The 130,007-nt window shown below is 37.7% G+C and overlaps 8 protein-coding genes and 1 long non-coding RNA gene across 28 annotated transcripts; 4 read left to right on the forward strand and 5 right to left on the reverse strand.

Annotated features, from left to right (window-relative positions):
* Positions 1-404: 404 nt before the first annotated feature.
* ube4a (ubiquitination factor E4A (UFD2 homolog, yeast)) lies at positions 405-13,809 on the reverse strand. 2 transcript variants are annotated; one of them, XM_047161237.2, is made up of 20 exons: positions 13,664-13,809; positions 11,776-11,945; positions 9,698-9,874; positions 9,130-9,242; positions 8,863-9,015; positions 7,240-7,399; positions 6,823-7,025; positions 6,523-6,714; positions 6,101-6,434; positions 5,883-6,009; positions 4,462-4,769; positions 4,207-4,339; positions 3,902-4,092; positions 3,619-3,719; positions 3,371-3,484; positions 2,543-2,717; positions 2,270-2,450; positions 2,034-2,181; positions 1,736-1,893; positions 405-1,647 (listed from the first exon to the last, which is right to left on the reverse strand). In XM_047161237.2, exons 2-20 carry the CDS (start codon positions 11,900-11,902, stop codon positions 1,512-1,514), a joined length of 3,231 nt encoding a protein of 1,076 aa, XP_047017193.1. In that variant the 5' UTR covers positions 11,903-11,945; positions 13,664-13,809; the 3' UTR covers positions 405-1,511. The 2 variants fall into 2 exon arrangements, with proteins under 2 accessions (XP_047017193.1, XP_017345953.1); XM_017490464.3 differs by lacking the exon at positions 13,664-13,809 and adding an exon at positions 12,409-12,537.
* Positions 13,810-14,132: 323 nt separating this feature from the next.
* phykpl (5-phosphohydroxy-L-lysine phospho-lyase) lies at positions 14,133-23,620 on the forward strand. The gene is made up of 12 exons (XM_017490467.3): positions 14,133-14,400; positions 16,267-16,385; positions 16,719-16,878; positions 18,174-18,248; positions 18,344-18,431; positions 18,509-18,625; positions 18,728-18,810; positions 19,064-19,289; positions 20,565-20,719; positions 22,422-22,511; positions 22,607-22,737; positions 22,920-23,620. Exons 1-12 carry the CDS (start codon positions 14,342-14,344, stop codon positions 22,937-22,939), a joined length of 1,323 nt encoding a protein of 440 aa, XP_017345956.1. The 5' UTR covers positions 14,133-14,341; the 3' UTR covers positions 22,940-23,620.
* Positions 23,143-36,166, reverse strand: nherf4a (NHERF family PDZ scaffold protein 4a). 2 transcript variants are annotated; one of them, XM_017490465.3, is made up of 11 exons: positions 35,896-36,166; positions 34,484-34,511; positions 34,300-34,364; positions 34,002-34,207; positions 32,306-32,510; positions 32,034-32,170; positions 31,750-31,954; positions 30,748-30,944; positions 27,926-28,108; positions 27,555-27,776; positions 23,143-23,571 (listed from the first exon to the last, which is right to left on the reverse strand). In XM_017490465.3, exons 1-11 carry the CDS (start codon positions 36,029-36,031, stop codon positions 23,539-23,541), a joined length of 1,617 nt encoding a protein of 538 aa, XP_017345954.1. In that variant the 5' UTR covers positions 36,032-36,166; the 3' UTR covers positions 23,143-23,538. The 2 variants fall into 2 exon arrangements, with proteins under 2 accessions (XP_017345954.1, XP_017345955.1); XM_017490466.2 differs by having other exon boundaries at positions 35,924-36,154.
* Positions 36,167-36,269: 103 nt separating this feature from the next.
* On the reverse strand, positions 36,270-46,521 carry nlrx1 (NLR family member X1). 8 transcript variants are annotated; one of them, XM_017490097.3, is made up of 10 exons: positions 46,347-46,464; positions 45,148-45,310; positions 43,321-43,449; positions 43,155-43,224; positions 42,944-43,062; positions 42,210-42,832; positions 40,348-41,774; positions 39,483-39,569; positions 38,987-39,238; positions 36,270-37,678 (listed from the first exon to the last, which is right to left on the reverse strand). In XM_017490097.3, the coding sequence occupies exons 3-10, from the start codon at positions 43,424-43,426 to the stop codon at positions 37,345-37,347; spliced, it is 3,018 nt and encodes a 1,005-aa protein (XP_017345586.1). In that variant the 5' UTR covers positions 43,427-43,449; positions 45,148-45,310; positions 46,347-46,464; the 3' UTR covers positions 36,270-37,344.
* LOC124629071 (uncharacterized) lies at positions 44,728-46,464 on the forward strand. Its single transcript, XR_006983930.1, has 2 exons — positions 44,728-44,849; positions 46,197-46,464. It is a non-coding gene; the product is annotated as an uncharacterized LOC124629071 (long non-coding RNA).
* Positions 46,522-48,712: 2,191 nt separating the features above from the next.
* LOC128628644 (alpha-2-macroglobulin) lies at positions 48,713-67,353 on the reverse strand. The gene is made up of 34 exons (XM_017490771.3): positions 67,197-67,353; positions 65,470-65,650; positions 65,219-65,375; positions 65,054-65,106; positions 64,730-64,750; positions 64,456-64,621; positions 64,282-64,366; positions 63,958-64,081; positions 63,742-63,862; positions 63,484-63,593; positions 63,218-63,388; positions 62,899-63,132; positions 62,554-62,766; positions 62,298-62,447; positions 61,148-61,273; positions 60,658-60,745; positions 59,674-59,776; positions 59,155-59,380; positions 58,918-59,044; positions 56,862-56,983; positions 56,723-56,774; positions 56,520-56,603; positions 52,739-52,915; positions 52,557-52,632; positions 52,247-52,403; positions 52,063-52,137; positions 51,652-51,814; positions 50,300-50,490; positions 49,963-50,178; positions 49,590-49,711; positions 49,416-49,497; positions 49,230-49,298; positions 48,956-49,061; positions 48,713-48,870 (listed from the first exon to the last, which is right to left on the reverse strand). Exons 1-34 carry the CDS (start codon positions 67,292-67,294, stop codon positions 48,830-48,832), a joined length of 4,287 nt encoding a protein of 1,428 aa, XP_017346260.1. The 5' UTR covers positions 67,295-67,353; the 3' UTR covers positions 48,713-48,829.
* A 4,604-nt stretch (positions 67,354-71,957) lies between these two features.
* Positions 71,958-91,108, reverse strand: LOC108277820 (alpha-2-macroglobulin). 2 transcript variants are annotated; one of them, XM_017490772.3, is made up of 35 exons: positions 90,951-91,108; positions 88,686-88,866; positions 88,278-88,434; positions 88,113-88,165; positions 87,768-87,788; positions 87,469-87,634; positions 87,293-87,377; positions 86,869-86,992; positions 86,659-86,779; positions 86,399-86,508; positions 86,109-86,279; positions 85,787-86,020; positions 85,630-85,671; positions 85,304-85,516; positions 84,978-85,127; positions 83,450-83,572; positions 79,951-80,056; positions 79,541-79,661; positions 79,088-79,313; positions 78,851-78,977; positions 78,379-78,500; positions 78,240-78,291; positions 78,039-78,122; positions 76,586-76,762; positions 76,406-76,481; positions 76,103-76,259; positions 75,917-75,991; positions 75,510-75,672; positions 73,714-73,904; positions 73,375-73,590; positions 73,010-73,131; positions 72,660-72,741; positions 72,474-72,542; positions 72,195-72,300; positions 71,958-72,109 (listed from the first exon to the last, which is right to left on the reverse strand). In XM_017490772.3, exons 1-35 carry the CDS (start codon positions 91,034-91,036, stop codon positions 72,069-72,071), a joined length of 4,350 nt encoding a protein of 1,449 aa, XP_017346261.1. In that variant the 5' UTR covers positions 91,037-91,108; the 3' UTR covers positions 71,958-72,068. The 2 variants fall into 2 exon arrangements, with proteins under 2 accessions (XP_017346261.1, XP_047017186.1); XM_047161230.2 differs by lacking the exons at positions 71,958-72,109; positions 72,195-72,300; positions 72,474-72,542; positions 72,660-72,741 and having other exon boundaries at positions 73,047-73,165.
* A 7,122-nt stretch (positions 91,109-98,230) lies between these two features.
* Positions 98,231-110,275, forward strand: usf1 (upstream transcription factor 1). Of its 10 annotated transcripts, none has more exons than XM_017490103.3 (12): positions 98,257-98,353; positions 98,476-98,554; positions 98,840-98,912; positions 99,025-99,074; positions 102,128-102,273; positions 102,444-102,557; positions 102,647-102,797; positions 107,695-107,782; positions 107,897-107,955; positions 108,068-108,162; positions 108,250-108,378; positions 108,628-110,275. In XM_017490103.3, the coding sequence occupies exons 3-12, from the start codon at positions 98,872-98,874 to the stop codon at positions 108,715-108,717; spliced, it is 963 nt and encodes a 320-aa protein (XP_017345592.1). In that variant the 5' UTR covers positions 98,257-98,353; positions 98,476-98,554; positions 98,840-98,871; the 3' UTR covers positions 108,718-110,275.
* Positions 110,276-120,443: 10,168 nt separating this feature from the next.
* On the forward strand, positions 120,444-124,929 carry abcg4b (ATP-binding cassette, sub-family G (WHITE), member 4b). Its single transcript, XM_053687518.1, has 5 exons — positions 120,444-120,546; positions 123,115-123,191; positions 123,422-123,590; positions 123,751-123,851; positions 124,068-124,929. Exons 1-5 carry the CDS (start codon positions 120,444-120,446, stop codon positions 124,395-124,397), a joined length of 780 nt encoding a protein of 259 aa, XP_053543493.1. The 3' UTR covers positions 124,398-124,929.
* The last annotated feature ends 5,078 nt before the right edge of the window (positions 124,930-130,007 follow it).

The raw sequence follows: 130,007 nt of genomic DNA on the forward strand, positions 1-130,007 counted from the left end.
GACCGCACTGATAAATTAAGTAGGGTGAAACCTTTTGGAAACATTCAAAATCCAGTTACTCTCTAATAACAGCATGTTTTCCTTGAATGTTAATAATACACTAATAATGATTGGCTGGTTCCTGTTAGAATACATAGACCATTTCAGTGAAAATATATAATTATATTAGCGAGCATTAATGTTAATAACAACCTGTTGGGGAGGGGACTTAGTGATATAATGCTTTATCACTAGGATATCATGTTATTAGAAGAGACTTATTAGATTTATCAGTCAGAATATTATTGTAAAAGAAAACTGCCTTTATATCCATATTTACTTTTGTGTCAAACAACTGTAATGCAGCACAAATGTAATAAAGCTATAAACAACTATTATTATAAAAACATAACTAAATAACAACATTGTTATAAAGACCAGTATCGGTCTTTTTGTTTATTTTTTAACACAAAGGCAAATTTTGTGATTAGATAACTTGTAAGACTCTGCAAACAGATGAACATAAGGAATTTTAAGCACACTTTCTATGCTGGCATAAAAACTCAATAATCATCATCATCATCATCATCACAGACTACATTCCGAATTTATCCATTACAAGAAAGATGAACAGTACTTGGTGTCAGCTTTAAAGTTCTCTTTAGAGGACAAGGTCAAACATGTTTGTTGTAACACTACAAACATAATGAACACTCCTGTAGTATGCAGAGATGACAATTTACAAATAGCAAATCAGTACAGTGTCGTTAAAATGTAACATGAAACTATGATGATGCATCATTGTTTAAAAAAAAAAAAAAAAGCATTTCATTTGTAATGATCCAAAAATGAGTAAAATGCACAATGCAAATGCAGCAAGGGGAAAAAGATGCAATTGCTCGATTGTAATTTCATTCTGTCCTGCAAAAAAAGCTAAAGTTTACTGGGTATAATTAGGATTATGCAAACAATAAAACAAACACTATGAAAATTGATCATTGCAGTAAATCAAATACAGTAAAACAGGCATTTTATGAGAATTTTATACTTTTGTTGAAAATGACAATACTGTTTCGATTCATCACACAAATTATCATAACCAAAATGTGTCAATTTATTAAACCTGTTTTCCTTAAAGATGGAGGACAAATCTAGTAACTATATGTTTTTTTATTTTCAAAGATCTTTATACTGTCTGTACACACAACTCAAAATAAATTTCTGCAAGAAAAAAAATCTTTACAAGGCAGAAAGCAAGATAGCAAGTATTATGACCTGTTTACTGCAGCAATATAAAAGCTTGCTGCACAGTTAGACCTTAAGATCACTACTGATAATAGTTTTGAACAGATGTATGTTATTTGAATATATCTGACATTAACAGAGAATATTACACCATGTCAGTAGCTGTCTGTGTTGCTCCTGTAATAAATGGCTTAGATGTGTATGGATAGGACATTGGCGGTTTTGTTTGTGTGTGTGTGTGTGTGTGTGTGTGTGTGTGTGTGTGTGTGTGTGTGTGTGCGCACGTGCTAGCCACTGGGTCCCATCTGCACACCCCCCAGCTTATGTTCAGCTAGCCACTGCATGATCTGTTGCTTGAGCTCCTCATTGGGTCTGATCTGGTCCATGGTGAGTGGACTACGGTTGAAAGGGTCTGTCTGATCACTACAGGAAAGTAAAGGAGATGGAGAAAGAAATCAGTCTGAGAACCATGTGCGTTCATATGCTGCAAACAGAATGTCGTGTCACACACCTAAGCAAGTGCCGTGCTATTGTTGAGCGGTCAACTGTGACATTGGAAGAAGGAAGAAGCACGGGATCAAGCATCAGGGTTGACATGATGGGATCCAAAAATTCATCTGGAGCATCCGAGTATGTCTCTTCTTCCTGCTGATGCCGATCTGCCAGAGACTTTACGATACAAACACTTAAGGAATTTAGGCATTAAGCAAAACAACAACAACAACAACAATAATAATAATAATAATAATAATAATAATAATAATAATAATAATAATACAGCTGGGTGACCAATAAATAATGTATCAAACCTTTATTTTATCTGCTAGGAGGCTGAACGCCACTATAATATCCCCAGGTTTGTTGATCTTCTTTAGGACTCGAACAGCTTGACAGAACAGTGTGGGGGAATACGACCTCCCATCCTTTGGCACTGTGGCACAGAAGTTTTCCTCTTCTCTGTGCCGAAGAAACCTTTAGTTTAGTTGAAGCCCTTGATGAGGTTGCTGGAAATGTGCACATGTTAAATACGCATAAAAGAGCCTACCCCAGGTTTAGGTAAATAGTACAGATGTCTGACACTAGCTGCTGAGGCTTGAAGTCAAATTCACTGAAGTCTTTCACTTTCAGAGCACCCATCTTGGGTCCCACCAGGTGTTGCAAAAAGTAATTAAGCATGGAGATGATTCTTTCAGCAAGGAAAGGATGAACAAAGATGCCTTTGATTTCTGAGTAGCATAAAGAAGAAAGTCATGTATATGAAAATCAGAACATCTCAGAGTCTAAATGACACACGATACCACCATACCATATATCTTACCCGATGTCAGAAAAGCCAGGGTGCCAATCGTCTCATTCGACATGATATTGTGGAAGCGAGCCAGCTGTCCGAACATCTGCAGGCTGGACTCCTTCTCTCGGCGAGCATCAGGGGCCAGACCCTCCCACTCGCCACAGTCCCTCTCTATCTGGAGAAGCTTGATCTTACTCAGATACTAAAGAGATAAACCCCAAAAGAGAACAGGGTTCAAATAAATCTTCAATTTATCACACAATCATTTCACATACACTACCGGTCAAAAGTTTAGACACTCATTCTTTATTTTTCCACATTTTAGAGTAATAATAAAGTAATCAAAACTCTGGAGTAACAGAAATGGAACTATGGGAATTATGTTGTGATAAAAAAAAGAATTCAAAATAATTTAATATTTTAGCATCTTCAAAGTAGACCCCCTTTTTGCCTAGAATTTCCAGAAATGTATTCTTGGCATTTTCTCGATCAATTTCTTGAGGAATTTCCCTGAGATGCTTTTTAAACAGTATTAAAGGAGTTCACACCTACGCTGGACTCTTATTGGCTGCTTTTCAGAATATTTCACTCCAATTCATCCATTTAAAATATTATTTTGTAAATAAAATGTTAGTTTTCTAATGAAATAAATTAATATGTCGGCACAATTATATTTTTGTCTACAACACCGATTTAAAACATTTAATCATACACCTTCAGATCAAAAGGTCTTTAAGATCATGAGAAACATTTCAGTCAAGATTCTACAAACTTTTCACTGGTAGTTTACTTATATTCATATCAATATCTGAGCAGCACTACATATGTAAATAATATATAGTTACAAGCACATACCTGTATGGCCTCATCTAGTAAGAAAATGGCATCATTCATAAGCAGATTTAGAAACCTCAAGAAAAGGGGTGGCTTCATGGCTTCTAGATTTTTAGATGCGAAATCTGCCAAATGCTAAAAATAACACAATAATAGCATGATTTTAATTTTTCAACTCACAGTTAATCACAAATCAGAAGTACTGAATTTTGCTACCCCTAAGTGGCATGAAACTAAAATGAATCTATTGTTTGTGTGTGTGTACGCACCTTAATGCTCTCTCTATAGCTCTCCTCTCCCCACATGTACTTCAGAATGGGGTACATGGGCCTTCTGTAATTAAACTTCTGTTCAAACTGGTGAGGATCACCTGAAGACACACACACACACACACACACACATATATATACATACACACACACACACACACACACACACACACACACACACACACACACACACATACATACATATGTGTATACATATATAACACTGGTAAGCCATTAGATATATGACACTGAACACATGTAAACCATTACAACCATTACACACCAGTAAACTCAATGTCTACAAACACAGTGATGAGAGCCTCAGCTAGATGAGCTGCATGGCAATAGGAGCAGAACGCCCTCTGTCGCTGGAACATAATGGTCTGGGGATCATCAGGTGAGACGGTATCCATATGTGGCATCACAGCCTCCAAAACCTCTGCCAGCTTTGCCCGCAAATGAGGATTTTTCATCCTGTCAGAAAAAAAAAAGAGTTACATTTGAAGAGTTTACATGTGTCATAACAAACACATAACACATGAGGACCAATGTACACATAGAGAATGTAAAAGAAAACGGTTACTGCACCTCTCTACGTTTCCCATGTACACCGTGATGAAGTTGAGGACTTGCTCCAGATTTTCTGTGGACGACTCCAGCACCTCGTCCGCAAAGCGCCGAAGGAATATGAAGAAATCACCCATGTTCTCAGCAAAAAACTCTGCAAAACCACAAGTGCCCAATATACTTTGGTGAGTGCTAAAATACAACAAATCATATAAAAATAATATCTAATCACCTCAAACAGCTATTTAAGGACTTATTAATAATGGGCTGTATTACCTGGCACATAGCAGAGCAGGCTGTTCTGTAGTGGAGGCAGAGGGAAGGACAGTGGAATGTGCTCAGGGCCCGGGTTTCCTAAACTGAGTTGAACGAGCAGAGAGGCACAGGAGGCCTGTAGATTGAGGCAGTTCTGGAGCATGGCAGGCTGAGTGGCAGCAGTCTTGGTGGACAGGTAAACGGTCATGAGGCGCTCAAATTGTTCCCTTAACTGCTCTGCCATCGGACCTCCACTTAGCTGCGCCTCCCGCCACGTGCCCTGCAGCCGATGCAGCGACTGGTTCATTTTCACCATCTGATCATGCAGTCTGTGCAAAGAAATTTACATAAGTATTTTTTTTTTTAGCACATCAGAGGAGACAGTATCTGAATCAGAAATGTTGCTTATGTCATGGAGCAAAAATTATGTATAGTTATGAATTCATTTTAAGTGCACTATAAGCATAGAAGGTAAATGCTTGACCAGCTTATTACGATGACAAATAACAAGGCTGTAAGCCATATTATACAACAGTTAGTTCTGGGCCACAAATTTGACAGGTCGAACAGTATTCCAAGAGTGCTTACATTCACTATAACTGCACTACTGTGTGTTGGTGTGTGTGTATCACTCTGCTCGTGACTTCAGTAATGTTGATGACATCAGTGGACATGGCAAACGATACTTTTTAGGATCTGTTTTTTAAACTTTTGACTTAAAATATGAAAGCTCGTCAGATGATGATGAAAAGGAAGAAGGGATGGCAATTTCAACAGAAAAACCTTTACTGGGAACGTGCAAATCACTGTGAGCTAGCTAATCCGCTAGCCGACATGCTATAAATTATAAAGTGAGTGGAGCTTGTTTGGGATGCAATTCTTCAAGCGGAGCGAAAATAAACAGGTCAAACGGCCATATGGTGTCCACAATGTCACTCACTCGCTATTACGTTCTTGTTTATACAGTGGAATTGTTGTATAAAAGTAATATTACACTCACAACTGTGCGCTTATACTGAAAATCATCAATATAACCTCAGTGTTGGGCATGTGATATTGCTTCATTGTTAAATGAAACCAATAACTGATGTGATAATTACAGCTAGGACTGTTCATGCAGCAATATAGACGTTTACTCCAGTACTTACCACCCTCACCTTTACTCAGTCCATTATCGTATTAGTCTTTTCATTTTTAAATTGTGTCTTGCTTTTATGTTACATTGTGTTGCATTTGACAGGCTGAATTGCATAATTTGACTGGAAATCGAAACCCAGGAAATCAACTTAAGCATGTACGTAACCCGAGTCTGAACACGTGGAACTTTCCTCATGTAAACATTGATGTAACTTATACTTAGGATGTCAACTCTGAATTTGTCCCTATAGCTGTAAATAATATTTTTTGTAGGTGAGAGTGCACACATAGACAGCAGAAATAACCTGTGGAAGCCCAGGTGCAGGGTGAGCTGAGTGAGGATCAGGTTCTCTGTGAGAAGGCTGAATGACTGGGGAAAGTCAACTGTTTGCTGAGGCGGAACAGGAATCAGACATGTCTCTTTGTCAAGCCCTGGAGAAGGAAGTGTACAATTTGATTTAACCTTTAAAATGTGATAAGAAAATGAATGGGTGATGTGCAAAAAAGAAGGCAGGTCTCCTACCTCTGGCATGCACATTCCTACTGCGTCTTTCTTCCTCACTCAAGTCTCTAAGAGCACAGTACGTGGGGTTAAAGGTTAGCAGTTTTGGAGAGTGAGGGCGACAGAATGGCTGGCAGAGTTTGAGGAGCGCAGCGCCCAGATTTAGGAAGAATGCATCCGAAGCGTACATCTGGAAGAAGATCTCGGGCATCTGGTTGGCCCAGATTTTGACACGACCCATGTTGGCCTGCAGACAGTTGCCCAGCCACGAGAGCAGAAGGTGACGAGTCTCTGTTGACTGCTGCAGCAGATTCTTCAGGATCTGATGCAACTTGTCGTGAAACTGGCCCATAAACTAATACAGAAAACAGACAAACCACAGATATGAAATGAACCTGATTTCTATATTGCAACACACTCAAAAACAAGCAACAGTTTGTCACCTGGTGGATATTAGATTCCTGAATCTTCATTTCCTGCGGGCTGGAGCGGGAGGGGTTGAGGAAAAAGCCATGGCTTTCCACCACCCCTGGGGTTTTCAGCAGACAAGATATATTTAACATAGTGCCTAGAAGAGTCTTCTGATACTCAAGTCCATTATTAGGATCTTTGGGCTGAATGTGTTCCACCAAAACCTACAGAAATGTCTAATTAGACTATTTCTCACAATTTTCTGAGGTTAGTTCAAATCATCTGTTTTCTCTATTATTAAATAATTAAATGAAGTGAAACAAAGCTCAAACCTTTGCAATGTCTTTTTGCCTACTAAAGTATACTAGAATTTCCAAGTAGGAATAAAGCAGAAGATGGCAGAGGTCTAAGTCTTTCACACGGCCCTGGAAAATATCAAATACTGGCACCATAACCTCCGCAAAAGTGCGCACTTCCTGGTCAGCCAAGAGGCCAGCGATAACTTCCTCTAAAAATTCCACCACCTCCTCAATGTCTGCAAACATCAAAACACAAACAAAAACAGGAACACCAAGCAGCTATTTATATTGTGTGTGTGTGTGTGTGTGTATATATATATATATATATATATATATATATATATATATATATATATATATATATATATACACATACACACACATACATACATATACATACACACACATACACACACACACGCAAGTGATTGTGTAATGGTGATAACATACGGGCTCTGTTAACCGCCTCCAGCAGCAGGTCCAGTAGCTGTTCATACACATTCTGGCTGACGTAGATCTCTGGGGTAAGCAACACCGTGCGAGCATTGGACACTGTCAGGTTCTTACAGCGCACAGCGTATGACAGCAGCTTCTCTGGCACTTTAGTGACCTGTAGCATTTTTTTATAAACAAATTTGATTGATTTTTTTTAAACAAAACAATCACACTGGGATGTAGACCCTTCAAATGACAGATTAATATCAGTGTGAACTCTAGTTCAGGGATATTCAAATCTACTATAAAGATCCTGTTTCCAAAAAATGTATTACTTACAGAAGTCTGGATAAGCACTACAACAAATTAACATCGGAAACACATTTAAAGACAAATATTTCAATATAAACATATCTAAACTGTGCTTACTTTAACGCTTAAACATTAATGATTAGATTATTGCTATAAATAAGACTCATCAATGTGAAGTAGTTTGGTCTTGTAGTGGCGCTTCACATAAACCCTTTCGACTTGCTCAAGAGACTCTGCTCATCAGACCAGAGAGGGTAAATGAAATAAAACCGTATGGAAATCTGTGAAAACCTCTCGTCCTGAAAATGTCTCTAGCCCTGTAGCTATTCTCTGGTCTGATGATCAGATAAACAATTTACATAAAACCATGTGCTTGCATAAGACACAACCGAGGATCTGCTACACTAGCTGAGCTATAGACTGTTTTTCATACATGATATGACCAAAAGTTTGTGGACGCCCGACAACCACACTCATACTGTATGTGCTTTTTTCCCCTACGTCCATGAACTTTCCAGATTTAGTCCCTCTTTTGCTAACCACCCCTCTTCTGGGAAGGCTTTCCACTAGATTTTGGATAGTAGCTGTGGAAATTTATACTCATTCAGCCACCAAAGCATTAGTGAGGCCAATCAATGATGTTGGACTGGGAGGTCTGGGGTGCAGTGGGCCTTCTGGTTCATCATGGCTCTGTGCAGTCTACTTGAGTTCTTCCACATCGACTTTGGCAAACCATGTCTTCCTAGAACTCGCTTTGTGTACCGAGGCACTGTCATGCCGGAACATATTTGGGAACCTTGGCTCCAGTGAAGGGAAATTGTAATGCTACAGCATACAAAGACATCCTATACAATTGTGTGCTTCCAACTTTGTGGCAACAGTTTGGAGAAGAACCACATATGGGTTTAATGATCAGGCGTACACATACTTTTGGACTTGTGTACGTTTATCTGCTCTGCTATAGTATTTTTCCATTTACTCGCTTCAGTCAGAATCCACATGGTAAATAATGTACGAATACAGCCACATCAAGAATGGCTTTTTTTGTAGCTTCAAATTTTGGTGAGACAAATAAAAACAACAGCAGACAGTTTGTCAAAGAAAAACTGTGGGAAAGCTCATGGCATCATATAGATAGTGAAAGATCAGAGGAAAATTTGTGCCGAGTTGTGCTGACTTTTGCAGTATATGGCACTAAGGATCACTGTAGTATAACATGGGACCTCGTACGGACATATGCAACTGCTTGAGACATTTTAAAATAGACTGTTCTGTACATTTTCACTTGTGAATGATCAGAATTGATATCTGATCAATTTCACCCACCTCTTCCTTAGCTCTCTGGTAGCAGGCATAAAGGTATGGTATGGCTAGTTTCTCCCCGGCATCACGATCTGCTGACAGGTTCACGACGCTGCAAGAAGTCATGTAGATCAGGTGGTTACCCGGCTCCAGTAAGAGAAGCCTGCTGAAAATGGCCTGAGAGGTCATAATGCGGACACATATTAGACTCTTGTCCAAAAACACAAGCAAGACAGTCCATTTGTGGAAATGCTCGGTTTTCTAAAACACTGTTCACGTTGTGCACGTCACCTGCTCTATCGTGTCCATATCGAGCCAGTCTTGGCCATCGAGGTCAGCTGCCATCTCGTCAAGGTAGACACAGCGCAGGGGGATGCCGTTACCACTTCTAAGACTAGGGTCACCTGAAGACCATAACAATGACAAGTGAGAAGTGAAGTATCTGCTGGTGTCTAGTGCTGAGGAACAAGACTACGAGGCGCCAAACCCTCCAAACACTTTCGGACACACTCCCCATTCGCTTCACTTTTTATCTCATACAAGACTGTGCAGAAACTGAATGTGACTTGGCTAAAGATTAAGACTCAAAGTTGGGACAAGCCAAATAACTGGAAAAGTCAAATGATAAGACTGAGATGATTAACAGAAAGTGGTGAAGTCATTTTCCTTACTTCCAGAAAGCAGCATTACTCATTTTGAGTGATCTCATCCAAGAACTTAATAGAAATGAAGTCAATTTGCTTTCAGTCTATGACTCATTTCTTAAGTGTCAGCAAATGCCTTAAAACACAAAAGACCACTAGTGGAACTAATATCATTAACTGAGATGAGGACATGGATGAGCAATTATAGCACTCACTGTTGTCCAAGGTGATAAGGAATATTCTCTGGATCATGTGATTGACATTGAGCTGCTCACAGAGTTCCTGTCGCGAGCGGAAAGAGCGGCTGATCTCGGCCACTGAGTCATCGTTGTCCCCGATACTGTCCGACACCGAGTTGTCAGACTCGGACTGGCTCTCTCCGGACTCTTCCGCTGTGAGCCATCAACGCACATAACATTACACAAATCATAACGAGAATAATTCTGCATTTATAGACTGACATAGAGACATAGTTGTGCTTGTAAATTTACATACCCCTAGCAGAATCTGCAAAATGTTAATAATAGAAAAACAATAAGTGGGTTCATAAAAATTGTATTTAATTGTTTATTTAGTCCTGCCCTGAATAAGCTATTTCACATATGTATGTAAACTTTTGAACTGGTTCATTTGTGTAAATTCAGTTATTATTGTGTCTTGTGGACTATATGTAAATATATGTCATGTGAAATAGCTTATTCAGGGCAGAACTAAATAAACAACGAAATACAATTTCTATGATCCCATTTTTTTTTAACCCAGTAAAGGGGTTGAAACTGAAACACTACCACCTGTCATGCTGAGCAGGAAAACAAGGTGTGTAAATGTCTATACAAGTTCCAAGTTGCATGAACCTGATATGAGCAGAACATAAGAAAAGATAATGTACTTTGCATGGCACTGTAGCAGCTAAACCCATAGCTTAGCTGTGATTCTCCTTGGCCAGAACACCAAACTAACCCGTCTTGTGTTATGGCGCTTTTCTACTGCACGGTACGGCTCGACTCGACTCTGCTCGCTTTTTGGGGGGTTTCCACTGTGGATAGTACCTGGTACTTTTTTTAGTACCACCTCGGTCGAGGTTTCGAGCGAGCCGACCAAATGTGAGCCGCATGCTGAGTAGGGATTTCTCCTTAACGAGTGGTTCTCGTTAGTTGTGTGTCATTTAATACATACTCTGCATACAGTGATATTCTATTAATTGAAAATTATGTATCATTTATCTTATTACAGATAAAATTACAACAAAGGATTCTGTCTTAGATTTTTACATCTCGCTTGTTACCGATTTCCAAACGGGCATTTATTGAAGTCACTCCTATCGTGTCTGAATCTAACTTAGTCATATCAAGCACTACATAGGGTCTAGAACACCGTTATTTTACATACTTCATAGGGTCCATGTTCAGTAAACAGGAAAGGCGTTTGGAATACAGCCTGATCGTGTATTTGTACAAGGCTTTGATAATACAACATAATTCTTGCGTGAAGGTGAGTGGAAGATGGTACCCACATTGAGGCGACACTAAACTGCAGCAGAAAAGCAAGCTCAGAAAAGTAAAGCAAGCCAAGTCGAAACAGTGATAACACCCGAGGCAAGTTTAATGATCATTTTGTACACGATTAGCCCTCACATGCAAGAAATAAAAGCATGGAAACAGTTATTTAGAAGTATGTTTTGAAAGGTTTTATTGATGAAGAAGAATCTGGCTCAGACCCAGATGATTAACACTAGGGATGGGAGATATCTTATCATTTACAATATACCTGTAGAAATTCTCCCCACAATAAGAATGAGTCTTCCTGCGATAATAACGATAAAGCCGAGTTGATGAGGTATTTCTGTGTGTGACCTTCTGCGACCCATTCGCAGCTCATGTGCAGAGCGAAAACAAGTACGGCAGAAGGTGGACATGAAGCTGAGGAGGAGTTTATCGCTAAACGAGGAGCTACGTCTACAATTTGGAACTGGTTCGGTTATAGAAAATCAGTGTTACATTTAGATCAGTGTTTGTATGGCTCTCAAGACTGCATGCAGCTTTCACTAATAGCCAAAAACAGTGGTGAATGGTACATATTTATATCGTCACTGATATCGTTATCACAATAAACACCAGGAAATATCTTGATATAGTTTTAAGTCCATATCGCCCATCCCTCATTAACACTCCAGGTAACGACCCTGTTCTTTCATAACGTGTTTTTTTTTTTTTTTTTTTTACCCGTCTGTATCAAGGGTGTCAATAATTCTTGAGCTGACTGTATATTATAGAACTGTAACCCAGAAACTTACATGGTGGCTCAGCTTGCTGCTGTAGTTTTTGGCCTGAAGCAAACTGCTTTGCATCAGCAAGCGAACTGAAAAGGGCAGCAAACGGGTTTCGAGAGATGTTCTGATTATTGTTGCCCTGGTCTGTCATTTCAGTGGAGCATCTACTCCATCAACATGTGCTGAACTGCAGCCTGCATGAGGAAAAGTGGGAACATTCATTTACACATGCCTCAATACAGTTGTAGTACATCAAGTAAGCTTTCTAGTTCAATTACAGCGACGTCCATAGAGACAAGTACAACATGCTCTAAAGCAACCGATATGATTTCATGCGGACTTTAACTGCTGTTTCATATCGTATAGGGTTTTCTGCTACAATAAGCAGCACATGACACGTTATGTGCCTTTACGTTTGTCCTCGTCAAAAGATAAAACCGACAGGACATATTTTAGCTGTCAATTAAGCTATCGGGACATTTAGCAGCTAACTGACTTACGTGCTAGCTACTATAGCATAGCAGCCTGATGCGAGCACGTCAGTGAACACACTTACATTTATCACTCACTTTCAACAAGGTGAACTAACAAACGTCAAAATACCTATAATATACTTATAATATAAAGTAAACGTATCAAACAAAGCAAATGCCATACCTTGTTTTGGGCTGTTTGCAATGTTATGTTGCTTGCAATATGTTAGGTGAGTGCTTTTCCTGAATAAACACGAAATGCGTAAAACGTCATCACGGTGCGACAGCAGCGTTGCAGTCACCAATCAGTCGTTCGCTTTCGCTTGTCACTGAAATTGCACTGAAAAGAAGCCACATTTGCGCAACCCCTGCGGTCTTCATTCCTATGCCCTAATCCCTTCGAAGGGTTTATCCTCCAGAGTGAGAGCTCCGAAGGGATGAAGGGAGTAGGGAACAAAAAAATCTGTTCCTTGGGACGGACATTTTCTCCAATTAGGAGGCGCAGGGCAGACTGGGATGAGATATATATCACTTTTTGTGAAATGGCAGATTATTTGTTTTGGTTTGTGTTCTTGTTTGCAGCACCGTGGACAATGGATCTGACTTAATTTCTTCATTTTTAACTTTATAAGCAATGCGTTTTTAATGGATACATAAGTGACTATGGTTGTTTCATGCCCAGTTATAAAATATTTATTTGTGGTCATGCATATATAATAAACTTTGTTCGTTTTATTAGTCTAAAGTCGTATTTTTAAGAATAGGCTATATTGTTTGCCAAGAGTCGGCTACATTTTTTTTTTTTTTTACCTTGATGTATGTTCATTATTATTGTTATTATTCGGGTTAGGATACTTTTCCTCTTGCACAGATAAAATAGCCTAAAGTCTTGCTTTAATATTCAAACAGATCTGCTTTATTGTTCAATAAGGGAAATCTACAAGAAGATGGATGAAGCTGGTTGAAACTGGTTTCATGCAGTGGTGGAAAGGTTAATCAAAGGAACAAAGAGGGAAAAGTGTTAACAAGGGAACAAAGAGGGAAGAGTGTTCAGAGTAAATTTATCAGTGACTTGCCCTGGTTTTGGATCCCTAATCTGATATTTTAAATATTTGGTAACCTTAAATTCTTATCTTTAAATTTAAAAGTTATCAAACTTTTAAATTTTCATAGACAAACTCTTGAATCTTGGAAGATTGCATTTAAACAATGGTGTTATCTATACAATATTTAATTTTTTTAATTTTTTTTTTTGAAGGAGTGGGTGGCACAAAATGTCCTTTTTTTTTTTTTTTATCTCTGATCTCTTGAATAATCAAGGGGAACTTCTCTCATTTAATGAACGTGTTACTCTGAAGGGTGCTACGTTTTGTATAAGAGACTTCAATAAGGTGATTAAAAGTATCCCACTAAGCATAAAATCTTTAATTAGAGCCCACCTAAGTTGTGCAACTTGTCCAGTCACATTGAATCGGGGGTGGAGCGGGTTGTCCTCCAATCGCAGAGTTCCGGCTCACATGCCTCCACATACCGAAGTGTCCTTGGGTAAGACACTAAACCCCAAGTTGCTCCTGATGGCAGGCGAGTACCTTGCATGGTACAGAAGCTCTGCTGTCATTGGTGTCTGAGTTTGTGTGTAAATGGGTGTAGAACTGCTAAGGTTAAAAGTTCAGACCATTTACATTCCTATACTTTCAATTACAAGAAAACAGTTGTCACAGCATTTAAAACCTTTTTTGTGAACTCCATCATGCCTTAGCTAACAGCCGGCAAAGATAACAGTAATGAATTTACCTGTTAACCCCGCACACATTACATTACTAATTCAGTTAACTAATTCAGTTTTGTTGTTACTGCGGTTACTTTAATCTGTTGGTCCTTTTAAGATTTTAGCGTTTATGATGACGTCAAAGATCACATGGTAATGTTAATATGGCGAATGTAGTCTGTCCGGGATTGTATTCATACTACACACACAAACTGATTAGTACGTACTGTTTAACGGGCAATGCAGAGTGACTGTCACTATACGCGATTTCGGTCGCAGCCCAAGCCACATTTGCTGACTGTGTAGGAGACTCGGTGCAGGAGAAGAGAACTTGTGTGGAATCGCTGTAATGGCGTTGGAACTCTTCCCCAAGGAAAACACTTTGAAAATGCGCAAAAAGCTGATTGGGTATGTCTGGTAGAAATCTTTTTGTTACTCTTTGGCGGAGTTGTGTAGTTACCACGATTAATATAGAGTGTAACAGTTTGTCCTGCCTTGAACAACTGTCTCAGCACGCATTTGTAGTACTTAAGAAACGACATATGTGAAACAATACCACAAGTATTTTGTGCTATATTGTCTTCTTTATGAATGTGATTTTCATCAGCAAATTCCTTCAGCAGAAAATTATAGGCAGCATATTGTGATAGTGTAAATAGTCTTATATTAAACGACTAGATATTAAAAAAGGTCTACACACAACTGTTAAAATGGAAGGTTTTTGTGGAGTAAAAAATGGAACCAAGAGAAATAATTTCAGAACGTTTTCCAACACAGTGTGAAATTACAACATCTAAAAATTAAGTGGTAAAATCCTAAACATTTTAGGGAAAAATAAAGAAGTTACAATAACCTTATTTTATAAATGTGCACAGCCTTTTATAATGGGGATGTGGCTGTGTTCAGAATGGACCAATCACATTCAGTCTCATGTTCAAAAGTAATTATCATCTATATCTACTACTATATCAACTATCATCAATGAAATTATTCTAATTAACCCCAGATAAAGACCAGCTGTTTTTGTAGGATTTTCTTCACATCTCCTTGGTTTCATCTGACTGCTGAGGCCATGTTCTGCAAAGTGCTTACAGGGCATGTACGGTATCTCACTTGTCAAAAGGTATCAATCAGGAGAGGGGAATAAAATAATATTCAAAACATTAGATGTACCATGGAACACTGTGAAGGCCATCAACAAGTGGAGAAAATGCGGCACCACAGTGACATCACAAAGCATAGGACATTCCTCCAAAATTTATAAATGGACAAAGACAAAAAATGACCAGGGAGGGTGAGGCTAAAAACAAGAGACCTATGACAACATTATAGGAGCTATCATTTCTGACAAGTTCTGATTACTCTCTGCATATGACAATTCTTCACATGTCTAGGCTATGGGGTAATGTGATTAGACAAGCCATTTTTCACAAAAACATCCAAGCTCAACTAAATCACCCAAATCCATTTAGTGGCTAAATGTCTTATGGTCTGATGAACAATTCCAAAAGGTATGTTTGGTGCAAGAAAAAAGCACATCAACAAAAGAACATACTCGCAGTGAAGCAAGGTGGTGTCAGCATGCTTTAAGGCTGCTTTTCTTCAGCCAGAACAGGGGATTTTATAGCTACAAATACCAGTCAATTTTAGTGCAAAACCTTCAGGTGTCTGCTAGTAAGCTGAAGATGAATAGGAATTTCATCTTTCAGCATGACAGTGGCTCAAAGCATATAACCAAATCAACAAAGGAATGGTTTCACCAAAAGTGGGGTGACCTGAAGTGGTCTGTGCACAGGAGATGCCTTTGAATTTGATTCATTTAGAATGTTTTTACAAGAAAGCGTTAGAAAGGATTGCAGCTATATAAGTCAAGATGTCTCATGCAGATAGAGACAAAAAGTGGTGTAATAAAAATCTAAAGATGTTTCAACAAAGTATTAGTTTAGGGGTGTGCAGACTTATGCAACTAGGTTCTGGTAATTTTATTATTTTTTCCCTAAAAAAAAGTTTCTGATTGTTTTTCACTTTATTTGTGTACTTTGCAATTTCATGTTAAAGCTGGGAAAAGATCTGACATGACTTATCTTAGTGTCATTCTTTTACTTCACAAAAACCTGCCATTTTAACAGGGGTGTATAGACTTTTTATATTCAGCGTAACTGCACTTTGGATTTAGACCCAGCAGGATCCTAAACACAAGCTATCTTTATCACAGTTGCATTTATGAACCTGTCCTGAACAACACCCTACTCATGATTTCCATTGTCATTACAGGCAGTCATGCAGACTCTTTTTCTCTCATGACCCAGTGAAAATAGTGAGAGCACAAGGACAGTATTTATATGATGAGAATGGGACACAGTACTTGGACTGCATTAGCAATGTGCAGCACGGTATGTGTAAATGTACTTTATCAATACTTTATAGGTATCAATCTGTTTATCCAGTCACTTGAACTTAATTGGATTAATCCAAAGGTCCACAGTAACAATCCTGTATAAATAATTGGACTATCTGTTGGTGCAAAGTTCAGTAATAGGCAAAAGGTTGTTGTGCAAACTTAAAAAATGAACATAATGTTTGAATAATTAGATTATGTTCATAAAAACCTATGCTGGGGGGGTTCATGGAATGCATTTTATTGGTTAGAGGGTTGAACAAGTTTGAGAACCCATGCATTTATGTAAAAAGAACATGATTTGGATGTTATGATGTGCATCTTGCAGTGGGTCACTGTCACCCCAGCATCACTCAGGCTGCAGCAACTCAAATGGAGGTTCTTAATGCAAACACCAGGTTTCTCCATGATAATATAATCCAGTACGCAAACCGCCTTGCAGCCACTCTACCCAAGAAGCTATGTGTCTTCTACTTTGTCAACTCAGGGTAAGAGTCTTTGTTCAATTGAGAACTACAACCCTAATTCTGAAAAAGTTGGGACAGTATGGAAAATGCAAAAAAAACAACAAAAAAAGTCATCTGAAAATTCAGTTCACTCTGTACTATATTGACAGTACATTATTAACACATTATTTGATGTCTTACCTTCTGAATTTAATTTATTTTGGAAATATACACTCATTTAAAATCTGATAACTGCAACACATGCCAAAAAAGTTGGGACAGTCAACTGTTTGCCAGTGTGTAAAATCACCTTTTCTTTTTAATAACACTTATTAAGTGTTTCGGACTGAAGACACCAGTTGGTTAAGTTTAGCAAGTGGTATTTTCCCTCATTCGTTCATTATGCATTTCTTCAGTTATGCAACTGTACAGGGCTTTTGTTGCCTTATTTTGGGCTTCATAATGCACCACACATTCTCAATCAGAGACAGGTCAGGACTGCAGGCAGGCCATGCTAGCACCCGCACTCTCTGCTTATGCAACCATGCACTTGTAATCCGAGCAGAATGTGGTTTGGCGTTGTCCTGATCTGGATGGCAGCATATGTTGCTCCAAAATGTGTACATGTCTTTCTACATTAATGATGCCCACATAGATATGCAAGTTACCCATGCCATTGGCACTGACACACCCCTGTACCATGATAGACGCTGGCTTTTGGACCTGACGCTGATAACAGCTTGGATGGTCCTTTTCCTCTTTGGCCCAGAGAACAAGGTGTAATGTCCAAAACCCTACCGATTTGTCTTTGGGGAATGTTGTTCTCAAAGTGTTGGATTACTTGCTGACACATCTGTTGGCAGATTGGCGAGCCTCGACCCATCCTTGCTCTTGAAGGACTAGGCCTTTTTTTGGAGGCTCCTTATATGCTATGATTAGACGATTACCTCACCTGTTTCACATCACCTTCTTATTTTGCCATTAGTCCTAAATTGCCCCGTCCCAACTTTTTTGGAACATGTTGCATGCATCAATTTCAAAATAGACGTTTATCTTCAAAAAAAAATAAAAAATAAAAAATTTGCAGTTGATTAGGTAAAACATCAAATACCATGTCTTTTATATGTTTTTGTTTAAATACAAGTCAATGTATATTTACAAATCGCTCCTCTTTGTTTATATTAGCATTTTCCATACTGTCCCAACTTTTTCAGAATTGGGGTTGTAAATACCGTAGTTTTATTGTAGTGCTACAGATTTTATTTTAGTGAATGTCATTGTACAGCATATGGAGAACCACAACATGGTAACAGATTTAAATATCTCTGTTTCTGTAGCTCAGAAGCTAATGATCTTGCCCTGCGGCTGGCCCGTCAGTTTACCCAACACGAGGATGTTATAGTTCTAGACCAGTAAGAACTTTAAATATTATATGGTCAAAATAGTTAAACAGATACCCTTGTTTTTCATGTGATTGAGTCCGTGTTGCCATTTTCCTCCTATGAAGTGCATATCATGGCCATCTTACCAGTCTTATTGACATAAGTCCTTACAAGTTCCGTAAGCTGTCAGGCCAAAAAGAGTGGGTTCATGTGGTGAGTAAGAAACACAAACAACACAGAATTTTCTACATTGTTCTTAGCTACAATTTAAACTGGTTTGATTCATACAGGCACCAATCCCTGATACCTACAGAGGTCTTTACCGTGCAGATCATCCCAACCCAGCAGAAGCCTATGCAGATACTGTGAGGAATCTTATTGATGAAGTACATAAGAGAGGACGCAAGGTACGCGGTATTGTGTTTAAAGATTTCTCTAAGAAGGCACAAAGATTTTTCTGGCAGTGTGTATTAAAATTTGTATCTTTTTTTTTTTTTTATTGCATATAGATTTCATCTTTCTTTGTAGAGTCCTTACCCAGTGTTGCTGGACATATCATCTTGCCACCTGGATACTTTCAAAAAGTTGCACAGTAGGTGTTTTGTATTTTGTTTTGTAATGTCATGAATCTTTATTTCACATGACCATACAGTACACATGTGACAGTAATTTGACATATGATATCAGGATATTTAATGCTTGCTTTTGTTATTGAGGAATTTCAGAATATTTTATTTCTGAAGTGTATTCTACACTGCTACTATATTCCCACTCAGAATATAGTAAATTATAATTCTTGGGAAGTGCTGATTGAAGTAACTGGGCAAATAAATGCATTATTACAGGTATATCCGTGCTGCAGGAGGTATTTTTGTAGCTGATGAAATTCAGACAGGCTTTGGCCGTGTGGGAAGCCACTTCTGGGCTTTTCAACTCCAAGGTGACGATTTCTGCCCTGACATTGTGACTATGGGTAAACCAATGGGCAACGGGCATCCTTTGGCATGTGTGGTTACCACAGAGGAGATAGCTGGTGCCTTTACGAGCAATGGAGTCGAATATTTCAACACTGTGAGATGCCTTTATGTTGTTTCATCTTGTATTGCTCTGGAAATCGAGCAGAATTTTCAATAAGCAAGTTGCCAGAGCCATACTTTATATTATATACAGTTCTGTGAAATTTATTTTTCTGTTTTTGTGTACATCTCATACTAAATTGTTTCAGAAATTAAAACAAAATCTAAGATAAAACAAAGGCAACCTGAGTAAACACAAAATACAGTTTTTAAATGATAACTGATTATTAATGATAAATGATTATTGAAGCAACAAAGTTATCTAATACCAACTGTGTGAAAAATGTATTTGCTCCTGCAGTTAATAATTCCCCAAATATATGAAGCTGCATTCATAATGGGGTTCAGCTGGACTAGACACAACCGGGTCTGATTACTGCAAACCCTGTTCAATCAAATCAGCACTTAAATATAACTTTTTTTAACAGCATGAAGTTAGTTAAAAGGTCTTACCCAGTAAAACACTATGCCAAAATTATAATAAATTCCAGAAATAATAACTGTTTGGAAGACAGGGGTTCTGTTACATCTGGCATAATCCAAACACAGAAATCCACAAAAGGAACATCATACCTATGGTCAAGCATGGTGGTGGAAGTGTGATAGTGTCGGTCTGCTTTGCTGCTTCAGGGCCTGGGTATCTTACAATAATTGAGAGAAACATGAATTCTGCTCTCTACCAGAAAATCTCAAGGAGAATGTCCGGTCTTCAGTCCGTAGGTTGAAACTCAAGTACAAATGGATTATGCAGTAAGACAATGATCCAAAGCATAAGAGTAAGTCTACCTCTGAATGACAAAATTAAAGTTTTGTAGTGGCCTAAAAGTGACTTGAACCAATTTTGCTGCTGTGGAATCTCATGCTCAAATACCCTCCAGTGTGGCTGAACTAGAGCAATTCTGCAAAGAAGAGTGGGCCAAAATTCCACCACAACACTGTGAAAGACTGATATCCAGGTATCGGAAGCGTTTGGTTGCAGTTATTCCCGTTAAAAGTTAAGATTTTAAGTTTAAGGGGGCAATTAGTTTTTCACATGGGTGATGGGTGTTGGTAACTTTTTTTTTTTTTGCTTCAATAAAATAAATAAATAAAAACTGTATTTTGTTTACTCAGGTTGCCTTTGTTTTATGTTGTATTTCGTTTGAAGATCTAATAATATGTAGCATGAGATACACACAAAAACAGAAGAAATCAGGCAAATACATTTTTCACAACACTGTAGGTATATATTACCTATGTATCTATCTATTTGACTCTATTTTCAATGCAGTTTGGTGGAAACCCAGTGTCCTGTGCAATTGGCCTCGCAGTACTAGATGTGATTGAGAAAGAGGACCTGAGAAGTAATGCAGTTCGTGTTGGAAATCATTTGATGAAGCTCCTCCGAGAGCTCCAGGCTACACACCCAATTATTGGAGATGTGCGGTGAGTATATGTGACCAATAATGCAATCCCTGAGGTGATTTTTTGGAGATATGCTATCACTATGTATCATTGTCTACAAGACATATATAGCATCGTGCATAAGTCTCAAGTGTCTTGCACAATTGAACAGGGTTTCTTGTAGGATTGTCATGTATTTGGCTACATCCATTTTGTAGCCAATGTCTCCATACCAGACATTTTCCACAAGTTTGGTATCCTGCAAATGCTGATGGACTCTCTTCAGTTCACCCCACAGGTTTTCTATGGGTTTCAAGCCAGGGGACTGGGATGGCCATGGCAGGACCTTGACTTTGTTGTCAGTAAACCATTTTTTGTGTTGATTTTGATGTTTTTAATCATTGTCCTTTTGGAAGATCCAACCACGGCCCATTTTAAGCTTTCTGGCAGAGGCAGTCAGGTTTTCATTTAATATCTGTTCATAATTGATTCCATGATGCCATGTATCCTAACACAATGTCCAGGTCCTCTGGCATAAAGCAGCCCCAAAATATCAAAGAACCACCACCATATTTAACCATGAGCATGAGGTACTTTTCCATATGGCTACCTCTCTGGGTGTGCAAAAACCACCTCTGGTGTTTATTGCCAAAAAGCTCTATTTTGGTTTCATCTGACCATAGAACCCGATCCCATTTGAATTTCCAGTAGTGTCTGGCAAACTGAAGATGCTTGAGTTTGTATGAGAGTAGAAGCTTTTTTTCTTGAAACCCTTCCAAACAATTTGTGGTGATGTAGGTGACTTCGGATTGTAATTTTGGAGACTTTCTGACCCCAAGATGCAACTAACTTCTGCAATTCTCCAGCTTGGAGATTTTTTGGCAACTTGAACCATCCTCTTCACAGTGCATTGAGACAGTATAGACACACGTCCAATTCCAGGTTGATTCATAACATTTCCAGTTGACTGGAACGTCTTAATTATTGTTCTGATGGTGGAAATGGGAATTTTCAATGCTTGTGCTATTTTCTTATAGCCGCCTCCCATTTTGTGAAGCTCAACAACCTTTTGCTGCACATCACAGCTCTATTCCTTCATCTAACCCATTGTTATGAATGGCTAAGGGAATTTGGCCTGTGTTTCATATTTATATGAAAAAATATTCATGTGTCTCATATTTATACCCGTGTGAAAAAGTCACGGTTGAACAAGTTCCTGTTCCTAGGCACCCAGGTGTACTAAAAAAAATTTGAATATCAATGGGAATATACTTCAAATATATTTTTCTCATATGAATTCATAGTTGTACCAATAATTGCTGCACAGCTTTATTCAAGATATAAACCGGTTTTGTTTGCAAATGTTTTCCATATCCATGAGAGCAGAGTATTTTTGTGAATTTTTAAAAAAAAAAAAGATCAAAAGGTTAAACAAAGAATTTTTCACAGCCTTGTTTGCTCACATTTACCAAGGTGCCAATATTAGTGGAGGGCCCTGTATATACCCATATCCCAACTGAATTATTATGGGCTATTTTGTTCAAGGGGTGAATATTTACTGTACTGTACAGTATCATGCATATTAAGGCTCAAATCACATTGTAATAATTTGTGCTCAGCTAATGTTTATTAATAAATATATACATCCTCTCAAACCTGAGTGTCCTCTAAAACCAGAAGACATTATCATGCTATTTGACAGAACATTGTGTTTTGCTTAAAAATGTCCTTATATCCTCCACAGTGGTGTAGGTCTCTTTGTGGGCTTTGAACTGGTTAAAGATAGAGAGGTTTTAACACCAGCCACAGGAGAAACAGCACTTCTTGTTAGGAGGTGAGAAATATCAAGACAAAGAAGCTGTTAACATTATTAATGTTCACTCAAGACTGACCTTGATCTAAAACAATTTTGTCATTCTATTTCCCCAGACTGAAAGAGAAACACATATGCTTGAGCGTAGATGGACCATGGGAGAACGTCATCAAATTTAAACCCCCTATGTGTTTCAGTATGCAGGATGCTGAAAGGGTCATTGAACAAATTGATCACATTCTTACAGGTGAGGAACTCAGTTTTGATCTGACGTACCAATTAAATTAAAATTTTAATATGATACATAAATATGATCTAATGCAATATATTTTATATGATTTTTTTTTTTTACCATTTTACAAAATATTGCTCAAAGTAAATATATTATTAATTTATTATTCAAAACAATAAACTTTGGGACATTTACAGAAATTGAAGGCAACCTTTAAGACCTGGACAGCAGAAACAACCATGGTTAGTAGAAATATTAAAGAAAGTAATTAAGTGTATTTTTATGTTCCATTTGTACATTTTATATTACATGAAAACTTTGGTGAAAATGTCTAACCATTAACAACATTTAAAAAGAAAATCTTTATTCCTCAATAAACAAACAGAGGATATATAAAATGAAATAAGGACGGACACTACCCAAATTAAAACACTTGTTTACTATATACATATGTAAATCTAAATATGTGTATCATTTATAATATACATACAAGCATATATGAAGTATGATGTGCAGAAATAATAGCAAAACCTGAACAGGGAGTGATTTGAGTAATTTTCTTTAACCAAATATTTCATATATATTTTGTATTCCCTTTTAATGGAGTCTGGAGATTTACACTGTTTAAACTAACACAGAAACTGACTCATGGACATCATGGAATTTGGTATATTAACAATAATAAAGTGTGTATTATTTTTTAATGATTTTAATCATTCATGTCATCTTGTAATGTGTGTATCAGTTTATTAGTCTTAATCATATATACATTAGTCACATTTATGAATTATGATTTATTAGTAAGTTCACAACTATTTATACAAAATTGTCTTGTGTTGAATCTGGAACCTGCAAGAAAAGAATTGTATAAATAAGCCAATAAAAATTAAGTAGGTGCTGTGTTTGTCTATTCATTTGTTGCTACCATTAATTGTAGTGTCCCTCTACAGAGTGTCTGAAAAGTCAGGAACCTATGAGACTTAAGTTTGTATTTATTATTTATAACTTATGCTCTACATGTTCACCTTTTACCCTCTAAATATTTTTGTCAGCTGCTGTATCATGATTTTTTATTTCGCTCAACATGTTCCCATTGGTTCCTGATTTTTTGAACACCTTGTATATTAAGGCCTATCCTTTTATTAAATATTATTGGAAAACATGTCTATTTTTATTGTTGCCTCAGTGAGTGCAATGAGAATATTAAAACCTGGATGGTGAATATTTTTCTTCACTTAAATGAAACAAAATCAGATCTCATTCTCTTTGGCCCATCCAAATCTACTACAATTTTATTAAATAGCTTAAACTCTTAAAAACGTAGCGACAATATGTTAGACCAAACCATGGGTGAAGAATCTTGGTGTTTTACTCAATTACGAGCTCAGATAATCAACTTTCATAAAGTAAGTAATTTCTTTTATTTCAACTCATTTAGTTGTTGTATTTTGTAGGGCTGTACAATTAAGCGAATATCGATCGCGATTACAATTTTGACTGCCCACGATTACATGAACATGATCGATTGTGCTACTGACATTTAAAGTTCATCCTCCGCTAATAGAAAACTCTGCTGTAGATTAAATCAGCGCTTCTTATACTTACAGCCAGTCACCATAGAGCGGCGCTGGGATAACGTCATTTTGTAGTGCCAAAACCCGGAAACGAGTTAGCATTTTAGCGCTCGAGCTGCCAGCTTTGCTTGCGTGTGGGGAAATCATGACACTAACATGCTGCTAAATGGCACTACAGAGGTTGTCGGGGACATTAAACGTCATCACGCTGAATAGGAAAAAACTTTGCAGATAAACTCCGGGCTCTACAGTGCGACCATTTCACTCGCATTTGTGACTGAAAAGTATTTTGTGTAACTGTGAATAAATATTTATTCGCACCGGTGCGAGTGACCTGTTTGGAGTTGTATATACAATCGGAATAAAAACTACAGGAAGTGCAAAATGCATCTACACCAAGCAACAGTTACTTTCACACTGCTTTTCATCTCCTCAGTCAACTGAACAAGTGTGGAAATACTGTAGACAAGCCATTATGATGAAGAGTAAAACTGTACATCATCTGTGTCTCTCAACTTGCCGATATCACCAACTGCCATCTTTTATTGATCCCGCAAAATGACCCAAACCTGCGACTGTGACCTGCTCGTGTAAACACAGCGACGTTGGGCAGAGTAAATTAATAATAATGCTAACGCTACAAGGGGGGTTTAATTAAAACTTATTTATTAAAGAATTCCTCACCAATCATACTCAAGTTAGCAACTGTTCAGTCTGTAAACATACAGTACACTACCGCTCTCCCTTCACTCTCTTCACCAACTCTAACAGACAGTGTATTCACTTTATTTAAACTCACAGTTGCCAGATATTACCAGAAAAGTCAATTCCACATTTCATGTTTTGATTTAATTCCACATTTCATGTTTTGATTTAATCCCCCAAAAAACACTATTATCAGCAGACATGGCAACATTGTACTGGGAAACCTGACTAAAAGGAACAACTGAAACAAACAAACAAAAAATCTAATAGAATGTAAAGACAGAAAATGTGCTTAGTTATAAATAAATCATTTAACACAAAATGGATATTATAATAACTTTATAAAATTAAAATATATGAAATATATGAAATAATGTTTAATTACTATGGGTTGCATTTAATATCAATTTGACATTAAGCTTAATTCGCTATTTCTTTAGAAGGCTATTAGCCTTTTTCCTAATATGGATCATGCTTGTGTTAGTCTACTTTTAATTAAGACTCTTTATTGTTTTAAGATATTTAAAAATAAATATATTATGCTTGTTTATTTAGCAATTAACCAAAGTATTTCTCATTGCTATTATTTTAATTCAATTAACAGTGACCATGAGCAGAGAGCTTACATTTAACTGTTTATGACAGATCTCCTGATTAAAGCTTAAACAAAAAAAAGACTGGTATCTGGATCGGTATCGGCTGTAAAAATCCTGATTGGTGCATCCCTAATGAACACCATTAAACTAAAGCTCTTTGCATCTAACGGGTAAATTAACTCACCCAATCACATCCTGTATGAGATTATTCAGATATCTACACAATAGACACAGAGTAGTTTGAGAACTGACTCCAGCCAGAACCATGACAGTGGAAAATGGCTAATCGTGTAGCTTTATTTATTTTTAAGAGGAGCAGAATTCAAAGACTGAACATTGAGGTTTATTGTATTTGTTTACAAGGTGGAACAGGTTAACGGTGGTTGTTTTTTTGCATACAGTCTGTAAAATTAACTGAAAATATTACATTTAGTTTATCAGAAGGTAAATTAATTTGTCATGGCTCACACTATGTTCCTAAATTCTGTCATAATTGATGAGCTCAAGTTTTCTCATGTGTACTTGTGCATTATATTGTGGCACATTAATGTTACCATCTCTAAAAAACAAACAAAAATAAATAAAAAAAACTTAAACTGTGCTCCAAAATTTTTGACTGTGATCCTAAAAGTAATTGTTACAGTTGATCCCTGCCCTCTCCCGCCCTCTCACTCTCTCGCGGTCTCCCTCTCCCGCCCTTCTACGGTCTCTGTGTGTCTCACTCTCTCATGGTCTCCCTTTCCCGCCCTCTCACTCTCCCTCCCGCGCCCTCTCACTCTCTCGCTGTCCCACCCTCTCACTCTCTCATGGTCGCCCTTCCCCCCCCCTCTCACTCTCTCCCTCCCCCACCCTCTCGCTGTCCCACCCTCTCACTCTCTCATGGTCGCCCTTTCCCCACCTCTCACTGTCTCCCTCCCCCACCCTCTCGCTGTCCCACCCTCTCACTCTCTCATGGTCTCCCTTTCCCGCCCTCTCACTCTCTCCCTTCCCCCACCCTCTCGCTGTCCCGCCCTCTCACTCTCTCATGGTCTCCCTTTCCCGCCCTCTCACTCTCTCCCTCCCCCGCCATCTCGCTCTCTCGCTCTCCCGCTATCTCACTCTCTTGCGGTCTCCCTCTCCCGCCCTCTCGCTCTCTCCCGCCCTCTCGCTCTCTCCCTCTCCTGCCTTGTCACTCTCTCATTTGTGAAAATTATGTTGATGGACAAAACATGTTGGTATTGTAAACTTTTGTTGATCACAAAGCTTATTTTTTTGAAATAATCCAAAAGCCTATGGGAAAATCCTATTGCGTTTTTGTCAAGGGAACCGGTGTGATGCTAACTTCTGGGTTCAAAATGACTTGCGTCACTCTGTTGGGTGATTTGGCTGCGTCTCTCCTCTTGTAAACACTGTTACTGCCTTTTCTGCATACGCCGGAGTTGTTTTTCATCTGGTTGCATATTGTTATATTAGATGTCATAATTTCATTTGGTTGATAGCATTTTTATTTGTACTTATCCTATATTTTGGGTACAATTGTATTTATATTTTGCTTCTACAAGATGATGCACTTTATGGACCAGTCTAATTTCATGCAAAGATATGTACATTAGCAGGAATGTAGCACAACATGGAGGTGAAAGCAGCGGTCTGTTTATTTAAATGTGAAAGTGCAATAAAAATGTTGTCCCTAAAATCAACGAATAATCGTGATAAAAATACTCGTGCAGCCCTAGTATTTTGGCACCAGTTAGGCTTCTTTCAGTCACTTGTGAGATTATTCCACGGCACTATAAAAAGAGGCTGCATCACCTTGGTTTTGCAGTCTTTGCATTCGCCCTTACAGGACCCAGTTTAAGTTTTTACTATTTGTTTTTGAATACTCTATCTCCCCCTAAATCGCTGAGTTACTGTTCCATTACTCATACATATTTGAGGGCTTCTCTATGGGTGAAATGACATGAGTACATTTTCTCACCTGTGTGCTGTGCAAGCTCACATCCGGAGTGATCGGTACACTTGTACTGAGTTTCTCAAACCCATCCTTGTCTACCACGAGCAGCATGAGTGATGTGCCTCCTTTCTTGATTAGTGTCACCACCTTTTCAAAATTCTCATGCTCCACATTCTGCCCATTCACTTCCACAATCACATCCCCCTCCCGCAGCCCTGCTCTCTCTCCAGCATGCCCAGCTTCCACCTAGCAGATAAATGCAAGGTGTCAATCTCCATCAGCATTTGGAAATGATCAGTGATTCATTGGAGAAATCTAATTTGATGTGATTGTGATATGACTAATCTTTTAATGCTTGTATATAGATAAAACTTTCCAAGAAAACAGATGAGAACCTGGACAACGTAGACTCTACACTCATTCTGGCTGCAAGCCAGCTTGAAGCCGAATCCTGTGTCCTCTCTGTGAAGGGTACACAGTCGAGGACGTGGCAGGTTGTTGGATGGTAGAGTGTTTGTGGAGAAACGCTCTCTTTGTGGAATGTATTCTTCATAAAATATCAGTGGTGAAAGACCCAGCTGTAAAGGGCAAATGAGGAAATTAATGCCTTTAATCCACAAACATCACAATGCACACAGATTCCACATACTATAGCTGTTTGATTTCAGCTTTAAGCTAAATTTGTATATTAATCTTTATAATAAACATGATATTCACTGGTAGCCAATATTTATTCTGTTATGAAATCTTTAATTTGACCTTTTTTTAGTTTAGACCTCTCTCATTATTTATTGGTCTACTTTCACTGTGGTTAATGGTTCCCTACATTTCCCACAATGACGTACAACTACATGCTGATAATGGTACCAGCGGGATTTAGCCCTTGCTTCATCTCTACCTAAACAGAGCGATACAGCAGTGCTTTAGTCCAGCTCTCCCACCTCCTCATCTGGGCACTCTGCTAAAATGGATAAGTGACCTCCAGCAAGTAAAGTCCAAAATTTGTGGTCTCCACCACTTCTACAGTGGATTTCTCATTAATATCACATTAAACATCACTGGAAAATGGTGAGTGAGCTAACAGTAAAACCTTGAAATGTTTCCTCTTATTAAACACCTTTGTAACTGCAAAAGCAATGTCTCATGTGAAATCGAGATACCATATAAATGTTTACTTCTCATGGGGAAAAGGAACAACAAGCAGACAATTGCACCAGAATTACTCAGCACTTCATTATATGGCCTATATGTAGGCTTACACTAAGTTTGTGGACACCTAACCATAACATCCATAAGTGCTTTTTGAACACCCCATTCCTGTTTTAGTCCTCCTTTGCCGTTATAATAACCTCCACTCTTCTAGCAAGGCTTTCCACTAGATTTTGGAGTGTGGTTGTGAGGATTTGTGCTCATTCAGTCACAAGAGCATTAGCGAGGTCAGGCACTGATGTTGGGTGAGGAGGCCTGGGGTGCAGTTAGTGTTCCAGTTCATCCCAAAGGTGTCCACTAGGGTTGAGATAAGGCCTCTGTGCAGGCCCCTTTTGTTCTTCCAAACTAACGTCGACAAACCATGTATTCATGGGGTTCACTTTGTGCAAAGGGGCATTAATTCCAGTGAAGGGATCAAGACAATCTACAACCCCAATTATTTGAGTCATTTGAAAATTAAATTCACCCTGTACTATATTGAAAGCATTAATGACACATTATTTGATGTTTTACTTTGTGAATTTAATTTATTTTTTGCAACTATGAAGACACCAGTTGGTTAAGTTTAACAAGTGGAATTTTCCCCATCCATCCATATTAATTCAGCTGAATTTCTTCAGCTGTGCAACTGTACTGGGTCTTCGTTGCCTTGTTTTGCGCTTCATAATGCACCACACATTCTCAATCAGAGACAGGTCAGGACTGCAGGGAGGCCATGCTAGCACCTGCGCACTCTGCTTACGCAACCATGCGCTTGTAATCCGGGCAGAATGTGGTTTGGCGTTGTCCTGATTTGGATGGCAGCATATGTTGCTCCAAAATGTGTACATATCTTTCTGCATTAATGGTGCCCTCAGAGATGTGCAAGTTACCCATGCCATGGGCACGAACACACCTACATACCATGACAGCTTTTGGACCTGACGCTGATAACAGCTTGGATGATCCTTTTCCTCTTTGGCCCGGAGAACAGCAAGAGACGGCTGTTTTGTCCAAAAACTATTTGAAATGTTGACTTGTCTGACCACAAAACACAATTCCACTGTGCTACTGTCCATCTCAGATGAGACCGAGCCCAGAGAACTTGGTGGCGCTTCTGGACAATGCTGATGTATGGCTTCTGCTTTGCATAATAAAGACTTAACTTGCATCTGTGGATGCAGCAAAATCCCACCGATTTGTCTTTGAGGAATGTTGTTCTCAAAGTGTTGGATTACTTGCTGACACATCTGTTGGCAGATTGGCGAGCCTCGACCCATCCTTGCTCTTGAAGGACTAGGCCTTTTTTGGAGGCTCCTTATATGATATGATTAGATGATTGCCTGTTTCACATCACCTTCTTATTTCAACTGATCACATCGCTATTAGTCCTAAATTGCCCCATCCCAACTTTTCTGGAATGTGTTGCACGCATCAATTTCAAAATAAACATTTATCTTCAAAAAAAAAAAAAAACTATGCAGTTGATAGGTAAAACATCAAATGCCTTGTCTTTATGTTTTTTGTTTAAATACAAGTCAAAGTACATTTACAAATCACTCCTCTTTGTTTCTATTAGCATTTTCCATATTGTTTTTGGGGACAATATGGAAAATTGTGGTTGTAGACAATTGGGTGCTTTTAACTTTTCAGCAACAGTTTAAGGAAGGCCCATGTATGGGTGTGATTGATTGTCAGGTGTTCACATACTTTTTGGCCAAGTATAAACATATTTAAATGTGTTTCAGGGTGGAGTTTTCCTTTAAGCACATTTGTAATTAGCCGAGATTTGCAGATAACTATCATTTTAAGTCCCAAAACAACATAGTGAAAAACATCACCAAGATCACAGGAAAACAGCAGAATATTAATGTCTTACTAAACCACTATTCTTTGTATGGTATTGAATGTAGCCCCAAAACATGTAGTACTCCACCCATATGTGTGTGTGTGTGTGTGTATGTGTGTGTATGTGTGTGTGTGTGTACTGTATGTATTTGCATGTGTGAATGTGAGTGTGCACACACACCTGTGTGTAGTATTCTCTGCCGTGAATAGAGATGGTAGTAAGGGTGACCTGCTGACCGCTTTGCCGTATTCTGCTGACTATGTCCTCATGCTCAGAGTTTTCCACCTGCTCTCCATTGACCGCCAGCAGCAGATCCCCATCCTCCATCCCTGCTGCCTCAGCTGGGCTGCACGGGTCCACCTCTCGCAGCAGGTGAGCTGTAGGGAGCCAAAACGCATAGCATACACTTCATCACAATGAGAGTCAATTCACAACTAAACATAAGACATCCCATCCAGAGTGCATTCCCACCTCATACCCAGTGTTCCCAGGATTGTTTCTGGATCCACCACAACCCTGAGCAGGATAAAGTGACTACTGGAGATGAATTAATTTGTATGAAACGATATAAAGGTTAGAGCTATCAGAAGGGTGAATTCATACCCTTTCTTATGACTTGCATATGAAATCAAATGAATTCCTTATTTCATTTGAATTTGTCTAAATTTGTTCATGGGATTAGGATTTTTTTTTTTTTTTCTAATAAAAGAAACTGTTGTCAAAAAGTTGGAAGCACACAACTGTATAACAGGGGGTAGTGGTGGCTTGAAGGTTAAGGCTCTGGGTTACTGATTGGAAGGTTGGGGGTCCAAGCCCCAGCACTGCCAAGCTATCACTATTGGACCCTTGAGCAAGGCCCTTAACCCTCTCTGCTCCAGGGGTGCTGTAACATGGCCATATCATCTCCTGCACTCTGACCCCAACTTCCTGACATGCTGGGGTATTCAAAGAAAAGGATTTCACTGTGCTGTAATATATATGTGACCAATAAAGAATGATTATTTTAGGATGTCTTTGAATGCTGTTGTATTGCAGTTTCCCTTCTCTGCAACTATGGGGCCTAGTCAAAATATGTTCCAGCTCGATAATGCCCCTGTTCATTAAATATTAAATATCATATTTAACAAGATTAAATAAAAGCACAGCGAAGCAGTCATTTTGTGATGCTTGTGAAAGTCTCACCAATGTGTCCTGTAGTCAGCTTCTCTTGACGTAACAGGAATCCATAACCCTGTGGTCCCTGAGTAAGGTGTAGGGTTTTTGGCCTGTGAGGCAGGTTATGAGTACTGGCAAAAGTGGGCAGAATGGGCAATCTTCGACGCATGTAGCTTTCTTCACTTCTGCTGTCTATCACCAAAATGGTCACACATTCGCCACACTTTTTAAACTGACAAAAAAACCCAGCAGAAATTAGCCAAAAACAAATACAATTGGTAAATGTCTTTATGAATGCCATGCCAACCAACCATTTTCATCAGTGCCGAATGCGTGAGTTTTGAGACCATAACACCATTGATCGAGAGCAGATGATCTTCTGCCTGAACACCCGCTCTCTCTGCTGGACCCTCACTTACTGGGCTTAGATAATACTTTCCTCTCTTACCTGCACACACATAGAAGGCATGCTTAATCTATACACCCTCAGGCAGATCAGATCTGTATACATATGTGGGTTTTAAGACTGATCTCTACCATTATTCATTCTTTCTGCTGCACATCTACAAATAAATTACAGTACCCTCAATGGGGAAGATGTTGAGTCCCAGGCCAATGCCGGGTTCTCTGCTGATGTGGCACAAACGAGGACGTACACAGCCTTCACCTCGATTCGCCCTGGACAGAGCCATGAGGTCTATTCCTTCACACACAGCTGTTTCATATTCCACAGCGCTCAAGACCAACAGACACAGCTGTAGACCAGATGCTTGCACCTTCAGCACCACCTTCAAAAAGAGACAAACAGGGCTGAATTTAGCAAAACAGGTTTTTGGTTTTTGCATATACATGCTGAGCCAACAAAAGGTACTGAATTGTCCTTGTCTTCTGTACCTTTAGCATCTTTCATCTATCCTGTATTATTAACATGTGATCTTCACTGCCATGCAATGTTTATTTTGTACTGAAATTATACTGAGATGACATTTTTTAAAATAGGTTTTAGGTTAAACTCCTTTCACTGACATGTTGGTCTATTTTCATGTTGGTTAGTGGTTTCCTACGGTACCCACAATGCCATTTGACTACCTGTTCATAGTGGTGCTAGTGGGAATGAGCTACATGCAGTCAGGGCTATGACACATTTCCTTTTTAAAATATTGTAAATATCTGGTAGCACTGATTATGTTCGGCAGTAGCTGCACTGCTGTCTAGAATTCTAAGTCTGGCAATTTATGTGTTTACTTCTTCTATGCTGGATCTGTCATTAATTATTGAACATTAGTGATGGGCAATATGGACTTAAAACTATATCATGATATTTTCTGGTATCTATTTTGATAATGATATCAGTGACGATATAAAATATAGTACTGTATATAATACTATAGCACCACTGTTTTTGGCTACAAGTGACAGCTGCATGCAGTCTTGAGCGCCTCAGAAACACAAACACTGATCTACTGATCTAAGATTAAAACTGATTTTCTGTAACCGAATCAGTTCCAGATTGTAGATGTAGCTCCTCGTTTAGCGATAAACTCCTCCTCAGCTTCACATCCACCTTCCGCCGTACTTGTTTTCGCTCTACACATGAGCTGCAAATGGGTCGCAGACCATCACACACAGAAATACCTCATCAACTAGGCTTTATTGTTACTGTACTGACTCATTCTTATTGTGGGGAGAATTTCTACAGGTATATCGCAAACGATAAGATATCGCCCATCCCTATTGAACATGCTGAATAATGAGATGAGAAACATTCTTTTGTATTTAGTATAAGTTAACAGGAAAACCTGACTGCTATCCCTTATATTTGAGATTTAAAAAAAAAATAATAATAATAAAAAATCAGAAATCCCTAACCCTGTGCTAGCAGTGTTCTCACAGGAATATCAAACATGCCACATCAACCAACAAATTAGCATCTGAGCATCTGAATCATGAAACACATCACATTTCACTGTAAACATATTTAATGTGTTTCAGGGTGGACTTTTCCTTGATGGTACACTATCATTTTACAGATTAATTATTTTATAGATTTAAAGCAACATTCACCTTTGTAAAGGACACATACTAAAAGTGTCTTTTGCGAATATTTATTCATTATTTAATTATGATTATATTAATATTATTTCACACGTTATTGATTTCTCTCCTAGTACAAAAAAGATCTCTATATCTTGCTGGTTTATCTAGGATGCTGTGTAGGATGCAATAAGGTGGAAATTTAGGCTAGTAATCAAGCAACTGCCCATCTTTTAGGTTTTCACCTTGGAATACTCTTGGTTGTCCACAAAGTCTTCATTGACCTCTAGAATGCGGTCTCCATCTCTCAGGCCACTGCGCTCTGCTGCACTCCATGGGGCAACTTGCTGCACAACATGACCCCTGCAGCCACTCTCTTTCCGTAGATTGAAGCCAAAACCTTGTCCCTCCTCTCGCTTCAGCAAGCATAATCGTGGACACAAGTTTGGCTCTGAAGACAGATTTGTTTCTTTTCATACTACTGTAATATACATTATATACTTTCATTTAGGATCTTATCTTCATGCTTTTCATGTCATCTACCTGGGTCATCTGAGATCATCAGCACTGGATTGTCAATCCCTTCTTTTGGGTTAAAAGTGAACTTCCTTAGAAATGAAAATATGTAGGTTGATATATAATCATTTTAACAATGAGCAGTCATGAATTAATTGATCATTTATTAAGTTACTCTGCACAAGGTTAGTTCACTGATGGGGAAACTTACTGTGGCATGTCTGTTGCATCTCCTGGTTCTGTTAAAAAAAAGAAAAAAAGAAGAAGAGTGAATATCCATGTAAGTCAATACATTCAAGACTTTGTACTGTCTATTCGTAGTCTAAAATTAAATTTTGCCCACAGGTGTGGCTGAGGTTTAACATTAACTTATCATTTTGGTTACTGAAGCCTCAGATAAATGAAAGATATTTATATTAAAAAAACATGAGAATGTTGACGTGATGTAGCATTACTGAAAATAAGAATGAAGATATGAATCATTCTGCATTTATTAAATGCATAGAACATTATTTTAGTCACATTTCATCTCTCATTTAATCACGTTTTGTCCTGTTATAACCTCTGAGGATGAAGTATAGTGCTAGGATTTCTTTGCTAAGGCTTTCACTAAGTTCGGATCTTTCATATAAGCAGACAGCTCAGGTCCTCGTTTGAATACTCTTTTCCATGTTTGATAGTAGCAATCTTAACTGTTCACCAAAAATGTAAATAAATCCCCATGTTAAAACATTCTTTATTTGTTTATCAAGCTTTAACATTGACATTATTCAAGGCAAAACACTACAGGTCGAAATGACAATTTTGGTCACAGCAATCCTTTTTCAGATACTTGGAAATTTATCTTATATTTATATTATAACATATCTACTCAAACTTTTTTTTCTTTTTTTTTGGTTCAGAACAAAACTAAATTACAAAGCTAATTACAGACAAGTTTCTTAAAATGTTGAGAATTATTGAACTTATAATTGTAAAGATTTAAAATAGCACAATGGTATGCAAATGATTTTTATAACGCCATACGGTATTCTCTTGATTAAATGATAAATAACATTTCAACAATCTGTACTCAAAGTCTTTATCTGAAGACGTTTATCTGTGTTTACAATGAAATGAACATTTTAATACTAACATAATACAAAGATCGGATTTATTAGAAATATACATATTTAAATAGATGAACCCTCATTTTTCAAAAAATTAATGCAAATATTTGAAAAAAAGGACCAATAAAAATTACTGCCAACTGACAAAAATAGGTTGTTATATCTGTTGTTGTTTTTATTTTAAATTCATGTATAGTGTAGTCTTGCATTGAATGTTAAGCTATGGATAATTTTCTATACCGCATTCGTGAACACGCGTTCAAGAAATGCACCTTTTTAAAGTTACTAAATAATATTACTCGCTAAAGTATATTACCCCATCACTAGTATAATAAAATAGAAAAGCCTATCAGAAGTATTAGGTGTAAAATGAACCACTCACAAAATCCATACTTATAAAAATAAATCATTGTCGAATGGGTAGGATTTTAAAACGCTTCTTTTGACCTAGACAGTAAAATGATCAAATCAAACTGAAACGAAAAGAGAATAAACGAATTCTGGTTACAGGTACCTGTGGTGTATCTCATGGTGTTGCTTACTTGTGTCCTGGCTGGATGACAGGATTGCAGGCAGTGAAAGGGTTCAAGGTGCACACCTGAAGCATGAAGGCTGTTCAGTAGACAGAACTCCGCCTTTCTCCCCCACATTAACTCACTCGAGTTTAATATTTAAGCTGAGGTTTATGAGACAATAGCAAGGCCAGAATCAGTCATCAACAAACCCCAGTGTTTTTATTACATAAAGTTGCCTAGGATCACATCTGAAATAATCAAAGTAGACTATTTTAACTATTTTATATGAACAGGATCAGTAGAAATGAACTAAACCTTGCACCTTTTTATGCACCTATGACTCCATAAACAAAAAGAATCAGATTGAGAAGTATTTCTTAGACATTTTGCTTATTTATTTTTGTTGTTTGAAGGGGATGGCATTGACATTATAAATACAAAAATACGTCAGGCTCTTTTTGAAATGTAGTTAAAGGCACATGATTGGGTTGCATTTTCCATGTTAGTATTCAAATGGCTAGAAATGATATTTTAAGGCACAATAAATAAACTTTAACACCAAATTTAATTAAATTTCATGACAAAACATGTTTTTTTTTTGTCAGTATAGTACTCTGACATATAAGGAAGCACTGCTTAGTACATAATTTGTTTCATTCCAACACTCTATAACAATAACATTTTTATTTTGTTCATGAACCAAACCTCAAAACTACAGCATCAACACAAGCTAATAGTTTTCTCCACACATATTACACATGAACAGGTGATGGCAATTTTAATACACTATAATGGCCAAAATTATGTGTACACCCGAACATCACACATATATGGGCCTTCCTCAAATTGTTGCCACAAAATTGGAAGCACATAATTGTATAGGATGTCTTTGTGTGCTGTAGCATAAACATTTTCTTTCACTGGAACCAAGGTGCCCACACCTGTGCACAATGCGAGGACTATGAATAAATGGTATGCCAATGTTGAAATGGAAGAAATCGAGTGTCCTGCAGAGCCCTGACCTAAACCCCACTGAACACCTTTGAGATGAACTGCAACACCGACTGCACTCCAAACCTCCTTGCCCCTGATCTCTCTCCTGGCTGAATGAGCACAATCCCCCACAGCCACACTCCAAAATCTAATGGAAAGCCTTCCCAGAAGAGTGAACATTATTATAACACCAAAGAAGGACTAAATCTGGAATGGGTTAAAAGTAAATGTTCAACAAGCATATATAGATGTGATTGGTCTGGTGTCCACATATCAGGTGGCCATTATTTGTGTGCACCTGAGCTGAGTGTTCAAGCAGCTACTTAAGAATTTCCCCATAACCATCAATGCAAACTATTTGGCACGTAGTATTTGTACACAGAATTCACGTCATATTTGTATCTGGTATTTTAAACTTTCCCAGAAGAGCACCAGGGCATAATGAAGCAGTTCCATCAATTAGCAGTGCTTCTTTTTTCCAGCATGTATAGAGTCTGCCTCACCACACGCTCCACTCTGCGGAAGTGCAACTTCTTCCAAAAGCTGGAGTGTTGTTTACGGCCCCACTCCAGATCCTTCAAGAAGACCAGAAGCTGTTCACGTACACGTTCCCTTTCCCAAGATAAGGAGTTCTTTCCTATGATGCTCAGAATGGGATGCCAGTCCTCCGAGATGTCTGAGCCCTCGGTCACTGAAGCCAGCACCTTCACCCGTCTTCCACCTTCCTGTGGAACACCACGGACATGCAGCGACTGCTTCCCCAAGTCGGTTAGCTGGTTCAAATACAGGCTGGAAAGATGCCAAGAGGAAAATATCTTGTTCAGACATGACTAATAGTGGACATAAAAAGTTAAAATGCAAAGGCATTTTGTAATGTAAAAAAAATTAAACCAAAATAAATGATGTGTGTATACGCTTTTATAACTGTGGCTGTGTTCAGAATCAACCAAACACATTCAAACTCATGTTAAGTAGTAGTAGTATACACTTGCCATTAATTAAAGTGACTGTGATTAACCCCAAATAAAGTTAAAATCTTCTTGGTTTCATCCCACTGCAAAAGTCAAGTGTGAATGGAATCTCATTGTTGAAAGGTATCGATCAGGACAGGGGTACAAAAGAATTTCCAAGGCATTAGCTATACCATGGAATACAGTGAAGGCCATCACCAACAGCTGGAGAAAAAATGGCACTAACATTAGTAAGAACAGGATGTCACTCCAAAATTGATGAGAAGACAACAAGAAGACTGCTCAGGGATGCTACCAATAGGCCTATGGCAACATTAAAGGAGCTGCAGGAATTTCTGGCAAGTACTTGTTGCTCCCTACATGTAAAAACAATCTCCTGTATTTTTCACATGCATGGGCTATGGATTAGGGTGGCTATACAGAAGCCAAAACATATATAAATTAACCCAAACCTGTAATGTTATGACTGATGAGACCAAGGTTGAATGTTTTGGCCATAATTCCAAAATAACACCATACCCACGGTGAAGCATAGTGATGGTAGCATCATGCTTTGGGACTGCGTTTCTTCAGCCAGAACTGGGGCTTTATTCAAGGTGGAGGGAATCATAAATAGCTCCATATACCAGTTGATTTGTGGCAGAAACCTTCAGGCATCTGTTAGGAAGCTGAAGAGGAATTTCACCTTCCAGCGCAGCAACGACCCAAAGCTTACATTCAAGTCAGTAAAGGAATGGCTTAACCAAAAGAAGATCAACATTTTGGAGTGGCCCAATTAGAGCCCAGACCTGAATCCAACTGAAAATCTGTGGCGTGACCTGAAGCGGGCTGTGGACAGGAGATAGCTGCATAATTTGACGGCTCTAGAATGTTTTTGCAAGGGAGAGTGGGAAAACACTGATATACTCTTACCAAAAAAAACTGAATGCTGTAATAAAATCAAAAGGTACTTCAACAAAGTATTAGTTTAGGGGTGTACACACTTATGCAAACAGATAATTATACATTTTAATTAATTAATTAATAATTTATTAATAATATTAAATGTCTAACTGTTTATATCACTAAAACCTGACAACTGTATTTTGTGAAACAAGGGGTAAAATCCTATACTAGTCATACTCACTGTAATGTGTGAATAGTGGCATGCTCTCTGCAAGCGTCAACCAGTTTAAGTGCCGCACCATCTCCAATGTTGTTGTAGGCCACATTCAGCACTTGTAACCCACCATGCGATTCCAGCCTTGCAGCTAACTCGGAAGCAGTGCTATCTCCAAGACCAGTATGCATCAGAGACAGCTTCTGTAAAGACTGGTTACCAGACAGAGCATCCAAAAGGTGGCTAGCTCCTCTGTCCAACAAGGAGTTATCGCACAACCTGTAGCCAGAGATTCATTAGATTAAACTTTACATTCAACAAACAATCTATCTTATTACATTAATCTGTGATCTTACATTTATAAAACAGCAAGATGCAGTTTTATGGTTCATGTACTTTGTACTGGCACCATTCACGCAATCAGTATCTCTTCAATACATGCAGTTTTGAGGCTAGTTACCTACCTCTTGAGCCAATAGTGCAACACAAAGTGCAACACAAAGTGCAATGAAATCTGCCTTACTGTAAAGATTTTATTTTACAGTTGGATTCGAGTAGCAGATCTCGCAGCAGTATGCAGGATTCAGAATCCAGACTGTTAAACTGCAGGCTGAAGTGAATATAAAAAGACACACGCATGCCATTAGTTTGTCTACTGTCTCAGAGATAAAACTGGTCAGTAGGTTAATGCACTGTTATTACATATGCAAAATGTTCAAGTAAGATTCTCATAACACTCATAGTTGTGGTTTTTAGGTTATTTATAGCAGGGGTTCAAAAGAATTTTGTATCCAGGGACCCCTTTAACCATCAAATACATTCCACATATACCCTCAAACAGATTTATTTCATGAACTATTAAAATTTGTAAAATATAATTTAATTTATTTATTAGAGCCATACGGCTTTCATGGACCCTTCACCTTTCACAACGTAACACATTAGATACATTATACTGGGTAAGCAGTGAGTCAAATAGGCTATTAACTATAACATCTCAATAATAAATATAACGTTTTAACAGTAGGTTGTGATTTCCATCCTTGTAACTGAATAAGATAAATAAAAAACACGAACACCCTGGTTATGCTTCATAGACCCTCAGCAGCCCCTGGACTTCACTTTGAGAACCACTGATATATATTTTTTTATGCAGGCACAAGCAATTATAAAGACAAATGATAATCATACTCAAAACAATTGCAAAGGAGGTATTAATGAACATTTGGTCTAGTCATAAAATGAAATGATGTGCAATATCAAATTGCAGAGAATTATAGTAGTCAAAAACAGTCATTAACACTGTAATCATGAATAACCCAAATGAATATCCCCACACTTAAAAATACAAATAGTTTGCTGTAATTATTAAACAGAAAATCTCTCACTTGAGGCTTCTGGTGTTGTTAAAGGCAGGATATAGCATGTGTAGCAAGTCTGGAGTGATATGGCAGGAGGACAGGTTGAGCTCATTCAGCACAAAGCCAGGAGGTAAGCAGTTCAGCACAGAACTCAGCACAAAGCACTTCAGTGGAGTCATGCGCACGTTGGACAGGTTGATGACCTTGACGGATTGCAGCACTTCAGCTGTGAGCCGAGGGTTCTGGAGCTCATAAAGCAAAACCAGCAAATCCATCAACTCTTCAGGTGGCTGCTGTTTTCGGCTCTCCTTGATCAGCTGCTTCTTCAGTGTTCGGGTGATCTGGGCCACCGTGGTGCTCTTAATGTCACATCCAAGTTGCTCCAGTAGCTTTCTGTTGCCATAATGAAGGAGTCCTCCCATAAAAATCGGGTACAACTCAAAGGACCTTGTGTCATCTGTTTGCTGCGGCTGTGGGCCTTGCACTCCCAGCAAGCTTTGCTCCACCTGATCAAGAACATCTTCATTGTAACTGTCTTCTGAGCGGAACATTTCTGCAGCCATGGTGTTAGCAATGCGCCCCCTACTAAGGCTAGTTACCCGATCAAAAAATTTGGGAAACAGTTTCAGTAAGTTGAACAGGGCAAAGATCCTGAGAGGTATGAACTTGGAAAGAATGGTCATTAAGGTAGTGATGTCCTCACCAGCTTGTCCAAGGGCAGATGATACTTGCTTAGTCACCTTCTCAAGGGCAGTTTTGTTCTCACCAAGTACAACATAAAGGGCAGCCAGATACTCCTGCATGGCTGGAACAGCAAAAACATATCGTTTCTCATCTGACTCAGTAAGATTTCGACTATGTTCCACACAAGGCATGAGGAAGAAGTCTAGCACATCTGTACGAAACACTGCCAGTTGCTGAAGTTCTTCATCGGTTTTGGTCTTTCCACCAACCCACTGTTCAAGGTCAGTCTCTGAAAAAGAAGTATGTTTACTGTTGACTCCATCGAAAGCCAGCTTCCCTACAGTGCGGACCACATAAAGCATTAATGAATTCTGTTCCTCTGGTGAATATATGTCTCCTCCCACTGTCAGCACCTCTCCCCCAAAGTTAAGCCTCAGGAAGCTTGTGTAGATACCAGTAAGAGTGCGAATGGGTGCCTTGGCATCAGTAAAGTGCAGAAAGTGAAGTGTGGCACACATGAGCCAGCAGTAGGAAGGCAAAAGGCAGGCTGTTGCTAACTGGCTCTCCCGCTGCAAGTTGAAGTAGAGCATCTCGATCAGAGATTCTGCTTCTTTGCCTGGCTTTTCTCCACTTTGTTGCAACAGTCTACTTGTAAAGTAGGTTCTCTGGCGATCAGGATCACTGAAACCACAGATCTGAGCATAGCGGTTCACATATTTCTTTGGGATACGATCTACAGCAGACAGCCTGGTTGTGACCAAAATGCTGGCCTGAAAAATATTCAATGAGAAAGGTATAGTGAGTGATTTCTCTTCAGTGGTTTCTCCAAAACACAACTCTAAGCTAAAGGACTGTCTGTCTGGAAATGAGAAGTGGACAACTAATACAAAGAAATGTAGCTATTTTTATACTGTGCATTTGTTTTTGTTGTTCCTAACAACTATTTGGTTATGCACTATGATTTTGCTTGGGTAGTGGGGGATTGGGGTGGGGATTCAGACATTCGAAAGATACAGTGGTGGTTGTTGTGATTAACATGCGACAAGGAAAATCACAGCTAAAATAATGTGTAAAAAATAACTGAATAAGTCTAATAAAACTTATTTTCTTTCAAAAATTAAATGTGACAAATATATTTGGCACCCCTAAATAATTTTATAAGGATGCTAATAATTAATAGAAGGAGACCAGAAGTTTAGACACACCTCAGGTAGGAGGTATTTCCTCAGCAAGTTCACCACAACAGCTCCTGCTGGAAGAGCCTCATTAGGATCACTGCATAATTCGGTGGTGGCAATCCTAAAGTCTAACTTCATCTTCTCCATTCCGTTGAAGATGAAGAGGACCTCACTGGCCTGGTTATTATCTCCACTGAGAAATGGTGTCTTACGAAGGTGTACATATTTTCTACCCACAAGGTCTCTTAGCGATGTGGATTTAGACAACTGAGAGAGATCTTCACAAGAGAAGGGCACCACCAGCTTGAACTGGGACAGGGCTGAACCAGCACACCAGTCCAAAACCAGCTTGCGGACAACTGTACTTTTCCCAGTCCCAACAGCTCCATAGAGCAATATGTTGAGTCCTTGTTGCTCTGTGATGCTGTTTCTTGGGTCAAACAGATGTTTAGCTGTGACAGATTTTCTCAGTGATTCATTTCCTTTGAATGGATTAATCGAGAGGCCTTTTCCTTCTTCTGGGGATTTCTCAAGAATAAGTGGCTCTACATGCATGGTTTGAGGAGAAAAGTAACCGCCAAACTGTTTCTCTTCCCGAGGCAAGTGGCTGAACCACATCGCTAACTTATGTTTGTGGAGCTCTATGGGATCTGTAGATCAAATTCAACACAGCAATTTAATTTGCAACCTGGACCCAATACCCAAAGGCTGTTGTGTATAGCTACACTTGATACCATGGTATGCCAAAAGTTTTAGCTCACCTGTGTTTGTTGTGCTGGAACAATATAACCTCAAACTGTAACCAGAGAATGATGATCTCGTAAACTTTATTCGTTCACTCCACCCCATTCTACAAGGACTCATCCACCTGTTAAAGACACTTATGAAACAAGACTTTAACACTAGGGTGTACACTTTTGTTATATTCTTACATGCTAGAACATCAAACTGCTTTAAATCATGGTATATTACCTGGGCTGTAATAAGGATCCAGCTTTTCTGACACAACAGAAGTCACTAGGTGGAAAGGTGAACTCCAGTTCTGATAGAGATAATAATAGGAATACAAATCAGCAAAATACAGTACTTATAAGCAGATATGTAGATAAATCAGAGAAATGTGCTTTAAAAAACCCACTTCTCTCCGGAAATGTTGACTCATGTTTGTAGGACAAATCTTTTAGTGTCCTGTAGGATCTCTTGCTTATAGCTTCTGTTCCTGTCACCCTTCCAAATCGCCACATTCTGGTATCCTTTAAGACCCCTCCTAAAATAGCAACAGTCCTAATGTATTATGGTTATGTTTATTTACATTCACTGCTTAGCATGAATGTTTTAACCTCCGTACAGAATCATACAGATCAACCTCCTAATTTTCCGAGCAAGTTGCACTGTTTGCAGAATAACTGTATATGGAAAATGATGTGCATGTGTTTTGCATTTGTTCTGATGAACAGCATGCTTCAAATCAGAGCATGTATGCTGTGTCCCAAAACTCTCCATACATAGGGGAAATTACAACTGTTTAGCAAAATGTCTTACAATTTTTTTCATATATACTGTTGGCAAACTGGAAACCAAAGTTGGGAGAAACAACTCTGTGTGTGTTTACAAAGAAAGTCGACAAAGTCGATATATTTGTGGAGTTGTGTGCACTCTTGACGCTAGAAATATTTCAAAATCCACAAATGCGTGCAGTGACCACAAACACTTTGTTCTTGACTTGAGATTACATCTGTTGTTTACAATTTGAGGTTGGTTTTAGTTCTATTGCTGCTGTTTGTAATGCTCTTTAAAATGATCACTGAGGGGCGGGGCGACATCGACTCGAAAGCAGAATACTACAGAAGTACGGTGGCCGAGAAGTGCAAAACAAAACACAAATATAAAAACAAAAAACAAGTCCACAAACAAAACTACAATTTATAAACACAATGACAAATCCGAAAACAAATGAACAAGACAGAAAACACACTAACAAATCAGACAAAACTGAAAAGGTTTTTATATATAATATTTTGAATGAATTACTTACCGCTGATTGGACGACACATATGTCAATGAAGATATACAGGAAGTAAAAAATTATAAACAACTTTGTTTCTTGTACGTTAGTGGACTTCTGTGTTTATATTAAACCATTTTTTTGTCCATAGCGAAACTTTAAATGCTAGAAAATAAACGTTTATATTGGCAAGAAATGAGAAAATGGAATTTATTCATTGCTAATTTCAGGAAGGACATTCACATGCCGTCATTTTGGGATCTTCTGTTAACATACCATGCCATAAAGATTAGCTTGCGCTCTCTAAAAACACACCTAAAGGACGCAGGTCTGTTTAGAGGAAAAAAATATTCCCCATTAAATGAAGTAAGGAATGCATAAGAACAGAGCTGTGTGGACCAGGACAGTAAATCGGCTACCGGATAATGCGGTTAGCGCTTCCGCAGAAGCACAAGTTGCGTCTAAACCGTGATGATGTTATACATCTGCTGCAAGAACTTACAGATCAAAGGACACGCCGTAGATTTGTTCATTTTTTTATTTTAACCGCAATATGGACAAAATATACTGACACATGCACACACGAATTGACTTTCCAGTACTACCGCAGCCTGCTGCACTTCCTGTATATCTTGATTGACAGATGTGTCGTCCAATCAGCGGTAAGCAATCCATTCAAAAATATACCTAGCTTTTCCGTTTTGTCTGATCTGTTCATGTGTTTTTGGATTTGTTGATTTGTTTTCGGATTTGTCATTGTGTTTATAATGTGTTGTTTTGTTTTGCAAAAACGCCATAAGCGGCCATGCGTTATTAACTTCATTTTCTGTTGTTTTCTCGTGATCTTGACATAACCAAAAGCTGTTTTCTCACAATGTAACTTTAACCTGAGAAAATCTGGCGCTTTGTCGGGTGTTACATGCACGTTGGCATCTTCGCCATCACAAATGTAATAATTACCCGCTGTAGAGATGGATTTTATCTCCGCATTAAGAGAGAGGGGTCTTAAGTGTTAGACACTCCTGCAGGGATGATGTATTTTTGTAGGCCACCCCGGAAGTCAGCATCATCCTGGTTCCCTCCACAAACAGCCAATAGGATTTTTTCACTGGCTTTTGGATTACTGCAGAAAATAAACTCCATGACTAGCAAAAGTTTATGATTCTTACATGTTTCGTTCATTAAGATAATCTTCACAAACGACCACAACATTTATGAATTCTGAAGGCTGCATACACTCGCCAGAAGTAAAAGCTAATGTTTGGCTCTAAACGAACTACACCACGGTCGCCTGAATTCAACGTCACCACCACTAAACTTCCGACAACTCTTTCGATCTTTCATTTATTTATTTAATAATAATAATAATAATAATAATAATAATAATAATAATAATAAATACAATTTCGAAAATACTATAAATTGATAAATCTACAAGTTGACAAGTTTGAGTTGCAAGAGCGCGAATATAAACACAACAAGGCTGTAGTAGATGAGTTTCCTGTTCGGCGTGATGACGTTTAATTTCCCCGCCAACCTCTGTAGTCCCATCTAACCACTTGCTATCAACCGTCTTTTTCAAGACACGTAAAAGCTTTTAAAAAATTCTGAGTGGGGTATTACTGTTGTATTATATGTCGTAGTACAAAACGTGAACATATCGTCAGCTTGTGCTAACCAAAAACCCATTCAAATACCCCATTGACTTCAGGACATAACTTTATGTCGAGATCACGAGAAAACAACAAAGAAAAAAATAAATAATAACAATGCATGGCCGCTTAGGGCTTCAGTAGAACATACCACAGTAACAGATCTTTCATGGCAGCTGTCAGCTATTCAGTAATAAATAATTTTTGTGATTACTTTGTATATAATGTTTACATATTGCTTCGCTGTACACTGTTGAATCAGGAACTGGTTAGATAGATAGCTGTTTGCTTTGAAATCGCTACTGTCCTGGTTTAAGGCTTAATTTCAGTAACAAACGACAATGTTTTCTTTAACAGGTCAAGAGAAGATTTCACTACAGCCAAAGCCATGTTTATGTAAACATGGCGATGGGGTGACTTTTAACAAGGAGACGTAGTAGCGACATTAAAGTTAAAGAACAAAAGTCACGATTAAATCATTATATAGGAAGGATTATTTCATCTTACCCACTGCTTTAGCATTGTTGCATTGCAGCTTTATGGTCCGATTTTATATATTTATATATTTATTCCTAATCGATCGCCATAAAAACCATAAATTGATGTACACACACCAGCAGAACGGCAGCACTTCCTGTTCTTGAAAGCAGGGTGTACGGTACAGTGTCTCTCTCTCTCTCTCTCTCTCTCTCTCTCTCTCTCTCTCTCTCTCTCTCTCGTGGACAAGTTTCTACTGAATTTCTTTCAGATATGTTTTAACACGTCGAAATCACATGCACTGTCATTATAATTTCTTACATGCTTATGCATATGGCTAAACCTCATAGTCTTACCACAGAGATTAGCACGTGCCTGCAACACATAAAACTCCTATATATTCATTTTGGTGCATTTTGATATTAGATATTAGGATTAGATTAGGAAATTTAATCTGCCTCTAGTACGCTGAACAGCATGCATACTTGTATTTGAATGTATGAATGCATAAATATTATAAATATCCATAAGCACTGGTCCAGTGTTCATTGATATTGAGTAGTACTTAGAACAGTGGCCTACCAACAATAATCTGTTCAACTAAAAGTTTTGAAATACAGTACACTCTTGTCAGTACACTCTGTTGAAACAATACACTAGTTTATTACTTAATGTCATAAACCAGTTGCTTGTCGTCTTGCTGACCTGCTTTCCCAGTGCTGTCTTCAGAGACATGGTGTTCTGTGTGCATAAGAAGTTGGGAGAGCAGTTGGAAAATAGCCAGACCTCATTTTATGAGTAATTCATGTAGAAATCAACAATTACAAAGGGTTCACAAGCTTTTACCCCACAGCACCAGGGTCCCTGGTTTTGAGCTTGATGTATTTCTGTCTGTGCATGTTCTCCCCGTGCCCACAATGGTTTCTTCTTACAAACATATGCCCGTAGCTGTGTGTGTGAATGTGGGTGTGTGTCTATTGTCCAAAAAAAAATCCTACAGATACAGGTCAAGAGCTTCAGTTAATGTTCATATCAAATAAAATGAAGAAAAAGTAACTGAAGCTCTTGACCTGTATCTGCATGTTTTGTTTGTTTGTTTGTTTTTGCATTGCACTGCTGCTAAATGACTGGCTGATAATATAACTGCATGAATGTGAAGGTGTACAGGTGTTCCTAATAAAGTGGACGGCGAGTGTATAAAAGAATTTGTTGAAACCGTTTCGAGAAGGCACTTGTTGCAGTTCCCATTTTTGGCCACTACATGCAAAAATAACTATATGGAGCAATGCTATACGGTTGCACAACATCTAGAAAGGTGACCAAATCAGTGGAACATCTGTCAAATAGCAACATCTTTAAAAATATTGGTCACTCAAATGGGGGGTAATTCGTGTTCAAGTAGATTTAAAATGTATGAGGACTCTATGAAGATTACCATTACCAAACGCTGATATATGGTGGTGTATTAGACAAACTAAACAGCACTCAAACACATATTTCCATTTAAGTACTGCCTGTGAAGGCACACAAACCCCAATTTTTTTTTTACCTTCCTACATAAAGCCTCTCATATGTTACCAACTAGCCTGAACTACTTTTTATGTTTAGACACAGGAAGGGTAGACCTTTAATATGGTTGTCTAGCTAAACTTCCCTCTTTCATCTACTAATTAATTATATCAGAGACATGATCTTGCCTTGCCATGATCGGAGAAGCACAGGTTTCTTGCCCATTACTAGTGAAAAAAAAAAAAATCCGTTCAACACTCTTTTAGATAACAGCCCAAGCACTTTTTATTTTTATATCAACCCTTCTCGTCTAAAGTGTCCATAGTGTATGAATGGGAGTGTGTGTGTGAGTGTGTGAGTGATTGTGCCCTGCAATGGACTGGCACCCTGTCCAGGGTGTACCCCGCCTTGTGCCCGATGCTCCTTGGGATTGGCTCCAGGTTCCACCGCGACCCTGAAGAAGGAGTAAGCGGTAGAAGATGGATGGATGGATGGATCTACCCATCTCTTTGGTTTTTCCTATGGTGATGGATGACAAAGGAATTGCAACCTAACATTTATACACAAAATAAACAGGGCATAGCCAAGGACAATAATAGAGTTCCTGTAGACTGTGTGCAATTTTAATTCAAATAAAATATTGCCTAGAATTTAAAATTGATTGCATCTATATTAAATATTTTTTGGGTGCCAGTAATTTTGCAAAAAAAAATTGTTGCTTTGTTGGATGATTCACTTATTCAGTGAACGCCTTAGTGTTATTCAATCCAGATTCATTAAAAATATAGCAGTACTAAACTCTTAACACCCATTATATTCAAAAGAATGTTCAAATTATAGCTATACCATCATACTGTGAAGATCCCAAACAAAACAGTAACATATAAGGCATTTGAAGGGTTTTTTATTTCATTTCAACAACAACAAAAATCCTAAAGCAGAAAATAAAACCATAAAGCAGATATACAAAGGTTTTTCTGCATCTTCAAATGCAATGTGAAATCCTACACACAGGGGGAGGTGTACTCCGTCTCAGACTGGTCACCTGAATGAAATATGTTGAGAATCAGTAAATGATACCAGTATAGTTGCAGTAACTGCTTAAATAACACAATCCTGGAAAGTCTTACTTGTTTGGTAGTAATCATAAACTTTGATCACCGCTGGCTTGAGATTCTTGACAGGAAGCACCTGTTTAATGTGTAGCTGATAGTTGATAGGAATATTCCTTCTGAGCTGTTAGATATATACCAGATATCATATTGTAAACACACTCCACCATATCTGTATTTTATGTGTAATAAATAAAGTATACATGTTTCTTGGAGTGGATATACAGCACAGTTGTGTAATATAGGTAATAATCAATACTATATACATATTTCAACCATGTTCTCCTCTTACCTCTTTGATATACATGATAATATGGTCATCTTTAGAATCAACCCGTTCCACCAAAATGCCCCTTTTCAGCTAAGAAAACAATTTAATCATTATTCTACCGTGATCATTTCAATAGCAATGCATTTGCATATCTGTTTACCTAGACATGTATATTACAGAACTTTTAGCAACATTGTTACTCCTTACTTCACCAGGATCTGCTGTGAACCCTGATAACAGTTTTATGTCCACTATGATCATGTTAGTGTTGTTAAGTGTCCCATGATATCTGAAATTAAAGAAAATGTTTGTCAATAAACTTCAGGAGTATTCATAGCAATAATGATAGAAAATAAGGTATTATCACACATTCATTCTTACTCAACAGTGAAGCCGAGGGACAAAGGTTGTCCATATGTTTTTGTGCAGTTTCCCTCGGTCTTCACCGCAATGCTCAGTGTACTAGTTTGAGTAGGTGTGGGGACATTGTAGAAAAGTGCTGTCTGCAAGTAGGAATTTAAAAAAAAAAAGTTAAACCATGAAACAATCCTTAAACAGATAAACAATAATCAATCAGTAAAAAAAACAACAACAACATTTAATACATTGTATAGACTTGCATAAAAGTAGTTGTTGGGTAATCAATGCTTATACAATCACTTGCAGATTCATACAACTGCATTTTTCTTTTAAATAGAACAGTGTTTTATTTAGACACAAGATTTGGAGGCCAGGAAAAGTTATCTGTACTGACCTGCACTGACACACAGGTGTCACCCTTCACTTCAATGCTGTATTTGCCAGGAACATCCTGCAGTGATCTTTCTTGGTACAGTAAATTGTTGTTCTGGTTCACATCAAAGGTGTAACTGTGTCCACATTCTGACTTTACAGTTACTGTGCTAGAGCCGTCTGAGCGGAACACTTTAGTGGAGTACAGAGCCAGAGCTTGGAGGGCCACAACTGTGTCCTGATTAAAAAAAAAACTAATAATAATAAATAAAAATTCAGTGCTATAAAATGCAATAAGTGATTTAGCATTATACTGACTAAATGCAGAACAAGGGAACAATGCAATTTAATTGAGTTACCTGTGTGGAGGAAAAGCCTCCATAGGGATTTTGCTGCTTCACTAGCCAGCTGACAATCCTATTAGCGTATCCCAAATCAGCTGTAGTGAGTTGACCTGCAGTGAGAACAGCTAGCAGCACGTAAGAACTGATTTCCACTGACAATGAGCCGGAGTCATCTGATGCTGACTGAGACCAATGAAGCCGACCATCTAAAACAATAGAGACAAGATAATTAAGCCATGTACGCATAACCATAATAACACTTCTATAGCACAAACCCTTGGTCACTTCTTTAACGTATTTTTATGTAGAGCTTTTGTAATTGAAGTGTTTTTGAGTCAGTGGAATATACACTAAAACATGATGCTTCTATCCTGAGCTGCTGTGAGTCATCCTATAAATTATATATTTATGCAGGAATCTATCTGGTTTGAATTAAGGGAGTTTTCAAGTGCACATATCTGGAGCTGCAACAACTAATCGATAAAATTGATAATAATCGATTATGAAAATCGTTGTCAACGAATCTCATTATCGATTAGTTGGTCTGCGCGCGGTACATTTACTCATTAAGTTACTTCTGTTCCGAAAACACGCTTCGGTGAGTAAATAAGTTGTGTCCCAAATGACGTACTGTACACTACCACTATGCACTGTGTACTCTACCGTCTAGTGCAGTGTTTCCGCGGACCCCTAGTGGTCAGTGGTGTAATTGCAGGAGGTCCGTAGGAACGTTTTAAAATGTTTAAATAATATATTTTAGGTGCTTTTTGTACATCCATAAAAAAATGCATAAGTACTTATATATAATATAAATATAAACTAACTAAATAAGATTAGTAATTAGTAATCTAAGTAATTAGATTACTGCTGTCCATGTAAACAGTCACTATGGGCAAATTTATCTGATATTACTTTTAGATGCTTTTACTCATTTCAAGCTTTAAATTTTCTTAATCCATTGGCAGATAATTTGTCATGCCAGTGCATACATAATGTTCTCACTGGCAGATCTGGTCTGAAGTTTAGAGTCAGATATGATCCTGGGACTTTATATACCTTAGATACTTCTGTTAGAATCACTGAGATCCTTCCCTTTGGAGCCCATGCAGAATGTTAAATAGAGATGGATTTCTCTGAAAGCCACTTTCTTGCTGGCAATTACTTCACCAATTATTTTTAGGCATGCTATTTAGTGCGTAGAATGTGGCACAGTAAAACCCACATTACAAAACGTTCCTCTATGAGTAGCTTGCAATAGCATTTTTCCAATTTCCAATTATTACATTCAGCAGTTTTACTTGTAGAAATGTAGTTTGTTGCGTTTGTTACAAATATAAATGTTATAAATTCTTCTAATCATTCAGTACCTCCTGAAATGGTAACATTATCCAACTCTTTTAGTAGTTGCTCCCGAAATTTATTTTCTCCAGCCAGACTGAACGTGTAGGCCAACAGTGCAGTGGTGTAGGTGTTTGTCAGGTTACCAATAGAAGACTTCAGACACAGCAGTCCTTTATTCACAAAAGGATCCTGCAATAAAAATGTACAGAATCATGTAGCAGAAACACAATGATTTGAAAAGTTTACTTAAAGGTAGGACTTATTCATAAATATAAAAAAGCAATTACATTTTCAGTTTAACCACAGTTTAAGACAACTTTATTAAATCAGTGTGCTCCTAGTTGGAATGAACCAATGTGATTTAGATTGGATGCATTTTACCAAGCTTATATGGATTGTGAATGCAGTGAAAAGATTGCGAACTCTCATGCTCTTACCTGGACTGTGTTACCCAATTCAAGCAATGATGCAGTGATGTAGGCAGTAATAGTCACTTCATCATTTACACCACCCTGGAATACATTAGAATGATATGCATGATATATAGATAAAAACAGCAATTCAATACATTTATTCAGAAATGTGTTTTGTAGTAAAGCATTGCCTGAGTAACGTACATACCTTCATTCTATTATTGAACAGACTGCCTTGTCTTATAAAACAGCCATCTGATCTCTGATTATTTATTAGCCATTGCTTTGCACTGTTAATGATTTGTGGATCAATAAAGATGTAACGTTGTGCTTTGCCGAAAGTCCTCAAGACAAAAGCAGTTAACCTGGTGATGGAGAATTATTTGTAAAAATAGTTTAGTACATTCCAGAATTATATAAAAATTCACAATAACTAAGAAATACTTAGGAAAATAAGTTTCAGGTTGTATCATCATCACTACCTGTTTACCTTATGGCTTGCTTTAAGAAATTCTTACCATGTGTTCTCCTCCCCGCTGCCAAATGTGCTATATGCACCATTAAAATGTTTATAGTTAAGTTGCCTCTGGTATCCTGTGTAAAGTCAAATGATTTTATTCTGGTTAGTTCAGAAAAAATCTATTTAGCATGATTATTGTTGGTCTTAAAAGATTAAAAATAGAAAGATAATGTCACTGACCATTCTTAAGGAAACCAGTAGCCCTCTCACGGATAGCTGTGGTGAGCTGCTCAGTGTTCTCTAGATACTGAAGAATGTAGATATTGGGGGCGAGGAGGGCAATGTTTTGTTCTCCACAGCCATATGGCATCCTTAGCAGTCCATCCAGATTTTTCAATGCACGACCAAGTATATCTCCTACAAAAGAGCACAATAATATTCTTTATCTGTTTAGTGAAATGATGATACTGTTAATGAAAGATTTAGACCACACAAAAAAATTACATCTGTTCTGAATGTACAGAAGCTCCATTGCACTAATTCCAATTTAAAAACTGAAAAACAACATTCTTGCTTGCTCCAGAGATAAAGAAATCGTATGCACAATTATGATTTGTTCAGATTGCTTTCCATATCAACATGACTGAATTATCTAATTTAAAAGACTAACCAATTAAGTGGGACAGAGAATTTCAGATAACCACATCAAAGTGAGGCACTGGAGATGATGGAAGTCAATAATTTGTTGGTTGGGTGGATGGTTAGGATGGGTTAGGTTTACAGTGGAACACTGGGCCAGAAACATCTATGAAAATGTTGAGACTGTCCAGATGAAATTAATGTCTGTGGTCTTGGAGCTTGGAGTTAGGAAGGGCTTTGTGTAAGAAGACCTCTACAGCAGACATAGTCTTTAAATGTGGTGATGTATAGACAGTTACCATAAAGCTGTGGTTCCCACATTGTGCTGACAAAAATCTGTTCATTTAATTTCATCCCACTCTAGAAAACATTACAACAAGGTAATGTATTTCTCATAGACAAAAATAAACTTCTGCACCCTCTAGTGTGCAAACATTCAATTAGACATTGTCCTAAAGATCAAATAAAAGGCATCCAATTAAATTATGGTATCTTTTTCTTTAGAAAAATGCATGCATTCACATGCCGTTTATAAACAGCATTGGTGTCACACAGCCACAGTAAAGAAATTTTTACATTTCTGCATAAATATGACCTAAACATCATCATATTTTCACTCAAGTCCTACAAGTAGATAAAGAGAACCCAATTAAACAAATGAGACAAAAATGTTATACTTGGTCATTTATTTATTGAGGAAAATGATCCCATATTACATCTGTGAGTGACAAAAGCATGTAAACCTATGTATTAGCAGGTAATTTGAAGGTGAAATTAGAGTCAGGTGTTGTCAATCAATGGGATAACAATCAGGTATGAGTGAGCACCATGTTTTATTTAATGAACAGGGATCTATCAAAGTCTGATCTTCACAACATATATTTTTGGAAGCATGGCATGAAAAAAGGAGATTTCTGAGGACCTCAAAAAAAGAGTGGAGACCAAACTCTAAAGAGTTTGGACTCCACCATTCCACAGTAGGACAGATTGTGTACAAATGGAGGAAATACAAGACCTTTGTTACCTTCTCCAGGAGTGGTCGACCAACAAAGATCACTCCAAGAGCATGATGTGTAATTGTCCGCAAGGCCACAAAGGAACCCAGGGTAACTTCTAACCAAATAAAGGCCTCTCTCAGATTGGCTAATGTTAATGTTCATGAGTCCACCATCTGGAGAACACTGAACAACAATGGTGTGCATGGCAGGGTTGCAAGGAGAAAGCCACTGCTCTCCAAAAAGAGCATTGCTGCCTGTCTGCAGTTCAAAGATCATGTGGACAAGCCAGAAGGCTATTGGAAAAATATTGTGTGGACGGATGAGATGAAAATAGAACTTTTTTGGTTTAAATGAGAAGCGTTATGTTTGGAGAAAGGAAAACACTGCATTCCAGCATAAGAACCTTATCCCATCTGTGAAACATGGTGGTGGTAGTATCATGGTTTGGGCCTGTTTTGCTGTATTGGATAATATTTTTGTCTCATTTGTTTAATTGGGTTCTTTTTTGTCTACTACTCTTTGTCTACTTTTAGGACTCTATATAAAAAAAAAATCTGATGATGTTTTAGGTCATATTTATGCAGAAAAATAGAACATTTTAAAGGATTCACAAACTTTCAAGTACCACTGTAGATAGCGTAGCTAAGTGACAAGCAAGATAAAAAAAAAAGGATAAATGGCTGAAAAGCACTCAACCTACAACAACATAGGCAATAGTGGACAGTAGGTCTACTGCCTACACTACAACTGATCCACATTTCTCTGACAGCACCCCCCGGTCCCTCCAACAGTGCATCAGTACTAAGCATAGGTATACATGCTGGTGCTACTCGCCCATCTAACATCTGTACTGAAACGGAGGAACCCTAAGCTCAAGAGCTGCCTCACCTTCACCAGACAGGAAAGCATCAAACAGAAAGGCAGACCAGCGGGTTTAGCTCAACTGCGGGTATATATCCTGTACTGTACATTCACGAAGGGTCAATTGTGGAAGATACTTCCTGTAAACCGCTGGAAGCCATGACAACTGGGAAGGACATTTCTACACTGTTGGACAGCTTTGTTACCACATATGGACATTTGTGGATAAAATGGTTGGGCATATGTACAGATGGAAAAAAAAGCCCTGACATGGAAGCAGAGGGGGGTGGTAATGTGTGTGCAGGCAGTTGCACCAAGTGCATCTTAGGTACATTAAAGCATCCATAGAGAAACGCTTGGTACCAAGAGAAAGCCTAACTTTTTTTGAAGAAAGTTTTGGACAATGCAGTGAGAATTATTAACTTTGTCAAAGCAATTCAACTTTGCCTCTGAATTTTCTTTTATTTTCTACATTGTGCAATGAAATGTGCAGTGACCAAATTAGATGGTTACTCTATATTGCCATGCAATGGTTAGCTAGGGTAAATGTACTGACATGACTGCTTGAATTGTGGGACACGTGTAACGTACTTAAATGACTAAGAAGAGCGAAGTAAGTTTTTAATAAGAACGACCAAATACCACTCAGTGGACAAACTATTCCTAATAGAATCAATGAGCATGGGTACAGAGGAAAAGTATTATGGTAGGAACCATTCATCAGCCTCAAGAATATGAACGCAAGGGTCAAAATTGCAAAAGAACGCACAAAAGGCTTCTGGAAAAGATTAATCCAAATTTAACTAGCATGGATCTAATGGTATAGTGTTTGTGTAGAGAAAGCCAGGAGAATTCCAAACTATCTGTACTAAGGGTATTAAAGCATGGAAGTGTCTCGGGCTGTTTTTTCCTATAGTAGTATTGGTGAACTTGTGTTCATTGATAGCATCAGAGTACAGTGAAGTGCAAAAAGTAGCAAAGAAATTTTTCAGCAAGATAATTATCCAAGGATACCAGCTGAAACCTGGTTGAAACCTGGAGGAAACGTCCTTTTTGTGATCTGTAATGAAGCCATGGTTGAGTATCTAAATTCTTTTTGCCTAATTATGACCAGTATATTATTTTAAATATATATATTTTAAATAATCAATGTTTTGCATGATAGGTGTGCTTGTAATATCTTTTTCTTTTCTTTTTTTTAATTGCCATTTGCCAGTTGGTTTTAATTGCCAGTTGGTTTTAAATGTTGTTTTCTATCCAGTGAATATACATTTACTTAAGGATCCAAGTGCTCTTTGGGGTCACTGCACCTACGTATGTTGTACTTCATATATTGTATTGTTCTTCTATGGTGTTAAAAGTTGGTCTAAACACTATTGGGGGAAAAAAATCTTACACACCTCTTCTCAAGACAAATCTGTCAACCTCAGAGGAATGAACAGTTCATGGGTGATTATATGTAGTACATAATAAAAAAAATACCTTATAGTTGCAAAGTTCTTTTATTTGCCCTAATGTCTTACCAAGTACTGAAACAGAAGCTCGTGCAGATCCCTCTATTACATCCTCAGGAAGAATCAGTTCCAACTCTTCAGAGACACTGTTGCCTGGCAGAGAGATGAAAGGCAGGTCCATCATTATTGAGCAGCAGAACATAGTATGTGCATCAGTTTTAAACCACCCAGACTCAATAGAAATCAATTGCACAAATATTTGCAAGCCTGACCCTGTGGACATAATAACCAGCTCTGGCTCTTCATCTTCTCAGTTCCTTCAGCCTAAAGGGGAAATAGTATTATTAGGTCATAGCCTAATAAAGAACAGGTTTGCAAATATAAAGTTATGCTTATTTTCAAAACACCAACCTGCACAATCAGGCTTCGTGTAACTGTGTCAATACGGCCTCTCTCTGGAACACTCACAATCTCATTATCACACACTGTCTGGGATTGTTCTGCCTCTGCACTCACTGTCACATTCAAGACTCCTGTAGTGTAATAACAGGTGTGAAAGGAAGGTAATTATAATGAAGAAAAATCCATTACCCATGCGATCATTGGCCCAAAAGAACCCAAAAGAAGTCATGGGAATGAAATACTTTTACTTTCCATGTGCTATACAATGTCAATAAAAGTCTCCTATAAAAATATCTGCATTGGGCCACATTTTAGCAGATTTGAAAACTATGCTCTGTTTTTATATGTTATTTCTGTTACAGTTTTAGATAACATGTTCTAAGTATACACTGCCATTGTATATTAGAAAACAACGTTTGTTAATCCAATGAATTGCACAGCATACAGGGTGTCTGAAAAGCCAGGAACCAACTAGAGTTTATATATATATATATATATATATATATATATATATATAATTGTATATGTATTGTTTATATCATATGCGCTACACATTCACCCTTGTGCTCTACATATTTTGATGATTAGGCACTCTATCATGTTTTTGCAGATTATGCTCAACATGTTTGCTCAGCCTATCCCCATTATTTCCTGACTTTTTGGACACTTTGTAGAATGAATATTTTGTAGAACTTTAAGAAGAAATTAGGCTTTGCTTTGTCAAACCAGCGACTGTGCAGCTGTGTACAGTGTTGTGAAAGTTCTTCTGTATATATCTTCTGTGCACAGTATATCTCATCATCAACACCTAATAGTTTTAGATCTTCAAACGAAATACAGCATAAAACAAAGGCAACCTGAGTTAACACACTAATGTTTTTATTATTAGTTTTTTTTATTGAACAAAAAAAGTTATCCGACACCCATCACCAATGTGAAAAACTAACTGCCCCTCTAGGTGTCTGGTTGTGACACCTAGAGCAGCAATAACTGCAACCAAATGCTTCCGATAACTGGAGATCATTCTTTCACTTATTTCTAGGACTGGGACTTACTATTATGCTTTGGATCATTGTCTTAATGCATAATCCAGTTTGCGCTTGAGTTTTGATTTACGGAATGAAGACCAGACATTCTCCTTGAGATTTTCTGGTACAGAGCAGAATTCATGTTTCCCTCAGTTATAGCAAGTTGCCAGGCGCTGAAGCAGCAAAGCATCCCCACACCATCACACTTCCACCACCATGCTTGACCATAGGTATGATGTTCTTTTTGTGGATTTTTGTGTTTGGTTTATGCCAGATGTAACGGGACCCCTGTCTTCCAAACAGTTCCACTTTTGACTCCTCAATCCACAGAACATTCTCTCACTGTGGTTCTTTGGTGTCCCAGAGGCTTTGAAATAGTTTTGTATCCCATCCCAGCCTGATGTATTTTAATTTAATTTATTACCTTCTTCCTCTTTATTTCTGGAATTTATTTAAACTTTGCTATAGTGTGTTACTGGGTAAGACCTTTTAACCAGCTTCACGCTGTTGAAAAAGTTCTATTTAAATGTTGATTTGATTGAACAGGGTTTGCAGTAATCAAGCCTGGTTTCGTCTAGTATAGCTGAACCCCATTATGAATGCAGTTTCATATATTTGGGGAATTAGTAACTAAGGGAGCAAATAAATTTTCACACAAGCCCAGTTGGTATTGGACAACTTTTGTGTCAATAAATAAACATCATTTAAAAACTGTATTTTGTGTTTAATCAGGTTGCTTTTGTTTTAATTTCTGAAAGAATTTAGTAAGAGATATACACAAAAACAGAAGAAATCAGCAAATACTTTTTCACAGCACTGTGCAGTGTAACAGGTCAGAATTTCTCAGAATTCCATCAACATCTGCATACATACACTCATTTGTGAACATCGAATTATCAAAATAGTGCAAATAAAAAAATATTCCCTTTCACCCAAGAAAAAATATGAATATGTCTGGATCTACAATCAAATTAGGCTTGCACTGGCAAAAAAACATAGAGCTCCATGAAAGACTGTGAAAGAATTTTACTACTCACCAAGCACGGTGGGAATCAGAGTCCATTTGAACGTTTTTCTGCCATTTGCACACAGGCAGGATGAAAACTCGCCATCAGAAGAGGGTTCCAGAGTGTAGTCTGAAGAAGGAGCCGGGGTCACTTTAACCTGGCGATGAGGCACAGGTGATTAATTTACTGTGCATCTTACATGACACAATACTTGATACAAGATAAAAGAATACAAGAATACAAGATAAAATCTTGGCCTTACAGTACCATAATGCACTTGGAAAGATAATTGAAGATGGTGGCCTTCAGCTCAAAAACCTCTCCCCGGTTAATGGAATAGGGCAACGAGAGCTCCAGGAAGAAGGGCTGAAATACAGTGAGCTGAACAGGAGGAGCCAGTCCCAGACCAGTAGAGGACACACAGAAAGCCTCTGTCTCCCAAGTGGTGATGGTGTCAGGAACAGTGACAGGAAGCTGTGCTGATCCAGAGTCCCTGTGGAATACCATGGTACTTAAACTTATCATCAAAAAGAAAACATACATTACTCATTATAATATAGTTAACTTTATCTTTAAAACAATAGTAGATACTAATATACATGCTAATAGGTGACAAAAAAACAACAACTAGAAAAAACACCTAAATGTTCAGAAGCACTGTAGAAACATGCCTACTGAAGCAATAGGTATGCTCATTTTAATTTGTTGCTGTCACTTTATATCGTGGAATTTCTAATTAAAATGCAATAAGTAAAATATCCGACATTAATATGTTGATTTACTAACCCCACTTCAGACAGCTGCCATAGCCATGTTTCTGGGAAGAATGTGCGAACAGTCTTAACGTGGCTTCTAGGCGCTCCCGGAGGACGAGCAAAACCATGCGCTCCTATCAAATATTACACTGTCAGTCAGCATAAATGTAAATAAAATTATATGATCTTAGTACTATAAGGTTCAATCTGGGTGAAGAGCTATTTGAGATATGAGACATCCAGTTTTGATATTCCAGCTAGCAAAACTCTGAAGTATTGAATTCCAAATTTACCTGATCAATTAATTTCATTTATTGAAAAATCTTGTTCCTAAATATTTTTTACCTTGAAATTTCACTGTAAACATTTTTTTACAAGATTAAAGTCCATCAAAACTGTGAAACCACATAAACACATCTTACAAGTCTACCAGCATAGCTTTAGTCCAAGTTACACTGGAAAGTTCAGTTTATTAAGCACATTGCATGTAGCTAATGTCAGTTATATTCAATTGGTATCTGATACTAGCCACAATATTTGCTTTCCACTGTGCTGAAGACTTTATAATGTGCCACAATGTGTGTGTGTGTGTGTACCTCGCCATACTGAAGCTTCAAATCTGTTTTTCTCTGTCAGAGTGTAAGTAGGATATTGATTAATCAAGGTTGCCTATGTTGTGTTCATCCTATGTTCATCCTGGATGATAATTCCTAATATAAATTTTAATCACATTTCTGTACATAATGCCAGATAGAACCTTACAATACTGATGTCATTAGAAGCTGTTTAATTTGTAGAAACAGCAAGAGAACTACTGTGTATATAACTTATAGATGTATTATATTTGTAACAGCAGTGCTCATAATGTATTGCACTACAGTATGTGTTTTATTATAATGTGTAAAGTAAAATGCAATGTACCAAATTTAATTGTATGAATGAAAAATTGCTATTGCTACTATTTAATGAACACTAATTTGTGCATATGATGAACAGAATATGGGTCTGGATGTACCATATAAGCGTTGATATGTCGTTCCTTTGTACACCAAACACCGAGGAGCTCTAATAGCCAAATTTGTTGCCATCTTCAGCCCCACGCTCTGTCAGGTGATAATAAGTCATGATCAGTGTTGAAATACTAAACAAGATATTTTCACATAAAATAAAATGATATGTATTTAAAATTAAATAATACAGCATGCTTTAGATAAAATGTATTTGGCATTGTAGAACACTGGGATGTGTTGTGTAAATTGTTTCCTCTCTACCACCTCTAACTAATGACATAGGAATAAACTTATCTGACTCCAATTTATAAGGTTTATGTAAATGATTTTAAGAAATGCAGTCACTTCAATGCTTAAGGAACCATTCTGTTACAAAACATTTACTAAAAGTTCCCTTTGAGGGAGACCACCCAGGAACAGATAAGAAGATAAAATGATCAGCAGTTTCCCCAGATCACCCAGCTCTGTGTCAGCTGTGTGTAATCAGTCATTTACCTTTAATGTATAATAAGTACGTTCAATCCATGCATCCCGTCGAGGTCTTACATGCAAGCACTCTTGAGAATCTTCAACTCCATATGGATAATCTAATACCGATGTCACTGGCAACAGATTAAATATCTGTGGGATATATAGTTTAACTTGTGATTATTTTGGGATCGTATACAAATCAAACAAAATCAAACAAATCAAATCAAACAAAAAGAGTACTTTGTAACTTACATTAACTTGAGAGATTTAAAAGAACTTGCTTTAAGTTTATATGCAATGAATGGTAATAAAACACATTGTAATTATTGTGATACTATAATGTTAATAAAAAAATTATATATTATAATGATCCAAACTGTAGATTTTATAATTTCCTTCATTTGTCTCTGAAATTTGCAGCATTTACATGCTGGTGGTGTTGGCATTTTCCTCTGCCTTATATTTATAATATATTTAGAATAAGACTACAATATGATAAGAATGAATGAATGAATGAAAGCTTTATTCAGCCAACAATGCCATATCAATCTGTAGAGTAAAAAAAAAGTAAATGTGACAAAAAAAAAACTTTACCCCTAAACCAGTGGTCTCGAAGATTTTAGCTCCAATCATAATTGTGCCTACCTGACCATCTAATCATTGCCTTAAGACATTCTTGATTACCTAAGATCTCCAGGAACAGGGTTAGTGACCACTGCTCTAAACTACTATTTGCATCTTTCAAGAAAAGGTGCTCTTAGAGGGTAAGTTTGAAAGAAAAATGAACTATTAAACCTTTGGTATTAAAAAGTAAAACTTGGTTAACTTGCTTCTTAATCACTGCTTTTAATTATTTCTAGTTAGTCATACAAGTATTGTATTGTATTGTATTGTTGTTCTAGTACAAAAACATACATCTTGTCTACTGTCTTTATAAAGCGTTTAATGTTTTTCACCCTCATTTCGGAAATGTGGTTTCATTGTGTGTCTGAATAAAGCTTAACCCTTGTTCCCTGCACTGGATTTAATCTTACACTGCCAATAGTCTAAAAACCACCAATATCAAATGGTAGCAATGCAATTTCTGTTCTTTCTAGTACTCTTCATTATTCTTAGAAGGTGAAAAAACAACTAAACTTGTATAAGCAGACAATTATTTAAATGATAACTTCACTGTTTTAATGTTTAGATGCTTTTCTGGCTCCAAGATGAACACACTCTGATCGACAACACTGAGGCCACACAGTGAACCAGGATGAGCCTTGAGCTCGAGAGTGTTTTTCTCACCAGGAACTGCTTTAGAGGAAGAGAACTGTAGCGAAACCTGGAGTCCACGATGAAAACAATTTTAGACAGGTTTAGAAATTTCATGGGTAACAACAAATTAATTGATTGCTTGTAAAAAAAGTTAATGATAAAGCTAGCATTACCTTATTTCTGAAACATTTTTCCACATCAAAATTCTTGTTAGCAGCGATGATGTTCTCACTGGGCAGGACAGAGTACACCACAACCTGCACTACAGGAGCCAGCTCAGGAACAATAGATAGTTTGAATGAGATTTTTCCTTTTCTGACATCTGTAGAGGCTTCCACTTCAACTTCCTCATGTCCATGATGGACTATGATTCCTTTAGATAAGACCTGAAATAGAGAGGCAAAATATATGATGATCACTGTGCAGTACATTACAATTAGAGCTGCTGGAATATAGATAATTCAGGTGGCTTGCATTTCCTGTGTCAAGTCACATACAATTTTACAACATATACTTACCATGTATATAAGATCAGTGCTGTACTTTCCAGTAGTTTCTCCAACAATATAGTAGTTAATGGTTATGGGAATTTCAGCACCACACTTAAATGGTTCCTCTGAGCTCTCTATTGACAATTCACTGAACACTGGACTGTAAGGTGTGGCAGGTTGGAGCAGATGTATACGTGCTTCAGCATTTGAAAAGAATGGTGTTTTGTATGTGTGGTATTTGACCACTGGATAGTCACTTCCCTAGACAACAGTGACACAGAACATTAAGCTTTAATATGTTTTAAAGATGCATTGAAATGATTTGTAAATATTTGTGAGTGCTCACCCTCAATATTATCTCTGTTGTAGGATGTTCTGGTGAAGCAACTGAGAAGTTTGCCAATCCATTACTATCTGTAGTAAGATTAAGTAGTAACTTTTGAGACCACCGTTCACCTTCCGAAAGGTAAACCTTCTTGTTAGGAATTGGTGTTCCACTGAAGGTTGTAACTTTAATCTGTTGATCAGGGAAAGAAGAATTGATGTCAAAATTGTTAAATTTGAAAACTGTCAAAAACATTCTCAAAGTTTGAAAGCAAAGAAAAATCTTACTTTTCCTTCTATATATCTCTCTCGTTCAAAGTTTTTTGGTAAATCCACAAGTTCCACTTTACCGATTTGGTAAGTGAGCTCTATGATTGCAGATTTTACCAAGGAGAAACCTAAACAAAAAAATATACGATATTTAAGCTATTATTAAATATTTTTCAGCGTATTTACAAGTATTATAACTCATCTTTAAGTTAAAAATTAGCAATCAATGCCTTGTCTCCTTTAGCTTTGTTCTGAAGAGATCTGTTACTGCCTCACCTGTTCCTTCCTCTGTCAGTGTAACAGTAGCATTAAGAGAGTGCTCAAAATTAACTTCAAATTCAGAACTCATGAAAGTTGATACATTCAACATAAGGAAGGCACAACCAGTTTGATTAATCTATTTGTAAAACACAAAAACAAATACAGGGTGAGAACTACATCAGTAGAGAGATTAAAAACATGATACCCTTTAATATAGTGTTACTTACGGACCTCTACTGTTTTAACCAGGCATGGTGAAATCAAAGGGGCGTCCTCACGATGAAAATAATTCTGCCTAAATTTACGACACACTTGCACCAGTGCTGTGCCAGGTACTGGCTGTCCGTAAGTGTACCTTAAAAATGCACAAGCAATGAACTTTGCTTTGGACAGTGATTTTTTGGGGCTTCATTGGTGTATTCTGGATATTCAAGTGTCTGTCAGTGCTATGTTGTTCTTAAATTGCAGTATGCTTTTAAATAAGACAAATGTTTCAAATGAAAATTAAATGTATTTTTTCTATTTTGGTGGTTTTCTCATGAAACTTTCACTCACCTTCCACAAACCTCCAGCTTCAGTTCCTCCTCACCGATGCTGTGTTTTTCTGGTGTTTTTACTGTAATCTCAAACTTGGGTAAAACTAAAAGTAAAATGTCTTTCTTATTACAGTAAATGGTCAGTTACTTCTGTATCAACAGAAAAAGGTACTCTACTAGTAGTGTAACTTACCATGCTTTTGGACCTTAAAATAGTGTGTGATCAACCTATTTTCAATTTGAGCAGTTAATGAATAATGGCCTTGTGGAGCCTCAGAACTGAGCTCATGTGAAAGCTGCAGTATCAGGCCTGTCGAGGACACATTCGTCCACTGACCAATCCTGTTACGATTATTATTCTGTACATTTCAGAAAAATATTAAAGAGTCACTAAACTATAAATTAACTAAACAAGTGTCTTAAAATAAAAATTTTAAATGAAATTATATATTGTTTTATTTACATACCTCAAGAATGACTGTGCTGTACTGAATATTAGAATAGGATAGCACATTGTTCTGGTTAAAAAAACTATCAAAATACTATAGAAATCTTCAAACACGTGAAATTGAAAAATCATGTTTGTTTCATTTAGTACACTATCAAAACAACATAAAGATATTACATTTAGATGGGTGAGATATTAGTCTGTGCTTACAAAATGACAAGACCCTTCTTGTACAGTTAAATGTAAACATATAGGGCAGAATGTGTTGTAACAAAAACCTGCCTTTCTGGATTTAATACACTTAAAGACTATTAAATATTCAAAGTACATAGTCTCCACTTACCTTTCGTTCAAGGGGAATAAAATTAGAATCCATAGTGACAATTCTGAAATTCACTGTTGAAAAACAACAGGAGAGAAATTTTATGTTTTGAGCTTCACAATCAGTAACAAATAACCATTTATTAAATGGTTCAAATGGATATTAAGTATTGCAGGAATGAATTACCTGTTTGGCCTGGATTGTAGATAGGTTTATCAGTCTGAATAAATACCAAAGTGTCATAGGATTTAAACATCACTTTCCTTTTCTCTGTCATCTTAAAACTTTCACCTTTGACTTTTACTTTTATCTCCTGCACCGATTCACCCACAACCTGTGGAGCCTGTGAAGATGTTGCCCATGTTGAACCACAACAAACATTAATATTAATTAAAATAATAATATATATTTTTTTAAAAATATTTGGGATTTCTGACCGTAAAATTAGAGCAGTAGTGAATCTCCTTTTCCACTGTCTCTTGTAAAAGTATTCTGTTCTGGTTGTCGTGAACCAGATAAATGTTCATTTGCAGAGTCTCATTGGGCTTCAGAAGACTCACACAGAATTTTGCAACAGTGCCAGACTTGATCACTGCAGGAAATGTCACCATGAAATATCTAAAGACAAAAATGCTTATTTTAGCCACTGTAGCTAGATCACAAGAACTCTGCTAAACTTAAATATATTAAACTTACTGAGCACAATAGTCAGTTCAACTGCATTCATTTTTAAAATAGTTACTCTGCTGGCACTTAAGTATGGTGTTTAATGGGCATTGTGACAAGATTAATGGGCAAACAGGACAAGAGGCTTGATGACACTAACACAGCAAGATTTTGTGAGGACATAAGATAACCTGGGAGAGTATCAATAGGTCTATACATAGTAATCAAAGTGAAACAAGGAACAGGATTGTGATTTGCTTGTTTTTTTCTGTTCAGCACCTTAAGTGTCATTGCTTTGTTTTTTGTATTTGTGTTCAACTGTTCGTTATTTCCCCTTGATTAATGTGTATATTTACAATATACATTACTGTTTGAGCCTGGTTTTGTAGTTATGTGCTTCCTGCTTTAGACCCTCATTTGTTTGCATTAATTAATACCATGGATTATTATCTGTTATCATCAAAAGATTGTGTAACATTTTTTTTTGGTTGGTTAACTTGTCTCCTAGCGTGGTCACTGGATGCCATGCACATTCCATGGGGTCAGCTGCTATGTCCTGCTTGAAACTGGATTAACTGGCTCCATTCTGTGCCTAGAGTGCTGCCAGGCACCCACAAGTGAGTTCCTCCATTCTGAATGCACACAAACTAAAAACCCTGAAGTCTGTCACTGGCAGGACAGTCTGTTATTACGTCAATCAAGGTGGAAGCAAGCGTGTAATGCAGATGTGTACTGGAGTCAGTACTAAGTTGTTAAAATGATCATTTGTCATTGTCCTTTTTGAATGAACATACAAAGTCTCACTCCCATATGACGAGAAGAAATCCTACAAAAGTTGTAAAAAGTTGTAAAAATGAAATATGGACATGAAAAAGGTACTTCTTTCTGCCTGTTTGTGTGGATGCAAATATGTTAAGAATATTCACTAAAAAGACTGGCACCCTGTCCAGGGTGTACCCTGCCTTGTGCCCGATGTTCCCTGGGATAGGCTCCAGGTTCCCCTGCGACCCTGAAGAAGGAGTAAGCGGTAGAAGATGGATGGATGGATGGATATTCACTAAAAAGGTTTAATACATTAACAATAGCCATCTTCATTCCCTCTCTTTTCACTATTAAAACAGCAGGGTTATGTTTTTTTTTAACGTTTTTTTTTTTTTTTACAAGAACCAATGATTTTTTTAAATGTTAATTTATATCTACTAGATAGAGTGGATACACATATACTGAGATTTGAGACCTTAGTTATAGTTGCAATTAATATATCAAAAAAAGATTTACAGTTGGAAGTTTTCAAGGTTACACACACACTCTCTCACACACACACACACACACACACACACACACACACACACACACACACACACACACACACACATTACTATTTAAGATGGAATGAAGACCTAAAAGACAAGACCTTTATATTTCAAGGCAAAATAACTCAAATAAACGTGTGTCTACTGAGTAACATGACAAATTCAGAGTCAAATGTGGTTCTTACGGTCCTGAGGTTTGTCCATAAACATAATGATAGAGGAAGCAGGTTAACAAAAGCCTTATCGCAGTGTGAACCCGGCTGAACACCATGATGAAGTCCATTGCAAATGCCAATCTCTGATGTTTGATTTCCTTTATAAAAGGACACTCAACCCCAAATAGGTCCATCTGCTGGTATCCTCTCACTAATGATTAACCATTTTAGCAACATATCCCAGTTACATTGCAAATTCTATAAATGAAAGTATGGTGAGATCTAGTAGGTTTTTACAATAGTATGTGACATCTACAAACATAAGCTGCGTAATGCATTTTGAGTCTATTGAGGGTCAGTAGAGCAAGTAGGCAATAGGTCAATAGCAGACTTATTTTTTGCAGAAATACACATGCATAACTGTTTATAAAAGCATTATGAAATATATTTATGTAGCATATGCATTAGGAAACATATTATTATAATAACCGGTATTTTCTTGCTCTTCCAAGAAAGGAATATATGATGAATTTCAGAAGCATCCTTGCACTTATGAAATAGTGTCTAAATGATTAATAAATGGATAGAAGTCACAGCATTTTTTAAGTGTCACATATGGCAGAATTTAATTATAGTACATAAACTCTTTAAATGCCTAAAAACAGAATAGAAATGAGATGAGAATGAAATGAGTAGAATGAGAATAGAATGAAAGCATCATTCTAGCTTAAAACATCTTCAACATTTTCTCTCTCAGAACTCACTGTTTACTTACAGTCATTATGCAGTAAACGTGTTTGTTTTGTACACACTTCAAACAAACATCATGCCCACACGGGTCATGCCCACACAGATAACAGCCATTGCATAATTTATTTCAGAAAAAAAAACTACCAGGTAATAATTTATTTAAATAGTGGCAGCGCACCAATATTTCAAATCATTCTTGCAAATAATAAAGCAGGGACCACCAGGTTTTTTAGTGGTAGCCTTTTAGCAGCTGTCAGAACTCTTTTCTCAAATGAATTATACCAATCCTTGATTTACTAGCCAGTAGTATTAGTAGTGCTGACCCTTGAATGAACAAACATTAGTCATTCTAGCCGAACCTGAGAGTTTACACAGTTTTGGATTAGTACATGTTGAACTTTTAACTAAATCAATGATCTGATGATGAAATATAAAGACAAGCCGTCAGGCAAATATACAGAAACTAGTGTTGGGTCTGAGTCGAGACGAAGTACTTAACCAATATTTTAACCATCATAAACCCATGGCAATATAAATGTAGCAAAAAAATACCACTATTATATCTTGCCATTGCCATTTAATATTTTTATTTCATGTCATCAGCACCTCAACTAGTTGAATGGTTTCAAAGAAAATAAAATATGTAGAACTTTTATTATATAACAAGTGTGTGAAAATACAAATTAACCTGTTTTGAACACAGCTCTGTTCTTGTAAGCTTTTTTAACGTGAGCTGTAATAACTACTGATAACGCAATGTACTGTACCATACACTCAAGCACTAAACCAGGGCCATATTGCTTTTCAGAAATACAAGCGCTGTGTGACCATTTTATGAGATAAGAGCATATTATGTGGTCTCATGACAAAGCCACCTTTGCTAAAGAGATACACTACTGGTGCAGAGGATGCTGGTATAGACAACACTTTTACTGCCAGAGAGTGGAGCTGTGGGAATATCTCCCTGTTTATAGCCAAAATTCAAGTGCTGTATTTGTGTCTGTGTCTTGAATGGCATCAAAATACTTATGTATCTGAGCTGAAATGCTTGCATCCTTAGCTGAGTAACTACGCTGCTTCTGGGCTTGATAGCGAGCTAGAAGTCATAGGTATTTGCCAGGAGCAGAATCTGTGGTTGCATCACTGTTAACTTCACAATGCAGCATGTCTCAAACTGCTGTGGCTTCACGCTCTGCAGTCAAACTATCTGAAAAATGCGAAACATGCACAAATCATGCATGTTAAAATGCATTATCTGGATTTAGGGACTTAAGGACCATTATTGTATGCCTACTGCATATTTTATGATCTGCTATATACAGAATATATGGTAGATAAATAAGAAGGATGTTTCAGAATAAAATGCAGAGAAATCATTTTTAGGTTATTAAAGCAGATCCTCTCTGAATTTCTTCACTGAAACTGGATTGTCATTGTTGGTTACATCTAGATCAACCTAGTTAAGGCCAAACTAAGTCTCAAGCATTGTAGCCAAGAAATAGACAGTATGTCTGAACTGGTCCTCTTCTCCATTTTGCTCAACCATATTGATTCTCACAAAGATCCTAGAGAATCCCTTTAAAAAGGATTGATGAAGGACGGTGGCTAATAGCCGGCAATGACTTATTGACTCTGCTATTTGGAGCAGATGAGTGTTTAAATCCAGTACAATGGGGACCACCATACTAATAGTGACCATTTTCTCACCCTCTATAACATCTGTTGCTTCCGTGAAAGGAGAGAGAACAGAACCTAAATCCTTCAGTTTATTCCATTCATGAACTGAAAACTGATCTGTCCCAAATGCAGCCTCAAATCGCTCTTTAAACTAAGTACTAGTGTGACGTAATGAGGTGAATTTTGACATTTTGGCAAATGCTAAAGAAAAAGCCTTGGCTTCTTTCATACCATCATGCAACTAATTGCAGAGAATGTACAAAACATGAGAACCTTGTTCTCATGTTAGCCTTGTTCTCACCAGGACAGTCTCGTCTTCCCAGGTCACATCATCCCAAAGACTCTCATCATCAAAGTTTCCATCTTCCGCATCACTGTGCTGCTCCTCCTGTGGTAGCTTGACTTTGAACGCACACTTCATGTTGGCTGCGTTATCAATGATAATGTACCTGACATTGCTTGTTGTTTACTTTATGTTGTCTTCACTGTGTCTGGCACAAGACCGCCTACAGTCTAAAAAAAAGGACTCCAGCTGATTTTCCGTTATGTTTAATCCATGGGCTGTAACACTGAAGAAGGACCACATGGTCCAATCAGACCATATGTCAGCTGTTATGGACACAGATGATTGGGTCTGGGGCTTTCTTTTAATTGAGTCCTTAATCTAATCAACCAACAAAGGAATGTGTTTTTCAGTGATTGTCTTCCTTCCAATGGGAGTGTAATTGTTGTCCATTACTTTCAAGAAATGCCTGAAATGCTGATTTTCAACAATTGACAGAGGTAAAGCGCAGCCAATGAACAGATCTTTAATGATGGAGTCATGAATTTCTTGTTGTCTGGGAGAATTTGCATCATAAATTTGCACTGTTTGTTTAGCCAATTCTGGTCTTGTAAATCTTTCTATGCTGAGCTGTGCAGCATCTGCTGGTTGCTGGTGTCTTTTGTATGATCTCATCTTGGGACAAAAAAAAAAGAGAACGTTTTTTCAATTCTTACTAATTCAAAAATAGAAGGTATATGTAAAACAAAGGTATTTGTCTAATGTGAATAAAACTTTTCTACAGTTTTGTATAAGCTACTTAACTTGTCGTTGCAATTCACAGCACATTACATTAATTGAATGAAAATAATTACATTACATTACATTAGAGCACGTTAAGTTTTAAATTTAAAAGGAATACATTTACAGTCATTGCATTTATGTGACATGTTTATTTACTTGCTAAAATAAAATCCAGGGTTTATGATATTTACTACATTAAGAAGTACATTTCACATTTTACGTCAAATTCAAGACTGGGATCACCAGATGCTAATGTTTAGGGGTGGGCAGTACAGTATGACTACAATCTTATTACACGATAACAATACATGTAAAGTAAAATAGACTTCACTATTTGACATACAGGGATTATTATTAGATTTACTGAAGTTATTCAGTCCAGTGAGTGAGGGAGTGAGTGATTTTCTCTTTGTCTTTTGTTGTATGATTAACATTAATGACACAGACAGCAGCAGGTTTATTAGACTGCTGTCACTTTATGGCCTAATGCATGGATTCAATATACTGTATTGACACAACTCTGATTGGTCAGGCAGAATTTTTCTCTTTATTTGAATTAATTAATTAATTCATGCTTCTTTATCACCCCAACATGTCAATAACTTTAAGCAGTCCTGCCCACTTAAAGATAGAAATCTCTATCTATTCTATGGACATCGTCGCCATGATATATATCGTCATATTGCCCAGCCCTAATCTTATTTGGATTTAAGTTGGTATTAAAGGTTATAATAAGCAGTGTACCTTTCTTTATGCTTTCTTTCAACATGTTGGTAGAAATTTCAAGTCATGCCAGACATATCAGTAATTGTTGTTTTGCAAAGTTTACAGTCTGCAGATTTTCATAAGCAAAACAAATTATTTCGGACTCTGAAGACATTATCCTGGCCATGCATTGCGATCAAGTGTGTCATGTGTGTGTTTTGTCTACAAGCATAAGGAGATACTACTGAACTAAATAATTAATAATGAATACTACCAAAGAGTCCTTGGGCAAGACACTGAGCCCCAAGTAGCTCCCAATGGCAAGCTAGCGCCTTGCATGGCAGCTCTACTACCACTGGTGTGTGTGTGTGTGTGTGTGTGTGTGTGTGTGTGTGTGTGTGTGTGTGTGTGTGTGTGTGTGTGTGTGCGTGTGTGTGTGTGCGTGTGTGTGAATGGGTGAATGAGAACTAGTGTAAAGTGCTTTGTAGAATCTCTAAGGTTAAAAAAGTGCTATATAAGTGTAGACCATTACAAGTTAGGGGTTAGTTAAGTGTTCACGGACCTTTAAACTAAATCAATGATCATTCAAATGATGCAAGTCAAAGGTATTTTTATTTCACAAACAAAAAATCTTAATCAGAAAGAAACCATCATAAAGCAGATATACAAAGGTTTTTCTGCATCTTCCATCCCAATGTGAAATCCTACACACAGGGGGAGGTGTACTCCGTCTCAGACTGGTCACCTGAATGAAATATGTTGAGAATCAGTAAATGATACCAGTATAGTTGCAGTAACTGCTTAAATAACACAATCCTGGAAAGTCTTACTTGTTTGGTAGTAATCATAAACTTTGATCACCGCTGGCTTGAGATTCTTGACAGGAAGCACCTGTTTAATGTGTAGCTGATAGTTGATAGGAATATTCCTTGGGAGCTGTTAGAGATATACCAGATATCATATTGTAAACACACTCCACCATATCTATATTTTATGTGTAATAAATAAAGTATACATGTTTCTTGGAGTGGATATACAGCACAGTTGTGTAATATAGGTAATAATCAATGCTATATATGTATTCTTAAATTCTTATGTTCTCCTCTTACCTCTTTGATATACATGATAATATGGTCATCTTTAGAATCAACCCGTTCCACCAAAATGCTCCTTTTCAGCTAAGAAAATAATTTAATCATTATTCTACTGTGATCATTTCAATAGCAATGCATTTATATATCTGTTTACCTAGACATGTATATTACAGAACTTTTAGCAACATTGTTACTCCTTACTTCACCAGGATCTGCTGTGAACCCTGATAACAGTTTTATGTCCACTATGATCATATTAGTGTTGTTAAGTGTCCCATGATATCTGAAATTAAAGAAAATGTTTGTCAATAAACTTCAGGAGTATTCATAGCAATAATGATGGAAAATAAAGTATTAATTATTGTCACTGCAAATTAAAGTGTCATAAGAGGATGTGTAGTCATTAATCATTATATTAATGGTTTTTAACACAGACACTATCCAGGTATAGGCATTTTTATATCTTTGAAATATTTACAGTTAGACTCCGAAAACATAATTGACCAGTTTTCTTATTTTAGAACAGAGTTTTATAACACATTCATTCTTACTCAACAGTGAAGCCGAGGGACAAAGTTTGTCCATATGTTTTTGTGCAGTTTCCCTCGGTCTTCACCGCAATGCTCAGTGTACTAGTTTGAGTAGGTGTGGGGACATTGTAGAAAAGTGCTGTCTGCAAGCAGGAATTAAAAAAAGTTGAAGCAATCCTTAAACAGATAAACAATAATAAACAAAAATCAATCAATTAAAAAAAACATTTATACATTGTATAGACTTGCATAAAAAGTAATCGTTGGGTAATTAGTGCTTAACAAAAAATCACTTGCAGATTCATAGAACTACATTTTTCTTTTAAATAGAACAGTGTTTCATTTAGACACAAGATTTGTAGCCAGGAAGAGTTATCTGTACTGACCTGCACTGACACACAGGTGTCACCCTTCACTTCAATGCTGTATTTGCCAGGAACATCCTGCAGTGATCTTTCTTGGTACAGTAACTTGTTGTTCTGGTTCACATCAAAGGTGTAACTGTGTCCATCTTCTGACTTTACAGTTACTGTGCTAGAGCCGTCTGAGCTGAACACTTTAGTGGAGTACAGAGCCAGAGCTTGGAGGGCCACAACTGTGTCCTAATTTAAAAATAAATAAATAAATAAATAAATAAAAATTCAGTGCTATAAAATGCAATAAGTGATTTAGCATTATACTGACTAAATGCAGAACAAGGGAACAATGCAATTTAACTGAGTTACCTGTGTGGAGGAAAAGCCTCCATAGGGATTTTGCTGCTTCACCAGCCAGCTGACAATCCTATTAGCGTATCCCAAATCAGCTGGAGTGAGTTGACCTGCAGTGAGAACAGCTAGCAGCACGTAAGAACTGATTTCCACTGACAATGAGCCGGAGTCATCTGATGCTGATTGAGACCAATGAAGCCGACCATCTAAAATAATAACAAGATAGTGTAAACATAACCACAGATATGTCTGGCATCATTGCCTTGTCCCTGTGCTAGCTAGCCAAAATGTGCCACCTACAAAACTGGCTACTACCCACCTCAGAGACACACAGAGACCTGCAGAGAGCACAAAGATCACAAGAGAAAGAAAGATGTTCTTTTTAACAAAGCTTTGTTTTTAAATGCCATGTTAGCCTGGTGTTAGCTGACTAATTCACTATTGTCTTTCTGCTGACATTTAAAAGTAACACTATATTAACTATGGTAAATTTGAGTTTGCAGTCACTTCATTAACTTATCAATACAAATGATAGAGAAAAATGCTTTCATGGCTTGAATCGCATTATTGATATTATAGAATTTTGTTTTATTATAGAATTATGGCAGTTGAGTGCTAAAAAGTACTGTTAGGATTTATGTTAAGGGGTATAATTTAGGATCCGGCCTCAAGAAACAGTTTTTAAACATTAATTTAATATCCATCCATCAATCCATCCATCCATCTTCTACCACTGGAGGTGTGAGGTGAACGTGCTAACCACTAAGTCACTGTGTGCCCTTTGATTTAACATTTATATTTATATTTTCATTCATAAACATTTTGGTTTGGGCACATTCCCCAGTAAAGTATTTTTTTCAGGCAATTCCCCTGACTCATAACTAACTTTTTTGAGGGATAATCTACAGCAGACTGAGATTAAAGACTACAGTGCAAGAACTACGTTAAGAGTGTGAATGTAGGTCTTAATTTGGCAGCAGCACCGCACCCAGACATAGTGTTGGGTGTTTTAGCCAGCGTGACTGGTGATGAACAAGTTAACCTGGGCCACATTCCAGTTGTTGACACTTGCATTGCCTCTTTGGTACACAAAGTTACATGCTGCCCTGCCACCGAGTGCAGGTGCTCAGATAATATTTTGCTAAAGGCTTTTAAAAGTGCTATGTTCGTTGCACAAACAGGCCACATGCTGACAATTCTGTTGCTAGCATTAGATGGATTGTTCCAATCTGCAGCAATCGACTCCTCTGTAATAAATCTGATTAAAGCTGAACTCCTGCAGTAGGATGCTTAGCCCAGGATGCAGGGTGGCTCTCAGCCAGTTTGATCCTGGGCTGAATAATACTGAAAAAGATGTCAGAGTGCTCACTTGAGCCAAGGGCAGGCATATAGAAAATACATCCTGCGGAGCCCAATTACTTCACCAATTATATTTAGGCATCCTATTTAGGGCTTAGAATGTGGCACAGTAAAACCCACTTTACAATGGGCAGCTGTGGCTCAATGGTTAAGGCTCTGGGTTACTGATTAGAAGGTCAGGGGTCCAAGCTCTCTGCTCCAGGGGTGCCATGTCATGACCCTGTGTTCTGAGCCCAACTTCCTAACAAGCTGGGATATGCAAAGAAAAAGGATTTTTTTGTAATGTATATATGACAAATAATAGCTTCTTCTAGAACATTCCTTTATGAGTAGCTTGCAATAGCATTTTTCCAATTTCCAATTATTACATTCAGCAGTTTTACTTGTAGAAACATAGTTTGTTGCGTTTGTTACAAATATAAATGTTATAAATTCTTTTAATCATTCAGTACCTCCTGAAATGGCAACATTATCCAACTCTTTTAGTAGCTGCTCCCGAAATTGATTCTCTCCAGCCAGACTAAAAGTGTAGGCCAACAGTGCAGTGGTGTAGGTGTTTGTCAGGTTACCAATAGAAGACCTGAGGCACAGCAGTCCTTTATTCACAAAAGGATCCTGCAATCAAAATGTACAAAATCATGTAGAAAAAACACAATGATTTTACTTAAAGGCAGGACTTATTAATAACAAATCCGGTGCAAATGTTAAAATTTAACCACAATTTATGACAACTTAATTAAAATCAAGTGTACTGCTGGTTGAATTAACCAGTGCTATTGTGATTTAGATTGGATGCATTTTACCAAGCTTATATGGATTGTGAATGCAGTGAAAAGATTGCGAACTCTCATGCTCTTACCTGGACTGTGTTACCCAATTCAAGCAATGATGCAGTGATGTAGGCAGTAATAGTCACTTCATCATTTACACCACCCTGGAATACATTAGAACAATATGCATGATATATAGATAAAAACAGATATTCAATAAATGTATTCAAAAATGTGTTTTTTCCAAACATGGAATTCCCTAGTAACATACATACCTTCATTCTATTATTAAACAGACTTCCCTGTTGTATAAAACAGCCATCTGATCTCTGCTTATTTATTAGCCATTGCTTTGCACTGTTAATGATTTCTGGATCAATAAAGATGTAACGTTGTGCTTTGCCGAAAGTCCTCAAGACAAAAGCAGTTAACCTGGTGATGGAGAATTATTTGTCAAAATATATATATTTTTTTACATTCCATAATTATATAAAATTATTCACAACTAACACATACTTATTTAAATAAATTTCATGTAATCACCAGGAAAGTGGTGCTTTGCTTTAAGATAAACTTACCATGTGTTCTCCTCCCCGCTGCCAAATGTGCTATATGCACCATTCAAATGTTTATAGTTAAGTTGCCTCTGGTATCCTGTGTAAAGTCAAATGATTTTATTCTGGTTAGTTCAGAAAAAGTCTATTCAGAATGACTAGAAATGACTGCAAAGATTTAAAAGTAAAAGAAAGCTTTCTGACCACTCTTAAGGAAACCAGTAGCCCTCTCACGGATAGCTGTGGTGAGCTGCTCAGTGTTCTCTAGATACTGAAGAATGTAGATATTGGGGGCGAGGAGAGCAATGTTTTGCTCACCACAGCCATATGGCATCCTTAGCAGTCCATCCAGATTTTGTAATGCACGGCCAAGTATATCTCCTACAAAAGAATACAATAATATTCTTATCTGTTTAGCTAAAAAAATGTTGGAACTGACAAAAACACACTGTTGTTTTGAATGTAAAGAAGCTCCAGTTCACTAATTCTTATTCATATTAGATATATAGTTACAAATATATAGATATATAGATACAAAGATGTATCGCTTTGAGTTCAGTGCCCAGTAAAGGGACAGGAGCTGTCCTATCCTTAATACTCAAAAAAAAAAGAAAAAAAAAAAAGATTGAACTTAGCACCCTATGATGTAAATCAGCTATAAGGTGCTTCCCAATGAAAACAATTATGAAAACAATTGAGAAAAATGGCTGGCTCAGAATAAATACAAAAAATGTTAGGGTAGCCTGCTGATGTCATTAGTTGGAGAACTTTAGGTTTACACACGGAACATAAGCCAGGAGGACCCATGAAAATGCTGACACTTTGTCCAGAAGAAATAAGTGCTTGAGGTCACAAAAGCTTTGAGTTATGGAATGGAGTAAGTGTGTAGGATCACCTCCAGCACAATGCCTCTAGAGCAGGCAAAGGGTTTTGAATAGCCTACTGTGAAAATGGTATTACCATAAATACAGCACATGAATAGCCCAGCTTACAGAGGTGAACCACATCTCACTAACAGGCTCTCCAAAAACAGGCTATTTATTCAGAGATAGATGCAAAACCAGACGGACCAGCTTCAGCCAGAAACGCTGAAGAGCTCCCTCCCACATTTACTGACACTTAGTCACTGTGCACCCTCCTTCAGCAATACTTTGTCCTGATTTCACTTAGTTATATTGTATTTGGTATATTTGACTGTTCTTCTATATTGTGCTTGTGTTCAAAGGCGTATTAGACACTACTGAAAATCTATCAATAGTGCCTCCAACACCTCTACTCAAGAAAAATCTGGACTGCAGAGGCGTGAACTGTACAGAGGTGATTGGCATGATTTGAATGGGGATCCCAGAAAAAACTTTCATCTCGTAAACATATTTTTCAACATATAATTCAGTTAGCAATTTCGTGTACAGCCCAAAATGAATAGCAATCACATTTTCCATTATTATACTTTCTTGGAGTTCTTATAGAAGAGTGTTTTATTTTACTTTTATTCATTAGCCCAAGACAAGCATGGTGTGATAAGACAAAGCTTTTTTTTATTTTTATTTTTTATTCAGCTAAAAAAGTTTTATTTCTTACTTGCATTATATACATCATAAAGATTTACTTTATAGTTGCAAAGTTCTTCTATTTACCCTAATGCTTTTTCTCTTACCAAGTACTGAAACAGAAGCTCGGGCTGATCCCTCTATTACATCCTCAGGAAGAATCAGCTCCAACTCCTCTGAAACAATGTTGCCTGAAAATAAGATGAAAGGCAGCTCCATTGTTATTGAGCAGTAAAATATTGTGTGCATCAGTTTTAAACCACCCAGACTCAATAGAAATCAATTGCACAAATATTTGCAAGCCTGACCCTGTGGGCATAATAACCAGCTCTGGCTCTTCATCTTCTCAGTTCCTTCAGCCTAAAGGGGAAATAGTATTATTAGATCATAGCCTAATAAAGAACAGGTTTGCAAATATAAAGTTATGCTTATTTTCAAGACACCAACCTGCACAATCAGGCTTCGTGTAACTGTGTCAATACGGCCTCTCTCTGGAACACTCACAATCTCATTATCACACACCGTCTGGGATTGTTCTGCCTCTGCACTCACTGTCACATTCAAGACTCCTGTATTTAGTAAGAGGTATTAAAAGGAGTTAATTACTATAAAGAAAAATCCATTGCAACAGACATGTGATCATGGCCCCTGTTTCCATGTGGTGTGGAAAAAAAAAAGAACCCAAAAAAAGTCACGGGAATGAGATACCTTTATTTTCCATGTGCTACTCAATGTCCCTAAAAGTATGTGTCAATGTCCTATAAAAATATCTACATTGGACCACAGGTTTGCAGATTTGAAAACTATTTTTAAAATGGGTGCTGTTTTTTTTTTTTTTTTTTTTTTTTAAATAAAAATCAGGCTAACACTGGCAAAAACAGAGCTCCATGAAAGACTGTGAAAGAGTTTTAGGACTCACCAAGCACGGTGGGAATCAAAGTCCATTTGAAGGTTTTTCTGCCATTTTCACACAGGCAGGATGAAAACTCGCCATCAGAAGAGGGTTCCAGAGTGTAGTCTGAGGAAGGAGCCGGGGTCACTTTAACCTGGCGATGAGGCACAGGTGATTAATTTACTGTGCATCTTACATGACACAATACTTGATACAAGATAAAAGAATACAAGAATACAAGATAAAATCTTGGCCTTACAGTACCATAATACATTTGGAAAGATAATTGAAAACCGTGGCCTTCAGCTCAAAAACTTCTCCCCGGATAATGGAATAGGGCAATGAGAGCTCCAGGAAGAAGGGCTGAAATACAGTGAGCTGAACAGGAGGAGCCAGTCCCAGACCCCTAGATGACACGCAGAAAGCCTCTGTCTCCCAAGTGGTGATGGTGTCAGGAACAGTGACAGGAAGCTGTGCTGATCCAGAGTCCCTGAGAAAAATTTCTGTTATTTATTATCAAAAAGACAGCATGCATTATTCAGTATATTATAGTTATGTTTATTTTTTTAAAACAACAGGAGACACTAATGTACATACTAATAAAACTGCTAAAAGGTTGGTGTCCATGGCAACATTAAACAGTGTCATCTTACATGCACAGAAGCACTGTAAAAGCATGCCACTTAACAAAATTAATTAATATGCTGGTTCACAAACCCGACTTCAGACAGTTGCCATATCCATGTTTCTGGGAAGAATTTGCGAACTGTTTCAATGGATTTATAACGTTCTGATGATGACTCAGCTAATCCCACACGTTGCGCTACCATGTATTGCACTGAAAATGAGCAAAACTTTAATTATTAGTATGCTTCTTTTTAATGTAGCAACCTCTTGATTTGTTAGACTAATTAGTACAAACAGCAATAAGAGCTATGCACATAACAAATGTACAGTAGTATATTGATTTCAGCTGTACTCATCATTTATTGTATTATTTATTGCATTTTAATGTAATATACATAGCATATGTATGAATAAGAAACTGCACTATTTATTGAACACACACACATATTACATATATATAAATATATATATATATAGTTGAAAAAAGAGCCTGGAGGTACCCCCATATGGATGTCTGTGACGATAACGTTCATAACGCATGCCTTTGTATACCAAACAGTCAGGTTCTCTAACAGCCAAATTTGTTGCCATCTTCAGCCCCACACTCTGTCAGGTGATAATATGTCATAATCAGTGTTGTAAATTATTGTAAATTACTTAGTAACCCAAATAATTTCATATGAGATAAAATTCAATAATATATATTTAAAGGGCAATTTCTAGACAGCTCAGGCAGTTTTTAAATCAAGTGCTTAAATAATTTGTTAAAATTAAAATAAAGGCCCCCCCCTCCCATACTCCCAGCTTTTGCATGCTTGAATCATACAAATGTATTCATCTGCTGAGTGTGTGTTCCTGCCTGCTTATGGGTTCCTTCAACATGTTTTCATTATGTCATATCACTGAAAACAATCAATAGTGGAGAAAAAAACTAAAATAAATTAAAACTGCCTGTATTGACATAAAAACTGCCTGAGGCGACTGGAATTTGCCAAATAAATATTTAGAAGTACTCAAAGTGAAAAAGGGGAAATCCCCCTTTAAAATTAAACAATACAATATGCAATAAATAAAAGGTATTTAATTGGAGAAATCCATACGGAACCAGTGGCACTGAGCATGCGTTAATGGTGCAAGTGAGGCTGAGCCTTAGTCACTGGGGAGGTATGTATGGCTCTGGTTGTCTTAGCCAGACAGGTTTGTAGCATTAGGTGTATGTGAGAAATCTATACTGAACCAGTAGCTTTGAGCGTGCAGTAATGGTGCCAGTGGGGCTTGCTACAGCTTTAGTCACTGGGAAGGCCTGTACGGTTTTTAGTTGTATTGGGCAGACATGTTTATGATGGGCTTAAATTGGCGAAACACTGGTGAGGAGGGGTGCCATTTGAGAATCAGAAGAAGCCAAAAGACATTTTTTGCGAAAAAATGTTTAGTGCATTGATATGATCACAAATTATCGATAACATTTTTCATTTAACTTTAGTGCATAAATTCTACACCGATACCTCAAATGTTGTGAGAAAATATTTAAAACAGTTTTTGCCAAGAAAAATGGCATTCATGAAAAAAAAAAAGTGTCACATGACAAAATTGAGCCATCCTTCAGAGGAAGAATAGGGATGTGTGGGCCTTCTAGTGCACTGTAAACCTGTGACACAAGATGCACCAAGGAATTATGTTATGCAATTTCATTGGCCTCTGCTCCATTCAGCAGCCTGATATAATGCTGCATTAATTTTTCTTTAATAGCTGTGCATACCGCATACACATAGGACACTGGACACTGGTTCTTCTGTCAAGCCATTGTGAGGTGTAGATATGTTTGTTTGTGTGGTGTTAGGAGAAATCCATATGGAACCAGTAGCAGTGAGCATGCATTAACAGCATTTTCTTAGGCTACTCTCTGCCCATACAGTTGCACACCATCAATTAAGTATGTAGCAGTATTCAAATCTAGCCAACCAGCAGTTATTTTACCACTGCATTTTTTAAAAATGTGTTGCGATCATTGACAGTACATAGATGGTTGTGATCTACTAAAATGCCTCAGCGATTGACAGGTAGATCGCAATCACCAGGTTGTTGACCACTGGTGTAGAGACTGTTGTGTGTGAAATTCCCAGATGATCAGCAATTTCTGAATTACTCAAACTGGACAATCTGGCACCAGCCATGCCATGTTCAAAGTCACAGAGATCACATTTTTTTCACCCATTCTGATGCTTAATGTGAACATTAACTGAAGCTCTTGATATGTATCTGCATGATTTTATACATTGCACTGCTGCCACATGACTGGCTGATTGGAACTTTAATTATATAAATGTCAGGGGTGCAGGTGTTCCAAATAAAGTGGATAGTGAGTGTATATACAGCAAGGTCCATAAATAAATTTTGGGGAACAGTTATTCTTATTTTAGCTGTCTACCACAGTATATTGAACTTGAAATTAAATAATATATTTGAGCTCAAATGTCCATTTTAATCAAAATTAAAGACTTTCAGCTTTAATTTAAAGGAATTTACACATACATTTGGGGAATGGGGTAGGTATTACAACACTTTTTAAATGTTTCCCCAATTATAGATAATATAAGCCCTATACACTTCAGAATTCATCCTGCAACATTTTGTCACATCATCAATAAATGCAAGAGAACCAGTTCCACTAGCAGCTATACATGCCCACACTATAAGATGAGGTGGTACGCTTTGGATCATGTGCAGTTCCTTCCTTTCCTTCATACTCTTCTCTGACCATTGTGTTCTTGTGTGTTTTAAAGAATGTATCAAATAAGGGCTTTTCACACTGTACTTAACCCCAGGTTATCGTCGTTCTAAACCCCGCTTTTAACCCCAGGTAGAAGAACGTTTCACACTTATAAAGGTTATAAAACCCTGATCCGAAGCAGGGTTAGCACTGTGTTTGTGGTGTTAAACCCGCATTGCGGTGCCGAATGTAACAGTATGAAACAATGTTAGAATGTTACTGCTGGCTGCTTAGTAACAAACACCAAATCAGAAACTGAACAGCACTTGCCTCATATTATGTGCAAATTGGAGATCTAACCCAGGGTTTACGAATGTATAGTGTGAAATGTCATGAATACCCAGGATTAATTGTTAACTCTGGGTAAAGTATGATCAGTATGAAACGTGAAATAAGTTAACCCAGGATTCTGTTTAACCAGGATTTAGAATGACCCAGGGTTAAATATTTAAAGTGTGCAATGCCACACCTAATGTTTTTGCTATCTGTCTGATCAGTTTCTTTTGATTTTTCAGCCTAATGATGGCTTGCTTTACTGACTTCATATTGAGAGTTAACAGAAACTTCAGAGACTCCAAATGCAAATGCCATACTTGAGATCCTAGACCATTTATCTGCTTTCTTGTAAGTGATATAATGAGGTAATAACACATACCTGGCCACGGAACAGCTGATCAGCAAATTATCCAATAACTTTTGGTCTCTCACAAAAAGGAGGGACCACATATAAAAAGTGTAATGCCTGCACTGCTTACCTGATTTGGATGTAAATACCCTCAAATTAAAGCTAAAAAGGCTAAACACTGAGCTCATTTAAACTCCAATTAACTGTAAACAGCTGAAATCACAATAACATGTCCAAATATTGTCCATATATTTAAAAATATTCATGGAGCTGACTCTATATGTAAAATGTAAACTTGCAAAACCAATGGTTGAACCCCCCCCCACACACACACACACGCAAACACCACCACCACCACCACCCGAAATCAATCACTGAATACATCACTGTCACTCAGGATTAGAAAAGACCATAAAATGATCAGCAGGTACCCCAGATCACTCAGTTACTGTATATCATGTCAGGGGTAGATTAGGCTCCATACATTTTGTAAATAGTATTTTCTGTTACGAGTGATTTTACATTATAGATATGTGGTCTACTGTGATAACAATTCATACACACACATTTCAGTAATCAGTTATGTATCCAATCAATCACTTACCTTTAATGTATTGTAAGCATGGTCAATCTGTGTATGTCGTCGAGGTCTAACATGCAAGCACTCTATATTATCTTCAACCCCATAGGGGTAATCTGATACTCTCTCTGGCAGCAAATTAAATATCTATGGAAGACATAGTTTGTCATTATTAAAAGATTATATAAAGTGCATTTCAAAACACACAAAAATGACCTTTGCATGTATGATTACATTAACATAAGAGAGCTTTATAAAGAACTTGCTTTAACTTTATATGCAATAAATGGCAATAAAACACATTACTATAGTTGTTACTATTCTAATACAATAAGTTCTATAATATAAAGATCCTGACTGTAGCCTTTAGGTTTTCTTTCAAGTCTCTCAAGGCCACTGTTCTTCACATTGAGCTGTATCACACCATCCCGGCATGGATTACATTGCTAACATCACCTCCTGTCCTATTTTATTTCCTATGTAAAGAAATACACTCTTGCAAACACACCTCCTGTGTCAAGTAAGCTCACCCTTGTAATCTCACACTTCCCACTAGACTGGTAAGCCAGTGCAATAAATATTTATTTGGTTTTTAGTCACTTGTGTTACACATACAGTATGTTACTAACATAATAAAATGTTTGAATGTTTAAATGTAACAATAGTCCTAAAACACGGATAAAATTAGTAGTCAAGGCCATTTGGGTTCATTTGCCCAAAATGTTTGGTTCTCTTTGTCTACTGTTTTGATAAAGTGTTGCATGATTTATACCCTTATTTCTGAACTGTGATTTCCTTGTGTGTCTGATTAGTGGTTAGCCTAGGACTGCTTTTCCTGCCTGGTTTTTGACATCTGCTGCCTGCTCTCGCACCAGTTCATGAATTTAATATTAGACTGCCAAAGATCCAAAGAACCACCAACATTATACAATAGCAATACAATATCTGGTCTGTCCAGTCATTGAAAATTCATGAGCCTCAGCAACAGTTACTTCAAAAACTTTTTTAAAAAGAGACAAATTTTATGTACCAAGATGGTGTAAATGTCATGCAATATTTTTTGCAAATTTTTAAAAATTTATTCTTAAAATTATATATATATATATTATATATATATATATATATATATATATATATATATATATATATATATATATATATATATATACACACACACACACACACACACACACACACACACACACACACACACACATATATATATATATATATATATATATATATATATTTATTTATTTATATATATATATAATTTATTTTTATATCTTCAGTAACTGCTTTATCCTGGTCAGGGTTTATTAGTACATATACAATACTCCTGACAATTTTACAACATAAAATGTAAATGTTATTTAAACATTTTGAAACTTACATTCATGTTATGATCAAATGTTAGTATCAGACAAGAATAAAAAATACAATTAATTGAATTTATTTAGTACATAGCACATGTAGAGGGCACTAGATATTAAAACAGGCTCAAAACTCAAGCACTTGTATGTGCAAAAGTTTCAGTAAATCTTAACATCACCTTGTCAGTATTTAGGCGTTCTCCAGACTCCAAGATGAACACACTCTGATCCACAGCACTGAGGCCACACAGTGAACCAGGATGAGCCGAGAGCTCAAGAGTGTTTTTCTCACCAGGAACTGCTTTAGAGGGAGAGAACTGTAGCGAAACCTGGAGGCCACAAAAGAACAAAAAGTTTACATATGTTTAACTTTTATGTCAAGCAGAAATCAGATTAGAAAAAAAATTAAGTAACTCAATAACCAGTTAAAAAAAAAAAAAAAAAAAACATTTAAAAACATTTAAAAAAAACAACACAAAACAAAGCCTGAAGGTGCTAGCATTACCTTATTCCTGAAACATTTTTCCACATCAAATTTTTTGCTAGCAGCGATGACATTCTCACTGGGCAGGACAGAGTACACCACAATCTGCACGACAGGAGCCAGTTCAGCATCGACAGCTAGTTTAAATGAGATTTTTCCTTTTCTGACATCTGTAGAGAGTTTCACTTCAACTTCCTCATGCTCATGATGGACTATGATTCCTTTAGCTAAGACCTGAACCAGAGAGGCAAAATATATGATAATTGTCCAGTGAATTATATTTAGAGCTTCTGAAATGTAGGTAATGCAGGTGGCAGGTGATGATGCAACTGTCTCTATTAACAAACCTCCTCATGCCCATGATGGACTATTGCTCCTTTAGATAATACCTGGATTGCAGAGGCCAAATATAGGATAATCACTGTCAGGTGCATTTCATTTAAGCTGCTGGAATGTAGGTAATGCAGGTTTTACTGTATCTACAATTTTACTGCATGTACTTACCGTGTATATAAGATCAATACTGTAACTTTCAGTAGTTTCTCCAACAATATAGTAGTTAATGGTTATGGGAATTTCAGCACCACACTTAAATGGTTCCTCTGCGCTCTCTATTGACAATTCACTGAATACTGGACTGTAAGGTGTGGCAGGTTGGAGCAGCTGTAGACGTGCATTAGCATTGGTAAAGAATGGTGTTTTGTATGTAGGATAGTGTTCATCTGGATAGACACTTGCCTAGATAAGAATGAAACAGGAACATTTGTTTTTAAGATCTATTGAAATGACTTCAACATTTTGTGAGTGTTAGGTCGTCATACCATACATGCAATGTTATCTCTGTTGTAGGATGTTCAGGTGAAGCAACTGAGAAGTTTGCCAATCCATTACTATCTGTAGTGAGATTGAGTAGTTTCTTCTTAGACCACCATTCACCTTCCGAAAGGTAAACCTTCTTGTTAGGAATTGGTGTTCCACTGAAGGTTGTAACTTTAATCTGTTGATCAGGGAAATGCTGTCAGTCTGCTCAAACTGTCAACAACTTATGTAAAAACATCACAAATACAAAAGCAATATCAGTGGACCAATGTAAATTTAAAAGTAAGAAAATCTTACTTTTCCTTCTATATCTCTCTCTCGTTCAAAGGTTTTTGGTAAATCCACAAGTTCCACTTGACCGATTTGGTAAATGAGTTCTATGATGACAGATTTTACCAAGGAGAAATCTAAACAAAAAAACAAAAATGCAATATTGAATTTATTATTAAAGAATCAGTGATTCTAAAATTTTATATAAAATGTAAAAGATTTTTACACTTTAACTTATTTTAATCTTTAAGCTTAGTTGGCTTTGTTCAGATCTGTTACTGCCTCACCTGTTCCTTCCTCTGTCAGTGTAACAGTAGCATTAAGATAGTGCTCAAAATTAACTTCAAATTCAGAACTTGTGAAAGTCGATACATTCAGTATAAGGAAGGCACAACCAGTCTGACTCATCTGTGAGGATAACCAAATGTTCAAATGCAGGGTGAGATCTATTTCAGTCAAAAAATATTATGTCCTTTAATATAGCGTTACTTACGGACCTCTACTGTTTCAACCAGGCATGGTGAAATCAAAGGGGCGTCCTCACGATGAAAATAATTCTGCCTAAATTTACGACACACTTGCACCAGTGCTGTGCCAGGTACTGGCTGTCCGTAAGTGTACCTTAAAAATGCACAAGCAATGAATGTTGTTTTAAATTTGTGTTTTATTTATTAATGAAAGAAAAAAACATTCATGGGCTATACTGGTGTATCCTGGATATTCAAATGTCTGTCAGTGCTATGTTGTTTTTAAATGTCTTTTTTTAATAAGATAAATGTTTAAATTTAAGTAAGCAAAGGAATAAAAAAATGAAAGGTTAAAACTATGTTTTATAAATATTTTTTAAAACTACTATATTTTTAGTTTTAACATAATCTAAAAATTACATATAACATAACATAACATAAAATTGTCACTCACTTTCCACAAACCTCCAGCTTTAGTTCCTCCTCACCAATGCTGTGTTTTTCTGGTGTTTTTACTGTAATCTCAAACTTGGGTAAAACTAAAAGTCAAATATATTTCTTATTACAGTAAATTCTGTCAGTTAGTTCTGTATCAACAGAAAAAGGTACTCTACTAGTAGTGTAACTTACCATACTTTTGCACCTTAAAATAGTGTGTGATCAACCTATTTTCAATGTCAGCAGTTAATGAATAATGGCCTTGTGGAGCCTCAGCGTTGAGCTCATGTGAAAGCTGCAGTATCAGGCCTGTCGAGGACACATTCGTCCACTGACCAATCCTGTTACGATTATTATCCTGATTCGTTCAGAAAAATATTAGCGTCACTAACCAATGTGTATAAATATTAAAAGTGAACAACAATGTCACAAAGTAAACAAACAAACAAACAAACAAATAAATAAAATTATGTGTAGTTTAATTAACTTACCTTAAGAATTACTGTGCTGTACTGTAAAGGAGAATACAACAGTGCATAACTCTGATTAAGAAACTTTCACACTACTTCTAATATCATCCTGTACATTAACACTCTAAATTAATTTATTAATTAGAACAATTAATTGAGTAGAATATCGCTATAATACAAAGATATTACACAATGTAGGTGCTATGTTAATCTGTGCATAGGAAAATATGCCATCAAAAATGACACTGGAGACCCTTCTTTTATAGTTAAATGTAAACACATACATTTAGGACAGGATGGGTGGTAAAAACCTGCCGTTCTGCATTACATTATTGCACTTAGAGACGTAGAGACTTAGACTCTTACTTTTTGTTTAAGTGGAATAAAATTAGAATCCATAGTGACAATTCTGAAATTCACTGTTGAAAAACAATGGGAGAGAAATTTGGTGTGTTGAGCTTCACAATCAATAAGAACTAAACATTTATTAAATGGTTCAAATGGATATTAAGTATTGCAGGAGTGAATCACCTGTTTGGCCTGGATTGTAGATGGGTTTATCAGTCTGAATAAATACCAATGTGTCATAGGATTTAAACATCACTTTCCTTTTCTCTGTCATCTTAAAACTTTCACCTTTGACTTCTACCTTTATCTCCTGCACCGATTCACCCACAACCTGTGGAGCCTGTGAAGATGTTGCCCATGTTGAACCACAACAATAACTAACAATACTTTAAAAAATATAATAATAATGATAATAATAATAATAATAATAATAATAATAATTTTTATATCATCATCCACATTAATATTATTATTATTAACAACAACAACAACAATAACAACAACACCAATAATAATAATAATAATAATAATAATAATAATAATAATAATAATAATAATAATAATAATAATAATAATAATGGTATTTCTGACCTCAAAATGAGAGCAGTGGTGAATCTCCTTTTCCACTGTCTCTTGTAAAAGAGTTCTGTTCTGGTTGTTATGAACCAGATAAATGTTCACTTGCAGAGTCTCATTGGGCTTCAGAAGACTCACACACAATTTTGCATTAGAGCCAGACTCTATTACTGCAGGAAATGTCACCATGAAATATCTAAGGACCAAAAAAGTAATATTTTAAAATGATAATTTGTGCATGTGATTAACAGTAAAGAGATGAAAAAGTAATAAGGGTTATGTAAGATAAACCTTTGTAGCTAGGTGACAGTAATCTCATAAACTCAACAATCAATACTGTTGGAAAAGTGTATACAGAGTGCTTTAAGTTCAAGATAATAAAATAAAATGATGTTTAAGAGACAAGTTGGTATCACACAACATGTCAGTAAAGTCTAAAGTAAAGTTATTGGAGCTGCCTTTTTGTGTTTAGAAATAAGTTAAAATGAAACACTGTACTATAGTACTATGATTGCATTCTGGCATGTTTATGCTCATTGACAAACTAATTTACATCTATGGGCACTTTAGCATAGTCAGTCCACATAGGTATGTAGTAGACCATTACATTTACTTACTTGAGTAACTTTTTGAAAAAAAAAAAAAAAAATATATATATATACTTTTAAGAGTAGGTTTAACTGGCCATACTTATACTCTTACTCAAGTTATTTTTAATCAAGAAATGTACTTTTACTTCGCTGCATTCGGTGGTGTTTCTCCATTATTGTTAAATATTAACCAATATATGTTGTTTTAATAATTAGTTTAAATCACGTATAATGAGGTGTCGAGTCTCGCGATACGCCGCAGTGGTCTGAATGCAGACACAACAACAGCTCACTGTTTTAGCAGCTCAATCCTGGAAGATAATGGCTAAAGAACGGGAAGAAAAGGAGGCAGGGCACACACACACACACACACACACACGCATTCCCTCTCTACACACACTTTCTCGTCTGTTCTGTTCCATAGTCTGTGCTTTTATTCTTTGTTGACTTGTTCAAATGCAGATGCTGACGAGTTTGTGTTCTTAACGTGTTAAGACAGTCAACATTTTGGAAAATATTTGTTTGTTTGTGTGTGTGTGTGTGTGTGTGTGTGTGAGAGAGAGAGAGAGAGAGAGAGAGAGAGAGAGAGAGAGAGAGAGAGAGAGAGAGAAATTTTGTGTTGAAAATGACAGGGTCTCTGCTTTTGTACTCATCACTGGACAGGGATATGGTGCTTCATCTTGAACCCAGGTTTTATATTATATAAACAGAACAGACAGACTTTCAAGGAGAGGTGTGACTTCAGGATTCAGGATTTTCCCATTAATTTAATCAGAGCCAAAGTAACTAATAACTTACAACTTGAGTTGTTTTCTCATTGGATGCTTTATTACTCTAACTCAAGTAATTATTAACATTATTACTTTTACTGTTACTTGAGTAATTATTTTTCTAAGTAGTTTTACTTGTACTTGAATAAATTTTTTTGGATACTCGATCCACCTAGCTGCATGCTTTCACACATTGGGTGGAAATTGAAGAACCCTTAGGAAACACACACACACACACACACACACACACACACACACACACACACACACACACACACACACACACACACACACACACACACACACACACACACACACACACACACACACAAAAATAGGGAGAAGATGCACAGACCCTGGAGCTGTGAGGTGGCATGGTGGTGCAGTGGGTAACATTTCCCAGCTCACGGTTTATTTATATATAAATTAATATTAATAAATATTCTATTCATAAAGGGCACTTTTGAAACCAAGGGGCAAAGGGACAACTGCTCTAAGGGCAGTTTTATATACATATATACACACACAGTTCTTTGCAAAACTTTTAGGCATGTGCAAAGATTTGCTGTAGAGTAAAGATGCCTTCAAAATGATTAAATTAAATGTTTCTCATTTAAAAGAGCAGTAAACAGTAGTAAACATTATGAATTCAATTGTCTTTCAATTTCCATATATAATCATTTAATGCCATTTACATTTCAAATCATTTTAAAAATGAAATCTCTTGTCACTTTTCTGCTTTATGTACAGTTTTAAAATTAAATTTCACACATACACACACATTATGGGAGGTGGAATGAGGACTTCATAATAAAAATCTTTATATCTACAAAACGGTATGCATGCATATAATGTATACAGTATGAAACAGAATAGACCACTGTATTTTTCACCACCAGAAATCCTTTATGATTACTTACGGTCCTGAGGTTTGTCCATAAACAGAAAGAAAAAGGAAGCAGGCTAACAGTAGCCTTATCCTTATGTTGACCTGCCTGACCACCATGATGAAGTCTATTGCAAATGGCAGGTTCTACTGTTTGAGGACCTATTTAAAGATACTTAGCCCAAAAGAAGTACATCTGCTGTTATCCTGTCACTAATGATTAACCAGTATTCCAGCTACACTGCAAATTCTATATGTCAAAGTGCAATGCCATGTAATAGCTTTTACTGTGTGATATCTATAAAAAGAAGTAAAGTATCTTTTCTCTATTGATTCTATTAATAGTCAATAGTCACATAGGAAAGTAGGCAAGGGTGACGTGACTAAGTAGTAGTATTGCCTGAATGTTCATAATGGGATTAAGATAAAATATTAACCACTGTAAACAGTTATTTCTGCAGCTGCTGAAATAAATCTTCATAACTGCCTATATACAGTAAGGATAATGAAATGTAGAAATAGGTATTTTCTTAGAAAGTAATGTGAAAAAATATATGACAAATTTCAGTGGAAACCTTGCACTAATGAAAGAGCGTCTAAATATTTTATATAAACGTACAGAACTCAGCTTAGATTTTCTTGACTGGCCAATTTTACCACTGAGTGGGATTTATAGCAGGATTAAATTCTAAAACTAAACTAATACATAAGCCTGAAAATCTGCATTTATGAAAGGGATTTAAAACTGTTTAAATGACATCGTCTTTTAAGTGCATTCATTAATATAAACCAAATGGAAATGTAAACTCTGTGGGTTGGATGAAAACATAGCAGTGTGAAATGTTTAACATATGCTTTTTTTCATGTAAAAATAGATTTTTTTTCATTAGTTAGTGTACAATATATTGTTTACTTACGGGAAACATGCATTATGTAACCTGTTTCTCTTGCACAAACATCTCGCCCACTCAGGTAAGAGCATTGATCTTTAGGTGATTTACTTAAGCAAAAACGTGTTTATTTTCTCAAAAATTGTTAGAGTTCAAAACATAAAGTACACACTTTAATATTAAATCAGGGGCCTAACATTTTAGATATATGGCAAAAGTATTTCTAATTGCAATTAGTTAAGCACATAAACTAATACTTAAATAGGTTATTCTTCTGTCTGGTGTAATATTTGAAAAACTAAATGTTCTATCTCCAAACTTACTGATAAATTAGCTTTTATAAGGTTCTATATGCCAACCTATCATCATCCAGATGATTTATCGACAGGATAAATGCATAGGTGGCCTGGAGCAATCAATATCAATGTTCACTCTTACAGAAAAGAACATGTGTGACTCAGTATGAGAAAGTATTTTGTAGCTGTTAATATTCTACAGATGCTTCATGAAATAAGTAAATGTGTTGGTAAAGTGAACAAGCATTCATCATTCTAGCTGAACCTGACAGTTTACACAGTTTTCACTTAGTACATAGACATGTTGGACTTTTAACTGGATCAATGAGCGGATGATGAAACTTAAAAAAATAATCTAATCAGTGAGCTAAATACTGTACACTGAAACTGGGGGGGGGGCAGTCTTATGACCATTAGAGAATTTGAGGGCCCCCCCCCCCACTGCAATTAGCATGCCTAATATTATACAGTGCCAGGAAAAAAGTTTTTATTCCTGATTGTCTTTATTTTTAAGATAACGGCCACAAAACAAAGGTTTTAATCATTAAATTTTTTGAGAAAACGTCTGGGTTACGCATGTAATCCTGTTCCCTGAGAAGGGAACAAGCCATTGCATTTAGCATAACACTATGGGAGCACCTCTCGTGCACGACCGTCATCTGAAGCTCGTGTAAAATCATGCCTATTTATAAGCCTACCATGATCAGGTGACATGGCAATTAAACACGTCACGTGATATAAATATGGCACCTGTGAACCGCCATCAGCCTCTATTATCTGAAGCAAAGATGCAATTCACAGGCCTGCCCTGGTATGACAAAGCTACGCAGTGTCTCCTTCCCTTCTCAGGGAACAGAGTTACAGTGCATCCGGAAAGTATTCACAGCGCTTCACTTTTCCCACATTTTGTTATGTTACAGCCTTATTCCAAAATGGATTAATTAATTATTTTCCTCAAAATTCTACAAACAATATCCCATAATGACAATGTGATAGAACTTTGTTTGAAATCTTTGCAAATGTATTAAAAATAAAAAAACAAAAAAAAGCACATTTACATAAGTATTCACAGCCACAATGGCCAAATAATCCAACATCATGGGGTTATAAATATGGCTTATCCATGGTTTTCCCCCAGAAGCCTGATATTTTGTCATGCACTTCTGGACGAAGGGGGAGTTTTCTGCAGTGTGATGGATTTACTTTCACTGAGGAGAAAAAGGCTCATCCAGCCTTAGTAATCACTTCAAGTAGCTCATATGCTGCTCTCAGTTTTTAGAACACCATTCTGGCTCCTCGGAGTCAGAGAGGAATTATTACTATTATTTTGGGGTGTGTGTGTGTGTATGTGTGTGTATGTGTGAACACACACATACACACACTTTTTAAAAAAAATAATACTTTGTATAATTGTACATTTCTTGTACATATTACTGTTGTGTGGTGACCTGGGAACACCAGGTGAGTGTCATTGTGACTGAATTTTCTGAAAGTACTTTCAAAGTTCAAGATTTTATTTGTCATACACAATTATGTACGATATATGACAGCAGAGAAATGAAAATAATGCTTGTTAGGAAGCTGGGGTCAGAGCACAACATCAGCCATAATACGGCACCTCTGGAGCATAGGGTTACATAAGGGCCTTGCTCAAGGGCACCATACTGGCAGCTTGATGGTGCTGAAGCTTGAACCACCAACCTTCTGATCAGTGACCCAGAGCCCTAACCATTGAGCCACCACTGCCCTGTTGAGCCACCTCTGCCCTTGTTGAGCTAACACTGCCATGTTGAGCCACCACTGCCCTGTTGAGCCACTTTCTATCCTTGCTTTGTCTGTCTGATTGAAAAGATTATGTTGGTTAAGGAGAAAGTTCAAGAAATGCAGCAGTAAATGCAGTGGTTTGCCTAAAATATCTAAAACCCTCCATGCTACTGTGGGGCTTGAAAGTTTGTGAGCCCTTTAGAATTTTTTATGTATCTGCATAAATATGACCTAAAACATCATCCAATTTTCAAGTCCTAAAAGTGGACTAAACAAATGAGACACAAACATTATACTTGGTCATTTATTTAGTGAGGAAAATGATTCAATATAAATGGGCTACAATTCCTCCAAGCCGATGTGTAGGACTGATCAATAGTTACCGGAAACATTTATTTGCACTTATTGCTGAACAAAGGGGTCACACCAGATACTGAAAGCAAAGGTTCACATACTTTGCCACTCACATATATGCAATACTGAATCATTTTCCTCAATAACTAAATGAAAAAGTATAACATTTTTGTCTCATTTGTTTAATTGGGTTCTCTTTATCTACTTTTATTACTTGTGTGAAAATCTATTTGTTTAAGGTCATATTTATACAGAAATATAGAAAACTCTAAAGTGTTCACAAACATTCAAGCACCACTGTAAGTGTGCTTTTCTCATTCAAAGAATGTCATGCTTTGATTTGTTGAATAGATATGTGCGAGAGAAAAATGTACATGATACAATCATTTTATGCCAACTCTCAAAATGTCAGCAGTGTATTTGCACTGTCACCCTGTCAAAACAGAGAATAGTTTTTACACATTCTGCAGTAAATACATCAGACAAAGTTTTTAAAAAAATGACCTAACACCAAGCCTATAATTAAAAAAAAACTTAGCCAAACAGTAGAACTCACTGAATGAACGACTGATCATTTCCCCAGTGAAGTTTCCCAGGGGGAAGAGAGAGCTATCAAGTGTAGAGATGACAATGAGGCTTATGTTGAAATACCATGAGTGACTTTTACCTCAAGTGATGAGACAGAGTCTGTTGTGGATGTTGCTCATAATCAACTTATTTTCGATTGAAAACTTTTTTTTTTTTTTTTAATTGGCAGTAATTTAACTTTTTTCCATAATTAGATGAGGTTACAGATGTAGAGTTACAAATGACCTCTTTCAGTGTAATTGGAATTGAATCCCTAAATGCAAATTTCTCTCTTTTCACTTTTGGGGGGGAACACTAGTTATGATTGCAAGGTACCATCCACTTTGATTTGATGGGCTAAAATGGCTTCCACTTACATCTTCAGTGTAGATGGGAACTTATTATTATTCAGCAGGCCCTCCAAAAAGGATAACACTTTAGGCACTGGGCAATACACTGGGTCCAGTTAGCAAAGGGCAGACCACTTCTGGAATAGGTCCCCACCTGACAATGCACAAAGCCCATAGTCATCACAGTAATCAAGTTGTTCACTGCTACAAGGGGCCAAACCCACAGGCACAGGAACCAAACTTTCACTTACGATCTCAGAAACACATGCAGAATTCTGTGGTTTGACTTCTGAATTCTATACAATATGCTCAGTAGCTGCAAAAGTGGGGGAAGCATACAGTACATTATGATACAGAGGGTCATTTGGCTCCATTAGAGAGAAAAAAGAGGTGTCTATCCATCCATCTAGTTTCTGTACCACTTACTACACTTCCTACACAGGATTGCGGGGAGCCTATCCCAGGGGACTCAGGGGACAAGGTGGGGGACACCATAAATAAGGTACCAACCCATTGCAGGGCACAATCACACACACTTTCACACACCAATTCACACACTTAGAGAATCACACACACATTCACCTACTTAGAGACAAGTTAGAGATGCCAATAAGCCTACAATGCATGTCTTTGGACTGGGGAAGGAAACCGTAGTACTCAGAGGAACCCCAAAAAAGCATGGGGAGAACAGGCAAGCTCTGCACACACAGGGTGGCAGCAAGAATTGAACACCAAACCCTGGAGGTGTGAGGCAGGAGATGTCATTCAAACATATTCTTTATTTTTTATAATTCCTAAATAAATAAACAAACAAACAAACAAACAAATAAATAAATAAATAAACACTTTTCTAGTCATAATGGACTAAATTTGCATTTCCCAGGCATTGCTTCATCTTCACCAGTGTAAAAAGTTAACTTTTTGGGACAGAAAACTATCAGATTTTGTTTACGTTACGCAGCTGAACTAAAGTGGACAACGGAGCTCTCCTGTGGTCAAATCACACAATTGCATTTCTAAATAAATAAATAAAAGCTGTACTAAGGGGAAAACATGATCAACATGTCCAGGTATTGTGCCTTTTGAGAATGGTCACATATTTAGCCTTGAAAATCACAGTTATGTGAGTGAGCACACATTTCCTCTAGAAGATATTTCACACAAAATTCCATCACATCATCAAATGACTATTTGTTTGAGATTGTGGCAGATGTAAAGGAGGAGGGGAATTCATACATGTATCAGGTTTTTGACAAAAAACATTTCCGCAAAGGATACATCTGTGTATCCTCTCTCCTAGTTCCTCTGGAAGCTTCTTCACTCCTCATTCCTCGTCTCCTCTCGGTGCAATTAGAGAACTGATATGTCCTTGAAGATGGTTGACGTTGATCGATTTCCGGGTCACTACAAATACCATTAAAGGCAATTTTTCACGTTTAAAAGCATCCGATGATCAGGGCCAATTATATCCTGTCAATCAAAAGAGGGCAGGAAAACCCGTCGATTTTGTCCTGTGTGTAAAGATGATGTCTCTTGTATGGAATGATGACAAAACTGTAGTTTGTAAGCTCTGTAGGCTCTGCACTGCTAAAAATTTTTACACCGGATGCTGCAGCAGTAAAGCGGGAGTTTCAGCATCAAGTCTAAAAAATTTTTTGCCGCTCTGCTCGAGCTGCTTGTGCAGAATTAAAGGGTCAGTACACCTTTCATTCAATTTTATTTGTATAGTGCTTTTTACAATGGACATTGTCTCAAAGCAGCTTTACAGAAACGTATAAACACAGGATACAGATTTTAAGTGTGGGAATTTACCCTTATTGAGCAAGCCAGTGGCGATGGTGGCAAGGAAAAAACTCCCTAAGATGATATGAGGAAGACACCTTGAGAGGAACCAGACTCAGAAGGGAACTCATCCTCATCTGGATAACAACGGATAGTACGAAATTAAAAGAAAGTTCATTACGGTTTTTATATTAAGTCTGTTTGTTGAATTAATCCACTGTTCACCAAAGGAGACCTGAGTGCAAAACTGCATGTGGTAACGTGGCATGTGGCAGCAACCGTAGTCCCAGCAACCACAGTGAGAATGTCCATGTGGAACTGAGGTCCAAAACTATTTCATGGTACTTCAAGCGGTACCATCCTCAGCAATCTCCAGGTTGTAGCCTCCAGATAATGAGAGCTCCATCCAGAGGTAGGTCATCTGAACAGATCAGGCAGGTCTGGAGAGCAGTAAGGGTCAGGATCACTGACATCCTTCATAAAATCATGAGTGGCTCGACAGAAGCAGAGATGGAGGTAAAGAGAGGGAGAGATTATTAGGCATGCTTACTATCCTGTGATGGATAGACTGTGTATTTTGCATAAAAGATAGTCTATTCATGGTAAGCTTAAGTAAACAAATACGTTTTCAGACTAGACTTAAACACTGAGATTGTGTACGAGTACCGAAAACTAATTGGAAGGCTGTTCCATAACTGTGGGGCTTTGTAAGAGAAAGCTGTTCCCCCTGCTGTAGCCTTCACTATTCGAGGTACCAACAAATAGCCTGCACTTTTTGATCTATGATTTTTTGATCACCTTTTGATCTAATTTAAAAGAAGGCATAAAAGGCAGAACTATTGGTATCTGTATCGGCCAATATCACTCTGACTAATCGGTTATCGCATCGGCTGAGAAATTTAGTATCAGTGCATCTCTACAAATTATCAGAAGAGACCAATGGGAACCATTACAGTTTCCATTAAAACTAATTCAATTCCCATTATAACCATTACAAATTCTATGAGGGTTTCTTTTAGTTTTTTATTGTTTTGTTTTTCTCAGCAGGGAGTGTGAACAGCTCGGCCTGTGTTTTCATAGCTGGTCAGACATATAAGCTGGATTTTCCAGTAGGGAAAATCTGTTTTGTTTTGTTAAATATGTATGTCATTACCTTGTAAAGAATGCATTGTATTTGGTTAATGTAAAGCAGGGAAGGTTTGAGGTTTGACTCCCTCTCTCTCTCTCTCTCTCTCTCTCTCTCTCTCTCTCTCTCTCTGTGTGTGTGTGTGTGTGTGTGTGTGTGTGTGTGTGTGTGTGTGTGAGAGAGAGAGAGAGAGAGAGAGAGAGGTGGGGGAGGGTTGATTTCTATCTTTCTTTCTTTCCTTAAATCCTACTGATCTGGCAACCCGGACCATACCGGTGCAAGTAAACAATACAGGAGTATAGTAAGCGGTAAGCTGTGTGGTGAAACTGTGTATTCTTGGTATTTAAATAGATAAAGATTTGAATATATGCGCTTTATAAAATCTTGTATTAAGCATGTGGAATTAATCCTTAAATCGCATCAGAAAAAGCAGAAAAAATCTGGCGAGTTTTAGCAGCACAGTAAGCGTTAGCTATCTATGCGGATGCCTAGTTCACTCGGGTAAACAGGTAGCTTGTTTATCTCTTTCCTTTTATGCACAAATCATAGATTTAAATACAGTTTTAAATAATGTCCGAACGCTGAGTGTGTAGTGTCTTTGTGTAGCACGGCCTATGGTGCAAAAACGTCTCCCAAGCTAGCTAACTAGCTGTATTAGCTTGATTTTATAAGATGATCACGCTTAAAAAAATAAATAAATAACAAACACGAATGCCACTTATTTTCATTCGAGCGCAATTACTGTGCGTCTTTGCATTTGGACTGAGTTTGATTTGTCTGTTTTTATTTTGCAGAAGGGTGGATTAAGCAGGACTTGCTGTTTCACATGCCGGTGGAAATGAAAGGGTCACTGCTTCCAATATATTTGTGCGCTAGCGGGATGCTTGCCTCCTCCTCTCAGTTAAATGTTATTGATTTTATTATTTGTACATTACATTACATACTTCTGATGTTTTCCCACTGACCACTTGATTTTTAGGCAACAGAAAAGTCCGGACCCTGATTGCAATGTTCCTGTAATTGAAGAAGGTATAATTAACCTATAATTATACTACAATAATTATGTAAAAATACACAAATAATAATAATAATAAATAAATAGGTCTGGGTGGTGTGACAAATATTTTGTCACAATACGTAGTTGCTGTGGAGTTAATATTAGCTGTGGATTTGGAGCACTGAGACCTGATGAAACCCATAATACTGGGTAAACATTTTTAGGATGGTAATGTAATTGAGATGTTTATATCCATCCATCTTCCATATCGCTTATCCTACTGGGTCGTGGGGAACCTGGAGCCTATCCCAGGAAGCATCGGGCACAACGCGGGGTACACTCTGGACCCAATCCATCACAGGGCGTGATCACATATACACATTCACACACCCATTCATACATTATGGACACTTTGGACATGCTAGTCAGCCTACCATGCATGTCTTTGGACTTGGGAAGGAAGCCGAAGTACCCAGAGAAAACTCTTGCAGCATGGCGAGAACATGCAAACTCCACACACACCACAGGGCAATGGCGGGAATCGAACCCCCAAACCTGGAGGTGTGAGGTGAACGTGCTATTTTCACTAATCTGATTGGACACTGTTTGTTTCACTCCTCTTGTCTGTGTTCACTATAAATAAGTTCTTGCTATAGATCGTTACATTGTTACTACATTTTCTACTGGCTGTCAGTCTGTGTTTTGCATGGCATTGTTGCATGCAATGCACTATCCAGCTGTGGCGTCGTTGCTGGAGCGAAAATAAACAAATGATTATATTTTTGTATAACGGCAGTTCCGACAGTAGATACAGCTGCATATCTTATCATAGGTTTGTTTTGGTGTAGTCATAATATGTTATTGATTTTATAGTAATAACTCCTTCACAAGGACTTGTATGGTGGATGCGTCACATAATTGAAATCTAGTTATCTAGTTAATCTAGTCATAGGATAAAGAAAGTACACCCTCCTTTAATTCTATGTTTTTAGTTATCAGTGCCTAAATAATAATTGTGTGGCCTTCACCAACTTCTATAGATAAACAAATAACCTCAGGTAACAACAAAAAAACATATAATTCAGTAACATTTAGAACTACTTTTAGCAACAATAACTTGAAGTAAACATTTTATATAGGAGTTTCAGTCTCTCACATCGTTTTGGAGAAATTTTGGTCCACTCTTCTTTACAACATGCGTCAGTTCATTGCTGTTTGAGGGCATTTGTTTATGCTTAGCTTTCTCAAGATCCCACCACAGCATCTCAATGGGGTTGAGGTCTGGATTTTGACTTCTTCATTCCAACACCTTTTTTTTTTCTTTAGCCATTCAGATGTCAAATTGCTGGTGTGTTTGGGATCATTGACCTGCTGCATGACCCGATTTCAGCCCAGCTTAAGCTGCTGGACAGATAATCTCACATTTGTCTCAAGAATATTCTGGTTTAAAATGGAGTTCACAATGACTACAAGTTTCCCAGGTCCTGTGGCCGCAAAACAAGCCCAAATCATCACCCCACCATCATAATGAGTCTTTATTGGTCACATATACATTAGAGCACAGTGAAATTCTTTTCTTCACATACCCTAGCTTGTCAGAAAGCTGGAGTCAGAGCACCACTTGTATCAGCTGTGGAGCAGAGAGGGTTAAGGGCCTTGCTCAAGGGCCCAACAGTGGCAGCTTGGTAGTGCTGGGGCTTGAACCCCTGACCTTCCGATCAGTAACCCATAGTCTTAACCACTAAGCCACAAAGTGTGTATGAGGTGGTTGTGGCGATACGTTGCAATTGGTTTTCCACCAAACATGGGCCTGTGCATGATGACCAAACATCTTTACCTTGGTTTTATTAGTCCAAAGGATATTGTTCCAGAACTTTTATTGTTTGTTCAGATGCAGTTTTGCAGACTTAAGTCTATCTCCATATTCTTTTGGGACAGAAGGGGTGTTTTCCTAGCCACCCTTCCCTGAAAGTCATAGTTTTTCAGTCTTTTTCTGGTTGTGCTTTCATAAACATAAACATTTTGTGCTTACTGAGGTCTGTACGTCGCATGGGTCTTGGGTTTTTATTTATATCTCAGCATTAATCAGTCTGACCTTGGATTGAATTTGCTGGGACGCTCATTACTGGGAATATTGGCAACTGTCTTGAAGGCTCTCCATATGTAAACTGTCCTTCTTACTGTAAAATGATGAATTTTAAATTGTGTGGACATGGCCTAATAACCCTTCCCAGATTGGCAACTAGCAACACTTGCTTCTCCGAGGTCATGACTGATGTCCTTTCTACGTGGCATTTTCTAGACACACACCTGAGTGCTCCAGAACACCACACTGCCAAAAGTTCTGCTTTTACAGATATAGTGAGTCGTCTTGAAGATGAACTAATCTTGTGCATTTCTTTAATAGCACCTAGCTGCTAATTACTGTCTTAATGATTGTGGAAGTTGGAAGGGTGTATTTAATTTTCCCCCACCTGGTTTCTGAATATACTGGTTTACATTTTGGAGGGGAAAAATGACTACATACATGAAACCTGTGGGGGTTTATTTGTTGACACCGAAGGTTATGTGGTTGATTCTGTAATTGAAGAAGGGTGTTCGTTGTTTTACCCATGACTGCATATGAATAAAACATTTTGATATTTAAGAATGGAAAACATATAATTGTTTTGGTTAGGTTTCTTCCATGAGAAAGTCTTCAGGACCGAACTTTCTGCTTTGTGCGTTTCAGTTTCTCTGCAATATGACAAGTTGTGTTTTTTTGTTTGTTTGTTTATTTAAAAAAAAAAGCCTGTTGAATTTAGAACTGTTTAGAGTGACTGTATAATTTGTAAATTGGCTCACAGACATTTCACAACATTAAATGTAACTATAAATGCTTAAAAACATGATGTGTCATTCGTTAATATGAAAATAGTTCAATTGCTATGGCCTATCGCTTTGGGATGTGCTGTTATTGGAAAAATAATGAACTGTTCTGGATTCTTTTCCTACAGTTACATGCCCTATCATGTTTTATTCCTTACAACAGAAATCGTATTGATATGCCACTGACTAAAATGCTGCATTTCTGATGTTCTTTCAGGGGTAGTGGCTACTGCTGAGGATCCTTCAGCAATTACAACTATTCAGTCAGCTGCCACGTTTTCCTCCGAGCAGCCCATAAAATACCTGTTCAAGACAGAGGGAGCTGGGGGGCAGGTAGGGGAACTGTACCCTCCCATCGGTCAGGTAGGACAGGAGTAGAAGTGAGGAGGTTGTAAACTGTGAAGTAGTATTACGCTGCTCTGTTGAGCATGTCTCATTTCGAGTGGTTGGAGTGAATATGCATTGTCTAACAAGCAATAGGATCTTAAGTGACATGTTGTACTAGACGTTAGTGATCCTCACATTTTTTGCAGGTGACATATAGGGTAATTCAGGTGGGAGATGGACAGTTGGAGGCTCAAACAGATGGCACCACAGCTGTTAGTGTTGTTGCTGGGTTTCCTGCTACAACCCAGCCTGTTACACAGGCAAGTGTATGGTGATGTATGTTACATTCTTCGTAACTGATTCTCATTCTGTCAGTGTAACTAATACTGCTGTTGGTCCATGTAAATAGGCTGTGTTCTCTCAGTCTGAAGCCTTAGAGGGAGATGGGACAGAAACCCATTACACCTATTACCCTGCCACTATTTCGGATGCTACAACAGGCACTATGGTCACTGGTGTGCAGGCCTCTGACACAATCCTCAGCCAGGGCACACCTACAGGTAATGTAAAAAGTCTTGATTTTTAGCATACGCTAAGCTAGAATGGCATAAAACAGGGTGTCTCAAAATTCTCCATATATAGGGGACTATGTGTGCCAGCACCACCTCAGTTGTGCCTTCGTCAGAGGATGTTTCTAGACGTCTGTGCACTTCTTGGTTGTTCAGCAACATTTCCAATCTTTTTTGAATTTGTTATTAAGTTTGTTAACAGTGTTGTCTATGTGAGATGCTTACCATGTTTCCTGTCAAAGTCCATCTTAATCTTGCGACAGCTTTCCGATTTCAATGATTTTAATATGTTCTTTTGTGAGCGGCATTCTTAAAGGCTATCTGAAATTTTCTATATGTGTGTGTGTGTGTGTGTGTGTGTGTGTGTGTATGTGTGTGTGTATATATATATATATATATATATATATATATATATATATATATATATATATATATATATATATATATATATATATATATATATATTAAGTCATGCTTATTAAATTATAAGTATGAAAAATTTTGAAAGACATTTAGCTAAGAAGTGTTACATTCCCCTATGTATGGAGACCTGTGTCACGGATTTCCCGTCGCGCTGAGCACTGCAGCAAGCAGCGTGCTCAACAGTGACAGCGCGCGCTTCCTGGGTTATATTGACTTTGTTTACTTTGATGTGTGTTTTGGTTTCTGTCCTGTCTCCGCCCCTGTTGTGTTATTGGATATTTTCTCACTTGTTCTCATTTCCCACTTTTATTTCGTATAGTATTTAAACCCTTTGTGTGTCTGTAGAGGTGAAGTACTGTGCGTTTCTGTGTTTTGCTGCCAGAGCCATACTAAGCCTTTGATCTTTGTCCTCGTTTCCTGGTGTTTTGATCCTGTTCTCGTCCTCGATACTCATCGAAGCCCTGTTCATGCACGTTTGCTGATTGCCTGACTCCTCGTTTTTTTTTACTACGTTTTTGCCTTGCGTTTTGGAATTGTCTTCCTATGTCTTTAATAAAAGCTTTAACTGCAGATGGATGCAAGCCATCTCCAACTCCATTACATGACAGAATACTTCACCTCCAACATGGATGCATCAGGAAAGCGAAGGAGATGTCACACCAGTTTAACAATGCCATCGTTCAACTCAGTCATGTTTCCTCAGTGGACTGCCATGAGTCCCCCAGACCCGTATGATGGTTTTTTGGTTATCCCGAATATTTTCTTTTCGACTGCCAATGCAATGGCTAGAGTTTATTTTGTCCCGGTTCTTTGGCCCAGCCCTCCAGTGGGTGTAGTTTCCACTGACCACAAGATCCAGTGGACTTAGCAATATAACTCAGTTTGTGGGACTATTTGTGAAGGTGTTCGGGAGCCCAGAGTACACCCCCCAACCTGGAAAATCTTTTGGGGGAGGCCAGCCTGTCGGATCCTGTCGTTCACCACCTACTATGAGCAGGCTGACGGGACGGCCTAAACAGCCCAGCTCCAGCCAGAGGCTGACAGGGCGGCCTAAACAGCCCAGCTCCAGCCAGAGGCCAACAGGGCGGCCTCATCTCCAGAGCTCCAGCCTGAGACCCACGAGGTTGTCTCCCCTGCAGAACTCCAGCTGGAGGTCAACGTGACAACCTCATCTCCTGAGCCTTAGTATAAGACAGATGAACTGGTCTATCCAGCCATGATCCTGATAGAGGTCAACGAGGCGACCTCCCGGGTTCAGTTCTAGTTAGAGGTCGACGGCATGGCCTCCTGAGCCATTTTCCAGTCAGAGGCAGACGAGACGGTCTACCGAGACATGCTTCAAGTCTAGGGATGAAACGGTTACCGGTTGATAAACCATGATAAAATACCCTGATGGTTAGTATTAATGTGTCACATTTAATTATCATTAAAAGCGTGTGCGATTATCAAGATTTGTAAAACTTGCGGTAAAAGCTGTCCACACACACACAGCATGAGTATAACGCAGATGTAGCATGCAACATTGTTTTTTGAGTGTGAAAACATGGTGGAAGTCAATGACATTGCTTGGGAGAATTTACAACCTTCTAAGAGGACCAAATCCAAAGTGTGGTCATATTTTGGATTTTAGAAAAATTCTGAGGGAAACTTAATAGAAGATGGTAACCCTGTCTGCAGCGCTTGCCAGAAGAAAGTTAATGCGAAAGGGGCTTTGGCACTTCGTTAGCAGTTTTCCCTTTTTTAAATCACTTATGAATGTTTGTGTGGCTGTGTGCATTTCACTTTCACATTCAAATTAGTGACAATTCGCAATTGCTTGAATGGTAGGTTCATTATTTTTTATAAGTGTTCAGTTTTTAATTGTAGCCTCCGTTCTCTAACTGAGCTATATGATTTTTGTTATTATAAAAAAGCACAATAGTGCGGCGGTGCCGCAGTGGGCAAGTGATGTAATCAGTGTGCAGCCGAACACCAGGTGTAACACCGGGAACACCAACTATAGCAGCAAGCCTAGTGACAACCGCCCAATACTTTATAGTCAAATATAAAACCAGTTTAGATGATTTCAGTGTGTGTATCAGTACTTTTTGCACATTTTCAGCACATTTTAACAATACCGTGATAATACTGATAACCATGATAGTTTTGGTCACGATGATCGTGATATGAAATTTTCATACCAGTACATCTCTATTCCAGTCAGAGGCTGATGAGACGGCTGACCAAGACATGTTCCAATCAGAAGCTGACGAGACGGCCCACCGAGACATGTTCCAATCAGAGGCTGACAAGACGGGCCACAGAGACATGTCCCAATCAGAGACTGAAGAGACGGGCCACAGAGACATGTCCCAATCAGAGGCTGACGAGACGGGCCACAGAGACATGTCCCAATCAGAGGCTGAAGAGACGGGCCACAGAGACATGTCCCAATAAGAGGCTATAGAGACGGGCCACAGAGACATGTCCCAATCAGAGGCTGAAGAGACGGGCCACAGAGACATGTCCCAATCAGAGGCTGACGAGACGGGCCACAGAGACATGTCCCAATCAGAGGCTGACGAGACGGGCCACAGAGACATGTCCCAATCAGAAGCTGACGAGACGGGCCACAGAGACATGTCCCAATCAGAAGCTGACGAGACGGGCCACAGAGACATGTCCCAATCAGAGGCTGACGAGATGGGCCACAGAGACATGTTCCAATCAGAGGCTGACGAGACGGGCCACAGAGACAAGTCCCAATCAGAGGCTGACGAGACGGGCCACAGAGACATGTCCCAATCAGAGGCTGACGAGACGGGCCACAGAGACATGTCCCAATCAGAGGCTGACGAGATGGCCCACCACACTCTGCTCACACGTGAGGCCGACAACATGGCTCACCAATTCAAGCTCCTGTCTGAGGCCTATGGCAAAGCCTCCCAAGACCAGCTCACACCTGAGGCTGGCAACGTGACCTCCCAAGCCTTGTTCCCCCCTCACAACCCCGGCGATCCTGCCTCAGCCTCATGACTTTTCCTTGACTCCTCTGGGAACCAGCTACTTTATGGACAAAGTTAGCCTCTGGACCTGGTGGGCTGTGTGGACATTTTGCACAGAGGGCCTGGACCGCTGTGGGGTGGGGGGTTGTTTTTTGGGGAACTCTGTCACGGATTTCCCCTTGCACTGAGCGCCGGAGTGAACAGTGCGCTCAACAGCCCAAAGCGCAACAGCGCACGGTTCCGGGTTTTCATTGACATTGAGTTTGTTTACTTTTAACATGTGTTTTGTTTTGGTTTCTGTCCTGTCTCCTCCCCTATTATGTTATTGGATATTTTCTAAATGTCTCAGCTGTTCTCATTTCCCACTTTGATTTTGTTTAGCATTTAAACCCCTCGTATGTCTGTTCAAGGCAAAGTACAGTGCGTTTCTGTGTTTTGCCGCCAGAGCCATACTAAACCTTTGATCTTTGTCCTCGTTTCCTGGTGTTTTGATCCTGTTCTCATCCTCGATTCTCTTCGAAGCCCTGTTTATGCCCGTTTGCTGATCGCCTGACCCCTCGCTTGTTTTTTGTCTAAGTTTTTGCCTTGCGTTTTGAAATTGTCTGTCTGTCTCTTTAATAAAAGCTTTAAATTGCACTTGCATCCGTCTCCAACTCCATTACGTGACACTTTGGGACACCCTCTAGTATTCATGTTTTCATAATAGACCCTTTTCACACTTACAGGTTTTACTGAATAAAAGTTGTTATAATCTGGCAAACATAAGCAACACCACTGTTACTGTTGTGATTTGTATTGATCAGTTTTTTAAAAATCTTATTACCACTTTGGTGTTGGGAGTCATGTACAATTTCAAATTTTTTTCCAGCATTTTTTTTTCTTTAATTTAATGTAATTTGTCTTACAAGCATGAAAAAAACATTAAATCTTCACTTTCCAAAAGCACCCATTTGCACATAAGAGTATTAATTAAAGTGTTAATTTTAGAAGTAAAAATGATTATTTAAAAAAAAATTATAAATAAGAAAAAATAAATAAAATGTGACACTACCCTGCTCACTTCATTTTGGTAGATGCAGAGATTGCTTTCACGGTCATTAGATTTTGCGTTTAGTCTGAGCTGATGCTTTGACCACTTTTACTATTGTAATTGTTACTGTAAATTGCCAATCATATAAATGACTTATAGAATAGGTATTCTCATTCAGCCAGAAAGTGTGAACAGAGTCTATTGCGAAATAGTTGCTGTGAATAGCATAATAATAGTGTGTATAGCTGTGTATAGTTAGTGCATGCACTATGTCACATTTTTCACCATCTCATCATTTGTAGTTTGTACACAGCTTGTACAGTAGCAGCTTATACAGTTATGATAGAGGTCGTGTACTGTTTTATATGCTAAAATGTTCCTAGTGTATATTTTGTATATGGGACTGCTTATATACAAAGCTCACTGTATTTTTCCTTCATCTTTGATAAAGGTCAGTTATATGTGATGATGTCACCCCAGGAGGTTCTGACAGGAGCAACCCAGAGATCTATTGCACCTCGCACACAAACTTGCAACACGTAATCTAATCTTTTCATTTAGAATAGCATGTAATAGCTATTTTTATGTAGTATGTACAGTATTATGAGATTTGTGTGCCTAGACTTCTGAAAAGGTATCTTTTATACTAACAGTAAGTCAGAGGCACCAAGGACATCTAGAGATGAGAAACGGCGAGCACAACACAACGAAGGTGAGTGGTCACCTCAGTTTTAAAGCAGTCTCTTGCCTGTTTGCTGTTTTGAAGTATCAGACAAAAGGAATCTCGACACAGCAGAGCAATATTTTTATTTACTGATTTATAGTTGAACGAAGGCGCAGAGATAAGATTAACAACTGGATTGTTCAGCTTTCCAAGACCATTCCAGACTGCACGTTGGACGCCACCAAGACAGGACAGGTTGGTTTTAGTTTGTCTGGTAGTTCACTACTTGTCACAGGTAATGGGGCAATATGATGTCATTTTCTCCTTTGTGGTTTTCTACAGAGTAAAGGAGGGATCCTCTCAAAGGCCTGTGATTACATTCAGGAGCTGCGACAAAGTAATAATCGATTAGCAGAGGAGCTCAACACACTGGAGAGGCTGAGGATGGACAACCAGCTTTTACGGCAAGAAGTCAGCCCATTTCTTTTATGTTTATTTAATTTCCTTCAGATTACGTTGATTTAGGCCAAAGACAGTTGTTATTACCTCTGACCAATCAATGTGTGACAAATTATTAACAACTGTAAAAGAAAAAAATTCACAAAAGTAAATTAGCATGATATGAGTTACACAGTCAAATATCCCTGACTTAGGCAGAAATCCAAGTTCAGTCATAGCATTTTGTAAGTAAAAATGAAACACTATTTTTTTTTTGCCCAGGTGGAGGACTGGAAATCAAAAAATCAGATTTTGAGGAGCCAACTCAGACAGCATGGTATTGTAGCAGCAGCAAGTGCAGAGCCACAATGAAGAGTGGTTGTTTAAATGCTGGTTGTGACCCACTGTGGAAGGTTCATTATGAGTGCTAAATCCAGACACTAAAAATAAGTTTCCAGGCATAAAACTGGTTTTGAGGTCACAGAAACAATCATGGACAATGCTTAATGCAGGATTTCTCAGTCAGTTACGTACATTTACTTTTAATATGTCTTACTTTATCATGTATATATTTGTTTTGTACAACACGTTTTTTACTTGATCTAACGATGCATTTCTATCATGTTCTGGTAAAAGTGGGGCAGAAGCATGAAAACCTTTCTTGTACATCGCTCTGAAACAATTCTGATGGCAAAAATTAATCTAGCATGTTTCATATTTTTTCAGTGCAATTACTAAGACAACAAAATAATGGTATTTTTTCTGGTTATGTGTAAGATACAGCTCACTATACACATGTATTTGAAATAAATACTTTGCAACATAAATGTTTGCATCTGCCAGTCTGTGAATTTGAAGCACTTTTCCTCTTTGACTCAAAAGTCTAATGCACTCATATGTCAAGTTTTATTAATCTGGGAAATTATAGCAAATGTGTGCTATAATGTTTGAAATCGCGTTCGTATAATTACGTCATTACGCTTGTGATGTTTGCATATTAACAAGCTTTTTTGATGGTAAAGCCATCTTAGAAACATTGGTAATACTAAGCTCATGCAATACTTGTTTGACCTAAATCATCAATAGAAAGCTTGCATTACAATACATTGCATTCTGTTAGTATTGTCTGCAATAAAAGATTTATGTGCCATAAAAGTTTTACTTAGCATAAGTTTTGTCACATATTTTTTATCATCCAAAAGAAACAATGGATATACTCACCTAAAGTAATATAAAATCTAGTCAGAATTCTCCATGTCACTTTTGTGACACTGTTTTATACATTACCAATCGCCTATTTCCATTTCAAGGATTTATTTTAGATAGGTGTGAGGTGTCTGTTCTGTGTATCTCTTAACTGTAAAAGCAGATCAGTCACCAAATACAGGTGCATCTCCAAAATATTTTATATTGTGGAAAAGTTTGTTTTCTCCCCATAATTTAATTCAAAAAGTGTGACTTTGATATATTGTAGATTCATTACACACAATGTGAAATATTTCAAGCCTTTTTTGTTTTTGTCATGATTTCCCCTCGCACAAAGCGCTGGAGCACACAGCGTGCTCTGAAACTTATGATTTCTATTCTGTCTCCGCCCCTGTATTGTCATTGGTTGTTTCCCTTATGTGTCATCATTGTATTCAGCTGTTTTTTTGTGTTTCATCCCTGATTACGTTTGTGATTTAAACCCCTCGTGTGTCATTGTTTGTTGCGAAGTATTGTGTGTAAATTCTGGCTCAGTACCAAACCTTTGTTCCTCGTTTCCGTGCATAGTTTTGATCCTGTTCTCGTCCTCATTATTCGATTCTGTTTTGCCTAGTTTATGCCCGTTTGCCAGTCGCCTGATCTGTTGCCTGTTTATTACCACGGCTTTGCCTTTCAATATGGATTTGTCTGCCTATTTCTAATAAAGCTCTTATCTGCACTTGCACCCGTCTCAGCCTCCATTACATGACAGTTTTAATCTTAAATAAATTCTTTATTCTAATATTTTGAGATAGTGGATTTTTGATTGATCAGCTGTAAGCTGTAATCATCTAGATTAAAACAAAAAAGGCGTGAAATGTAATGAATCTAGAATATATGAAAGTTCCACTTTATTAATTAAATTATGGAGAAAAATTTTTTTCCACGATAGTCAAATTTTTGGAGATGCACCTGTAGCTCTTTGATATGCAGTTGGATTCTGGACTTCCTGACCAACATGGCTCAGACATTCAGAATCCACCATAGACCTTCCCCATCAACCTGAACACTGGAACCTCCCAGGGCCTACAGAGAGGAATTGAGACAGCTTGAGGTCTGGTGCAAGGACAACAATGTCTCTAAATGTCAGCAAAACTATAGAGATAATTGTTGACTTCAGAAGGATCTCACAACACATTGGTGGTGCAACAGTAGAAACTGCCAAACTGAAGCACCAGCCAATACAATTTCTTATTTGGTTTTGGACACATTACTAAGATTCATAAAAAATTAGCACACATAAGTTACACGTATGTGAATGCATCTCTGTATCAGTTCAGGCTCAGACTTGCCAAATTGTAGAACAGCAGCTGGTGTACTGTAATGTATATTTGGATCAGCAAGCCATGGCATGTTGCCATGATCTTTTTCCGAGGCACTCAGTATCACAACGTCTAATAGTAAATGAGCAATGGGATGTTATGATGACAGCATTTACAAATTTAAAAGAGGGATGAACAGTAAATGGACAGTATGCACACAGTTCCTGTTTAGGTGAACCTACTTTGTAGATACACAAAGTTATCATCTTTCAGAAAAGGTTCAACTTGGGAAACTATCTGTTAGGGAAAATGCTATGTTGTCAGGCTCTTTTTAAGGGTTCCTCAAGAGGGAACTAAGAGTTTAGAACCACACTTAACAAGATATTAGTTATTACTGTATTATATTATTACTGTGTGGTGATGCATCAGTGACCAGCAGGAACAGAAATGCTGCTGGGATTTTTAAACCAATCTACAATCTGTTTCCTGTTGGGTTCTGAACAATCCAACAAATAAAAATAAGAATAGCAAACCATGAGCTACAGTCAGTAATTGCATACCTATAAGTGATTATTGATTTAGACTACCTGATACAAGTGATTGTAGATAGACAGTAGGTGTTACCTAATAAATTGGCAGCTGAATGCATTTGGGTTCATTGAAAGAGTATCCTTTGATCACAGTAAATGAATATGATGGGCTCTATTAGAGATCCAGCCCACGTGTTTAGTTCTTTCTGTTCAGTCAGTGGAAACTCACAGTTACAATGCCATGTTGATTCCTTTAATATGCTTGGATTATCTTTTGCCTCGCTTCTCAATCATGTGTCTGATGGATGAATAAATGGATAAATGCTACTTAACAAATCAAATGTTGGTCCTTTTGCATTTAAACGCATCTTTGACATCTTTGATGTCTTTTTAAAATTGCTCTCTGCACTGTACATGCTGTGAGTGATTCTGTGTGTCGCAACTGCACAAGACATGCAGCAGATACTAATAAAAAACAAAAAGACTGCTTTAAAATGTGTTTTGAATGGATTTCTGTCAATTCAAAACTCTCTCTGTCTCTGTCTCCCTCACTCACTCTCTCTGTCTCTTTCTCTCTTTCGCTCTCTCTCCCTCCCTCCCTCTCAACGTGATCTGTCACACCTTAAAACAGACTTCTAGAAGGGTTTTGGCTTTTTCTATTTCTTGCTTTGACATTTTGTACATTTAGAAAGAGGCTGTTCATCACCAAGAGTGAAGATTCTTGACTGCTCTTTTTTTTATTATTATTATTTTTTAAATAGTTTTTATAGTTAAGTACTCCCTGAGGCATTGGCAGCCTATATGTCAGACTGTGCAGTGGATTAACTTCAGGCAGTGTTCAGGTTTTGAGAAGAGAATTCCTTCTACAGTGTGCGCTGAGGTAAGTTCTCCTTACTTTCTATACACGTTATATGAGAGTGCTTTAGGTAGGCTTTTAGGATTTCTAGCTGATTATGGTGGTAAATTCACACAAGCTTTTAAGGCTATTTCTATATATTGTTTCTATTATATTTTAATGGATATTATTGCCAACTGCAAATGTGCAAACTTATTATGGCTGCATAATAGCTTATTTTGCTTGATTGTCCTAAATGTTCTTGATTGCTGTTTTGAAGCGACACAACCCCATGTAGAATAATGTAGGTGTAAGAAATTTTGAAATGTCTAAACCTGTTCAGTTAATTGCATGTTAGCCTCATGTTGAGAGTACATGTGTCTTCACAAAGAATTAACCCTTATACTTCCACTCAAATAACTTGAATGTGAGGCCCTTACCCTACAAGAAAGGCATTGTCTGCCGTAACACTAACCCCTTACCATTATTTTATACTGACAGAAAGCTTTAACACAAAAATGATACATTGCATAAAAATGCAATTTGAGTTTGCAATATTCTATGGGACACACACAACAGTGCATGTAATATAGAAGATTCATTTTTACAGTTATGTGATCAATAGAGATGTGATTACCTGGGTTACTTTTCCATGTACTTTAAATTCTATGTTTTGTATATAACTTGAATCATGCTGAGGTGTGCTATTTTCCATTTCATTTTAAACCAGTTTCAGACCGATTTTTACAACCCTGTTAAAATTGCAGGCTTTTGTGATGTAAAAAAAATTAAACTAAGATAAATCAAGGCAGATCGTTTTCTACCTTGTGGTATAGTAATATGTGATAAAGCAACCAACAAATTACAATTGAAAAACACATAGAACAATTTTAAGGGGGAAAAACATTTTAAACAAAAACAAACAAACAAAAAAAAACCCTGTACCCATTTACAGTGACACTATAGAAATCTGCAGTCTTTTGTTGTTGTTGTTGTTGTTGTTGTTGTTGTTGTTTTGTGTGCCACTGGGTTACCTTTCCATGTATGTTAAATTCTGGTGTACTATTTTCATTTCATTTTACACCAATTTCAGCCAGATTTCTACAGAGTTCAGGCATAAACAATTCTCATTTACTGTTTTGAAAAAATTTCCCCTGGCTGGTGTCCTCTGTGGAACTGAATCAATGTCTGGCTCTGAAAAGGCTGCTCACATTTCCGTGAAATCAAATCAGTGATTCTGGTACTGGTGCTCCTTTCACTTTGGCTCCAGGGATTTGCTGTAATGGGCCATTTTAAAGCATAAGAACAATGCCAGAAACCAGATCTTGGTTCTTTTGAAAGGCACCATAATCAAAACAATACAAAAATGGCTCTGAAACCCCGTTTGTGTGTACACGGAGATACAATCTGCATCCAGAAAAGGACTTATAATTTTTTTTTGCAGACATATACTGTAATAGTAAATACATTTACGGAGAACTTTTGTAGGGTGCAATTGTTACTTTCAATCATTTTAAGATAACCAGCATCACTTTCAGACAATCAACAGTATATAAGTCGAGTTTAATGGTTTAATAAATCATTTCATAATTATTTTGGACTGATGTGGTAATTATATTAGACTATAAGTCTTTTTGTTTTGTTAAGAGTCTTTGTATGGCAGTGAAATCCCCTGATCTGGGATCTGTTAGTATTGCCATGGAAGAAAGCCTGTGTAATGGAGGCACACAAACACAGCCACAGGAGTCTCCATTACTGGCCCAACTGAAAAAAAGTAAAGAATCAGATAACTGAAGCACAGTGCATTTCTCACCTCCCCAAACGTTCTGCCGTGAACCTGGAGTTCTCCAACCTGTCCTACACAATCAACGAGGGGCCATGCTGGAAGAAACAAGGTTAGGCACTTTTATTTTACTAAAGGGTTTTCTTCTGTCAGGACAAATACTCTGACAGTAGCTTAAGATATAATAGATATCAGAGCTCTAGAGCATTTACAGTACATTGGCTAAATATTACCTACATTTTTTATGTTTATGTTTATTATAAATCATGGCAGATCTTTTTCTACCTTGTGGTATAGTGATATAATGTAATATAGCAACCAACAAAATACAATTGAAAAATAAATAGAATTTTTTTAGGGAAAAAAAACTGGTTGCATGTGTGCACACCTCTTAACGAATACAGGGTACTATCTCCTGTGCGCACCCCTCTTCAAGTAATTTCACAGGTTTTCATGAAAATTAATTTAATTCCTTTGTTGACTTGGATTTGTGCTTTGGCTTGTTGTCATCCTGGAAGGACAAATTTTTCTTTATCTTTAGCTGTCTCACAGACACCTGCAGATTTTGTGCTAGAATAGATCGGTATTTTAAGTGATCCATGATTCCCACTATCTTCACTAGAGCCCCAGTCTCAGCTGGAGAAAAGCAGCACTATAGCATGAGCTGCCACCACCATGCTTTACCATGAACATGACTTCATTTAATAATTAATTTTGAACTTGGGTTTCTGTGCATGCTGCTGGTGTGTACATTTTTGCAACCAGGATATTGTAAAAATAAATAAATAAATAAATAAATAAATAAGTTTTATTTTTTCCTAAAAACATTTCTATTTGTATTTCACTTGAATTTTGTTGGCTTCTATTCCTATCTCACATTAAATCACTGATAAATCATTATGGTTCATCAGTCATAGAGAATATAGGCACACAGAGATAATTTGAAGGTGAGCAACATAATATTCTGTGTGCATTAACTGTCATACAGAAAGGGCATATAGAAACTACAAAGAGAACATTTTTATTTCAGTTGCCTCATGTTAAGTACAGTGTAGATACTTGTTACTGTAGGTACTTTTGGGAGCCTACTTTTCTTCTCATCTCACTGATCTCCAGCTCTCTTAAATCACACATATTTGCTCTTTCTCACCTTCACAGAAAATATGTAGTGTGGTCTTGGGGTTTATAAATTAAGATATGCCTCTTATCTTTTGATGGAACTAGTTGGAAATATTCCATATAAACCAAATGAGAACAGTTTTGATGTTGGGCTTCCACTCTGTATCTTTTCAGGTTACAAGACCTTACTTAAGTCTCTCTCTGGAAGGTTCTGGAGCCAGGAATTGATTGGGATCATGGGCCCCTCAGGGGCTGGAAAGTCCACTCTGATGAACATCCTGGCTGGCTACAAGTGAGGAAGAGGCCTGTTTCAGGCATTTATTAATCCAAATCTTTATACCAAAACTGTCAGAGCCAAAAGAATGGAGATTTAAAACTAACCTTTCAGTGGTAACATGCAAATGTGTGGTAGAAAAAGAGGGATGACAGGATGAATCCTGGTAAATGGAAAGCCCAGAGATCTCCGCACCTTTCGCAAAATGTCATGTCACATCATGCAAGAAGATAAACTCAGCTCAGGAGGCCATGATGGTGAGACACTGTGATTGTAAAATGATTACAAATATATTGACTACAGGCAAATTCAACGAATATTAGATTCTTATTAGATTGTTTTTTTTTTTTTTTTAACAAATATAAGATCATTATGCCTATTTCTAGATCTTTCAATCTTGAAATTGTGTTATTTTATTGGCAGATAATTTTCCTTATTTCTAGAAATTAGCAAAATTATCTGCCAATAACAAAATTTGATATCCATAAATAGGATTTAATGGTATCATAATGAGAAATAATGCCATATATACATTTTCCTTTACTCAAGATATCTTCACTTTCTAAAATAATATTTTTGGCTCAGAGCACTGTCCAAACTTACTGTAAATGTAGATCAATCATTTTGTATTGCATTCGTGCTGTTTTAGGTGTCTGCCATCCTGAAAGTCAATAATACTGTCGAGGTGAAGAAAGAACTGGTGAGTATGCCCATTAAGCTTCATAATCTAACTTCTACATTTCCAATTCATTCACTATCCCTTCCTGCTTTCTTTGGGTGAAAAGGTTAAAGAGATTCTGACAGCCCTGGGACTTCATGCATGTGCCCACACTCACACTATCTTCCTCTCTGGGGGACAGTGTAAGAGGCTGGCAATTGCCCTTGAGCTTGTGAACAATCCTCCAGTTATGTTCTTTGATGAGCCCACGAGGTAAAATGATCACTCTGTTTCTAGAATGTATAAACTGAAAATTTCTAATTACCAGTAGTTTGATATTAAGCTGTCTGTCTGCTTCTCTGTTTCTGGCTGTGACAGTGGTTTGGACAGTGCTTCAAGTTTCCATGTACTATCATTAATCAAGTCTCTGGCCCAGGGGGGCACACCGTGATTTGCACCATTCACCAGCCCAGTGCTAAACTCTTTGAAATGTTTGATAAGGTGTTAGATCTCTTTTGGTTTTATGTGTATACAATATGCACATTTGACTGAGCAGTGTCTTATTCCAGTTCTCTTGATCTCTTTAGCTCTATATCCTGAGTCAGGGGCAGTGTATATATAAGGGCACTGTGCCATACCTTATCCCTTATCTTAGAACCCTGGGACTACACTGCCCCACATATCACACCCCTGCAGATTTCAGTGAGTTTCACTCCACGTTTGGCTTTTTATACTGAGAGGAAATAGTACAATAAACTCTTAGTACATTAAATGTAGTTAATAGAAATCAACGTATCTTTAGGGGGGGGGGGGGGGGGGGGGTTTCCTAAACAAGCTGGTAACCACAAGTCACCAGAATAGCTTCAGTGCCCTTGACATTGATTCTACAAGTCTCTGGAACTGTGCTCGGGGATGAACACCATTCTTTCAAAAGAAATTTCCTCAGATGGTGGTTTTATAATGATTTACATAGATTTCATACTGATTATTCATTCATCTCTTCTTGGAAGAGACCACATGTGGGAGATGTGTTAGACATAACTTTCCAGCAACATCATCAAAAATAAAAAAAAACCAATTGAAAATCTGTTGAAAGAATGGTGTTCATACAGTTCCAAAGACTTGTAGAATCTTGCTAAGGCACATTTAGGATGTTCTGGTGGATTATGCTGGTCCAACATCAAGGAAAAATATTGGCTTTGGCATGTCCTCTCACTTATGTTCAGTCATTGAGGTAGCATCAGGAGAATACGGAGATTTGAATCCAGTTTTGTTTGAAGCTGTGCAAGGTGGACTCTGTCCTCTGGAGGAAAAGAATCATTGTGAAAAAAACAAACCTTCAAGCTTCTGCCTTGCAAAAAATGCCAAAGTGAGTGAGAAGTTTGTCAAACATACAGTATATCATTCTTTAAGTGTGTCTTTGAGAAGAAGAAGAAAAAACAAACAAACAAACAAAGTAAAACAAAATTAAAAGTACCAAACCCCCGCCCCCCCGGCTCATCATGGCTACTCAATAACTGTCGCTGTTTATATAAATATTATAAAAACCCAAGAACAGGCACAAAAATTTAAGTGGGAAGTGTCTGTAACTCCATAAAGTATACAATAAATGGATGCCATTTATATAAAAAATAAATAAATAAATAAATAAACAAAACGAATAAATAAATAAATAAATAAATAAATAAACAAATAAATAAATAATCTAAGTTAGGAGCGTATACAATACCTGTCTTAGCATTAGAGTACCAGCAACTATAATATATCTACCGTTCGCATCAGCGATAACGTTAGTGGACGAAAACTGTAACCTTTCGTCAATTAAAATAGCGACCCCTCCTACTTTCAAATTAAAGTTCGAGTGGAAAACGTTTCAAATATGTAAAAACCTTAGATCTCTTGACAGGATTACCTCTGACGTTCCAACAAATAAATCTTAAAGGCGTGCCTGTCCAAGCCGGAGTGGGGACCCCCCTCCCCCCCAACACACCCTAAGTCTCCATAAAACAAAGGGAGACAGCAGTGTTTTCCACTAAGATTTGTCCACAATGTGAAAACAACTCAAAGAGTAAGCCGAACTAACCAACTAATTTACCTAAACAAAAAAAATTCCAATAAGAGAAAAGTCCCCTACTGACTTCAAATCTGATAAATAGTCTGCACACTTTAACAAATATAATGTCCTTACCTTTTAAAGACTTGTAACAAATAATATAACACAGTGTAGCACGTAAAGATGAGGAAACAACACTAATAAATTGAAATAAACTCTAACCCACAGAGCATCAAAACAGAGAAGCACATTAATACAGAAGTAAATTTAAGAGGAGTGAGTCCACCAAATCTAGACGAAGTAATGCACCGATAATATCTTCAATAAGAATCCGAATTCTGTAGAGCTGGAAGGCCGAGTGCAAAAAAAGAATAAAAGTGAAAAAGCCTCCACAATATAGGTGATGCAGTTCACCCCGATGTCAAGAGTTTAACGTAGTCTCCTGCTTCCTCCGCTGAAATAAAGTCCTTCTGAACACCGTTATATGTAATGCAAAGCCGAGCTGGGTGAAGTATTCCATACTGAGCTCCCTCAATACCACGAAGTTGATGCCGAACCTCGTTAAATGCGGCCCGGGCCCGGGCTATCTTGGCTGTGTAGTCAGGGAAAACGGAGATGGTCAAATCCCTCGTTTTAATCCGCTGGATCTCTCTCACACGGCGTAAAATATCAACACAGTCACTGTGATAGTGGAATCTGCACACAATAGCTCGTGGTCGTTCACCAGGCTTGAGCTTGGGCTGAAGGGTCTGGTGGGACTGGTCCAGAACCGGCTCCTTCTCCAGACCAAACGCCTCTTTTAACAAGGCCGTTACAGCAGCAGTTGTACAGGTGTCAGGGCCCTCTGGAACTCCGACTATCCTAACGTTATTGCGCCGTGACCTCGACTCCAAATCCCCACATTTATTCTCTAATTGAGTCACGGTCGCAGTGAGAGACTCGATAGTAGTCTTCATATGAACTATGTCATTGGTGCAACCGGAGAGTGCATGCTCCATTTCCCCAACTTTTCAGTGTTGATATGGTAGCCTCGGTAGCGACTTTATCACCAGCCTGCTGTGTTTTCACGGCCTGCAGGTCAAGTTGGATAGTAGACAGCGCATCCCTGAACTTCGCCTGAAACTCCTTTTTAAAAATATCGGCAATGTCCTTCCTCAGTGAAACCAGCAACTCAAGCTTGAGTGCGGCGAAGTCAGGGTCACTGCTCGGGGACGCGGATTCAGGGGAGAAGGGGACTCGCTCACGGCGCGCACACTAGGTCTCAGTCGTGTCTGAATGCTACCACAGGTTTTTGTGTTCTTTCCAGACATCTTAACCTGCCACAAAGTTAAAAGTGCAAATAAGGAAACGAAGTAGAATAAGTCAAAATATATTATATGACCAAAAAGCGCAAATTAATTACAATTTTAATCGAAATCAGCAGGAGCCTCCAACTTCGCGTCTTACTCCATCGAACACCGAATTCGAATTCTCTTTAAGTGTATCTAACCTGACCTGTGCCCTTTACATTATTTTATGAATTACATGAAAAGATGTAAGTTACTCAAACTGACCTACTTTCTCTGATGTCTGTTTGATGTTTGTTTATTTGTTCTGTTTGTCTTCACAGGACTCAGCTTACCATGAGAATCATACATTTGCAACAAGCAGTTTGACTCAGTTCTGTGTCCTCTTCAAAAGAACATTCATAACAATATGCAGAGATCAAGTATGTAACATTTTTTATCTACACGGTGCAATTTCCTGATGTCATGAACATTGATTTCTTTGTTCATTCATTTGATCATTTATTTTTGCTCATTGTTCATTTGTTTCTTCATTCACTCATTTGATTATTTCTTCATATGTTAAAGCATCTTTAATAATCGCTTTATCCTGGTCATGGTGGAGCTGTAGCCTATCCCAGGAACAGTGAGCTTATAATAAGTCATAAGCTCCTAAAAGAGTTTATCATGCTTTTATGTTTTAACAGCAGGATACGTTTGTATGAGGAATTAAACATCAAGATGCTTCGCTATAAGCAGACACTGGTGGGACTACTTTAGATTTTCCCGTGTTCTTCCTCTGGTGTACTTTGAGTGTCTTACTGCTATTATAGTAATTGCCAGTCAGCTAGCATTTTATGAAACCCTTCTGCATCATCAGCAGGTATCTCAGGATCACCTTCTTTTGGAACCCTTAGCCTTCACCTACAGAAGCTTTCCAGCTGTGGGATCTTGTGAGACAAAACCACATCTGCACCAAGTTTTCTTCACTTCTTTGGGTGTCAAGCCTACCTTCTGCAGGAAGTAGAACACTGATGTTGCAAGAATTCCTCTGCACCCTTCTTCAATTGGGAAATGCAGAGCATGCCAGCTGTTGGGAAGAGCATCATCAATCAAATCCTGGTATTGGGCTTTCTTGAGTTGACGGGAGATGTCAAGCCTGTCCACTTGTGGGACTGTGAGCTCCATTCTCAAAATGACTTTGGTGCTTTTAGATACAAGCAACATGTCTGGTCAGAATGATGTTGCCACCACTTCCTCAGGGAAGACAAACTGTTCCTTAAGGTCCACTTGCATCTCCCAGTCTGTTGCTCGGTAGAAAATGGAGTGAGTGGACTAACTTCCTTGGTGTCTTCAGGAGTGCTTTCCTATTAGCCTTTATTATCTCAAGGTCTTGGCAACTTAGCAATCTCTGTGAGAAGCTTGATGTGTCTCCACCCGAATCTGCCTTCTCCCAACAATTTAGGGCATGCTGCAAGGATGTAATTCAAAGTGCAACAAGCTGTTCCACACTACTTACAGGATGCATCATCTTCTTTGCCCGAGCACTGAGGTTGCTTGGTGTGGCCACCACTCTGCTACTACTTGCAAGAGTAAGGCCAACTTGCCCTAGTTTGTGCTCCAGTGCTCCCTCCATGACAGTGATCTTTCCAGTGCTTGGTCACACTGCACCCAATGGCTTGGAAACCCTTCTGTTTGTAAGCAGCAGTCTTCCTCTGCTGCCTCCCTGACTTTCTGGACTGCCATTTCTGCATTAGCCCCCTCTTTCCTTTGGCACTGACCTTGCTCCATTTTTTTATGTGGTTACCTAGACCCAGGCATCCTTGACACACTGTTCCAAAGATTTCTTGATGTTTCCAGTGCACCACTCCTTCCATAACTGTTTCCTAAGTCTTCACTTTCTGCCCACATTTAATGTATCTGCTGCCATATCTTTGCTATCTTCCAAAAGCAGTAGTGTACTTACTGCTCTTACCTGAGTGGCTTTAAACTCTTCCACCACATATGATACTAGCAGACTAAGCTTGGATGTTTTGCTATACACTGATCTGAATGTTTGCAGTACCCTCAGCCATCTTCTCAAATACTTGCTTCACAATCCTGCAATCTCTTCACCTGAGTTATAGGAATCATAGGAAAGTCATACAGCAGGAATGGCCATTGTAGTCTGAGTATGATGCCATACTAGAAGCACCACACCTTGAACTCCCCTAGCAGTTGTCAGCTGTCTATAGCCCTTAGACAGCAACTGAGTTGCTCTTTGGTGTCTTGGATGTTGATATTGTGTTTCAGGGTGCTGTCATAGTTCTTCCCAAGGCACTTGATTCCTTGATCTTGAATCATTGGAATCTGGACCCCTTGTATCCTTGCCCAAACTAGCCATATTTTCCAGGGCACCCAGGATCAACAATATCCTGTGCCTGCGATTGACGAGGTCATTTCTGAAATATCATCCATGAATGTCCTCTATAGGTGGTGCCTTATACTGTCTTAGGCCTTTGTGCCTCAGCACACCATCTCTCGTTCCTTCAGCAAAAGGTTCATAACAGCTACAAATAGGACTACAGATACACTACATCCTGCCATGATACCCTTCTCCAGCCTTTGCCTCTTTGTGGTAAAGCTTCCCACAGTGAAACACATCTTTAGTTTCCACATATGTGACATCATCAGATTCACTACTTCTTGGAGAACTTGGTAGTGTTCCAATGCCTTCTGGGTGAGCTGATGTAGTATGCTTGGGTAAGCTTTGTCTGTGGCCAATGATCCTGGTGCAGATCCTGAGTGAGCTCTATACACCACTGATTTGACCTCTTCAAAGGTGAAATCTGTTGAAGGGTGTGTGTGGTTTAGATGTTGGGAGCTGGAAGAAGCAGTTTCCTAAGGACATGTCTCTGTTGGGGTCACCATGTGCTCCCTCCACAGTGCCTTCTGTAGTCTTCTAATTTTGGGTTTCCTGACGAGAGAGGTCAGCTGAGAATTTGAATGGGTTGTTAAATAATGCCTTTCTTTGCCACATTTTCTCTCTTTGCTTTTCCTGGATTGCCTCTTCTCTGCAAAGTTAAATCTGACTCCTTTGCACCTCAGCACTGTGTTGATTCAGGGCTGCTTTTTCTTCCTCATCAGCTTGCTGCTGATGTGTATCTTGACACACCTGGTAAACAACTCCAGCCAACATTTTCCTCCTCTTGGTTGCATCCCCTTTAAGGGTGTTATCAAGAGTAATGTTGAGATTCTTATCCAGTTGTGCTCATCTGAAATCTGATGCTGGAGGTAGCTCCAGTCTTGGTTGCCTTTCAAACTCCTCTTCTCTTATGGCTTCACCCCTGTGGCAGTGCTCTGAGTAAATCAGAAGTACTGGATGCTGTGATTTGCCTCCTGGCCCAGATCCTCCACTGACTGACTAGCTACACTACTAAACTCTGAGATTACTCTGGGTATTATGAGGTGTCTTGCATTGCTGAAGCTGCTCTTTGCAATTGCACTTGCCTTGGTGAATCCTCACCCCATGTTCGTTCTTGAAGAGTTGTCTCCTTCTTCCTTCATCTTTCTTCCTCTTACAAACCTATTCCCGTACTCCTTTTGCCTTGGTCTGGGCCAATGTCAATGGGATCTTTCCTAGATGGCAAATCATCCTCCCCCTGCTTGGTCTGCCTGGGGGTATTCTCTCTGTGTTGGACTTCTAGCTTGCTTGTGCAGTGTTCCGGGATGCCAACCCTAACACTGTTTCATGCTGTCTTTCCAGGCTGCCATTCATTTTTCACAGATGTCATTGAGTCTTTCTCACCTGTCAATGATCCTTTGCCCCTGGCCACAACGCAGGTAAACTTAAGGTGTCCTTCTTCTCCAGTGTTCTTCCTCTGATGTTCTTTCAGTGGCTTTCTGCCTTCTAATTGCAGCACTGTGAGCATTGTTTGGAACATGTCTGAATCATCAGCAGGTATCTCAGTCTCACGGGTGTCTCAGGGTCACCAGTGATTCAGCCCTTAACCATTAATGTAGCTCTATCAGTAGATATTCTTGAGTAATTCTTGTTATTATTCCTCTGTTAGGTGTTGTCACACTTGCAGTTAATGTCACACGTCTTCATTGGAGTGTTGATAGGCCTGCTCTACCTTAATATTGGCAATGATGCCAGTAAAGTGTTCAACAACACAGGATTCCTATTCTTCTCCATGCTATCCCTCATGTTTGGAGCCCTTATACTTACAGTGCTCACTTGTAAGTAGAGAACAATAAGCAGTAGACACAATGTCCATAACTGTCTAACAAGAAGATAAAAACTATATAATATTCAACCAGATTAGTTATTCTGTTGATTTGTGATTTTAATTTTATAAGGGATATATAGATGGCAAAAGTTATTTTTGTTTGCTCCCAGTTCCTCTGGAGATGGCTGTATTTTTAAGGGAACATCTAAACTACTGGTACAGTCTGAAAGCCTACTATCTTGCCAAGACAATGGCTGACATTCCATTTCAGGTGAGTAATTGTCTGAGTCTACTGAGTCATCTGTATGTGTGTATGAGCTGATAATAGATTTTTTTTTTCACAAATTTTTTGAACAAATTGCTGGCATTCTAGCATAGTCTAATCACATAATGCATGCCTAAATGTAAATAATGTAATTTAGGCTCTAGTTGTCTGTTTTGATCATATTCGCAGCCAGATTTTTTTTTATATTAATCTCGTTCCCAGATCATCTGTCCTATCATGTACTGTAGTATTGTGTACTGGATGACTGAGCAGCCCCCTGAAGCAGGTCGCTACTTACTTTTTATGGCCTTGTCCATCTGCACTGCCTTAGTAGCTCAGTCCCTGGGCCTCCTTGTTGGTGCCACTTCCACCTCCCTTCAGGTACTTCCTGAAAGTAGTCTAATATTTAAACCATTACAATGTTTTTACAATATATATAGCCAGGCCCATAAGTATTTGGACAGTGACACAATTTTCATAATGCTGCCTCTGTACACCACCACAATGGATTTGACAAATATATTTAACAAAAATATTGCATTAACCGTTTAGGAATTACAGCCATTTATTACAGAGACCACCCATTTCCTCCGTTAGTTTGTCCAATTACTTTGGAGCCTGTGAAAATGGAGGGACTCTGCAAAAAATTGGCTTTCATTTTTAACATTTAATGCAATATTTTTAATAAACCCCTTGAATTAAAGCTGAAAGTCTACATTTCAATCAAATCTTGATTGCTTCATTTTAAATCCATTGTGCTAATATACTGTACAGAGGCAAAATTACAAAAATTGTCAGTGTTCAAATACTTATGGACATGACTGTATTCTGGGTTGCATTTTGTGCTTTTGTGGGTTGTTGCAGGTACCTGGTTGTATTATATTCAAGAGTTATTCACCCTTGTTTTAGAATCTAAGGTATCATGCTGTATCCAGCATTTGTGTTTTTATGAATCTCACTCACAGGTGGCCACATTTGTTGGCCCTGTGACAGCTGTTCCAGTCCTTCTTTTCTCTGGGTTCTTTGTCAATTTTGACAGCATTCCAAAGAACTCCATCTTCAGTGGAGTTCTTATGTTTCTTATGTCAGGTATGTCTTATTGCTGTATCTTAGGTGATAACATAATCATTGCATCTCTTCCACTGGAGACCATTTGTTTATTTGCTTTGGACAGGTATGATTTTGAAGGGGTCATTATATGAATCTATGGAATGAATCGCTCTGAGTTTGACTGCCCAGAAAAAGTCTGCAAGTTCCAGAAACCTGAAGAAGTACTGCAGTTGTTGAATATAGATGATGGCCAGCTTTACATGGACTTCATCATAATGGGCATTTTTTTTTTTCATCCTTAGGCTGGCTACATACCTGCTGCTACGGTACAAAATCAAATCTGAGAGATAATAATTCTTTAATGCATTCACATCTTCTGTGCCATGTCCTTTATGGTTTCCTCCATTTTTCAGGCCTTTTTGACAGGTAAATTGCCAAACTGTTCAAAATCAGTATGTTGTATTATGCAGCATTGTATTGCTTTAATTTGAAGAAAGTCGACTTGGAAATTACTGCACTGCAGCACACTACCATGATTGTATTACACTGTTTAAAACCCATCACCTATTTATATCTACAGTTCATGAAAACCACTGGAAGCCTGAATATGCTGCAGGGCTTTTTTCCTCTTTATTTCTTTTCTTCTTCTTTTTTTAAAACAAACTACGTGACATACTTGAAAATATATTTTTCTTTTATATGTCCTTATGTCCAATTCTAAATTGTCATGGCCCTCAGGGGCAATTCCACCCCTGTTCCCCACGTAGAACTTCCTCCTCTGTTGACTCCTTCCATTTTCTGTGTAACCTTCCTCACGTGTTTCTTATTTCACCGATTGGTTAGTGCTCTATTTAGTTCCCTGTGTTTCTTCCTTAGTTGCTGGAGCATTATTTCAAATTCGATTATGTTTAAGTTCTTGGTTTTCTTATGTTTGTTATAGTTATTTTATTTGTTATTTGTTTTTGATTATTTAGCATTTTTCTAAATGTTTATTTTCAGGTTTATTCAGTTCTGATAATCCTGGTTCCTAGTGTGTCTACTCCTGTGTCCCTAAAGTCTGTGTCCTTGAGCCTGTTCCCTGTGTTAACCCAATAAAGAAGTTCTGCACATGCATCCGCCTCCAGATCGTCAGTCAATGAATGTTTACAATGGCCTAATTTCTGCAGCGTTGGCTGTCATTGTGAATAACAGATGGTTAAAAATAGAGATTCGGAACCCAAGACCCGAAAAACTTTGTAACTTTTATGTATGTATGATTCAATGACATTTCTATAGCTGTTGTTTCAGTCCTTAATCTAGTTATGTTAAGGAGCATTTCTTACTGCTGCTGCTGTGAAGAAACTGGTGAGCTTTCGCAAACTACATTAGATCTATTTAAATTTCTTTCTTTTTTGGGGGCACTGCTGGGAGATGAGCATTTCATTGTTGCTTTTGAGAGCCCTGATTGGCTAGCTCACATGTTATGGTATCTCTTCAGTTTCAAAAATAAAATGTGTATATATATTTTTTCAGATAGCTGGGGCCCCACTGATCTTCAGAGTGGTAAAGATCACCACTATATACAGACTTATTGGCTCAAAGAAATTCTACAGTAAATTATGAAAAAGTCCGGTCTAAAATTATATATTAGTAACAAACAATTTATATATATATATGTGTGTGTGTATTCCAAAAAATAGTGATCCTAAAAAACGATGCAATTGAGCTATACAATAACCTATGTGTCATCAAATTTACATTTGTTGTTAGTCTGTTTTTCTAAAGGGTCTAAAACATCACCAAATCTAGTGACAAAGTTGTTAAGCTGGCAACTGTAGGGCAATTACGTGCAGTTAGCCTGCTAAGTCTAACCAGCTAAAACCTATTGTAGAGAACAAAACCATAATACATTGGGGTCCATAAGTGGTGATGTGTCATTTGTTAAAATATTTCTGTTTTGCATTCTTTTCTAATTTAATACAACACATTATATTATTGACAACAGTTGAGTGAAAAGTGGAGTATTTGAAATATTTACATGAATTTCATAGCATTTGGTGTGTCCTGTTTTGCTTTAATGACAGTGTGCACTCGAGCTGGCATGGACTCCACAAGTTTGTGCAAAACCTTATGATCCATTTTAGATCGTCTGATTTTAGTGTCGTCTGTAAACATGCTATACTAGAAGAACTCAGGCATTACGAAAATCTGACCTTTTGTACAAAGCAGTTAACATGGTCAATATCACAAATTTGCTTACATTTAAATATAGACCTAGAAATATTGCAGAATCTTAATTATTAAATATTCAATCTATTGAACATTTACTTTCCTTGCTTTAAATATATAAACATTTGTAAAACTTGTGTTTATTTCCAGTTAAAAACAACAACAACAACAACAACCCTGATATTCAATTTAAAATTTTTTGGTCCCCACTGTATGTAAACATACATTTGGTGCAAAAATATTTTGTACGGTCTACACAGGGGACATTTGGGCATTGTTTCACAAACTCATTCCCAGAAAACGAATTAGCATATAACACCTTTGGGTGAATTTACCAGGCTGGGGGCCCATCCTGCCATAAAATACATTATGTCTGTCCCATTTGATACTTTGGTCATTATAAAGTACAAAGAGGTGCATGGGGTATAAGTAGGATATGAGAGTTAGATCTTAAGGAGGAAGATGTTTGGAAAGAGACTGTGTCTTGATCTAGTCTTAAGGAAGAATCTTGGATCTGATCTCTGTCTCCAAAGCAAAACATCTGTATCCTATGCTGGCAACACAAGTTCATTAATTTAATTGGTTCTGTAAGTTTTCACATTTTACCTGTTACTTATTTTCTTAGATTTGTCCTTATGTTCTTCTGCTTTTACTTCTGAAGGATAGTGTGTAACATGGATGTTGATTAGAGTAATAGAATGTTAGACACGTCTAAAATAGACCTCTGACAATAAATAGGAAAGGCCTTTGCTTGCAATTCAAACCTCTGAGCTAACAGAACAATTACTTAATAAATGTATATAAGTCTCTGACATGGCAATGTCATATTTTAGTACAAACTTATAGAATAAAGCTGTTTAAATGAAATGTACAGTATAATTGAACCCTGATATATTACCCTTTCAGCACTAAAGTTATTGGTTTGGTTATATAAAAGATTATTGTTTGGAATCAGTTACATTAGGTTTACCTCGTAAATTGAAGTCAGATCTTTAATTGAACATTGGAGTCAGATATTAAAGTTCACACTGAAGCACACAGTTAACCTTCTGCTGCACCTATTTTTGTCCATGTTCATAGGGGACTAAGATGATATAATTTTATACTTACTCCTACAGTTTTTGGAGACTAAGATGTGATAGAAAATATTTTTCCAACATGATTAAAACTACTTAATCATTGCAATTAACACCTTTCCAGCGCAATAACCACAGTGCGAACTGAAATCACCCAACCAAAGTTCTCATGTGATTTAACCCTTTAAATTTCATAAATTAGATCATTGTAATATAACCTGTTTAAATTAAAACCTGTCAGATACAAATATCCAGACATGTCTAAGTGGCCTGTAGTCTACAGAATTGTAAGTGGCACTAAATACTACAACCCCAATCCGAAAAATTTGGGACAGTATGGAAAATGCAAAAAAAAAAAAAAAAAAGAAAAGAGTCATTTGAAAATTAAATTCACCCTGTACTATATTGAAAACACATTATTAACACATTGTTTGATGTTTTATTTTTTGTGAATTTCATTTATTTTGGAAAATATACACTCATTTCAAATCTGATTGCAACACAGTCCAAAAAAGTTGGAACAGTCAACTGTTTACCACTGTGTAACATCGCCTTTTCTTTTAATAACACTTATTAAGTGTTTTTGGGTGCTGAAGACACCAGTTGGTTAAGTTTAGCAAGTGGAATTTTCCCTCATTCATCCATTATGCATTTCTTCAGCTGCACAACTGTACTGGGCCTTCATTGCCCTATTTTGCACTATATAATGCACCACACATTTTCAATCGGAGACAGGTCAGGACTGCAGGCAGGCCATGCTAGCACCTGCACTCTCTGCTTACAAATCCCTGCGCTTGTAATCCGGGTAGAATATGGTTTGGCATTGTCCTGCTCTGGATGGCAGCATATGTTGCTCCAACTTGTGTACATATCTTTCTGCATTAATGGTGCCCTCACAGATGTGCAAGTTACCCCTGCCATGAGCACTAACACACCCCCATACCATGACAGATGCTGGCTTTTGGACTTGACGCTGATAACAGCTTGGATGGTCCTTTTCCTCGTTGGCCCAAAGAACATGAGGGCTGTTTTGTCCAAAAACTATTTGAAATGTTGACTTGCTGGACCACAAAACAGAATTCCACTGTGCTACTGTCCATTTCAGATGAGAGCAAGCCCAGAGAAGTTGTCCAGAAGCCCAGAAGAAGTGCTTCTGGACTGTGTTGATGTATGGCTTCTGCTTTGCATAGTAAAGCCTTAGCTTGCATCTGTGGATGCAGCGGCGAATGGTGTTGACTGACAAAGGTTTACCAAAGTATTCCCGAGCCCATGTCAGGATATCCATTACAGACTCATGACGGTTTTTAAGACAGTGACGTCTGAGGGATTGGAGATCACGCGCATTCAGAAGTGGTTTTTGGCCTTGCCCTTTAGATTTGACCGGATTCCTTGAATCTTTTAATTATATTGTACATTGTAGAAGGTGAAATGCCCAAAATCCTACTGATTTGTCTTTGGAGACTGTTGTTCTCAAAGTGTTGGATTATTCACTGACGCATCTGTTGGCAGATTGGTGAGCCTCGACCCATCCTTGCTCTTGAAGGACTAGGTCTTTTTTGGAGGCTCCTTATATACTATGATTAGACAAATGCCTCAGCTGTTTCACATCACCTTCTTATTTCAACTTGTCAGTATTAGTCCTAAATTGCCATTTTCTGTTAAAGTAACTATCTAAAGATCAAGGCTGTTACTCTGTGGGTGACATGTTTACCTGAAGCCAAGAGAAATAGGTTAGTGACCGTATGTTTACTGTAAGTAAACAGTATGAGACAAATGGCACTAAGAGCAAATTCTGAACACAACTGAACAATAAATCTCTCTATCACAC

Source organism: Ictalurus punctatus, chromosome 17 (genome assembly GCF_001660625.3).
Source record: "Ictalurus punctatus breed USDA103 chromosome 17, Coco_2.0, whole genome shotgun sequence".
In the NCBI taxonomy this organism is placed as follows: Eukaryota; Metazoa; Chordata; class Actinopteri; order Siluriformes; family Ictaluridae; genus Ictalurus; species Ictalurus punctatus.

Excerpts from the sequence above, each read along its gene's own strand:
- ube4a (XM_047161237.2), bottom strand. The coding sequence starts at position 11,902 with ATGACAGACCAGGGCAACAATAATCAGAACATCTCTCGAAACCCGTTT. Across the intron at positions 9,243-9,697 it reads CCTTATCACCTTGGACAACA|GTGACCCTAGTCTTAGAAGT; the intron begins GTGAGTGCTATA and ends TATGGTCTTCAG. Across the intron at positions 6,010-6,100 it reads TAGGAATGTGCATGCCAGAG|GGCTTGACAAAGAGACATGT; the intron begins GTAGGAGACCTG and ends TTCCTTCTCCAG.
- phykpl (XM_017490467.3), top strand. The coding sequence starts at position 14,342 with ATGGCGTTGGAACTCTTCCCCAAGGAAAACACTTTGAAAATGCGCAAA. Across the intron at positions 16,879-18,173 it reads TTCTACTTTGTCAACTCAGG|CTCAGAAGCTAATGATCTTG; the intron begins GTAAGAGTCTTT and ends CTGTTTCTGTAG. Across the intron at positions 18,432-18,508 it reads AAAAAGAGTGGGTTCATGTG|GCACCAATCCCTGATACCTA; the intron begins GTGAGTAAGAAA and ends TGATTCATACAG.
- nherf4a (XM_017490465.3), bottom strand. The coding sequence starts at position 36,031 with ATGTGGGGGAGAAAGGCGGAGTTCTGTCTACTGAACAGCCTTCATGCT. Across the intron at positions 32,171-32,305 it reads CAACATCTTCCCCATTGAGG|GTAAGAGAGGAAAGTATTAT; the intron begins GTACTGTAATTT and ends ATGTGTGTGCAG. Across the intron at positions 28,109-30,747 it reads GCAGAGAATACTACACACAG|CTGGGTCTTTCACCACTGAT; the intron begins GTGTGTGTGCAC and ends TGCCCTTTACAG.
- nlrx1 (XM_017490094.3), bottom strand. Across the intron at positions 42,833-42,943 it reads TTCCAGCACAACAAACACAG|ATCCCATAGAGCTCCACAAA; the intron begins GTGAGCTAAAAC and ends TTTGATCTACAG. Across the intron at positions 39,570-40,347 it reads AACAACACCAGAAGCCTCAA|CCTGCAGTTTAACAGTCTGG; the intron begins GTGAGAGATTTT and ends TATTCACTTCAG.
- LOC128628644 (XM_017490771.3), bottom strand. The coding sequence starts at position 67,294 with ATGGACTTCATCATGGTGTTCAGCCGGGTTCACACTGCGATAAGGCTT. Across the intron at positions 64,367-64,455 it reads TTTTAAGGTCCAAAAGCATG|TTTTACCCAAGTTTGAGATT; the intron begins GTAAGTTACACT and ends TTTTACTTTTAG. Across the intron at positions 52,404-52,556 it reads AGCGGGGAGGAGAACACATG|GTTAACTGCTTTTGTCTTGA; the intron begins GTAAGAATTTCT and ends CTCCATCACCAG.
- LOC108277820 (XM_017490772.3), bottom strand. The coding sequence starts at position 91,036 with ATGGTGGTCAGGCAGGTCAACATAAGGATAAGGCTACTGTTAGCCTGC. Across the intron at positions 86,021-86,108 it reads CAACAGAGATAACATTGCAT|GCAAGTGTCTATCCAGATGA; the intron begins GTATGGTATGAC and ends ATTCTTATCTAG. Across the intron at positions 73,132-73,374 it reads ACACCTGTGTGTCAGTGCAG|ACAGCACTTTTCTACAATGT; the intron begins GTCAGTACAGAT and ends TCCTGCTTGCAG.
- usf1 (XM_053687117.1), top strand. The coding sequence starts at position 98,872 with ATGCCGGTGGAAATGAAAGGGTCACTGCTTCCAATATATTTGTGCGCT. Across the intron at positions 102,798-107,694 it reads CAGCCAGGGCACACCTACAG|GTCAGTTATATGTGATGATG; the intron begins GTAATGTAAAAA and ends TCTTTGATAAAG. Across the intron at positions 107,783-107,896 it reads CGCACACAAACTTGCAACAC|TAAGTCAGAGGCACCAAGGA; the intron begins GTAATCTAATCT and ends TTATACTAACAG.
- abcg4b (XM_053687518.1), top strand. The coding sequence starts at position 120,444 with ATGCAGAGCATGCCAGCTGTTGGGAAGAGCATCATCAATCAAATCCTG. Across the intron at positions 123,591-123,750 it reads TATACTTACAGTGCTCACTT|TTCCTCTGGAGATGGCTGTA; the intron begins GTAAGTAGAGAA and ends GTTTGCTCCCAG. Across the intron at positions 123,852-124,067 it reads TGGCTGACATTCCATTTCAG|ATCATCTGTCCTATCATGTA; the intron begins GTGAGTAATTGT and ends TCTCGTTCCCAG.